Below are 140,781 nucleotides of genomic sequence, written 5' to 3' on the forward strand. Positions count from 1 at the left end.
GGCCTCTGGGTGAATCTGGTTCTATCTTCCACTTTGTTATTAAACTTGAAATTATGGTGTTCTGGAAGGGAGACCTATAGCCAGAAGGGGATTGGTCGGCTTCCTCCCTTGCTGTTGTCCAGAGATGCCTACAGGCTGGTAGGGTTATGATGCCATCCCGAGTTTCCTCGGTGCAGAGCCCTAATGTCTGTGCCTGCCCTAAGGCTTTTGCCTCCTTGATGCCAGAACTGAACCTTCTAGGCATGCTGTGCAGTAACCACTGGCTCCAAGACGGGAGGGTTTTTTACAGTAAAATAACACTTCACGCCCCCTCTGTTCTCCTCTCCACCAGGCAGCCTAAGCCAGTGCTGCCCATTCAGACAGTAACTGCGCATTGTGTGACACTCTCTTTAGTTGCTTTCTTTTATTTTATACTCCCAGCTGCCTCTGCACTCTCTCTCTTCCAGGCAGCTCATGCTAATTTTTGTACTCCCATGCCTGTGCTGAGTATTCTTCTGCCTTCATCACATTCCATAGTATGGGGGAGAGGAAATGGGTGTAGCGAGGAGGTAAAACCAACAGGGCCAAAGGGCTCCAGTTGTCTTTGAGTGGACAGCACAGGTTACACTAATAAAGGCTGGCAACTACAGTGCAGCAGCCTCAGTGCAACCACTAATCAGGTGCAGAGGCTGGACCAGGGGTAAGAAGAAAAGCCTCTCAGTTCCCCTTCTGCAGGCAGTATTATTATTAAAGTTGAATACTGTGTTCTCTTGAAAAGACTAGGAATACAAGATGTAAATAGTAGAGCTATAGGACATCGAATTATAAGTGAGCAGATTGATGAAAGTAAGGCAGAATCCATTCGGCTGTGATGGTGCACTGCTGGGTTTAGAACCCTGTTTTATTTGTTCCCAGTATTAAGTGGCTAAGTGCAATTCTCTCCACAAGGGGAAAACCAACTGTATTTTAAATTGTGGGGCTCACACAAGTGAGCCCTGTATCTACATGAATGAGGAGACTTAGTTCAATACACTGAAAGTTTGATTCCAGTAGTCCTCCCCCCATTCTTAATTTCAAACCTAAACAATCCTTCAGGGACTTTTAGCAAATTGTTTTAATGAAGCATTTTTTCTTGTTTTAAATCTGTAACCTTACACTCCTGTGAAGACAGCATGTGGGGTGGCTGTATGGAAACTTAATTATACTAGAAGTATTTCCAGCAGTGCAAGGTACAGGCAAACAGCTCTTAAATTGTGAAGGGAATGGTCAGCCTGACTGTCCACAGACTCAGTACAGCAGGAAGATACTCCAGCCTATTATAGGAATAAAACTAAAATGAGGAAGTGCTGCTGGATTTAGAGGTGGTTATAAAACCCATTATGCTCAGTAGAGCTCGGAATTCTTTCTAGCCGTCTTATACTTTCCCCTGTGGCTCAATGTTTTTCTTCAGAGTAGTGAGAAATACGAACCGCAAGGAGAAGTGAAAGACACAGCAGACGCCCTGATGCGAAGGGGGTACTAGCCATTGAAAGGTAAGTGTAGAAGTAAAAATCCAAACTCAGCTTGCTAAGTGTCAACGCTGGTTTGGCACTCAGGACCAAGGCGTGTGGCCTCCTCAGTTGTCTTTAAGTGACTGGAAGATGCTCTTGGATCCTGAAAAAAAAGCAGCAGCTGTGTTCTTAAACTGATGGAAAGAGGTGGTGAGCAAGGAACTTTCTTTCTGCTTTCAACATGGGCCTCACTGGCATTGTAGACAATACATCTAGGGGCTTTGCTTAGCTCTTTAAGTCTGCCCAGGTGCTGTAACGTATTGTTAGGAAGCAGGTTTCACTGCTTTAGATGCCTAGAAGTGACTCTCATGGTGGCTGTGAGGAAATCAGAAGAGCACAAGTGCTTTCTGCAGAATAGCTTCATTCTAAGGTGCCACAAGTACTCCTGTTCTTCATTCTCCTCGTTAACGGCACTGCAGTGCCCATGCTGTACAGTCAAAGGGCAAGGCACCATAGTCTCACTGTGGGGAAAAGTATTGTACAAGCTTTGGAAATTAAACTATTTATGAATGTTACTTGTTCAGAGGTTGAGGTTGCAGCTTCATACTGAGCCGTCATATTGTAAATATGTCTCCAATGCATTTGTTTTGCTGCATGTTAAATAAACTGTTTTCCCTACTTTGCTCTGTGTGTGACCCTTTGTGACACAGTGAGGAGCAGGTTGCTGTTTATGGAAGCCACAAGATTCAATCCACCAACCAAAAGGAGGTGGTGTCAAATCTATCAGGTTTGAAAGGTCGGCTATTCAAATTCCGTTCTAGTTACAGGAGGCGACAACTGAAATGGTAACAGAGGCAAATGTTACACGTTTAGCTACCTGACTAACCATGTCGGTAAGCCCAGCAAGCATCCCCCTGCAAGCTGCCTTATAGCAACCAAATCCTTCATAGGAATCTAGGGGCATAGAATGAATGTTGGGGGGAGACTTTCTAAATGTTCATTGTCTCATTTGAAACATTGAGAGACGACAAACAACACTGGCACAAGAACAGCTAGAAATATGCAAAACAAGACATTTATTCTTAGAAAAGCAGTCAGTTTTATATACAGTATGCCACAGTTACTTCAGTAGCCCATTCTCATGATCCTTCCAACGTGCCCTCCTTGACAATAGCTCGGGCAAGGTTTCGTGCAAGAGCAAGTCTCAGGATTTCCACCTTGGTAGTCTCAACGTCATCAACCTAGAAACAAGAATAGTGTTATGGAGACTTGCTTCCTCTTTCCCATGCTACCCCAGTTGAATCATCCAGTTGACCTCAGGCAAGATTACCTGGAGTTTCTGGTTATCTGTCTTTCCAGCTGTCAGGTCCTCCAAGCAGCGCATTAATTCATATGTCTGCTCTGCTGAAAATATTACCTGTGAGAAAGAGACTGTTTGCTTAAAACATTAACCACTTATCTAGGGGATCCAGAATGAGTGGCTCCTGAGGGATAGGTCAACAAGAGGAGAATGCTTCTGCATGCCCATGACTCCATTTGGACCACTTAACACCTGGTAAGTCATGGGTCTTGCACTTGTGAGGCTGTAATTTTCTGGATGGACCGTAAGCCAGAGGGATGCACACTGGAAAATCTCAAATTCAAACCCCCCAAAACAACTGGGCAAGTCTGTAGCAAGCCTAAATCCTCAACAGTGCATTGAGTCTGCTACTTTGAAAGGAGAGGGCTGAATTACACCCTTATCCCCCTAATACTTGCAATCTTAGTGTAAACATAAGGATTTCACAGGATGTACATCAGAGATTAATTTTGTCCTAAGTGCCTCTGCATCCTCCATGCCACCACTGGCCATGACTTTCACATGGCCACACATTTCTTGAACAGCCAAATCTAACTCATTTACATGAGAAGTATGGAGAATCGCTAGTGTACCTTGTGTCAGTCATGAGGGGGGGACAGGTAGTTCTGGGATACCCTGTCATATTTGTGTACACCTACTTCCAGTCAGGAATAAGAGGGGTGCCTGTGGGTCAACAAAGTACGGTGGTTGTGGTGTTGCATCAGAACCCCACATTCACCTCTTTCTGCTCCAGGAGGGGAAGAGCATCAGTCAACAGGGTCATCCAGAAGGAACACGGAGCAATACGAGCCGTCATCAGCATCAGGAGCAGCTTGGCAGCTTCAGAGAACCGCTTCTCACCATACAGCCGATGGAATTCTCGGTACTTCCCTGTGTGTGTGGTGGGCGAGGGGAGTAAAACGTTAGCTACTGTCAGAAGATCCTAGGCTTTGGTTACAAAAAACTAAGGCTAATCCTGCTACTATGAAGTCTGTGGTAAAACTCCCAGAACTTAAATGGGGGGAGGATTGGGCCCTTTGGCAGGTCTGGGTTAAAAAGGGAAGTTGGACTGTACAATTTATACATCAAAATAGCTTAATAAATACAGGGTGGGGACAGAAGGAAATCTGCCCTTTTTTGATGTTTACCACTTGAACCTGCTTAAAGGACAACACCTCAGTTTTGTTCAGGGCAATACAGTGAGCGTCTGTGCAGCATCTTCCAGAATAGCTCAGAGAATGGTTTTAAATCAAACACATTCTGCAAGTCACCATTTCCTTTAAAGGTGGCCTGCAAGGGAAGAAGTAGGCCTCTGCCCTGTATATTTGCGTTAGAACGTAACAGGGTTTGAAAGGCTTTCCGTAAAGCATTGATTTTTCTGATTGCTTATACTGGAAATTTAGATCTTTGTTAACCTGTAAGTCTCTGAACCCCCAGGACCTGGTTAGGATGAGATCTGACATCTAGGAAGTGAAGTGGTTAATTGAGGAGGGAAGGGATTTCACCAAAAGATAGGCAGGTATCAGCAGCGTAATGTTTGGTGCCGCCAGGGGAAAGAAGTTGTGCATATACAAAGGAAGCGGATGGAGCCTTTCCGGTGTTATTTGGCAGAGGGCCAGCCCCCTAGTTCCTGTATGGAGTCAAGTCCTCCTCACTGTGAGCTTGGCGTTTCCATGCTGAACAAATGGAGCTGCGGAGATGTACTTTGGAGAGCTCTAAGCAGTGGGCAAAACTACCATATGGGCAAGATAACTAGTGCAAGGGGGTTGCCTTTGTAGGGATCTAGGAAAATCCACACACAAGTTTTTCCAGGTTCTGATCACTAACTCCTCACAGGAAGCACCACTAGATAGGGAAACAGATGGGGAAAATAAATGCTTATTTAGTTAGATTTTAGTTTAGATTTATAAATCCCAGAGCCCCAGACTGCCCTGCACAAATTGAGGTGGAACATCAGAGACCTTCTGTGAATGCAGTTTGAGGTAAAACAGTCTGCCAACAACAGCAAGAGGATGACATCCCAAACCACATATAGTAATTTGCTCTCCCCCTGACATCTGTAATGGACTCAGGATGTACAGGGGAGAAGAAATTAAGAGAACCAGTAGCAGCTCCAGAGAAATGGTTTTAGGGTGAACAACACTTTAAAGCAGTTCTAGGAAGGGTCTGTAGGCAGCAGATTCTCACCAAGAAACGTCAGCCGATCACTGAGCAGCATGGAGGGTCCCAAGTTATCGATAAGGTCCAGGTCTGAGAAGCTGCCTCTCTCACAATAATCCTTCAGGAATCTACAGGGAAGTGGCACATGCTGGAGGTCAGAGACTTGTGTCCACCAGGTTCAGCCTACGCTTCCCACTCTTCAGAGAAGCTTTATTACCCAATGTCATTCTGTTTTAATCACCCTCCTAAAGAGCCAAAACCATTCCCTGGAGGTGGGGTCCATTCAGATATTACGGTGTATGTTTAATACACCCGTCTCCGCACCCTTTATTTTTGTTGTTGTTCAGGATATTTGCAGTCACCAGGATTTGTTTTTAAAAGCAAAGGTGGAAGAATAGCAGCACAGCAAGCAGTCCTGAGGCAAACAGATGCCTAAACAGCTCTGCTAGGTCATAACAAAGACTTTGTTTTTCTACTGCACAGAAGAGCTGATAAGCAGCAGGAGCAAATTAAGTCCTAAGAGTTTTTTCAGTCGAGCCTTTATTATGCTGCTGCTTTCAGTGCCTGCTTCCTGTGTTGGTTTTCTTCCACATTCCGTTCAAGCAAATATAGTCCCTCCCACTCCTACAACAAGACAAAAATAGCACTCCTTTCTCAGGTTACTCAACCCTCAAATGTGAAATAATACCTTGCGCTTCTAGGGCAGTTTTCCCCCAAACAAATGGGTCCTGGGGGTTGTGGGAATATTCTAGATGGGTCGCAGGGCGCTAGGCAAACATACACTTCTCCTAGCCCCGTGAGCAGGGTGGCCCACAGGGAATGTGGGTTGGAAATCAAGCCTGCCCCGTGCTCGCCCAACAGTGACAACTCCTGTCCCAGCTCCTTGCTCTGGGGCATTGTGACCTGGCACACAGGGTTGCAGTACCACCCAGCTGCCCAGGATTAGGATTGTGACGGCAGGGCAGAATGTGCATATAGGTAATGGTGGATTACAAAAAAACAAACAAACAAAAACAAAACACAAAATGCAGTTTGTGGGTCACCTTAGCAAAACATTTGGGAACTGTTGTTCTAGAGCATCTTCTACCCACTGATCTCAAAGTTACAATCTAATCCTAGCTGAGACACAGGTACTTTCCCTATTTCCCCCAGCTGTAAAAAATGAAGCAGATATATGATATGACTTGTCAAAAGATCACACAGGAAGCCTAGAGCAGGTCAGAAACAGAAACCAGATCTCATGTGTTCAAACTAGTAGGGCGTTCCTCCTCCCGTACAGCCCCCTCACTGCCCACAAGATTAAGTACTGAACAGTTTATTCAGTTCAAAACCAGGATCTCCGTGAAATAAGGTTAACTTCCTCTGCTACCTAAGATTAAGTTGATCTGTAGGTCTGTTATCTCCCTATTCTTGTCCTCTGAGGATTGCAGAAGGTGGGGAGGAGAGTGGTAAGGAAAAGGGAAATGGCTAAGGAAGAAGGATGTTGCAAGTATTGCACAATCCTTTGTCTCTGAAAGGGGTCAAGGATTTAATTCACTAGCACAGATGCTGCACTAGTTTGTCCTAAGGGGAGGAAGGTTCTAACAGATTATCTCAACTAGCCTTCAGAAGAGCCTTCTCAGGACAGTGCTCCCCTCCCCAAAAGGTTCTGCTCAGTCTAGAGAGTAACAAAGACCCACCTGTCCGATATGAGTGTAGCAAACGCTGCGTCCTTGGCTCGGATGCTCCAGGACAGTGCTGAGCCTAAACGATTGTTCCGCACAGCTTTCATGGCCATGATTTTACAGATGCTGCGAACTTTGGGATGAAGTGGGGAGAAGAGAGAAATGGAGAGTCAGTTTTTAGTTACACCCAGGTCACTATAAGGCAATGAAATGTCATCAAGAGTCAATCACCTTGTTCATGCATCTGTCTCTGCTCACAGATCCTCAGCACCTTGAGGGCTTTTTGCTCTGTGTTGAGGGGGATTCGCTCAATATGAAGCTCCAGGTAAACCTTGCCATACTCTGGACAATGATCAAAATAATCTACCCCCAGCTGCCACAGGCTACAAAAGAGGGGAGAGAAAGGTCAAATGTTCCTTCTAAGGAGAACTCTCAATTAAGCACTTTCTTATAGCCACAAGAGGGATTTGAGTCAGGATTAAGAACAGTAACACACTGTAGGAGACCCCTGGTTAAGTCACTCATCTTTGAGACTTAAATTGGCTTTTACTTTTTATCTAGTACTGATACCTATAGTGACCGCTCTGGAATACCACCACCTGCACCAGCTGTTCTGCACACTTGGGGTTGCAGCAATAACATGTTTAACTTGTGACATTTATAACTAGAAAAGACAAAGCACTAAAACTATGGTGTAGGGACTTGATGGGCTCTAATAGATCTCTTTAACTCATGGTTCTAGCAGAAGAACCCCAAAGGCTTTGTCAAACAGCTTGATCAATATCCCTTCCCATAACAAGAGCCACTTAATTGTGCTGCCTTTCATGTTAATGATGTGAAAGTTTCTCTTTTGTTGCCCAATGTCAGTCTGGTATCTGAAAGCAGGGAAGGAGTTGTTACCTGTGATGGGAAAAGAGCCCGGAGGCATACTCCAACAGGAGGAATTCACGCATATTGGAACCAAAACTGAAACAGAAAAGTAATACATTTTAATCCTAACATATACTCAGATTACCATGCGATTACCTAATTTATTAAGTGTCTCACACAGTCCAGGCTACAAGTTGTTTTTATTTTTTTAAGAAATCTCTAAACTAGTCCATTTTTCTACATCACATGCACATCAAGGTTTTTTATTGCAGTGGGATCCCTCGTACACACCCATTAACAGCTGCAAGGTTGTATCTCAATGAAAAGACTCTGCTGAAACTATTGTTGATAAAGACTTTTCACTTACACAATACATTTCATCCTAGAGTATCTCAGTGTGGTTTACCAACTCCACTGAAAATCAGCCACCTCTTGGGAGGGACATTACTAGCATTCCACAGCTAAAAAATAATTTAGAAGATCCTTTAGCCAACTGAAACTGCAAGCGAAATGTAGATAGCATGCAATTACTCAAGTTGGAATTTAGCAAAGGCAAGAGGATTCATACTCCTACTTCATTCAAAATGTACCATGGGATCTCTAATAACCATTCAGTTCTATTTCATCTGGAAAAACTTCACTGCCATCAGCACAGAAGACCCTAACATCACTCTGAGGCGCTGGTTCAGTATCAACTCAGAGGTGTGGCAGGTTGGCATTCTCTCCTGCAACATCACTTCTTGCAGCACTTGGATTTTCCTTTTCATTCCACAGGTTTCACTGGAATATACAGCACATCCCCTCTCTCTGAAATGTAGTTCTTCACCAAGAAAATACCACGTTATCCTTCTATCGCCACTCCTTAATAGTTCCTATCTCTGGCCTCTGGACACTTGAGTAAACAATGCAGAGGCACTTACTAGAGATTGTGAGACTGCAGGAGCTTGCAATGATCCAGCAGGTCAGTCAGATGAGCCACAAACCACCAGTTGCTCAGGGCGATGCTGCATTTTCAAAAAGCAAAGGAAGAAAATATCAGCCTGTAACTGACAAGTGACTCATTATGTTTTCTGGCGACATTTCCGACTGTCAGAGAAGCAATACATTGCCCTAACCCAGCAGACTTGCAGACAAGTGACACTATGTCACAGACCTAGTGGAATGGCATTTTAATTGCTGTCTGCCTTACGTGTTCTTGACAAAGTCTTTAAAATACAGATCAGAGAGGCTCAATCATCCTTATTATGTGCACATATCTCTACATGCAGGCAGACTCCTCTCCATAAGAGATGCCAGCTTGCTGCTGGACTCAGGGCACAGAGAAGCAGTGCTGTATAACCAAGAAGTCAAAGTCTTACTAAAACTCAACCTGCATTCTTTAATCACTTGATGGATCTCGAACTCAAAGGCTGCCATTAAGATGCTGTCTAGAGGTTCAGGGCTGCTCTCTCCTCCCAGGAACAGGTCCATGCTAGACTGTGGAAGCCCCAAAAAGACAAGACACATTCAATGCAAAGGGCCATGGGGACAGTGCAGGAGAAGAGATTTGGTTGCATCAGCCTTATTTAGAACTTTTTGGGGAAAAATTGGGGTGATGGGGGGAGATAAAACAAAAAAAAAATGATTGAAAGGGTCAAACTGGATTCATCTCTGTTTTCCTAGAACAGATTGAACACTATGACTTAAGAAAATTAGCGCAGGTATTTGCAGTTTGCCACATTCAAGTAGAAACTGAACCAGTTACATGACACACTGAAAACTCTTGGTCAGCTGCAAATTTTTCACTCATAGCACATGTTTGGAACTCCCTGTAGGTTGCTGATCCACTTTCAAACTCTGGGGGGGAAAAAAAAAAATCACACAAATATCTGGACCCTATAAAACTTCAGCCCTCCCAATGTGGTTTGAATGCAGTAACCCCAGACTTACCTGTGCATAGAAGCGAAGTTCCACTGGCTTCACAGTTGGATGGGAGTAGACAAGTCGGGTGACCAGAAAGTGGTACCAAGTAGTCATGAGCTCCTTCTTCTCCAGTATGGCGTTCTCATCTCCCAGCAGGATCTAGCATGAAAGAGAAACGCCGCCGTAAGCCCTCAAAGACTCACATCTTCATTACTAGCTTCCTTTCTTTAAATCCCTCAGCTCTGCTTCTCTTGGTATCACACCCACTAACAGGGCATGCAATCACCAACAACTTAATTAAAACCAAATAACTAAGAGGAAAAGAATAGCAGCTCTTGGGCATGCCATTGACCAAAGCATTGTACTGAGGGGACAGTCTGAGCTGATGGTATCAAACTTGCACTTATGATAGCAGAGTTCAGCAGAGAGCCTCAAAGTGTTTCACAAACAGTTAATCAGGCCCCAAAACATGTCTGTGAGCTCAATTCTATAACCAGCATTACTGCCTGACTTATGGAGAGGTGAAATAAGGGGAAGCCATTTGTCCAAAGTCACGCAGAGTCCACCACTCTAAATTTCCTGCTTTAACCAGCAGACCAACATTACCTGTGTCCACACAGCACTCCCAATCCCCAATGGATGGCTACTGGTGCCTTCAAATCTGTGAACATAACCTCCTTCCTTCCCAGCCACAACTCACCTTGCAGATGGACTCCATGTGGAGATTAGAAGCAAAGGTCCCATCCTGGAGGTACCGCTGACATTCTTCATGCCAATGCTGCCATTTCAGTTCCATCTCAGTCAGTGTCTGGGTGTTGCCAATCTGAACCGGGAAGATACATACACACAATAAGGCAAATTCAAAGTCCAGCCTCTACAACTGTCATTCAGCATGACTCTCAAACAAGCCTTTCATGGGCAAAACAAAACACTGGCCCACGGCAAGGATTTTGATGTATGCTGCTACCAAGCTTCTCCATCACTTCAGCCATTTAAATATCAAAGTGACAGAGTGTACAGGAACCCACAGGGGACCACAATGCAGCATCTGAAGCCTTTTCACCATGAAAAGACCACTGCAGTATGTGCGGAGGTGGAGATGTGCGGATGAAGTCTACAAGGAAAGTTCTCTGGGAGGTTGTGTAAGAGCTGTCAATCAGAACATTTTGAAGAACTGGAAAAATGTGTCTCCCTCCACAGCGTTGAGTAAGAACAGGAATCACCACCAAGGCCATGTTGCCTTTTAACATAATATGCTCTTCTCCCTGCATATGGGTCTTTTGGGTTGTTATAGAACAGGGGTCGGCAACCTTTCAGAAGTGGTGTGCCGAGTCTTCGTTTATTCACTCTAATTTAAGGTTCCGCGTGCCAGTAATACATTTTAATGTTTTTAGAAGGTCTCTTTCTATAAGTCTATAATATACAACTAAACTATTGTATGTATGTAAAGTAAATAAGGTTTTTAAAATGTTTAAGACGCTTCATTTAAAATTAAATTAAAATGCAGAGCCCCCCGGACCGATGGCCAGGACCCGGGCAGTGTGAATGCCACTGAAAATCAGCTCGCATACCGCCTTTGGCACACGTGCCATAGGTTGCCTACCCCTGTTGTAGAACATGTATGTTACAGCCAGAGGACATCAGAATTCAGACATTTTAGTAGTCAGTAGGCCAGGATGTTATGTTATAGTTGCCCACAGGTGAGATGATACAGACTGGACTACAAATGCCACCCCCACTACAGACCACTGCATGCATTATTCCCCAATGGAACTGTATGAGACGGCTGCTGCATACATACACTAAGAATGGGCATCTTCTTCATCAAGTCATCCAGAATTTTGCACATGCCCATCGATGTGGGGTTGGCACTGGCTTCCTTAGAGAGTAAATGCCGTGCATCATCCATCCGGCCCTGCAGCACGAAGCTGTCCATCTGCAAAAACCACCAAAGTCCGTGAGCACCAAGCAGAAGCAATGCTGAGACACCACCTTCATGCAGAATCAGACCAAAGGTGAATTTTAACTGAGTTAACATGTGTGGCTTCAAAAAGCTAAAGGAACCAAAAGTGCTTCAACTACAGATCCTGTTAACTCAAATGCTCACACAGCACAAGCCTCCTGCCACAGGGTGAAGGGCCCCTTTAAGAGGGAGGAGAGTCTATGACTCCTCAGCTGCTTCCCAGTTGATTTTAAATGCACCTGGATCATATTAATGGAGAAAGACAGACAGTGGAGGAATCAGTCAGGAAAAGGGCCTGAGAGAGACAAGAAAGGGGAAGATGAGAACTGCCTGGGGAGGAAAGGAGAGACCCAGACAGAAACAGGAGTAGCACAGGAGAGCTAGTATACAGAGCCAGCGGGAAGAAGGCGAAGCATGTTGTTGGTGAGGACTGGCCAAAGCTGGGGAACCCCAGCCGAGTTACAGGACAGTTCATGCAGAGGCCTCTAGGAACCAGGGGAAGAACCAGCCCTGTTTAGAGGAAACCAAACCCAAAACAAGAAGGTTGATGCTGGAGGATGGATCCCAGGAGCAAGGGCAGGACTCACAGGCAGAGGGACTGGGGTGAATGAAACTACAGGAATACCCCCTGCAACACTCCTGAATGGAGAACTGTGGGAAACCACACCAAGAACAAGGGATTGGTCCTGCAGGGACATTCCTTGAGCATGTGTAGGACTCTCAGGTAGGGAGGCCTGCATGGGAGGAACACTGCAGGGAGTTCTCTCAGAGGAGATCTGACTTGGGGCTACCAGAGAAGCATCATGGGGGAAAAGTGACACTGGGAGCTCTCAGGTGGAAAGCCTAGAGAGTGATGCCCTGGGATAAAGATGAAAAGACAGAGAAGATTGGAGATGGACTCTCCCTCAAGAGGGTGAGCTGGAAATGATGTCCCAGGAGAGGGCATGAAAAACTGTTGTGAACCTGCAGTACTCTGGGATTTCAGGGAGATCTATTTTATGCTGTAGACTATTGTATATGTGCAGGAATTAATTATGCCTAAAGGTGGGCTTTTGAATCAGACACTGGGAGAGACTGTTCCTTTTATGGACGGACCTGTCATGCCAGAGCCTGCTGCAGGAGGGCGCCCCAGGTGGGGTGGCCCTATAACATCCCCCTATACCGTGCTGGCCCTGGCCTCTATTTTGATCTGAAATCCTCTCTAGGGGTGAGGGTAACCGTCTTCATGATGGCTTCATGCAGGAATCCCTCCAAGCAGATATTAGCAACTATGCCAAATGTCAGTTTCTGAGATGCAATCTAGCGTACAAAGCCACTCACGAGGAAGGAGGGACAGAGCACGCATGCAAATGTATAAACTTCTTTGATGGAGAGAGCACCAATTTCTTTACTCACAGCATTCCAGAAGTCTTTATGCTTCGATGGATTTTCACTGCTCAGAACTTCACGGACCATGCTGTCTACGTCACACACATGAAGACGAACCCAGTCGAGGAGGTGAAGCAGTAGATGACCAGCTGTAGGCAGAGAATACATCTCTCCATCAGATCCCTGCTGTTTTAAGATTCTAACATTATTAGTTTCATAATATATTTCCCACAACCAAAAGCAGAGGACAAGTCTGCCTAGTCCTCTGACTCATTCATAGGATTTTTATCTGCAAGGCTCAATCCACCAAAGGCCATGGAAGAACAGCAGGCTGCTGCCAAATTAACAAACTCGGAATTTTACAAACTGAAAGGGGATTTGCTCCTTTGTCTATTAACCTGCTCCATGACACAGAGACAAAATAAAGCTAGCTAAGGTTGCTAGCTAACAACATAGTTGTCACTTATCACAGGCACTTCAAAAACAAGATGATGAATAATTATCATACATCTTATATTGCCCACATGATGCACGTAGTTTTACTCTTCATTTTATTTTCCTCTCAAATCTGTTTTCACTGGAAATGAGGAGGGAAACTAGCACCAGGTAACTCATTTGCTCTCAACAAACGGTCCAGTTTGAGAACCTCTCTTCTGGATAATATGATTGAATAGGCAGCATATGTTTACATATTTTGACTGCCTAAAAAGTAACTTGGATTGAAATCCTAGGCCAAATCCTCTCCTGGTGTAAGTCAACTGACGTCAGTGAAGACACTCTAAAGTCAGTGGAGCTGCACCAAAGAATGTGTACCCTAATGGGTAAGTGATACTTAGCATTTATATATAATCTATGCTTATGAATTTAATAGTATTTTGTACTTAGAGGTTGTTTATGCTTGAAATTCAACAACCTGAGAAAAAAATTCTGTTTGATATCACACTTCTCTATTAATTTCATGTACTATGAGCCAACTCCAGTTCCACTGTAGTACAGAGGAAGGAGAAAACTGGAACAGCAGGGAAAAGGGAAAGAGGTCTATTAGTTTAGGGCACAGTGCAAGACAGAGAAGACAATTCTTGTCCACGACAGGAAGCATTAGGGGTAGGGTTTGTTGCCACTACCTGGCAATATTAGTATGACTTTTGGAGACATGCCAAGATATGTTCTGATGGGCACGTTGTACATTTCTAGACCAAATACCTATGCAAACAGAAATACCTATTAACATCATTATACTCCAATTCTCACCTGGTGCTACTTCAACAAAAAGGATCTCACACAAGTTCCAGATCAGCTCCATCGCGGACAGAATAGAGACCTGAGGAGCAACAGGTACAGGTTTCATATGCAACAATCACTCCCGAGTTTCCTAACACAGCAACCAAAGAAAGACATTTGAACCACAACATGTCAAATAGCAGCCTTCCTCCTTATCCACTCCTCTGATAAGTTTACTTCTTTGGACAGGAGAGCGTTTTACTAACATTTCAGAGAAGATCAGTAGTAAAATGAGACACTGGGCCACATATTTGATTTAGGAAGTTTCAAAGCTGCTTGCACATTAAAATACAAAAAACATCTCTCATCCGTGGTCACCACTAAGATAGTACAGGAATTCTTTCTGACATTAAAGCTCAGGAATCTAAGAGACCTCAATTGAAAGTTACAATGTTTAATTTGGTTCTCAGTGAGACTTCAATTGAAGGTTACAATGTTTATTTTGGTTCTCAGTGAGACCTCAATTGAAGGTTACAATGTTTATTTTGGTTCTATAAAGATAACTTAGATCTGAATTTATAACCCAAGGAAAAGTCATGACAAGGGAAAACGCCAATACGGCAATATTAATGCTGACAAGATAATACCACAGCTTGTATTCTTTACTCTTCCTGGAAGATAGTTCCATTATTGCTTCAAGTGCATGATTTCAAGGCTCGCTACAAGCCTCACCAGTTTTGGGGTGGGACATCAAAGAGGTAGGCTCTAAGGGGGGGGCTGGGGTATTAGTTCATGGTTGGATTTTGTTAGAGGGCGAGAGTATCTGAGGTCTATAAAATTGGATCAATATATAGATTCCATCAGAGCACCCAGAGCTCTCAGATAACTCCTACAACTTGAGTCTCTTACAACATAAGCAGCATACTGCTGCCTATTCCACCAATGCAAAAGACTAATAAAGCAGATTTAGAACATATTGTCACAACACACTTGCCTGGTGTATTTGCCGGCAATCGTTTTTTTTCAGTTGTGACTAGATTTCACAATACAATGTTTGTAAATTACCTGGGTGCTGTGCTGGCATTGCAGCTCAGGGTCCCGGGTAGAAACTGAGGGGAGAGAGAGAAAGAAGTCAAAACACCTCAAAAACATTTTTCCAGCCCTCTGGTGACACTGCTCAGAAATGAAGCAGTTTCATGTTTGGATCCAATGATATGCCTGGGCATTCTCCACTCTCGTTATCATAGACTTTTAAATGTTACTAGGTATTTCCTTAGTTACTTAGCACCTTTTATTAATTTTGTACAAGTTCTGATCTCTTTTATAAGTGTGATAGAATGCATAACATCATTCTGAGAGCTCTGTGAAAAGATAATAAATTCATAAAACGTTATAGTCGTAGGCATCTTTCAGTCTCAAGAGACCATGGGTATGCACCCCTGAGAGGTAAAGAATTTACATAAAGTTGGCTTTATGGCAGCCGCAAATGTGGCTGAAGAGACCCACTCGAGAGAGACAATCTTTGCCATATCGGTCACATTTAAAGATGATGTTTTGCTAAGCTCCGAGCACTCACTGAAGCAGGCAGACTGTGGCGGGACCCTATTGTCTGGGGGCTGCCCAGTTTTATGGCAGGCAGTGGTTGTCCAGTGAGATATGATGATCTCTCCCACCGTCGGAGACTGCCCCGGTGCTCAACTCTATGCCAATCGAGTAAGAGCTTAGAACTGGTGACTGCTGCCTCCCGTGTTGTGTCGATGCTCAAGGCAAAGCTGGAGTTCCTCTTCAGGGCGCAAGCCTAGGCAGATGATATGGAGGCCCTGAGTTGCCCATGCACCAGGACCCCGCTCTCGACGTCACCGGTAAATCCAGAGGAGAGGAAGAACCAATACATCTGGTACCCGATCTGCTGCAGGAGTTGCCGGAAAGATACTAAAATATTAGTACCTGACCGCCTTTGGGGCTCCACTCCAGATTTTCTGTCCGAGTTTACTCTCATAGCCCTGCATTCTCCCAAATTCCCTCACAAGGCAGTGGGGCTTTTCTGTCAGGGGTTGCTCCCTTAGCCTTACACCCTCCCGGGCTACCCACAAGGCAGTGGGTTTGATGAGGTAGACCATCTACTCTCATTACGGTAGCAAACATAGCCTGACCTGACTTTCTATGATGTTATATCTGGAAACAATTTTGGTTGCTGGACTGTATTTCAACATTGATTGTTTGTTGTAACTGTCCTGCTAAATGTCATTATTACATATATGATATACGATGCTCACCGGTACAAGAGGAGTAGAAGTAAGGAAAGGAGCAAAATAATAGATAGGGGTTCCACATGCAAAAGAAAACCTATTAACTAAACAGAACAAGGATGACACCAACCATCATCAGACTCTGCCTAGAAGTGACAACAAAACAGGGACATTACACTTGTAATAACGATCCAGTATGGTTACCTACTCTTCTGATTCTTTAAGAGTTAGAAGCTTCATTTCCCAGCAGAGAAGATGAGAGGGAATCCCAAATTAATGGAGTGACAAATAAATAATGAGAAGCCTGGGACCATAAGAATGACTGTTTGAGGCCGTTGGAAGTGGGAGATTACAAAGTATCTTGAGAAAAGAAAAACCTCAGACTTGTGAAGCAATCAAAAAGATCAAGGAGGGAATCAAAGAGCAGAGAAATAGATTAGGAAGAATAAGAATTTTAAAAAGTGAGTGCAGAATAAATTCTGAAAATTCAATTAAAAAATAAAGAAAAAACTCTCTCCCTAGGTTTACAAATTGACATTGCATCAAGGGGGTGGAACTGCAGTCTCAACAGTTACTAAAATCTGAAAACACTTTTACAGCAGTTATAACAAATTACAATTGCAAATGTTATTTTTATGGTTTCGAATATTGTCTCTTCTTAAACGGAGAAGAACTTACTAGCCAACTGGTGCATCTCCTCCATACAGGCTCTTATGACTGAACGGTAGTTTTTACTCACTCGAACCAATCTGCCAAGAATACAAAGGCTTTCTTTAGAGAGATTTATTTATTGTTAGCTTGTGCCTGTAGGCTAGTAGGGCCCCGATTCTGCAAGTTTCTCTGCAGAGGCAGACCCCTTCTGCACTGTACTGAAGTCAGTGGGGCTCCACACTGCCAGAGAGGTGACTGCTTGCGGGACAGGGGCCTAATTTTGTAAAATGGATATTGGAAAAATTAGTTATACAATATTACAGAGGGTCAGCAGCTGAGAGAATTTCAGTTTCATTATCTCCCTCATTGGATATAGATTCATATGTTTGGTGGAAGAAGGGGAGCAACATATTGGTCCTTTCCTGCACCGCAAAATTATTATTGTATCACCGTGTCTCGCTTCCTAACAAGACATTCTGTAAGCGGCAAACACACCAGTCAGAGGGGGGTTGCTCTCCTACCTCATGTCTACAGATGAGGCAGTATCCATCAGCAGTGAAGGAGACTGGGCACAAATAAAGGGAACAATCAAGATAAGATATGTTTCTTTAATAAATTCAGTCAATGAACAACAAATATGTATTGTATGTACTGTACCTTTAATAACTCTCACAAGGTTGCCAACCTAAGGAGATGCACAGACACCACACCTGCCTCCACTATTAAGTGGCACAGAACAGTCTATCTGAATTGTACCTCACTACTGACATGTTCTCCATAGGGGACAGGGAAGCTGACATGTTCTCTTTTTGTTTCAAAACTATCTAGCATTTCTATTTACTCACTGTGCTTTCCTTGACTTCCCAGCCAGTTCTTCCTCACTCCTCTGGAGTCCAACAAAGATCCCATGGGATTCATTGAAGAGTTTACGTAAGGTCTGCGAGTACACATCTTGATCTTTGCGAACAATGAAAATGTTGGGGCAGCCTGGCCTTTTCTCTGCACATTCTGAAATGAAGCATGTAAACCATAAAATAGCCAAAAGAATGCTACTACTCTGCAGTGTTTAATGCAGATAATCCATCTCAGCCCTATGGGATAGTAATATACTCTGGACTTCAAAAGTTAAAGCCTACAGTAATGGTTCTTAAAATATTAACTGGGAATTTATTTGGTAAGAAGTCTAAGAATCAGCACAAAAATAGGGCAAGAGGCACAAAACTACTGATAAAATATCAAACACTCTGTAAAACTCAATTCCAAAAACAAAAACAAAAAACGCTAATAATTTGTGTGATAATGAAAATACAAATCTCTTCAATATATTAATTCTTAAGTCTGATCACCTTATAAACACTAATGTGACTGAATTATCAACTCTCTCACCATTTGGTGGTGTTCTTGAAGCCTCAACTCCTGGAGTCAAATGACTGCTCAAGAAGTTTCTAGGTCTCATGTTGCTGAATAAAACTTGAAAGAACATGATCTGAGTGTACTCCAAACTCTTGGAAAGGCAAGTAAAAAGAACCCCAAATTTATTTTCAAATATCTCATTTTAAGCCAATTTATTTTGGGGCCTAATTCACAGTTTCTGAACATTTGAGGTTAGGAGTATTCCTGTTCACTCTGCATTAGTATTTAGTAAAATCCACCAAGATAAACACTCAAGAATGAAAGAGAAGTTATCCACCTTTTGGGAACAAAGTTTCATACACCAGCATCTCTCCAGGTCCCCAGGCAAAACACATTTGCTTCCTGTTGGAGTCCACCCCAGGAATCAGCTGTTAGGAGATAGGGCACAGGGATTGTCAAGCATGCAGCTGCTCTCTAAAAGAATAGAACAGGCAAACACGATTCCTCTTCCCCTTTTAGGGTATGTTTCCCCTGCATCTGGGAGTGAGCCTCCCAGCTTGGGTCCACAGGCTCATCTACACAGCAATTTTTAGCACACTAGGGCAAGCCCCACTAGCACAAGTCTTTCTACACTGGCTGGGAGGCTTGCTCTCAGATGCAGTAGACATGCCCTCAGTTTTCCCATCTGTAAAACGGCGATAATGATACCACCTTCCCTCATAAAGCACTTTGAGATTACTGCAGAAGGGCGCTGGGTCCTGCTCTGATTATCACTGTATCTTTTTGGCGGCGGGCTTATTTGTGCTAACGAAGGGGTACAGTCAGTAATGCACAGGCACGAGGGCGAAAAGCTGAAGTGAGCCACAGCAGCTCCCTGCCCCCCACAGCCGCTCCCCTCTACCCCGCGTGCCCCCCGCCCGTAGCCTCCCCCACCCCAGTGCTCCCGGCAGAGGGTGCCCAGCCCCCCCCCGCAGACGAGGGCTCGCTCTGTCCTACAGTAAGCGGCGGCTCCACGTCCAGCTCATCCATGTCAGCAGCAGGCTCGCCGGGGGACGGCGACAGGCAGCAGAAGAGAAGCAGCTCCGCCGCCACAACAGATGGCCTGTACCCAGAGAGCCCCGCCCAACCCCAGGCCGGGCCGGGCGCCGGGCAGAGACAGAGGCCCCTGGTTCGGGGCTGCCCTCTGCGATGCCTGCAGAACTCTACTCCTCCGGGCCCACATTGCTGCAGCTTCCCCTCTCGATCAGCTCCCTGGGACGGGGTGAGAAATAGTGTGTGTTAGAAAGGGGGGATAAGTCCTCCCTTTATGGGCTTTATGTTGAATTTGGGGGCAGGCCCTGAACAGGTCAGTCCAGTGGCGCGACAGGCTCTGGAAGGACCCCGCGAAGGTATATAGGCGGGAGCGGCGGCTGAGGCGCTCTAGTCAGTCAGTGTGTCGTGGGGTTCCTGTTGTGTGTGGATGGGGGGGGGGGTTTGTCGGCGGCCTTTACCCATTTCCTGGGTCAGCTGCTGGGGTTTCTTCGGGATCCCGTGCTTGTCCTTAGGTCAGGCCTCTGGTTGTCCCTCCCTAGCGCTGGCAGGCAGCTCAGCTGCTCGCAGGGGGGCGTTGCCCCGTGCTGTAGCTGTAGCTGTCTCCGCTGACGGCTGTAGGGCGCCCTCATATCGCGCCACGCCCCGGGCGGTACTGCTGGTGGTCTATTCTGCACACAGATGGGTATCCGCGTCTGCATGAGTTGAGGTGTAGAGGGTGTAGTCATCCATCTCTTGCCACCAAGGGATCTTGAGTTGCCATATGCCTCCCTGTTTATGGTCAGCGTTGTTATAATTTTACTTCTTGTGAGGGGGCTCAGAGAAACTTCTTACATGGTTGCAGTGCCTACACGGGTGCTCTTGAATGATGACAAATGGGACAGCAGATGGCTGGGTGCTTTGAAATCTTACTAGCCTCCATCCACCTCACCAGGCTGACTTGGGATCATTAAGCTGAACTTCTCTAAGAGCCCCAGATACCCAGAGGGGCCTTGCCTTTCATGCAGTATCTGGCCAGGACCAGAGGGTACTGGTCCTAGCCTTTATGCCTACCTAGGCCAAGCCAGGGAGTTGTGAGGTCAGCATGTAACTTCATCTTGCCCTTTTTGGGACTTTGAAGCTTTTCAAGCTATCTGGGTACTTGGCAAACAACAAACCCTTTCTTGAACTCGCCACTTGCCTAGCCAAGAAGCAAAAAAGCATTGTGTCCTGGAAAATTGGAAGCTTGTTGAAAAATGAAGTGATTTATTAGTTTTTAAATCTCATACTTCCTAAACCAACCTCATAAAGTTTGGGGCTGGGGGGGGGGGGGGGGGCTGATTGTGAATGATGGTTTGGTGTGGCATTTTCTACTCCATGCACAGAACCTGAATTAATGCAAAGTGGGGTTATAGTGGATCAAAAATTGAATGAGTCAATAATGTGATGCAGGTGCAAAAAAAGGGCTAAAATCATTGAGGTATATTAACAAGAGTGTATGAGCACCATATTTAAGGAAAGATAAGGGTATTTTTGTTGCCCTTTAGAACAAAATAACATCTTTCTCCGATGTTGATGAGATGAGCATATGCTTGTACAGCACATTTGTAAAGGGCATGTGACAGTGATATCTATGTCCCTTACTGAAATTAGAGCATTTAATTTCTAAACAATCCACATATGGAAATGAACAAACTTAACTCGGTCTTGTAGTGACATTATGCAATAACTACATTATGATTAAGGTATTTTGTCTGTGGTCCCAGATTAGATTAAACTGATTTTTTTAAAGACGTTAGGATTTTTCCTTTTGTGGTGTCAACAGAGAGCAGAATTAAGGTTGTTTGGGTGCCTTAACTGTATATTTCCGCACCTTAACAGAGCTGGTCGTAAAAATTCTGACAAAACATCTTTTCATCAGAATTTGCTGACTCATCAAAAACAAAACATTCCATGGAGGTGGTTCAATTCCAACAAAGTTCTGATAGAAAAACCTGACTGGCTTCCTACCAGCTCACCCACCTGGCTACTCAGCAGCCCATCTGGTTGGGCTGCAAAGGAGCCTGGACTTCTTGACCCCTCAGCAGCTTGCCTAGCTCATTGTCAGCCCATGCTCTAGAGCTCTAGGTTGATTTCCGGAGTTTATAACACTTGATTTGGGGACCATTACAGCACATCCCTCTAATATATTTTACCCTTAAACTACTACTATGTTCTTCTCTCAAGTTAAACTCTAACATTATTTTTTGTCTCTGAATGTCCTTGATTTTTAAAAATTGTTTGTCATCCATGAGCACTAACCAAGAAACCCAAAGAGAATATGACCATGTAATGTTTCTAATGATTTGTGGTATCAACTTTGCATCATTCTTTAAATAACTTTCAAGAGCAGATTCCGCCGCTACACCAGAACAAGTACCACTAGCATCACAGTTCAGGCAAGTTCTTTCATGGCTAGGGGGTGGTATGGAAGAAAGTGCAAAAATTGTTTGTAGGAGAAACAAACAGGGAGCAGGTTAAGGCAGCATTGCCAGAGCAGAAGGGCAGATAAGTAGGGGAGGCAAAGATGTGAATAGTTTTGATGAGAACAAGAAGCTTGACCTTATGCAGTGGAATGGGGGTGGGGGGGAGGTCCCATGGTAAGGAAGATGATCTTAGCAACTGTGTTTTGTATGGACAGAAATGAGGTGATGGTTTTGGGGAGGTCAGAAAGGAGGAATCAAGTTTGGAGATGAGAGCCTGAACAAGAGTCTTGGCTGTGTGGACAGAAAGGATATTAGAAATGTTATGGAAGAAGTGGCCATATTTAAGCACAGCATGGACGTGTGGGTCAAGGGATAGCAAAGGAGATAAAAAAATGCATCTCTCCTGCCCCTCTCTCCAAAGTTACTGATCTGAGGGTGGTTGTGTTTTCATAGTGACAGAGGTGCTGATTAAAAAATGTGTTCACTTTTAACCGGGATGGATTTAAGTTGTAATGAAATACCCAGGAAGAGCTATCAGAGAGACACAGGTGTGGATTGGATTGAGGGAGTCAGGTCAGAAATGGAAAAATAGAATTTCAAGTCATCAACATAATTGGAGCTGTATGGGTAGAAGAGGTCACCCAAGGCATGTAAAGAGAAGGGATCATGAAAACTGTGGTGTCCAAATGGAGAGTAGGAAGGAGTTAGGGGAGCAGGGAGGTAAGAGGGGCCACTGAAGGTACAACCAGAGAGGAAGGAAGAGAAGATTTGGAGGAGGAAGGCAGGGTAGACTGTGTCAAAAGCAGCTGAGAGGTCAGGGAAACTGAGGATGGCATAGAGATCCTGAAATCTGGTTGTGAAGAGGTCTCTATTTAGTGTTTCAAATTTCCTTATTACAAAGTTAATATGGCTGCACTTTGGCTAATCACATGAAGCATTAAAGTACGGTTCCATCTGAAATGTGACCCTATAAAAATACCATTGTGAGGACTCTCACTTATTGTCTCTGACTTCTAGGTCAAATTTGATTAATTTACAAGTACATACTAGTTTTTAATAACTACCAACGTTGCAAATTCATCCTGGGCTCTGAAAATCTAGATTACAGGTAAATCTAGGTATACCTTTAGTCTGAGCCTTTATTGTGGTGTTTTAAAATAGTTTCCATGTGTCTTGTAGGCATTTCACACTCGTGACTGTTCCTTTTAATTTCTATTTAACTAGCTTCCTCATTTTTGTGTAGTTCCCCTTTTTGAAGTAAGTCTACTGTGGTGGGTTTATTTGGTATTTCCCCCTCTACAAGGATGTTAAATTTAATTGTATTATGGTTGCTATTGCTGAGTGGTTCAGTTATATTCACCTCTTGGATCAGATCCTATGCTCCATTTAGGACAAATCAAGAATTGCCTCTCCCTTTGTGGATTCCAGGACTAGCTCTTCCAAGAAGCAGTCATTAATATACTGGTAGTCTAGAAATTGTATCTCTGCATCCAGTCCTGAGGTGACACGTACCTAGTCACTATAGGGATAGCTGAAATCTCCTATTACTGGGTTTTCTGTTTTTGTAGCCTCTCTAATCTCCCTGCGTATTTCACGGTCACATCATCGCCATCTTGGTCAGGTGGTTGGTAGTATTCTCCTAGTGCTCTACTCTTTTTATTCAAGCATGGAATTTCTGTTCATAGAGGTTCTATGGTAGATACACTTTTGTACATCACTAAAGAATTCTGTTCCCTCCTTAGTGTTGGTATCCTTTGAGAATTTGTGGACTCTTATTATGCCTTCCCTTTTATCTCTAAATTATTCCTTGCATGTTAACCCTTCTGGCATCCTGAAACTCAACTGTCTCTGGCAGTTGAATTGCATCAGCTTGTAGCATCTTTGCAAACTGTACCTTTTGTGGACCTGGTCATCTTGTGTTCCAGAATTTAATCTTTTGTTTAATAAAAAACAAAAAAACCCTACAAGTCTGGTATGCTTGAATACTAAGATAATCTTCAAACTGTTAACTATTTGACAGCCTGGAACAATAGTTGAGATATGAACTTCCTCTTGTCATCTCAATAGAGTATAGACTGAAGCATAAGGATTACTTTGTTTATTTGTATTGTAGAGCCCCCCCCCCCCCCCCACTTAAGAGGCCCAGTCATGGACCAGGATCCCATTGTGCTTGTTGCTATATACAAACGTGGAACAAAAAAGATTAACTAACTTCTGATCAAAACACATAAAGAACAGTTATTGTAGGAAGATCTGCCCAATCTATTGTGAGTGGAGTGTTTGTGCCTCAAGCAGATACGGCTTGGAAGAGTGTCTCACTTCTGTTCCCTTCCCAATTCAACCTCTGACTCCCTCCAGTTAGCCAGTATCTTTCTGATAGAATGTGTTGCCCAGAACTGAATGCAGTGTTCCATAGCAGGATACAGCATGAATAGTACATTGGTAGTGTTCAAATAGTTTGGTCTTTCTTGTGTTTGTATCCGAGCCAAGTTATAATCATGTTATGGAGGCACCATGTTGGGCTCCTTGAACATGAAAAGGGGTAGAATGTTGAGACCAGAAGGTTGCATGGTATATGACATTAGATTCCAACTATCAGTGCTGTAATATAGAGTGGAAATGTTAGTGCATGGGAGGTCAGGCTATAATGCAGCTCCACAAGGCAAATTTATGTTCCCGCTACTGAAAGCAGGTAGTGGTTGGTCAATCCACATAGTATGTGAATCAATAGGCCAAGTCCCTCTTGTAGGTCTGACGCCCTGTGATGACCTCAAACTCTTGGACCCAGGTCAGTGTGAAGATTCAATTTCTAGACAACCTGTGACAAGTGGGTGTGAGGATTCAGTTTCCAGCCAACCTTGTGTAGGCTAAGTTAGATGGGCTTTGAGAAGGGGACTAATATTAGAGAAGAAAAATCCATGGCAAAAGACCAGGAAAAAGGGGAGCAGTATCTATGGTGAAAGAATACTGGGACAATCTGAAAGGAAGGTTGAGTTTTGCTGGTGAATCAAAGTTCTCTTATTTGACATTACACAACTTTTAATGTTTTAGTCTGTGCAATTTTTGTCCTTATGTATCTGCTCCTAAAATGCACCTCCCACAAACTTTATGTATTAAAAATGTACACTTTTTTTTTGCTTCATAGCCCAAGTATGTGTTGAAAACAGCTGGATATGATGAAAACACTTGTATTAGCAATACCTAAACTGTAAAGACTCAAGAACAGCTTTGATGGAACCTATCCAACAGCCTGAGACTATCAGCTGTAGGTCTCTCACGTGCTAACATCAATGCCATGGGGGTCCCCCATCACCTCGATAAATTCTTGGATGAATTTCCATATGGCATCTGTGACAACGGTCACTGTGAGCCCTTTGGATCCAGCAAAATATACTGAGACGACATTGGTTCTTTGATGTGTACCTGGATTTGAAACACCTGAATATCCCTGGATATTTTTAAACATGGCAGCAATGACTTGAAAGGGTCAAATAATCAATAGGATTCACAATAGAATACTTTGCGTTAGTCCCAGTAGATCTGTTAAGTGATTTTGCCAAATATCATATCACATTCTTCCCCAGTTCAAGGATCTGAAAAATAAACTCTTTGAAATTGAGTCAGATTCTGCCTGGGGTGTACAGGCAGGATAGGCCCGATGACTATAGCGGAAGCTACTAAATTTGAAAGAATTAACCTCACCAGATTTGATTTATGCCTACAACTTCTTGAGAGGAAAGCCAGCACAGAATTCCTTCAGGTAGGAGAGTTCTGTCCTTCACAATTGAACTAGCCCCTTATAAACATTTTATATAATGTACTGGTCCCTTCACTAGCAATGGGATAGGGTGAGACTAGAACAGAGGTTCTCAAACATTGTCAGCAGACCACCAGTGGTCTGCAAGCTCCATCCAGGTGGTCTGTGGATAGTTCCCTCTAAGGTTCGTGTCTGGGTGGCCGCACATGAGAGAATGAAGGGCCACCCACCTAATTAGTGGAGGCATACAGGTGTGGCTCCACTGATTAGGTGCCTGGACCTTTGAGAAGACGCACATGTAAGGTGAGGTGGTGACCTTGGGAGGAATAGCAGTGGGGTGAGAAGAGGGGGTGGGGAGAATTTGGGATGTGCAGGGCTGTGGCGATCAGAGAAAGAGGCAACTTTCCCCAGCTCCAGGGCTGCGGCTGCCGGGGAGAGACAGCCCTCCTTTTCATACTCAGCTTGGGGCTGCCGCAGCAGGGGGGAGAGGGCACGTCCATCGCATTAGAAAGGTAAGACTACTGATATTAAAATATGAGTTGTGTGCTTTTATTTGTAGAACAAAAAAAGTTAATTTTGGGATTTTTTATAGAGCGCTTTTATCCAAAGTGCTTTACAATAGTTAGCTAACAGTACAAACAACATTTGGAAAGATCATTAAGTGGTCTGCTGAGACCCTCAGCAATTTTCAAGTGGTTTACGGAAAAAAAGTTTGAGAATCACTGGACTAGAAGGTTTGAAGAGGATCGGTGTAATGATACTACGTAGGGACTTTGCTGCCCTAGGTGGTAATACTGTGAGAGTGGGGGGGAATAATATAGGAGTAAATGGGAAGAATTATAGTATTACAACCACAAAGTGGTGTACAAGGCCTGGTCTACATTAGAATTTACATCGCTATAGCTATGTCTCTGAAAAATCCACACCTCTTGAGAAATGTAGCTATACCAACCTAACCCCGGCTGTAGCCAGCACCAGTTCGATGGAAGAATTCTTCTGTTAAGTGTTAATGGCTCTTGGGGAGGAGGACTACAGCGGGTGCAGTTGTAGTGTTTTAGTGTAGACAAGGCCTAAGTGAGAGTTATATGGAAGAGGCACAAGGGGGTGGCTGGGGGTAGCAATGATGGTGTGTGTGTGTGTGTGTGAGATATCTCTAAAGGCCAGGGACTGTGTGGTGCTCCAGATGTGGGTACAGGGTGGCATATAGGAAAATGCAGGTAAGGGTGTACATACCTAGGTATGGGGATGCAGGTATACCTGAGGGGCATAGTGGTCCGAGGATGGCTTTACAAGGGGGCATACAGAGGACTGTGTAGCAAAGATGGGGGAGGGTGGAGGAGAATTGAGAGCCTAAGTGGTGCTGTGCAAAGGGGGCTGAATAAGGGGGTATGGGACACATGGTAGTGTATGAGTGCCACAGTAATGGGGGTAGGATGCCGGCTGGGGATACAGTTGAAGCAGGGGCTATGTGTGGGCCCAGAAGGGGAAGTCTATGAGGGGAGTGTGGTGACCCTTGGAGTGACTTGTGTCAGGTCTGGGGCCCCCTTGGCACATATCTAGGGGAGTTCAGGGGGCCCACCTAGGTCCAGACATGCACAGTGCCCAAGGCTGAAGAAGGCTGTGGAAGGGATGTGTGGTGGGGCACCTGGGCAAATGGAGGCCATAGCCGCAGACCGGCAGCCATTTTGAGAGGACAATACACTCCGCACGGGCACGGCACAGCCCATTGCGCCCGGCGGGGCGGGGGACGCGCACGCAGGGCTGGGAGATGCCCGTGCGCGCGCACGCTCCTTCTCTCGGCCGTGTTATGTAACGGATCAGCGCGCTCCCGGCGGCCGGACCCAATGGGGCCTGGGCTGGGGGGCGGCGCGGGCGCGCGCACGCAGGGTAAAGCGCGGTCCCGCGGCAGTGCGTGCGCGCTCACCCTAGCCTCCCCCTCTCTCTCTCTTCGCCTCGTTCGGTCTTTCTCCCCCCTTTGTGAAGCGCTCGGAGCGGCCCGGACCCTGCTGCCTTGCCATGGCCGACGAAAAGCCCAAGGTGAGGGAGGAACCCCCGGGCGGGGGCAAGAAGAGGCCGGGCCCGGCCCCGGCCTGGCGCGGGAGCAGCCCCGACTCTGCCGCGCCGGCTCTGCGCGCCATTTTCCTCCCCCCTCCGCAGCAGGCCCGGCTGCCTTCGCGCTCCGTTCTGCAGCCCCCGCAGGGCCGCCCGCCCCGGCCGCGCTGTTTCCCCCGGTGGAGGATCTGGCTCCGTTCCAGGCGGAGCCCTGGGGGCCCCAGCGGGGCGAACCGGAGCTGTGCTTCCTCCCCTGCCCCGGGAGGCAGGCCCAAGCGCGGCTGCGGCCCCCACCTCCCCGAGGGGCTGGATCCCCGCCCATGTGGGCCCGGGCCTGGCTTTGCAGGGGGAGAAGGGCTGCAGCATCCCTCACCTACCCTGAGCTGAGGCAGTTCCCAGCCCTCCCCCTCTGATAACGGGGCAGCTCAGCCCGGCCCTGGCCTCCCCTGGGGAGGAGGGACCCTGAAATAGCGCGACGGTCCCAGCCCTGCTCTTTTGTGCCTCCTGCTGCCCAGCGCCCCCTGCCCTGGGCGGGTCTCTTGAGGCTCTGAGCGGCCTGGCGGGGGGATGGGAGCAGCATGGAGCAGCCTGTGAGTCCCTGCTGCTGGGTTTTCATTTTAAATGGAGTTTGAAGGCGCCAAAAGCCTCTCCCATTTAAAGGACCCATCCTCCCTCCCCTCCGGGGCTCCGACTGTGGCTCTTCCTAGGCAGCAGGCGGTGGTTCTCTCTCTCTCTCCCTGCCACCCCCCCACCCCTTTTGCTGGAGTATCTGTCACATGTAGACCTGGCCCCCTGTTTGCACATTGTTGTCTTCTGAAATCTTATGTGAGGCTGGAATTGAGAGGACTTGGCCCAATAGTGTGGTATGAGGTGAAGCTGGAACACAGCTTCCTGTGCTCAGTGTCTCAGGTATCGCCTTTTTATTAACGGCAAAGGCCTCAAAGAGCTGTCTATAGCCAAAGGACAGATGCTTCGTTTGAACTGACTAGTGTTGTGTTATTATACTGGGTAGCTTTTTATCTTCGGCATTAAAGAGCGCCCCTCCCATTCCGCCCCCAAATTATTTGGAAATAAGGCATACATTTTTAACTGAGAGTAATTAACCATTGGAACAAATTCCCAAGGGTCATGGTGGAGTCTCCATCATTGACAATTGTTAACTCAAGATTGGGTGTTTTTTTCTAAAAGATAAGCTCTAGCAATTATTTTGGGGAAATTCTATGGCCTGTGGAGGCCAAACTAGATGATCACAATGGACCCCTCTGGCCTTCAGAATCTATCAATGTATGAAAATAAAAACCCTAAAGTAGTTTTTGCATTAGTTGCGTGTAATATGTTTTTATTGAAGTGGAAGGTTTAAATTGTTTATTTCAACTTGTTTAAAAAAGGGTAAAGCTGCTAGTTTCAGGACGTAATCACTTTAAAGGACTCTCATGGAAGTCTAACAAGATGCAAGGTCTGAACTTGTTTCCTTTTGAGAGCTGTAGTATTGAAGTTAAACTTAAACTTTCCTGTAATCTGTAAATTGGAGAAATAGCTTCACTGTCTTAGTTGAAATAAAGTGAGAAAGAGATTTTATAGGATATTTGAGATTACAATCCTAAATGTAAATTTAGTTTTCTTTAAAAGGATAAAATGTACTGTTGTATATGAGCATGTGACAACAAGATTCTTATTTCTTTAGCTTTGAATAATTTTTACAGTTAAACAGCTAGTATGTATGTGTCTGTCTTCCTTTCAGGTTTATCTTCCATCACCATTGTTTGTACTAATTAATTTCAGTAGCCCTTGACAGAATTTGTTAATTTCAATACTGTTGGGTTTTTGCTTTTCCAAATTAGGAAGTTTCACACTAGGAAAATTGAAAGACACTAACATTATTTCATAAGTCAAAGTGTGAAGCTTGTAAAGTACTTTTGCTCCTCTGTAATGGCCTGTTGCCACATGGTAAAATGTTAACTTATTTCATACTTTTTTTTAAATCATACCTCTCCTTTCTTTCTTTTCTCCTCAACAGGAAGGAGTGAAGACTGAAAACAATGACCACATTAATCTGAAGGTGGCAGGGCAAGATGGGTCTGTGGTTCAGTTTAAGATTAAGAGGCACACGCCACTTAGTAAACTAATGAAAGCCTATTGTGAACGACAGGTGAGGTGCTTGTGTGAACACTAAAGGAAGCAATGCCCATAAGAGGGGTCATCTTCATTAAGGTGGATGAGGACAGTAAATGTCTTATCACAGTATTGCATATTTAACAAAACTCATCATGTTGCAGAATATGTACTGCTTCAAGGGTCTGTTGCTAAATAGACTGGGAGAACGTTTTCAAGAAATGGATAAATAAAGTTAAATTATTATCTTTGTAAAGTCTCTTTTACAGCCCCCTCCTGTTGGAAGGCAGCTTTAATATTGCTATCTCCCAAAACATGGAGAGGGTGTGGTAGAAGGAAGTGTGGCTAGGCAGTTGAATAGTAATAATGGTACCTTTATAACAGTTGTTTGTTTGTTTCTTGATCTTATCTCAGACTTCTGATTTATGGCCTTAGTTTTACTGTACTGAGATAGAAAGTGCCAATGGCTGGTCATAGATTTCTTTGAAATGTAAAACTGTATGGGGGTGGGCCGAGAGTGATCATGAAGTCCACATTTTCTGTTTCATTTTCTCTAGTGCAGTGGTTCTCAAACTTTTTTTGTGTGTGGACCACTTGAAAATTGCTGAGGGTTTCAGCGAACCACTTAATGATCTTTCCAAATGTTGTTTGTACCATTAGCTAACCTTTGTAAAGCGCTTTGGATAAAAGCGTTATATTAAAAAAAAAAAACCTTCATAATAAACATTTTTTGTTCTACAAATAAAAGCACACAACTCATATTTTAATATCAGTAGTCTTACCTTTCTAATGCGATGGATGTGCCCTCTCTCCCCCGCCGCAGCAGCCCCTGAGCTGGCGCTGGGAAAGAGGAGGAGTCTCTCCCTGGCAGCTGCAGCCCTGGAGCTGGGGAAAGTCACCTCTTTCTCTGTCTGCCGCAGCCCTGCACGTCCCAAATTCCCCTCACCCCACTTTCCCCTCCTGCCTACCTCCTATTCCACCCCAAGGCCACCACCTCACCTTGCATGTGCATCTTCTCCAGGATCCAGGCACCTAAGTAGTGGAGCCACGCCTGCACGGCTCCACTAATTAGGTGGGTGGCCCTTCATTCTTTCATGTACGGCCGCCCAGGCATGCACCTTAGAGGGAACTATCCGCGGACCACCTGACTGGAGCTCGTGGACCACTGTTTGAGAACCTCTGCTCTAGTGGATTAGTTGTCTAGTGGATTAAGTAACTCATCTGAGTAAACAAGTCTTCTGATATCATGCAAACAACTGAGCCTTCCTCTAACTTGCAAATAGATATTGGAAGAAAGGAGTTTTCAAACAGTGGTTGCAGAAATAAGAATGATGCCAGAGAAGCTATTTTTTTGATGAGTTGAATGCCTAGAGCTTGAAAGATCATCTTATTTTAGGAAGTCCCTTCTCTAAAAGGCTTGTTTTCAACATTAAGTTAATCTGTACACACAAGCTGTACTGCTTTAACAATATTGGTATAGTTAAAACACCTTTATACCTCTCTGCACATTGCGTGTTGTGCCAGTATAACTATTTCAGTAAAAATCAGACTCCTGCCCGAAATAGATACATTGATACAAGCACTGTTTAGGCCAGGCCTAAAACTAGCAATTCTGTCATTCTCATGCTGAGATGGGATTATTTCAAGGGATTTATACAATAAGATCAAATGAAAGCTATTGTCTCATTTCAATTATTCTGCTTTAGTTGTATGATTTCAATGTATAACATATGATCAAAGGTGCTTATAATGTACTTTTCTCCATGTCTGGATTTGAGCTACTCTTGGGAGCCTCAGGAAACCTAGGTATTATGCAGGAGGAGTTCATCAGACTTGCTTAATGGTGAGAGTGGATTTGGTTTGAGTGACAACTGCACTTGACAGTCAGAATCAGAGATTATTTTGAATGATGAATACTTTCACTTAGAAATACTACTGCACTATAAGCACCCTGTCTTAGTATGTAAGGGAAGGAGTGCCATCCATACACCTTCCTTACCCCGCTAGGTGTTATGAGGATAAATTAGTGAATGGTTGAGTCTGTCTTTTTTTTCTAGCCCTGTCAATGGCTTATTGTTATCTTAGGTAAGTTATCTGACCTCAGTTTTCCCCATTGTAAAATATGGATATCACCTCCTTCATGGTGTGTTGTGAGGTATATCAAACTGCTGTAAAGTGTGTTGAGAATTCTGGATGAAAGGTAGTATTAATTATGTCTAGAAAGTATCATTCATATCCAAATTAGTCAGTATAAAATGCTTGCTGAGTTTATATTTCTTTAATTAAAATTCATGCAAGAAACTCTGGCTTTCCCGTAGAAAAAAAATCCATCAGAATCCTAGAAATATAGGGCTGGAAGGAACCTTAAGTTGTTATCTAGCCCATCCCTCACTCTGAGGCAGGATGAGTACTAGGATTTAGGCAATTTTTGCAATGAGCAGAAACCAGATTTTGAATAAACTAACATCCAAAATCCTGTTAAAGTAGGAAATGAGGTAAGCAACTATTTTCAAAGGTTCACAAGTCAAGGGCAATGATTTTCAAACTTGAAGGCCTAAAGATAAATACCCATTTAAATATTTAAGCATCTAAACAGGTGGGCAGATTTTTCATAGGTGCTTTCATCGATCCCACAACTTACATCTGAAGTCATTGAGGACTGTGAATGCTTAGCACTTCTAAAAATCAAAGCTTATGTGCCTATCTGTAGACTCCCAAACTAGAAAATTTTGGCTAAGAAACATAAAGTTGAAGCAAAAAAACTCATGCATATTGAGGAGACACAAAAACTAGTCAATGCAGAGGACTAGATAACTTTAAAGAGTAGAAGTCGTGTAGTGTATATAATAGTCTTCAGATATAGGTTCAGAAGATCAAGACTATTGAGGATCATTGTTTCTGGGAAGAATGTATTACTGGAAATTGTTCCAATATATTGAAGTGCAGAAAAATCCATATCTTTGTGAGCTTGTAGTTCTCAAACGTGCACTTTTCTGTTAAGTCTCACTTGGGACCCGTACAAAATTGCCAAGAACCACTACAAAATAACTTAACATTTTCAGAATGCAACATATAAGATCCACAACATCAGAGAAAGTAGTATGTTATTTTTCTCTTGGGGGGGGAGCCCCCAGATTCCACATCTTGTTAGTCCTTCCCCTCAAATACTCTATTTTAGTAACTAGACATAGTTTCCTAAAGAGGCCAGCAACATCAGTTGCTTCATCCCAAGGGCTGAGTAAGCTGCCTATATGCAGCACTCTGTCCTTTGACACTGGAGCTTGAACCAAATTCCTTTGTGCAGCAGAGGGTTCTGGAGCCACTTTGCCGTTTGGTCAGCCACAGGCTTATATCTTAAATTTAGATGAGTTTATGGATGAACAATACCAGAATCTGAAGACTTATTTCAGTCCTTCAAGATGAGATGTTGCCCTAGTGGGGAGATTCCTTCATTGTGAACTATAGTTGGTAAGATTTTACTAATCTGAATCTTCTTGCTAAAACATCTTTCCTGGCAACACAACCCCCCCCATAACATGTAATTAATAAAACAGATTTCTGTTTCCTCTCCTATATCTGTTCCAGGGCTAACTGAGGACTTAATTCATCAGGGCTGTCAGTCCAGCACCTTCCACCACATTAACCTCACTTGAAAAACAAATTATCTTGATGAATGTCTAGGACTCCTACAGGAAAACTAGACAGTATATATTAAATGGAGGACAGAACTGGAAGGCAGAGACAACAGAGCTCTGCCATTGACTGTATCCTTTCCTCACTCATTTGGGCTATGTTTGCTCTACATAGACATAGTAGACACTGACAGAAGGAGTTATAGGTTATTGTAGGAACACCAATTCCCCAAACAATGTTGGCTATACCAACAGAAGCCCTCTTCTCTTGGCATAGTTGCATCTTCACAAGGAGTTTTGTCAGCATAGCTATGTTGCTCGGAGGTGTGGTTTTTTTCACACCCTGACCGACATAGTCATGCTGCTGTAAGTTTTAAATGAAGACCAACCCTTAATCTTTCCCTATGTGTAGAATGAGGATAGACCAGCTGAAGGGTGCTGTTAAGTTTAGTTTGTAAAGCTCTTTGAAAACAAAGTGCAGAGTGGTGATTACTACTTAGACTGAAAACAAACTAGCTATCGGCCCACATGAGAATGAGAGAGTACTTTGGGGGATGGAAAGGGTGACCAAATGATTTTAGTGAGAGTGATAAGATAATTTTAATTAAGAAATTTCTATTATCTGGGTAGTCTCCCTCTGAAGATAGATGACTTCCTTAAAACCTAACTTCATTTGCTCTCTGAAATGGTTCATTCTGCTGGTTTCTTATCTTGTGTGTGTTCTAAATAATCCAGGTTCTGTAATTTCATCTCATGTGTCCCTTAAATTCAATAAGGAGGTTAGACTTGATATCAGCATTAGATGCTGGAAGTTTAAATTAATTCAAAAAGTAACTATTCAGGATTAATCAGCTACTTATTGAGTCACTTCAGACTAACAGATTGATGTGGGCTTTCCATGAGGAGAAGAAAAGGAGTCATAGAATGTTGCTGCTTTTAGAGAAGGTGAAATCGAGCTGTGCTAACATTTGAGCAGGGATGTTATTCCCCTTGTGACACTTGCCACCCAAAGTGCTATTCCTAACTTTCCTCCCAACTGAATTATTTAAAATTCTTGTAAAAAAAAAAAAAAAAATTTTTTTTTCAGTGGCTTCTGGCCTTCAGGACTTGATTTGGGATTTCTAGTACACTTTATTTAATGTCTAGTTAGTAGGGACAATGATGCATCTTTTAGAAACTAAACATGTTGCAATTTGTCATTCAAAGCAGGTCATAATCAAAACATAGCTCCAGTTACAAGTCAAAGTGAGGACTGAACAGTGTTTTAACATGTCACTTATTTCTCTTTGCACCAGGGTTTGTCAATGAGGCAAATCAGATTCCGGTTCGATGGGCAGCCAATCAATGAAACAGATACACCTGCACAGGTAAAAATTATATTTAAAGCTTGCTGCAGGAGTTAATAGTTGTGTATAACACTATTGCTAAAGAGAAACACTATGTAACTATTGATGCTTAAGTAATATACCAATGGTCAAGATCTAACTTCAGACTTTTACAGTAACTAGTTCAGAACTGTTGGGAATAGAATAACACTATATTCTGCATCTAGAATATTAGATTTATACCGTCACAGTGCCAGAGAAGTTGATTTACAGCTTCTACTGATGCTAAGCCCTGTAAGGATATTACTTTATGGATTACAGTGATTGTGGTGGATTAATAGTCCTGGCAGGTAGGTATTGGAGTTCTCCTTCAAATAATAATTTTACTGTTTGTTAGCATATTGACAGGCCTGGCAGGTGACAGTTCTGTATTGTAGAACTGTATGCTGCAATGTGAAAATTATTGTCCAGTATATCTAGTTTGTTCGTATCTCAGTAATATAAAGTTACCAAATGTTGTGCAGTTGGGCTGGTTGAAGTATGTAAGTTCAAAACAAAAATCAGACCCAATAATGTAGGATGTTGGTTCACTCTGGCAGTAATTGGTGGTGATGCCCAAGAATGTCTTTCGGGAATGTTCTGCATAGTTGCATACAAGCAGTTACCCCTGAATTGCATGCTGTTTAAAGTTCATGCTTTCAGCATGCCATCTCATGGTAAATAAGGGACTTCACAATTTTGCCAATGTTGTCATAGGATTGTTGTTTCCAGACTTTTGCTTCAAAGAATATGCCACCCTATCTGTTGAACTTTAAACTTTTGGTTGAACCTGAAATGCTGAGAATTAAAATCCTATGCAGTTTGTAATCCTCTCCATGCATGCTATGTTAAAGCTAAATCAGTTTACTGAAAACAGCAAACACTGTGGACTTCCGATAGATGCAGAATCTGGCCCTTAGAACTACACTAGAAGTGCTGCAGCGGCTCTGATGTAATGTAGACCTGATCTCTTAGACATGCTCCGACGGGCCTTTTTTGCAGTGTAAGCATACCTGTAAGGGCCCCAGAGTGCCAGTTGCGAGACTTGTATTATAGAAAAGACTACTATAGTAATATGGCCTGCAGTTCAGTTCTCTGGTACTTGTTTGTTTGTTTGTTTGTTTACCATACAACATGTCTAGAAACAGTCTCTATCATCACATTCTTAGTGACTGGTATCCCATTTTCTTTTTTTGTTGTTACTTATTGGATGTAGGGGGCTTTGGCCATAATTTGCTTTCTATAGTACTGTAGATTAAACCACTTAGATGCTGTGCATTTAAACAACCGCGAAGTGGGACAGAGGTGGTGTTCTAAGGGAAATAGCGGGGATGACGTGGTCTGATGGAGCAGGCAAGAAGATTCAAACGTAATGTCTGTGAGGCCCTTAGAGAGGAGCAGATCAGTATACTCGTGGATCTTACTTTATTTTAAATAGTCAATTATCCACCATTCTTTATATCACTCTTTTTAGTTTCACGTTCCCATGAAGCAGGGTGAATGCGTTAAGTTGGGAATTTGTTCTGATTTTAAGTTGTGGTAAGAGGTATACACGAAGATGTGAAACTAAGAACATTTCAAATATGTCTAATATTTAATCCGCTGAGTTGAAACCAGTTCTTTCTTTCTGATGCAGTTGGAAATGGAGGATGAAGATACAATTGATGTGTTCCAGCAGCAGACAGGAGGAGTCTACTAAAAAGAGAACCTGCTACTTTCCTCTCCAGAACTGTGCTCCCACAGACGACACCTTCACAATTAGAAAAATGAGACTTGGTTCAGCCACATCCTGACTACTGCAGTATAGTTTTTTCTCTTCTCTCTTTTTTTCCTCTTCCTTCTATTGTACATAAAGTAACTGGTGTATGTGCACAGACACAATGCATATTTTTTTTAACTAAATGGCCAATGGTATGTTTTGATCAACATGGAATGGAGATGGGGTGGGGAAAAAAACCTGGTTCTGTGAAAATACCCCTTTTCTCCATCGTGGCATGCTCCTTCAACTTTTATCTTTATATTCCAGTAAGTTATTTTGCTCTCACTGTTGACAAACAAAAACATTGCATACTTTGTTTGATTGGATAATTTCAATGTTTTTCTTTTATCATTGTAAAACCAAGGACGATTTTATAACTTTTTTGTACGTAGCTGTTACATGTAGAGCAATCTCTGTCTAGGTAAGGGTAAATTACTCCAAAAAACATTGATCCTAGATAGTTTTCCCTTCAAGTAAAGCGTCTTGTTGTTTAAATAAACTTCTTGTTTAAAATAATCAGTTTTCTTTATTTTTCTGCATAGTGATAATACTTAGCACTTGTAGCTTTTTATATTTCCACAACAATTTACAGACTTTAATCCTCAAACACCTACACCTGTATGGGTATGTCTACACTGCAGCTGGGAGCCAGCCTCCCAGCCCAGGTAGACACTACTAGCTCAAGCCCTGCTAGTGCGAAATAGCAGCTTGGCTGTTGCAGCCCTGGCAGAGGCTCAGGCTAGCCACCAGAGCTCAGACTAAGGGGTCATCTTGAGACGCAACGTCCACACTGCTATTTTGAAGCGCCCAACTTGAGGTTTGCTAGTGCAAGTCTGTCTATCCACACTGTGAGGTTTGCTTCCAGCTGTAGCGCAGACATACCCTATGTGGTAAGCAAATAAGTATAGTCCCCGTTTTACAGATGGGGAAACTGAGATAGGAAGTGTGTTCAGTTTACATGAATTTGGATTAGGGGTGATATGTTTGGAATACCAAAGTGAGAATCCAAAAAGTATAGAAGATAGATCAGAAACTCAATCTCTGTTCATGGGTGCATTCAGTTATTGTAAAGAAGGTTCCAAACCCTGCTTCAGCACTATGCTGTGTTACTGGGTGAAAGAGGAAAAGTTCAAGCCCCATTTAAGCACTCAGTCATATATCAAGGAGAGTACAAAACATGAGGGCTACAGTGGAGTGGGGCTGTAATCCAAGATTTAATGAAAGACCACTGAGATCTCTTATTACTTCCTCCCTTCACTGTCCGTATAGAATGTTCCTGTTTGGCTTTAGGTCTGTTCTACTTCACCAGGAATCTCCTAAGGCTTTCAGCTAGTCATAGGTATTTTATTCATAAAGGAAGTAGGAAGTAAAGCCCTGCTCCTTGATGACCAGCTTTTGCAAGAAGACAAATAGCCCCAAGAGTTGATCATTGTGTGAGTGATCCCTTTGCCCGCTGCCCTAGCAAACAAAATAATTTCACTCACAATGATTCCATGCATGGTAGAATGAAATAGCCTCTATTCTTTAGAAAAGTTAGTTGATTGAATGGTGTTTTCTCACATCCCTGGTAACACATTGTTACCCACCTTCAGAGGACTCATAAACATCTGGGAAGAATAAACTACTGAACATGCCTGTGCTTTGTGGTAATTTTCAAATAACTATTGGGAGTATTAGTCTCTGGTTGTAGGCCACTTCAGTTAATTTTAAGGAATCCCCAGTCCTAGTTAGCAGAGTATTTCCTTCCTCAGCATGCACTTGTTCTGGACTGCACTTCTGATCTACACTGTCCTGTGGAGATTAAATTGCTCTTTGCTGCACATATTTCTATATCTGGAGCCACAGGCAAAATGTTTCCTTTAATAATAATAATAAAAAAAAAAAATAGATAGTTCAATGGCTCTGTTTAGTCTTAGTTTCCTCCTCCAGATTCCTATGTGGGATTCTGAGAATATTTTCCCCTTTGGCTTCAGAAGCTCTGCCATTCAACCTCGCCAGGAAAGACTTGTCTAGCCCAAGATTTCTGAAAACCCACCCTAAGTCTCTAAAATTCTTTCAGATGGATGATGATATGCCAAGACTTTGTTCTTTGGAAAAAGCTCTCTGTTCATCCGGAAGAGATCTGTTTGAACTTGCTTCAGCTTCTAAAATAGAGGATGAGGTCTCCTTACGTTTCATTTCTTGATCTCTCCCGCCTACAGTTAGGCTGAAAACTTCCAGTTGCATTTTGATTCATGTTCCTTCTTCCCTAAGGGGATAGGAGTAAAAAAACAGGGAGGGAGCACCCGTATGTTTTCAAAAGTGGTATGGTATCCCTTAATCTCATACAGAAGTACAATGGTGCTAACCTGCCCATTGAATTCCTGGCAATATCAAGGGGAGTTGCATGGTTTGTCAAGGAAACCAGACCCTTTAAAATGGGTTTATACCCAATTTACAAATGTTTCCCTGTGCAAAAGAGGGAGGAAAAATATATTCCTCTGCAGCAATGAGTCAGGTGCTGTAGCTTTAAGAATATCCCTCTATTCATCTTATGTTAAGTCCTTGCAGAAGGATTTCAACATGTTATTAAAACAAAAGACCCAATCAGTTAACCTCAATTCCTTTGTGTCTAGTACCTCATTCTCCAGCTGATGTTCCCTGAAAGTGTCTGCTCAAACAGCTGCCTTCAGTAGTACTTGAAGATGACTGTATGAGTACAAACTCCTATTGTCTTTAAAAGATTTGATAACCAAAACCATTATTGTCCACAAATCCTTCAGAGAATTTTTTCCCCTCTCAACTAGTCTAGAAAACTGGTCAATAGAAGGTGCTTATTTATTCCAACATATAAAATGTAGCAGGGGTAGCATACCAAATCCTTTTAAAGTCCACAAACTCGTCCTTAGGACCTTTGTCCTGGTATGCTCTTGCAGTTCATATCCATTTGACTTAAGTGATACTTCCTTTGTAGACTGCCAGCACTGCTGCTAAACAGCTCGGAGGTTTTGCCGTTGAGTCCTGCTCCCCACAGTCTGAATGTGCTGCCTGTGTGAGGAAAATAACCTATTGCTGATGATGGGTGTCAGGAACAGGTTCATCTGGACATGGCTTTACTACCAATGTGAATCAGGACAGATGTTCAGCATTGTTTCAAAAAACTGGTTAAAGCTGTGTCCGGGATGAAAATGGTTTGGTTGCTAGGTCTAGACCCCATCCAAATGATTTTCCTGTTTACACTAACAGCCAAACTGTTTTCAACCCCATTTGAAGAACAGCAGAGAGGATTGGTCAACAGATGGTTTCCTAGTGCAGACAGCAGTCTTTCATAGGTATGATACATTTGGGATCGTCAAGGGACTGGGTATTTTGAGATTTCACTCAAACATCTAAATACCACTTATTTTAAAGTGATTGTCATGTAGTTTAGCCCCCAAATTTGTTTTCTTAATGAGGATATGAAGTCGATAGATCCATAAAGGATAGAAATGTTACAGGCAATGCATACTAGCGATGTACAATAGGGACCGCATGACCACCTTCAATACAAAAATGTTAATGCAACAGACTCCTCATTAGATCCTCAGTAAGATACTGTTTAATTTTACCGGCCCTTCATAAACCATGGCTATCCCATCAAACAATATGTAATGTCAATTTTTGGACACCCTAAGACTTATTTTCCCATAACTGTTGTCTTAAAAAAAAAAAAGTGTGATCTAGGAGTTAAAATAGGGCACTAGGAACCAGGACTCCTGGGTTCTGATGCAGTCTTGTCTTTGGGCAAATAACCTATGCCAACTTTTTCAAACTTGGGTGCCTAAAATTAGAGATTTAAATCCATATATAGGGACCCTAAAGAAAAGTGTTTTGAGTTTGAGGTCCAACTCCCATTGATTTCAATGGGAGCTTTGGGTACTTAATACAGTTTTATTCAGGCCTCTAATTATGGATTTAAGTGTCCATCTTTAGGCACACAAGTTTGAAAATGTTGGCCTTAACTTCTGTGCCTTAGTTTCTCCATCTGCAAAATGGGGATGATGATAATACCCATCCACCTAACAGGTGGTTTGAGGATTAATGTTTGTTAAATGCTTTGAGATGTTCATGTGAAAGGGGTTCTAGAAGTACAAAGTATTATGACATGCTTGACGTCTGAATGTTCTGAAATGGAACATGTTGAATGGCTAATAACTTCTAGGGGGCAAGGAGATACCTCAAGAAGACTATCTCTTTTATATCAGATTGTACTGGCATATAGAGTGTTCTCAAGTTGGCTTTCAAGTAAAAAAGCTGATTAAATCAAGTAATGCTAATAAAATATAGCATGTTCTGATGCTGCAAAATATGTACAAAGTCAAAGCTAAGATACTGATATAAAATAAACATCTTGGCAGAAGATAGCTAATCTCAGAGCAGATACTTTTCTTGCAAAAATATTCTTTTCCAGTAACTTCACTTCGTTACTCATATGGCCTAGGCAGTGTAATGTAAGTGCTGTCATTTTGTCTGATGGATGCTGATTATATTGTGACCATTACTGCACCATTCATGAAAAGATATTTTATGATTAGCCCAAAGAATTGACTCTCTGTGCTTCAACCAATCAGAAACTAGCAGATTTCTAAGCATCTAGTTGTTATTGGTTTTCAATGCTAAAAAGAAGATTGTCATCTTTTGATCTTCACATTTTAAATATAAAGTGAACATAAAAATGGGAGATTTTGTTAAGATAGAATTCAAGATTGTGGCCTCTTCTCCGTACTTGTCTGTATCCCCTAGTGTGATGGACTATTCTGGAACAATAAAACAAAGTACAATTTAAAATAATTTTTATTACTTCCACATTGAATCATGTTTTAATTTCATACTTTTCTATATGTAATTATTATTGTATTTTATTTACAGTGGGACAGTGTGACAGGGTGGACTAGGCCCTGAGGCCTCCTCCCTGCTACACCCTATCCCAGAAAATGTCAGTGGAGAGGGACCCCCAAGCTCCCTAGAGCAGCTGAGTGGGATGAAGCCAATCAGGAAAGAGGCTGCAGGGAGTAGCCAATCAGGGCCTAGCAGGCCTGTATAAAAGGAGCTGTTGGGCCAGCATAAGTTCAGTCTGCTGTGGACTGGGGGAGTAAGAGATGGTTCTGGCTGGCTGCAGGAGCTGATAGGGACTAGGGGAGTAAGGAAAGGACTTCTGGCTGGCTACAGGAGCTGCAAGGGCTAAGGCAGGAAGTTGGTGCTAGAAACTAGGGGAGCAAGGAAGGTGCTCCTGGGTGGCTGTAGGGATTCAACAAAGATAAGGGCTGTGGGGAAATGGTACTGCAGTTATTTAAAGGGATGTGGCTGCTACTTAGAGGATCTCTGGATTGGGGCCTGGAGTAGTGGGTGGGCCTAGGAGAGAGAGAGAGAGACACACACAGACACACACACACCCTCTTTACTTTACTTTAGACAGGCTCAGGGAAGGGACTGAACCTAGAACTGTTACCCCCACCCCTCGAAGGAGGCTGGACTGAGACTGACCTAGCTGGAGGGCCAGAAGACTAAAGGTCAGGTGAAGAGTCATAGACTTGTAGGACTGGAAGGGACCGCAAGAGGTCATCTAGTCCAGTTCCTTGCATTCATGGCAGGACTAAGTAGTATCTAGATAATCTCTGACAGATGTTTGTCTAACCTGCTCTTAAAAATCTCCAATTATGGAGATTCCACCACCTCCCTAGGCAATTTATTTAGTGCTTAACCACCCTGACACATCAGAAGTTAAGGAGAACAATTTTTCTCCCTCCAACTTGTAACAAACCTTTAAGTACTTGGGAGGAAGCCCTGGGGGTACTGCTCCATCCCAGAACAGGAACCTTTGCACATAAGCATGCCAAGTCAGGTACTGAGATAGGTCCTGCTGATCAGACTGAGGACCAGGGAGGGCTGCAGAGATGTTGCCAACGGAGGGGTAAACTGATGGGTCTTGTTGGATTGTGAAGGGACTGAGCCCAGAAAGAGTTGCAGGACATTACGGAAGACTTTAAGATAGGCCCGGTTGGACAGTATACCCCAGGAGGGGTTTGTTTTGTTTAGTTTTGTACATGGACTATACATGACTTGGATGGAGGGTTGAGTCACTGAAGACTCGCCTGATGACTGTGGCAGCTGACGGGGGGGGGGGGGGGGGAGGCACTGAGAGCAGAGGAAATTGAAAAAACTGCAGACGCATTTGACCAGAAAGGGTGCTCACAAGAGGTGGGTGCCACACCACTACAGACAGATTAATCTCTGCTGTAACTAAGTCACCAAAGTCAGTGTATTCAGACCAGAGATGCATACTGTTTGTTTTTTGTTTTTTTTTATTACAGGATGAATGAGGGACAGTGATAAGGAGGCCATGTAGTTGAGTGGGGCACATGATTTGGGGGGTGGGAAGCAGAGAAGCAAGGGGAACTGGAAATTTGGCTTCTGATCTCCATTCTGTGTTCCTGTGACCTTTGTCAAGTCATTTAGCCTCTCTGTGTCCCCATTTCCCCATCTGTAAAATTGGGCTAATATTCCTGATCTCCACCTCAGGGGTGTTGGGAGGTTTAATCAGTTAATATTTATGAAGCGTTTTAAATGTTTGGATGTAAGGTGTTATAGAAATGCTATATATTACTATTAGTTGAGATTAGACAGGTACAAAGTTCTAACCTATGTAACTATAGCAGGCTATTTACCCAGGATGGAGCACTAACTATCCAGTCAGGATTTGCATTTTCCAAATAACATATTACCAGGTGCAAGGTCATTCCAGGATATCCATTCACCCTTGGTACTTTGTGAGATGTCATGAGAGACATGACACACATTAGTCATGTTTCTTAATGCACTGCTGGAAGGTGCTCAGATACTATGGTGATGAGCATGGTATAAGAACCTATACAGGATAGAACAGAATCTGGTTTGATGCAGTGCCAATGTATTGCAACAGAAGGAGATTCTGAAATAGCAGCATCTCACTACATTATCATGTGGATATTTTGACACAAAATCACTCCTATATGTTACATTTTGAAGTCCTGTTGTAGGTCTACTTGTATGGATGTTTGAGGCTGCACTATGATTATCCTCCCGTGATCAGGTTTTGAGGTGGTGCTCTCTTGTGGTATCTCATCACAATGTTTTGAGGTGTTACCGTTGCATTGCAGCAGGACATTTTGAGGCAGTGGGTGTCATTGCTTTGTTACAGCATGATAGTCTTAGGTGGGTATGGTGGTGTAATTGTTTTGAGGTGGTGGCCTCACATTGCATCGCAGGAAGATGACCTTTGGAGGCAATGACATGGCATGAGATCATGATGTGGTGACCTTCTGAGATGGCACCAGCAGTATGAAAGCAGTTTTGAGGCATTTGGTGCATGGTGATGATTGGGTTAAGGATTGCATTTGTGGCCGCACACCTCCCACTGTAGTGCAGCTAGGCCAGGCCTAGTCACTCCCTGTGTGGGGATCCAACAGTTCCAACTTTGCCCCCTCCTAAGGGGAAAGCTGTGGAGAGAGACTAGATATTCGTCTGGGCTTTGTAGTTGAGCCAATCAGAACCGAGTCAGGTGAGTGACAGACAATCTTTCCATTCAGCAACAAAGGGACACCGGCACCAAAGACAGACTACCCTCTGTGAGAGAACGTATTTCTCAACCAATCAAGTTTAGGGGCAGGAAAGAGGGCGGCCTTTTACCACTCAGAATAGAGGCTGAGGCGGGACAAAGCAGAGAGTGGCGGCTCTTCGCCCAACGGCGGATGGGATCGGGTTTGAACCGTCCAATGAGATGGCCGGAGGGGGGCGCGTCTTTTTGCGGGTATAAAACCGGCTGCTGGGGCAGGGGGCGGCGGCGGCTGCAGCAGTTGTCACCAGCAGCGGGGAGTGGAATTCATCTCGCCGGCCTCTCGCTCGTCTCTCCCCGCCATGACCACCACGACCACCTACAAGGGCGTGGACCCCAACGGCAGGAACAGCTCCAGGTCGGTGATATGGGGGAGTGAGCCGGGGGCGGTGTCAGTGCGGAGCTCCGGGGGGAGTGGGCCCGGGATTCGGGGGGGGGGGCGGTGTCAGTGCGGAGCTCCGGGGGGAGTGGGCCCGGGATTCGGGGGGTAGGGTGTCAGTGCGGGGCTCCGGGGGGAGTGGGCCCGGGATTCGGGGGGGGGGGTGTCAGTGCGGGGCTCCGGGGGGGAGTGGGCCTGGGATTCGGGGGGGTATCAGTGCGGGGCTCCGGGGGGGAGTGGGCCTGGGATTCGGGGGGGGTATCAGTGCGGGGCTCCGGGGGGGAGTGGGCCCGGGATTCGGGGGGGTATCAGTGCGGGGCTCCGGGGGGGAGTGGGCCCGGGATTCGGGGGGGGGGGGAGGGTATCAGTGCGGGGCTCCGGGGGGGAGTGGGCCCGGGATTCGGGGGGGGGGAGGGTGTCAGTGCGGGGCTCCGGGGGGAGGGGGACAGGGCTGACTGCCCTTTGGGACCGTTTGCCCGGGGGGAGGAAGAGCTGTGGCCGGGCCGTCAGAGTGAGCCAGCGGCGGGGGGCCGGGCGCTGAGGGATCCCCCTCCCTGGGGTTATGGTGATGGGCTCCCTCTCCCGAAAGATGAGGGGGTATCCGGGGTTCAGGGGGAGGCAGGACGCTTTACCCCGTCCCTGGGGTGGGGGGCTCCGGTCCAGCCGTGCGGTGCCTTGACTGCTCTCCCGGGGTTGGCAGGCGGCGGGGATGCGGCCGCACCCAGCCGGCATGTGCTGCCCGTGGGATTCGCTTTTTCTCGCTGCGAAGCCCTGACGCAGTTGCCTGGGGATGAGCAGCAGCAGGGCTGGGATCGCGGCAGACCCGCCCCGGGCTGCTGCGGGCGGCTGTGACTGCTCTCCGAACAAAGGAAGGAAGCTCGCTGCCCAGCCACGCAGCCGGATTCCCCTCTCAGTCCCTCCCCAAAACCCCGGCACCGTCCTCGCTGCGGTCCCTTGTGCCGCTTGGCTTCTCTAGTAGTATCTTGTTCCTTAGTCTAGCGGTGCTGCCCCGGGAGGGTTTCCCATACTGGGTGGGGCTGGAGCAGGCTCTATTGTCTCTTGTCTGTAGCCTCTCTACCTGTTAACCTTAGCAGGGAGCAGTGGTACACTTGTAACTCATCACGCATTCATCTAAGAGGCTGCTCCTATTCGGAGACAATTGCTGTAACTTTATGGAAGATTTGATCCTGCCAGGGTTTAAGGTGTCTATATTGTTAAGCTCATTGTGTACCGTTATTTCAAATGGATTACAGGCAGCTAGATCTCAAAGAGCATGCTCCAGTGCTGGGGGAAAGTGAAGGCACTACTTCACTGAACATCCTTTCTCCGCTGATCAAAACCCGCAGTGTTGCATTGGCTATTCTTGGAGGGGGGTTCCCCACATAGGGAGCCATTTTGAGGGGCCAGGAAACAAGGTCTGTGAGACTGTTGTATAAAAGGGGTAGAAAAAGGGATGAGGGAACAAGAAAGAGCACGGTTTGTCTAGAAACAAAGAACTTAATGCATAGCATTTCTTAAGAATCGTCTCAAACTAAATTGAACTTATGTATTTCAGTCCTGCAGTGTAAGACTAGGCAGTGTATAAATCATGCTCTTCTGGGCAGGGTGGAACTGAGGCAGATTTTTGTTTGTTTTTTGGTAAGCCCTTGTTTTAAACACGCATAAATTTCCTATTGAGCATTTGGGAATTTAAAAGGTCTCTCTCTGTTGCAAGAGCATTTTCTTCATGGAGGTGAGGTTGGTTTCTCAGCCTGCTACACATTTCATTGGATTTCATGCAAAGAGCAGTGCCTTTCTGAAAGTGTGGCTGTCAGTTGTTGCAGGGCGAATGCAAAATCCTGGGGTTGGGTGATGACTAAAAAGCTTTTCAGTTCACTCTTAGCTGGGTGACTGAATAGAATATCAGACCTTATGTTGAAGCTACTCTTAGCAGTTTGCTTGGCTACCCTTTTGTATTTCTGCTTGATTCACCAGGGTGTCTTAAGTCTGTTTGACATCAGTCTGCCGAAGAAATGGTTGTCGCTGCCCTGTCAAGTAGGGGGAGATATGGGTTGTAGTTGCAAGCCCTTGTTTGAACACTCTGCTCTAAGAACTAATAAATGTGGCAACTGATGATATGTAAAACAATAATAAAGTTTCCACATTTGAACACTTTCCCTAGAAGGATAATTTCTCTCTATCAAATATAAGATTAAATAGATTATTTTTAATTGACTATCTGAACAGTTATACCGAACTACATACCTCAGAAAGGGGGAGTAGGAAATCATAAAGGTATATGTGGATTCTTAAAAGCTGTTACTTTTAATCTATTTGGTAGTCTGGATTCCCCTACTGTATGTTCAATTTGTAGGGGAGAATAGGATTCTATACAGAATCCCCACCATACACTAAGGAGCAGTGCAATTGTTAAGTATTGCTCTCTAAAGATTTCTTATAAATAAGTTTTAAAAACTCAGTTCAGTTCTAGGATATTAAACAAATGAATTCACACCTATATAGGTGTTGTGTTGCTTGCCATTATGCTGCATTTGAAGTTAGCAGGGTAAAGAAGTGATTGATGTCTTGTGTTCTGCCTTTGGTATAGTAGGCTTAAGGTCTGGAAAGATCAGAATTAATTCCTGGCAGTGGTCAAGGCTCACTATTCCAGCTCTGCTGTATTTGTGTTTGAATTTTTGCATAGTGAGACTCTACAGACCTTTCTACTATGAACTGTAGGCTAAGGACCAAAAGTTTGTGAAACTGCACTAAAAAGGATTGGGATGCTGTCCACTTCACTCCTATAGAATCATAGGACTGTCCATCTTTCATAGCTTGAATCTGAACTTTATATGAAAACAACTTCATTTGATAATCTGAATTGACAACTTTGTCAGTATTTTGAACTTCGGCTGAGCGCTGTTCATGTTTACCACCACTTATGAGACTAGATGAGACTCTTCTGAGATTTCTTTGGTTTTCTCAGCTGTCACTTTTGATGAGCTAAAGGGATGCTATGCTGAAGAAAATAAGCTTTTAATTCCTTCAGCCATAAGTGTTGCGCTTTCTTGCTTTCACTTGACTTTCAGGAGGAGGTACCAAACAGGCTTCTTCATGTGACTTCCTGATCAAGATCTCACTGCTATATATATATGCTTTTTTGGAGCTCTATAGACATGCCCAGGACTCTTTTGCTTTGCAGCTAAACTCTGCCCCTTAATAACCCCTGCTCAATACAGATGGCACTCAAGCAATTTTTACTTTAAAGCTTTTTGGCTCATCTCTTAATTCAGGAACCTGCTGCATGTTTGGGTTTTAAAAACATTGGAACAGTTCCAAATAGAGTCTGGAACCTAGACATGATCAGTGGTACAAATAGTACAGTGGTTCATGAGCCAAATGTTGGTCTTCGCCACATTGCTCATTTCAAGATTAATTTTGATGCGGTGTTTTAATGAATTTGGCTGTTTAGTAGTTGAAAGATTGGACTCTGAGATAAATAGAAGGCTTTTTTGGCTCCGAGTTTGAAAAACGTAGCATCTTTCATTGATCCGGGACACAAGGATAAATGGAACTGACTGTTCTATTTTTCCTTGTTTGGCTGTCTTTAATATTTAGTGTTGTGAATTGTAGTCTCTCTACAGTCCTCCGATTAGCCACCAAAAATATGAATAGCAGTGACCGAACAAATGTCTTTGTGCTGTCCTGAAGTACGTTGTAGGTCCAGGAGTGAATTACAAGTGTAACCCATTCTTGGTGCCCATCTAATGCTTGACTTCTGAGTGCCAACAAGTACAGTGCTGGTCAGTGGTGTTCACCTTTTTTACTGTGAATTGATTGTGAAATCTAATTGCCTTATGAGTAGCTTTAGAACACTATGAAACTGGGCTGAATTTAACCCATTGTTTAACCCATGTAATTCTAGTATATTACAGTTCCCAGAGACATCAATCCCTTTGCTTACCCAACCACCTTTTGTATAATACTTCAGTAACACTGGTGGTAAAATTCTTGAAATATAAGATTGTCACATTGAATCTTTCTGCAGGGTACTGCGCCCTCCAGGTGGAGGTTCCAATTTCAACTTGAGCTTTGATTTGCCAAAAGAGCAGCCGGTGCGAAGGAACAAAATGGCATCCAACATCTTTGGTCTTCCTGAAGATAATCCAATTTCTAGGGCTGGCTCAACAGGTAAAGCTTCACTCTGGTTTCAGTGTCTATTCTAATGTCTAGTGACTATTCTATTCTAATTTTAAATTTGTTAGTCTCTAAGGTGCCACAAGTACTCCTGTTATTTTTGCGGATACAGACTAACACGGCTGCTACTCTGAAACCTGTCATTATGCAAGGCACTGCATTTAGCCGTATGGAGTGGAAATCCATCAACTTCATGAATTTTAAATTTGTTAGTCTCTAAGGTGCCACAAGTACTCCTGTTATTTTTATTCTAATTTTGTAATGCTTTATGGAAAAGGCTGTGAGTGACCCCTTGAATTGTGGAGCAGAATCATTAGCATCCTGTAGTGGATGCAGCTGATGACTTCATAGTACAGAGGAAAGATGGTTTCGTAGTTAAGGCACTGGACTGGGATTTGGGCAATGGGGACTAATCTCCCATCTCTGCCACACATTTTCTATGTGACCCCGGACCTTAGTTTCTCTGTGTAAATCAGAAAAAGCAGTACTTCTGCCTCAGCGGTGAGACTGTGAGGATAGATTTACAAGGTTTGTGAGCCATTTTAATATGGCAGTGATGAGATGCCTAGGATGAAATCTTGTCCTGCTAGGATTTTGCTAGTTCATCAGAAATAAAGCTTTGGATAACTGTGCCAGTCTGCTTTCTTGTAGGCTGACTTTACATCCTAACTAAGACAAACTTCTGCTTTCAGGGGCCATGCCCGGAGGTGTCAGAGAAGATTCTGAACCATCTGGACCACAAAGGATAAACGCTTCTGATGCAAACTGTGGGGACTTTGTAGATCCAAAGGTCAGTGACTATCAAAAGCTTGTGCTGTGCTTGTGGCTGCTTAACCACTGCTAGTAAGACTGTATGGTAGGAAAAGGGCCTAAAGGCAGGTAGGTGGCTTTATTGTGGCCTCTTACTTTCTACCTGGAGAAAGTATGAAATCTCCCTGCACCTCTAACATGCTGTGGGCAATCAAACTAAACACTGAGTTATAGATTTTTAAACTGGGTGTTCAGTAACATTTTCTGGCTTGTCCCATCGCAAAAGTCTGGTAATGGTGAGGAAATCCCATGCCTTAGCCACAAGTTCAATATCATTACCAGCATTTGCTTGTAAAGTTCAAGCTGCAGTGCTCTTTAATCAACCGGGGGGGGGGGGGGAAGGGAAGCGTTGGGGATGCCAGCTTTGTGCTGGAGTGTAAAACAAGTAGCCTGGATGCTTGTGTAAGGAGTTCCCTGGCTGTCATCTACAGGGGGCAGCAGATGCATTAACCTCTGTACGTGGTCTAGCTTCTTGGGGGGGATGGGACAAAGACCCATGCTATTAGCACAGGTTTTTGCTTAGTATGTGATTCCAAATCCTGGAGAAATAAGATATAGAATAGTAGCTTCTCTGCACATAGCAAAATTGGGGAGGCTAAAGCAAACTTCACATCTGTGATTAAATTCTAAAAACTAGTCATCTCTCAATCTAAAATTCAGTAATTTTCAAGAAAAGATAAACTGGGCAAAGTATACCCCCAGGTATGATGACAGGGCAACAGATAAGTGTCTGGAGACCTACTGTTACTCATATTTAAATGGCATCTAAGTCACAAAGACAGATTAAAGTTGACTTTTTTGATCGACAACAAGACTTGAGTGTAGGAAATGTCTTGTTTGCTGAATTGGAACGTAGTGGCTGTCAATTTCATCTGGTGGTTACAGCAGAAAACCAAAGTAAGCTGTTTGGTCTAATTCTGTTAACTGTTTAATTGTATTACATATTCTGTAGCCTGCAGAGGCTGACTTTGTGAACATAATTCCTATCCCACAGAATGCTTCACTTGCACAGTAGCTGTATCTGCAAGCAGTTTAAACTAGTATAGTGTAGTCCAGTCCAGAATTTAAGAGGTACATATACATGCTTCAGCCTGACTCATGTAATTCTATTGACGTCAATGGAGCTGTCAGCTTACACCTGAGCAACAGGCACACAATTCTGTTAAGATTCATTAGCTCACTGTTAAAGGGCTGATCTGCATCAGGGAAATGACCTAGTACTGTATCGATTGCCAGCAACAGTTTCATTTTCGGCCCCAACCTGGTGTTAAACTATCTATCTGCTTAAGTAAAGAAATTTTCAATGCTGTTACAGAAAATGTAATTGGGACTGAGTGGAAGGTGAGCCACCTTTTGAGAGAGCCAGTGTCGGGGGGGCGGGTAAGCTTCCTAGAGCAGAGGGGGACAAACTGAAAATAATTACCTACAATATATTAAAAACTGACTTAATCACTTCATGGCTGTAAAATGTAGCTCGTGTAAAGTTATCAAAGTGAACTCTTTCTAATGAAATGCTAGATGAACAGTGTTGGACTAGTGCTCGTGCCCATATGTGCAGGAACCAGATGGCTAAAGACAAGTTTCCATGTCATTGTAATTCTGGCCTCTAGAGTGAGAGTAGCATCTATGCCAGAGGTGGGCAAACTACAGCCCATGGGCCACATCCGGCCCGGGGGATCATCCTGCCCAGCCCTTGAGCTCCTGACCGGGGAGGCTAACCCCCAGCCCCTCCCCTGCAGCCTTTCCGCCGTGCAGGCAGCAGTCTGGGTGGTGGGGCTGCGCACTCCTGCAGGGCAGTGTGGCAGCGTGTCTGGCTCCAGCCAGGCGGCACAGCTGCCAGACATGCTGCTCTGAGCGGCATGGCGAGGGGGTGGGGAGTGGGGGGTTTGATTAAGGGGTCCTGGGGGGCAGTCAGGGAACAGGGAGCTGGGGGCGGCGGTTGGATGGGGTGGAGGCTCGGGGGGGGGGGGCGGTCAGGGGATGGGGAGAGGGGGGGTTGGATAAGCGTGGGAGTCCCGGGGGGCCTGTCAGGGGGCAGGGGTGTGGATAGGGGTCGGGGCAGTCAGGGAGTGGGGGGGTTTGAATAGGGGGTAGGGTCCGGGGGGGAGGTTGGGTGAGGGGTCCCAGGAGGGGGTGATCAGGGGACAAGGAGCAGGGGGGTTGGATGGGTTGGGGGGGTTCTGAGGGGGACAGTCGGGGGTGGGGAGGGGTCGGATGGGGGCGGCGGGGGCCAGGCTGTTTGGGGAGGCACAGCCTTCCCTACCCGGCTCTCCATACAGTTTTACAACCCCAATGTGGCCCTTAGGCCAAAAAGTTTGCCCACCCCTGGTCTATGCCCATTCAGTTCTTACCACTATGTTCTTATAAATGGACATGTCTGTATTTAAAAACAGATATGTCTAACTCATTTCTCTGATCAGTTGGCAAAATGTCATTGTAGAAATTTGGTTGGTTGAATAGACCACCTCCATAGGTGTGACTTGCAATGTTTCTTCTGATCAGCAGAATACATGCATTGTCCACAGTGCCGCCATGACATCTGATCTGGAAAATCCAGCATCCCAAGATTGCTTCCTGTTTCTGCATTCCCCAACTCAGAGGGCTCTGTTGGCATAGAGAAGCATGCTAGACTAGCTTTGTTTAGCAGTCGTTGCTAGGTGGGGCCTAGTGTTCAGTGCTGCACACTGTATCTAATTTTGAAAATCCATTGCAAAGTACAGGAAATAATGTGTGTTCTCTCTTCTAGGACGGGGAAAGCGGTGAAACTTTTGGTGAGTAACTCTCCCTTTCTGGTGTCTAACCTGTAAGAAGTCTTTCAGGAACAAATGAAGTTCTGGTGTAGTTGAGGTGTTGAAAGGAGATATTGAATATAATCCAGCCTGTGGTTACCTCTTAGATCAAAAGGGTGGTGACTTGAATATTTCCAATATTCGGTTAGATGTAGATGGAGTCTAATTGTAGAATGCCTCTGTTTTTGTTTTTAACCCAGTGAATTTGGGGTCACAGCCCGTTCCTTTGCCAGCAGTAGAGTTAGTGCCAAGAAGTCTGCATTTGGGACTAATGGATTAACTCGAAACCCATGTTACAAGGGAAATGGAGTTGTTGGGGGAGGGACAACTGCACCATTTTAAGTTTAATACCTGCATTTTATTTAACCTAAATCAAATAAATCTTAATGTGTGACTATGGGAGTTGTGAAGTTTTCTAAGACTTCTTATTAGCATCCTTAATTATTGGGGATGCCACAATGGATCATTAGTACTAGGATTTTAAAATCAATGTAGATGAAGCTTTGTAAGTGACTTTAGTTTCTGAACATTTTGCTGACACTTCAAAGAGACTGAGTTCAAACGCCATGTAAATATTAAGTTGTGGGTTTAGTTTTGTTTAGAGTAAATTCAAAATAAAGTGAGATGAAATGTGACTGTCTTGCTGATCTTTGTAGCTATTTATCCAGTATATGTCGTTAAACAGGCAAAAATGGTCTTTTTAACTGTTGAGCCAAGTGCACAATAAATGGATAGACTTTGTCTCAGAGTGAAGGTAATTGCCAGAGTGTCCTGAGTTGGCAGCAATCACAAGAAGCAAAATCCATCTGTTAATAGTCAATGACTACCTGCAAAATGTGGCACTTGCAACTTTGATCCAGAATGAATAAGCAGCTCCTAACACTGTCCTCTGGTCAGACAGGATTTGCACACTTGAAACTGAACACTTTAAAGAGCCACACTTGAACATGAGTCAGTTACCTGCTTCCAGAAGGGACTTTCAGAGCACTCATAAGGTTCATATTTTCATCAAAGCTGAGCTTTCTTCACTAATCCAAATGGATATTCAATAACAATAGGGATTTGTGTGCGATTCCTTAGGGCAATGGTGTCTACCCTGTGCCCATTAAGGCTCTTAATTGTGGCCCTTGAGGAGGGTGACTGTTAAGTGGAATTGGTATTTGATTATAAATTGAAAGTCTATTAATATTCATGTAATCTTTTGACAAGCCTCTTGGAAACCCTAGGCTCATTCTTGTTTCATGTGTATTCATGACATTTTTAATCTGATTCCAAGTTCATTAAGCTAATAGTTTTTCTCTTGGTCTAGCACTCAATTTTATTGGACTATCAGCTGAATAGCCTTGCTATTCATGCACTGAGGATATGCTTCCTCCTGAGAAGCTGAGTTACAGTGCTTTTTCTCCATCTGGAGGTCACGGAAAGCCTTGTGGTCTGTCATTAGGGGCACGGGCAGCTTGAATCTGTCTTAGTTCCTCAGTGACCAAGTAGATTTAGCTTCAACTCTGTTAATCGATCTTTTGGCAGGGACCTCTTCTTAAATGCTTTACCTAAAACCTCTTCAGGATTGGGCAAGCCTAATTGTACTCAAGTCAGAAACAACTTGCCTTTCCTTGTAGGACAAAAATGGTTACCATCAAATTAAACAATACTTGTAATAAGTGATTGTTTTCTATAACCTGATAAGTTTTCTGTATTTTAAATTTTGTGTATTGGATGGCACTTGGTAATTTTCACGGTTATACCAGTATAGTTAGGACCACATGGAAATGGAAACTTTCACACCAACAGATTTCTTTAAAAATAGATACGATTGCCAAAAAACAACAAATTGGCAGGGAGACTCAAGGACCAGTATAGTCGTAAAGTGATTCTTAACTCCTCTTTATTTCAAGTGCATGGTGTCCTTTTTAATGTCTTTACCAACTAGTTTTGCTGAGCAGGAGTTTATTAGCAAAATAATCCATGTAAATATGGAAAAGCATTCATACCTTCGATCATGAATAGTCTTTTCCTCCAGGGTCTAGGGGAAGTCTAATGCCTTTCCCACCTTCTTAAATTTACACTAGAAATAGCCCATTTCCTGATTAGAACAAATATTCATTTCTTTTTACCCCAGTACTTCCCTCAGTGCTACTTTCCACACCTGTAAGGTTTAGCTTCAGGATGAAGATCAGCAAAGCTGTTAACAGTTACATTTCCTGAAAGGACTTCTCCTTAAAGGTTTTAAGAAGGAGGAAAGATTTTTCTCCTAAGTAGCAGCTATGGGCTGGGCTTGACATCTGGTAGCCAAGCAGCAAGTGTTGGTGTGGGAAGAGTATCTAATGCCCCTGACTCAACTATGCAGCTTTCCTTAATGTTTTCCTGTGAGCTATTACTAATGTGGCTTAATTAGCATTGCAGTGCTGGGCTCTGAGACTAGGGTTAGAAACTATTGAGGCAAGAGCATGAGTTCCAATATTTTTAGGAATGAACTTTTTCTCTATTTTGCCAACACCATTACTAGCAGCAAATGTGACTGGTACAAAATATTCATGTTGTAGCTCTGCTTATAATTGAAACCCCAGGGCTACTGGAATAGTTACTTCCAACTGCACTGGATAGTCAGTCAACCAATTTCTCACTTCTTGGTTTGCTTCTTGTAGATGGCCATGTCAGTGAAGTAAACAGCCATTTAAGCAGCAAGTGAACTGGAGTTGGTTTTCCTGACACAACATTACTGGAAAGTGTTTTGGTTTAATAAATTGTCTTCACAACTTATTCTGACCAGCCACAAGCAAACCACTCAGACTTAAACCTAATGCCATTGACATGCTTTGGAAGAGAGTGTAAGAACCTCTACAACTCAAGAGCAGAAATGCTAGGAAGGCACCTCCTGAGTGTGAAAAGTCCCTTGTGAACCCTGGCAAATCACTGAATTTCTCCTCTTTTCTCTCTTCCTCCTCCCCCCCCCACCCCAATCTGCTGTGGATACCCCCAGGCAAATAGAGTATGGTCAGAACTGCACAGCACAATGTCTCTTGATACTCCTATCCTGTGAAATGTTACATCAGTCATGTAGGTGAATGTCCCATGTTGCTCATATTTCCAGTCTTGTTCTGATATTTATTGTATAATGTGTCTTTGGTTTTTGAATGGTTCATGGAGGAGTGAGTTTAGACACCTCTGAAGGGGAAAGCTTTCTGCATTTAAAGTTCACTATCTCAGTTTGGGGTGGTGTTACAGGCACTAAATCCTAATGGGTAAGTGTCTTCTCAAAGGATACTCTCTAAAATGGATCGTATTCAAATCTAGTCCATCCCCATCCCAGAACAATTCTGTTCACTCTTCTGAATTAAGACAAGCTGCTTTATGACGAACAATGGTGTTTTGAGTGCTTAGTAAATCTTCAGGTTTTTGCTGGTTTTAAATTGATCAGGTACACACATATCTTCAGGATAAAATATCATTGGGTTCTCAAGGAAAAACATGTTTTCAAAAGGGTATCATCTGTCTGCATTATGGCTCCCAGAACTGGGTTCATAGGATTCATTTACTGTTCACTTAAAGTGCAGACAATAGAGCATTCAGTTCTCAATATGAATCAGCAGTCTGTGCCATAATATTTCTCAGTTCCGCTGAGTAGGCTGGCAGGTTGGTTGGTGTGCATGAGTTAAGAATGGTGTCAGCCTGAGGCTTCCATAGGATTTAGAAGTCTGCTACCTGGTTTCAATGTGCCTATGAGCTAATGGTTCTGGTAGTAAATCATTATATTCTAGATTCTCTCTCCACTTTAACATCCAGATTTGCTCTTTCAAATAAATGTCTTTTAACTAGGGCTATTTTCTGACACTTTCAGGAAGAAACTGTCAGTGTCTACTTAGTTCATTGACCAGTTTGGAGCCATTGGCTTATCAGTGACCCGGAGAGCTGCTGGATCTCACTTCCAGCTGATACATCAGTGTAAACCGCTTATCCACAAGCAGTGGCTCCAGCTGCCATAGGGGTGTTGATGAGGCTTGATCTAAGATATGATCAAGACTGGAAAAGCTTGAGAACACCATTGCAATAAACAGCACTTGACTTACCTGTACATACTATTGCAGGGGTCGGCAACGTTCGGCACGCAGCTCGCCAGGGTAAGCACCCTAGCGGGCCGGGCCAGTTTATTTACCTGCTGACGCGGCAGGTTCGGCCGATCGCGGCCCCCAGTCGCCGCGGTTTGCCGTCCCGGGCCAATGGGACGTGGCTTCTCGCCGCCCCCATTGGCCCGGGACGGCGAACCGCGGCCAGTGGGGGCTGCGATCGGCCGAACCTGCCGCGTCAGCAGGTAAATAAACTGGCCCGGCCTGCTAGGGTGCTTACCCCGGCGAGCCGCGTGCTGAACATTGCTGACCCCTGTACTATTGTATGTAGTGCATTGGTCTGAAACAGTGGTTTTCTAATCTGTTTGTTTCAAGCTTCTGTTGCTTCAAAGGAATATGGATGCATTCTGTAAAGTGTAGGCAGGGCCGGCTCTAGGTTTTTTTGCCGCCCCAAGCAAAAACATTTTTGGCTGCCCGTCACCCCAGCCGTGGGCTCTCTCTCACCCCCCCCCCACCCGCACCCTTTGCCACCCCAGCCCTGGGCTCCCCACCCGCTCCCCCCTCACCTCCAGCCGGTCTGGCACTGGCAGGGTCGGGGTAAGCAGCGGGGCTCCCGGGCCGCGCCTCAGCCCAGGGTCCCTCCAGCCTGGGCTCCTGCCTCCAGGACCAGCCGTGACCCGGGAGGGCAGAGCTGAGGAGGGCTGAGGAGCCGGGGCAGGGTAGCTCCAGAGGGAGCGGAGCCCCAGAGAGCGGGACATGGCCCCCGCCCTCTATGGCCCCACTGCTGCTGCTTCTGGCCGCAGTCCCTGGGCGGCTCGGGCTGCTTCACCCAGCCCCGGCTGCGGCGTGGCTGCCCTGCGGCACCTGCAGGCAGCTCCCTGTGTCCCGCAGGGCAGCCCCCAGCCCGAGTGTCCCCCGCTCGGAGCCTGCCCAGCCACGCCACAAGGTGCGGCGCTGCTCCCCCACGGCGCGAACCGCAGCGGCCCCAGGGCGCCCCCCATGCATGACATGCTGCTGCTGCCAGGGCCGGCTCTAGGCTTTTGCTGCTGGAAGCAAAGCGCCCAAAAAAAAAAGCCAGAATGCTGCCCTTGAAAATGTACCGCCCCAAGCACGTGCTTGGTTTGCTGGTGTCTAGAGCCGGCCCTGAGTGTAGGATCCATTTATCCAGTCAGTTTCTAATCATGCATTGTTACTTCAGATTTTACTATATAAAAGAAGCTTAATCTCTTTGCTGGATCATTGGGAATTTTATGTATTTCTGATGCATCAACATAAGAATTAATTCTCTTCCATTGGTCTCACATAGGTGAAGTTTGCTTCAAGATGTTTAAAATGCCCTGCTCAAAGTTGTGTTCTTGATTAAAGTTTGGTGATCAAATACCTTTCATTTAGTCTACAGACCTGAATAATAAACTTGGTCCAAAAGGAATCTTTCATCAAAACAAGACTTGGTTGACTTGTCAAAAGGAGTGGTGTGTGTGTGGTGGTTTTTTGCTACCACTGATGCTTATTGCCACTTAACCGTGACCTATTCTGTTTAGTTACAGCAAAGCCCACAATCCTCTTCATACTTCCCAAAATTCTGAAATAAACTTAAGTAATCAAGACTAGACCTCTGAATAGCTGAGAATTTGGGGGGAAGGGGTGCATTTTCTTGAACTTCACAGCGCACACATGCTGGATTTTGAGCAAACATGTGACACCCTTCCCCTGAAATTCCAATAAATTTTCCCACAAATAGTAGATTAACTACCTGGATTGTCCTAAGAAAGCAGAGGGTCTGCTGTTCTGGGACAACTATATGGAAGCTGTCACAAGCTGCAGCAGAAGCTAATTGAGGTGCCTCACTCCTTGCACAAAGATTCACTTAATTAAAACTCCTTTCCCAGAAATGTCAATGGCTATGAATGAGACAAGCTGGATAACTGACTGTAATGAATAGAAAACTCAATAGAGTTGAATCCCTAGCAAGCAAAATTTTATTGAATGTGCTACGTGTGTACAGTTCCTGCATGTATGGGCATGTTTGTTTTTTGTTTAGGGTCTTTTAACAGCATTAGAACTAGATGAAATGGTGCACTCTTTTCAAGAGATGTAAGCTTCAAGCAGGCCCACACACTTTAATGTGAATCTATTGAAGGCTTGTAGACAAACTGTAAACAAAGACCACAGAGGTTTAGGAAGGGATTAGGCATTTTATCTCAGTCAGCCTAGAGTCTGTGGCTCCAGTTTGTGTATTATGCTGTGAATGTAGCGTTTAAAACTGTTAAATGCAGAACTCCCGTTCAGACCTGCATTGTAGTGGCTTAGTATTCAACGCATGCTGAGACTTTTCACTAGGAGCCATTAACAGGTTTGATGATCCATAACATGCATGACCACAGGGGTGCTGGAACAATTTGTATAGTGGGGGTGCTGAGATTCATTGAAACAAACTGTAAAGCCCATATCTGATGGAATCCACTTCAAGCCAGGGGTGCAGCAGCACCCCTAGTTACAGCATGATCATACTAATTGTGGTTACTTCTTGCCATGAATTGCTGGCAAGTGCAGTTTTGATGGTAATTGAACTAAATTGGTCCCTAAATGACTATAGCAGGGACCGGCAACCTTTCAGAAGTGGTGTGCTGAGTCTTCATTTATTCACTCTAATTTAAGGTTTCGTGTGCCAGTAATACATTTTAACGTTTTTAGAAGGTCTTTCTATAAGTCTATAATATATAACTAAACTATTGTTGTATGTAAAGTAAATAAGGTTTTTAAAATGTTTAAGGAGCTTCATTTAAAATTAAACTAAAATGCAGAGCCCCCCCCGGACCGGTGGCCAGGACCCGGGCAGTGTGAGTGCCACTGAAAATCAGTTTGCGTGCCACAGGTTGCCTACCCTTGGACTATAACCAAGTGTAAGATGTGATAGTCTCTCGAGGAAACGTATTTGTTACTCACCAAAAAGTTAATGCTGTCTTGCCAGCAGATGTTGAAGCAGAACTTGGGGGAGGGGGGAGTACCTGAGAGAGCTGGAGATTTCCCTTTCTTCTTTTCCATATCAAACACCCTAAAATCTTTTCTTCTAGAAAACATTGAGGCTGACATAGAAGCTGCTCCAGGCCAGAGTGAAGAAAAAACCCTGCCTGCTGCACCTGTTCCTAGTCCAGTAGCACCAGTACCTGCACCATCCAGGAGAAATCCACCTGGTGGAAAGTCCAGCCTAGTCCTCGGTTAAACGTGTTCCTTTCTGACTGTTTTGAACTCGTGTCTGTTTCTTTCCCCCCCATGCTTGTGAACTGCACAACTTGAGCCTGACTGTACATCTCGAATTTCTTTCATTAAAAAGAAGCACTTTATGTACTGCCATTCTTTCTTTTTTAAAAAAGAACAAGTTTTTTCCATTTCTGTTTGGTCTCCACTGGATCTACTGGAAGTGACATGAGTGTTTTCTAGTAGTAAACATGAGGGAAAGCATGGAGGGATAGTGATGTATTTCAAAGGAGACTAGATTGGTTCTAAGTGTGCTTAGAGGGTTTTTGTACGGAGATTTTTAGAACCTCTTATAGTCAGCTTTACAAGGGTTTAGAATTCTAGTTGACCAGGCCAGCAAACAGTCAATGAGAGCAGTCCCCTTCACCGCACACAACTGTTGGTTATCCAAAACTTAATTGACTTCCATGTGGTAAATGTCTCAGAACAGTACAGAAGTGTGATCTAGTATGCCATGCTGCCTTTAACAAGGAGTATCTTAGAGTTGGACCATTATGAAATGGGGCATGTGCCATATTTAGGGCTGAGATTCCTGTCCTAATATTGGGGAGGGATTTGGGTGTACAGCCGAACCTTAAGCCAGTAAAGGTGGAATGAGGTGTGGATCATACAAGAGTGGTTGTTCAAGTAAAAATTACAAGGGCATTTTATTAGAAATGACTCAATGCTGTGCATGATCATGCTGGTGCTTGACCATGAGGTAAAAATCTCATCCTTTTAAAATGTGTGTTGTAACTTCACAAAGCTGGACTGTTGCTTAAAAGTAAATAATATAGAAGTTTTGAAGCAGTGTTTCCTGTGTGGGTTTTATTTCAATGTTTTCATTTGTATCTTGCCTCAGTCTACTATGGTACAGCATGCCTGATCTTTCCTTTGAAATGCTTCCCTTTGTTGTTATAGCAATAGTTCAATTAACCTATGTGTAAATAAACAAAAACACAGGAGGCTTGTAAATCAAGAAACATCCCACAGGAGTTCAGATTGGAAGGGTCATCTCTGATCACCCTTGTGCCTCAGTATCCTGTCAGCAGGGCTAGCCCATGATCTGAAGCATGATGGCTTACATTCCTTTAAAAAAAGTAACTAGATGTGTAATTCTCTCAGAATGGCACTAAGATCTTATCCAAATGACAACTTGTGGCAATGAGTGCCACAGGCTAAATACTTCTCTGCATGCCATTTTTCTGTAGGATGGGAGGGGAAGTAAGTGCCTGATGGACCAACTTTATACCAATCACTATGTTCCAGAGGCAAGCATATCATGACTTATTTTGTTGCTATTTTTTCCCTCTTTTATATATGCTAATTTATTTTTTTCAAATGGAGTAGTGAAAGGGGGCTCCAGTATTACTTGTCTAGCACCATCACTTTGAAGTTCCTTTGCAGGGGGTAGATTTACAAGCCTGCTCTTCCATCACTATACAGGCATGCATTACACACAGCAAGAGCAAAACAAACTTTAGCGTTAAAATCTGAGCTTGCCTTGATTTAATTTTTGGACAGACTAAGAAAAGTCAAGTAATTATGTTGAGACTCTCCAGGTGCTGTGAATGGCAAAGACTTAAAATAAACTTGTTAGCTCTCCTCCAAATTCTCAATCTGCCCTAAGGAAACAAGCAGGGATAGTGCAGCTAGTTCAAAGAGCGCTAGGATCAGCTTGTGTAGGTGAAAAGCTCTAGTTCTCTCATCTACTTCTGGTGATATGAACAAATCCTAGTACTGCAATCACCAAAAAAAAAAAAGTGTGGGAGGCCTCCTAGAATCCAGCTCTGAAACGGGTTAGGCCTAAAGTTCAGGCACCTCCAGGACAGGCATGGGCAAGAAAGCACTTATACAGCTGATCCTAACAAGCCTGCGACCTCCCTCGCTCCGAGCCCCCCGCAGCACAGACCCGGCTGCGCTTTGGCACTCGTTCTGCCGCAGCTTATTGCGGAGATGGAGAATTTTCCCCACTCACTGCTCCGGAGCTCAGCCCGGGCCGGGCCGCGCCATCACTTTGGAGCCACTTCTGCGCGCGGCCCCCCGCAATCCCCAGTGCCGCGAGCGCTGAGATCCCTGCTGCCGCTGGCTTGCCAGGGACTGATGAATATTCATAAAGACAAGCTCCGCCCAGTCCTATTGAAGAATAGCCACTGGGGGCTCTAAGGCGGGTGTCGCCGCGCTTGCCTGCTACCACGTGGGTTCTAGTCTAGACGCGGCCGCGCTGCAGCCGGCCCCGGGCGCTATGGCGGGCTCTGCCGCGTCCCGTCTCCGCGTGCTGGTGGACATGGACGGGGTGCTGGCTGACTTCGAGGGCGGAGTGCTGCGGGCTTTCCTGGCCCGCTACCCTGGGGAACCCCACGTGGAGCTGGCGGAACGGAGGGGCTTCTCTGTCCGGGACCAGTACCGCTGCCTGCGGGAGGACCTGGCGGTGAGAGGCCGGGGGCTGGAGCTGGATCGAGGGCAGTGGGACTGGGTAGAAGTATTCCCCAGCATGGCATGTGGGCAAAGGGGGTGCCCCAGCTGGCCGATGCGCTGCACTGCGCGGTGGGCCGGGGGCAGTGTGCCCTGGCTGGGCAGACGTGCTGCAGGGGGAGGGTGCTAATGTGGGGTAGGTGTGTCACAGAGCAAGGGGGACAGAGCAAGCTGGTACATGGCTGATCAATGGCTCCATGTCTAGTTGGCAGCCGGTATCAAGTGGAGTGCCCCAAGGGTCGGTCCTGGGGCTGGTTTTGTTCAATACCTTCATTAATGATCTGGAAGATGTTGTGGACTGCATCCTCAGCAAGTTTGCAGATGATACTAAACTGGGAGGAGTGGTAGATACATTGGAGGGTAGGGATAGGATACAGAGGGACCTAGACAAATTAGACAAGGGGTTCTCAAACTGGGGGTCGGGACCCCTCAGGGGGTCGTAAACTGTCAACCTCCACCCGAAACTCCGCTTTGCCTCCAGCATTTATAATGGTGTTAAATATATTAAAATGTGTTTCTAATTTATAAGGGGGGGGGGTCACACTCAGAGGCTCGCTATGTGAAAGGGGTCATCAGTAAAAAAAGTTTGAGAGCCACTGAATTAGAGGATTGGGCCAAAAGAAATCTGATGAGGTTAAACAAGGACAAGTGCAGAGTCCTGCACTTAGTCCCTAGTCTGTAGCAGTGCATGGGATTCTTCTGTCCTGAGTGGCTAGGCAGCAGTTCTGCAGAAAAGGACCTAGGGGTTACAGTGGATGAGAAGCTGGATTTGAGTCAACAGTGTGCCCTTGTTGCCAAGAAGGCTAACGGCATTTTGGGCTGTATAACTAGGAGCATTGCCAGCAGATCGAGGGATGTGATCGTTCCCCCCATTCGGCATTGGTGAGGCCTAGGGTGACCAGATGTCCTGACATTATCGGGACAGTCCCGATTTTAAAACATTTGTCCCACGTCCTGACTGCACATCGGTTGGGACGCCCTTTGTCCTGATATCGGGGACTGCTCACCATCACCACCAAAGTCCCGGGGCTGGCGTGGCAGCGCTTCCTGGGGCCAGTCCCGGCAGCGCGCCCGCCCGCCAACAGGAGCCTGCAGTGCTGGCGGCCCCTAGGCACAGAGGCGGAGGGGGTCTCCACATGCTGCACCGGTTCCCTCCTGCCCAATCAGAGCTGCGGGGGCGGGGCTTGAAGGCAGCAGTGGGCAGAGAGCCCTCCACCCCCCCACCCCACCCACCTGACCCGCCCCTAGGAGCCAGAGGGACCTGCCAGATGCTTCCCAGGAGCTGCCCCAGGTAAGCACCGCCAGGACTCCCCACCTCGCCCCCCGGCAGGTCCCTCTGGCTCTTAGGGTCGGGGCCCCATGCGCGGCCGCCATCCCGAGAAGCGCAGCGAGCCGGCACGGCTGCAAGGTGGGGGAGAAGCCCGCCCCGAAGTGGCGGCGCAGCGCCACTGGGGGAGCCGCCACCTGGCTCCAGGCGTCTGGAGGGGGCCCCAGCACTGCCCCGCCCTGCAGACCGCATAGCTCCGCTCCCCACTCACTGCGCGGACAGCTTCCTGCGGCGTGGGGGCTCCGTTCAGTGCTGGGTGCCATGCACGCCAGCGGGGTAAATAGCTCCCCGGCCCCCGCCACGCCGCCCCCACATGGCTGCCCTGCCCGGGCCGCTGCCCGCCAGCAGCCGTGACCCAACGAGGGTGTTTGGCTGGGGATTGCAGCCTGCAGAGGCCGGAGGCGGGAAGGGCATCAAGGGGTCCGCGGCAGAGAGCAGGGGCGGGTGGTGTCTCGATGTGGGGCAGTTTCCCATGTGTAGCGGGGGTGGGGGTGGTTATAAAGCCAGGCGGGAGAGTCAGTGGCCACTTTGGGTGAGTCTGCGCCACAGTTTAAGTGCAGGGTTAGTGGGACTTGAGTCAGCTGAGCTGTGTTAGGGAGCCCTGGGCTTAGGGTGACCAAAGGTCCCAATATTAGAGGCTTTGTCTTATATAGGCAATTATTCCCCCCCCCCCAAAAAAAAAGTGTCCCAACTTTTTACACTTGCTATCTGTCACCATAGTGAGGCCTCATCTGGAGTGCTGTGTCCAGTTTTGGGCCCCACACTACAAAGATGTGGAAAAATTGGAATGGGTCCAGCAGAGGGCAACAAAAATGATTAGGGCGCTAGAGCACATGATTTATGAGGAGAGGCTGAGGGAACTGGGATTATTTAGTCTGCAGAAGAGAAGAACGAGGGGGGATTTGATAGCTGCTTTCAACTACCTGAAAGGGGGTTTCAAAGAGGATGGATTTATACTGTTCTCAGTGGTAGCAGATGACAGAACAAGGAGTAATGGTCTCAAGTTGCAGTGGGGGAGGTTTAGGTTGGATATTAGGAAAAACTTTTTCACTAGGAGTGTGGTGAAGCACTGGAATGGTTACCTAGGAAGGTGGTGGAATCTCCTTCCTTAGAGATTTTTAAGGTCAGGCTTGACAAAGCCCTGGCTGGGATGATTTAGTTGGGGATTGGTCCTGCTTTGAGCAGGGGGTTGGACTAGATGACCTCCTGAGGTCCCATCCAACCCTGATATTCTATGACAGTCCGATCTCAACGGATTGGCTTTAGAGCAAACCAAGAAGAAGTGCGTTGTGAGTATCACTTGGAGCAACTGAGCATTTCTCTCTGCTTTAGTGGAGAGCGAGAAATGTGCTGTTCCTATAATACCGGTAAGGCAAAATGGAGGCTATCCCTTTTCTTAGGTGTAGTACAGAGGACTGTTGAATGCTACCATTGTTAACTTTCATCGGCTTACAGTGAGCGTGCCAGCCCCTTTCAAAGATGGGGGGGGGGGGGGGGGAATGAGATGTCTCCTTACTCAACCACAGCCAGTAAAAATATACAGCTGAAACTCTGTCCACAATAGTATCATCATTGTGTTCATTCACCCACTCGGACAACCTGTTATTGCTACACAGTAGCAGTAATGAAACCTTCCATCCAAGGATCTCTAAGCACTCTATAAAGGTTAGCTGAGTCTCGCCACAGACCTGGTGAGGGAACTGCAGTACACACAGCAGCTACAGGAAACAGTGTATCAAAGCTGCAAATGAACCCAGATCTTTTAAGCTTCCAGTAGCCTAAACTATTGCCTTTGGTGGATTCCCCTAATGTCTGATACTGAATGAGAGTTGTGGCTGTGTGGGTTGATTTGTTTTTTTAAGTAAGTAAACATTAAAGAAGAATAAAACTACTAGGAATGTGGATTTGAAGCTTTGTTTTCTTTACAGAGTATTTAATACCCTCTACAGATAGTAAGAGGAGTGCTGGACCAAGTTACATCAGATACCTTCCCTGAGACATCCACTGTTTCTATTTTTAAAGTCCCAAATAGGCTAGAAAACCACCCATGCCTGTAACTGACAGCTAAAAGACCATTATTCATGTTCCCCTTTTTCTCTGTCACCAGAACTAGGTACTTGGATCACTCAATCCAGTCTGATTTTCATAGGTTTAATCTGATCAGGCTATTCATTTGCTTGTAGTTAGTGCCTAAATTTATACTAGGAACTTTTTGGCACCTTCACTGTCCCCTACATTAACTAAATAGGACCCCAACCCAATTGAAATGAAAATAGTTTATTCTCTGAGTGAATCTGACCCTGGTATCCAGATGCTTTGGGGCAAACATTTTTCTTCTAGTATCAGAGGGGTAGCCGTGTTAGTCTGAATCTGAAAAATGCAACAGAGGGTCCTGTGGCACCTTTAAGACTAACAGAAGTATTGGAGCATAAGCTTTCATGGGTGAATGCCCACTTCATCAGACGCAAGTCTTGATGCCCACTTCATCAGACGCATTCACCCACGAAAGCTTATGCTCCAATACTTCTGTTAGTCTTAAAGGTGCCACAGGACCCTCTGTTGCATTTTTCTTCTAGTAGGCTAAGTGCTCTTGTCTGTGTTGCTAGTCTATACATTATTATGTGGTGAGTTTGTAATCCACCTCATGATGGCAAGGTGGATTTTGGCCTCTTTGTGGATTTGTCAGCTCCTATTACTGATCCTACCCATACTGCCCACCCCCAAAAAACTCAGGGGTGCCAGTGGGATACAGAGCCAGTCCCCTCTAGATCACTGGTTTGAATTCCAGCTGAGGTCAGGATGAAAGAAAGCTGTTACCATCCGATTACTGTTAATTTTGTGGTTATTCTCAAAATGTGCTAGGTGCTGTACATGCAAGAAGAAACTGTCTCTGCCCCAGGGCGGGTACCGTGTCTTTGTATGTGTCTGCATGGCACCTAGCAGGTTAAGATTTAATCATGACTGGAGGCTCTAGCTGTTATGCTGATTTAAAATTTGATGACAGGCACATGTCTTAGTTCCATATTTAAATAATCCACTCTGCCCCTTTACTAAATCCCATTTAGTACTTTTTGGTGTTTAAATGTCACTATTGCTTGGTAATCCTTGCCTAATCAATAGGTATTTTATTAATTGTCCATTTGTTCTGAACTTTAACCATTGCCTATTTCCAAGTTTTAGTTGTTAATTCTTGTTTTAATATTAAATGTTGCTTCCTTTCTATTTATGGTCATAATTTAAGATGACCTAATTTCACTTTGTAAATGCTCTGTTTTTTAAAAGTTATTTGTGTTTAACTCCTTTCTCTTTACTGTACTTGACTGCCAAGTTGTCTGTGTGAAACAATCTGGGTTCAGCTTCTCAACCGACAGGTGTTCACAATACAACACCTGGATCCTAGCTTAGCCACATTCAATAAAAGGATTTGACATCTGCAGACATAACAAGAATACCGAGAGTTGTAATAAGTATTTAAAAAAATAATTCAACAAACAACAACTTGGGGCAGCCAGGGCCACCCAGAGAAGGGGGCAGTTTGCTGCGGGCCCCCAAACTGAGTTGTATTGTGACTTGGCGCAATACCACTCACTAAAATTTGGTGATGGAAGAGCTGCCGACCAAACCTGAGGAGCTGAGCTGCTGCTGCTGCAGAGTGCAATGCGGGCTAGCTCCCCAGCTGTGGCAGCGCAAGTGGCATGACAGGCTAGCCACTCCAAGTACAATCCTGTCTAAAACCTAGGCATGTCCTTGGGGCAGCTAGCCTGTCCCAGCACTCATGCCACCATAGCTACTATTTTTAGAATGGTAGCTCAATCAGAGCTAGTGCATGTATGTCTCCTGGAGCTGAAAATTACACCCCAAGCTCCCATGTAGACATACCCGAAGTGTGAGTGGGAGCTTAGTCCCCAGAGTCTATTCAATCCTTTAGGCTATTGTGATTGCTAATGAGAGGGTGAAGTGTGGTGGTGAGTTTTGTGACGTAAGTAGCGTTCTGCTACAACCAGCACTGAGACTCCCCACGTGATTGCACACACATCACGGACAGTGGTAACTGTTTTTTTTTTTTTTTAATGGACTTGAGTTGGATGCAGACCAGTTATGTCCAACTAAAAGGTGCATGACACTTTTAACTTTGTTTGCTGTGTTTAAAATGAGGAGGAAGTGCATAACTAAATGAATGGAGGGCTGCACCCCACCTCAGGCAGTGTAGCTTCTTAGTAGGGGGCAAAGGTGCCTCTGAACCATATAGCAAATCCTACAGTACAGCAGTATTAACTCACCTTTTCTGTGCCCTTGCCTCACTTCAGGCCCTTGCTACTCTTAAGGGAGTCTCCTCTGAAAGTGAACTTTCTCCTGGCTTATGATCACTCTTTTAAACCCTGCCTGGGTGTAGGACAAAACCTTCCTCTGTTCCTTTTAAAGATCTGGTTTCCATCAACTGCAAAATGTCTTTGTCACGTTATTCCCCCTCCTCCCCATGTCATCACAGCTTGGGCAGCTGCATCAAAACACTGCCTCTTGCTCCGATTGCTGAGGAATGAGCAGTAAATTCCCCCCCCCCCCCCAAAAAAAAAAAACCCTGTCAGTTGTGGAGCTGCCTAGGAGTGTCCTGTTTATGGCAGGGGAAGGAGAGAGTGGAGTAGAAGCAGATAAACTCTTTTTTTATTACAAGCATGCTCATCTCTGTGCCTGGAACTCAGGCACCAGGACCGAGGGGTGCCTCCCATACTAATGGGCTGTGGGGGCCAGTGGAGTCCCCCCATGCAAATGCGGGCTGCTGTAACTTGTTCCTCTGCTTCAATGGGCAGGGGAGCAGAATCACCAGGCTGCTGGTCTGTCCTGGCCGGGACCTTCATTCGTGCCCCCTCCCTGCCTCCACTCTGTTCCAGAATAGTCCCTGCTCCTGTGGCTGCTGGAGATGGCTTTGCACCTGGTGTAAGGTTCTCTGAGCTGGGTGTTCTCCAGAGTGGCCTTCTACATGCCTTGCAACACTTCTGTTCTCCAGCCAACTAGCTAGCAAAAGGGGGCCAGAGCACAGTGATGATTCTGTCCCTTATTTACTTCCAGAAACTGACAAGAAAAGTCAGTCCTGTTATTTATTAGAGCGGCAGCATGGTCTCAACTATGCATGAGACGGGGAACAAGGACCTCACCAGACTGAGAGCCAGTTCTGCTGTTCACAGTGACCATGGACAAGTGCTTTTAACCCCCATTTCTTTATCTGTAACAGTCAGGCTAAAATCTACTCACAGGGGCAATGAGGATTAAGGACCACACAATGCCCTGTATTATTGAAATGTCTTTGTAGCAGAAAGTCACAGGACGAGGCTGCATTATATTAAAAATCATACTCATCATTGTACAGCCTGGTCCTTTTCAGCCTCTAAAATCAGGCCCTTGGCTACAGGTATATGAAACAAACGGTCAGTGACAAGCCAGTGTTCAGCAGAAGGCATCATCTCTGGTGCCTTTCAAAAATACGAGTAAATAAGCTTTGAATTTCCTCGCTTTGGTCATTTTGCCACTAACTTAAACATTTTAAAATAGAATTTGCACTGATGTTATCACCGTGGGGAAGCTGTCGCACTGAAGCCAGAATCTGCTCTTAGACATTTTAATCTTGTTGCTTGAGGCCTTAGAGAGCACATATACAACAGCATGGAGAGCAACACAGCAAACCTCCCTCCAGTATGCTTCAGTTGTGGACTGGCAGGATCAACTGTAAAGCGTGAGGATAACTGAGTCTCCGTGTCCCAGTCTGTCCTTGACCCCTCTGCTGAGGGTGCCAATTATCATGGTGTGGTGTTTTGGGGTGTTCATTTGGTGGCATGTTTGTTTGTTTGTTTTTGTAATGAGGTGGATATATATCTACTGGGAACTGGAATGAGATCCAACAACTCACTTCACACAGGCCACCAGATGGTAACAACTTTCAGTCATTAGCTGCCTGGCCTGGATTTGTCCTGGCAACCAGTGGGTGAGACTGTGACCCATTACCAATTATCTCAGCCACTTGGTCTCCCTCTGAAATGTGGACAAAATAGGTCCTTTTGATGTTGAATAATACCCCCGGGGTAAATTCAATAGCTATTATGCAGAAAGCTACAATAAAAAAAATACTGCTAATTCTCCACTCTCTTCCAGGCTAAGGTAGCGAGTGTCTATGAGTCACCTGGCTTCTTTCTGGGGTTGGAGCCGATTCCAGGAGCCATTGAAGCCATGCAGGAAATGATCCATACGCAGGAGTAAGAACACTTTGCAGTACACAGCCCTTGTCTATTCTCCGTGTTTGATGACTACTAATCAGGGCTGTTTCTTTTTAGCACTGAAGTTTTTATTTGCACGAGCCCCCTGCTGAAGTATGAGCACTGCATCCTGGAGAAGGTTGGTGATCTCCCTCCCTCCCCCCTCGTTTTAAGACTGCTATTGCAGAATCCAGCCCCTTTCAATTGTTAGTACGTGCCCAAGTACCATACCAATATGTGCAAAGCCAAGCTGCAGCCTGTGAAGTCTGCAGGACCCAGCATGCAAAAATACTCCATCTGAGTGGCAGCTTTTCAGACTGAGAGGAAGTATTAAAGGCCAGAAGTAGTACTGTGTCATGCCTTTTGCAAGGCATCTGAGTCTTACGCAATGGAAGCCAGAATATAATACTTAAAAACCAAACCAGACAAACCAACAACTTTCAGCAACTCATACCCCCAGTAGCAAGAAATGGCATGGGAAGAATGGGGGAGGGTAAAAGAACAGATGCAATATGGTCAAGTAGATGCAGGCTTGACTCACTGCATACTCCAGAGGCAACCAAGGGGTGTCTGATGCACTGCACTGGGAGGGGACTGCATGCCAGAGGCTCCTGTGAGAAAATCCTGACTAAATCGAGAGATGATCACTGTCAGGCAGGAATGCAGGGAGAGAGGGGTTACTCAAGTACTTTGGGGTTAGATAATGAAGGGCCTGGTATATGCCATAGGTTGACTCTCCTCTCATGCTGCTTTACACCCGTGTAACTTCATGGTACCCAGTGCAGTCATGAGTGAAGGGCATTGCAAGTACAGTTCACATCGGTCCTTTTAGTGTCCTGCACCACAGCCCAATTGCAGGGTTCATAACACTCCTAGAAGAGATTTGGGCCTGTAGCATGAGATCACTATGCTATAAATAGTCAAACTTGTTGCTAAGTAAAATTCTTCTAATGCTCTACTTCCTCCCCAACAGTACAGCTGGGTGGAAAAATACTTGGGTCCTAAGTTTGTGGAGCGACTGATTCTGACCCGGGATAAAACAGTTGTGTCAGCTGACCTCCTGTTCGATGACAAAGACACCATTAAAGGTTTGGGAAACTTGAGGTGGAGATTTCACAGCAGATGATTTACTGTTGTTTGGGGAAAAGAATGATTAACTTCAGCTTTCCATTCTGGCTCTTCTCAGGTGCGGAGCCTAAGCCGAGCTGGGAACACATCTTGTTCACTTGCTGCCATAACAAGCATCTAGAGCTTCAGACCCCACGTAGGCGGCTGCAGTCGTGGGCCGATGACTGGAGGGGGATAGTGGAAAGCAAACGCAGAAGTAATGCGGAAAAAGAATGCTATGCTAGTCTCATTGCCAATGGAAACGGACAAGTTGGGAACTGGCAACGAAATCCCATTTAAAGGAAGCGCACTGACCTGGGTAGGGGCAGTTTTAAGGGCCAAAGATACAAAGCTTATTTTTTAAGATTTGCATCTTCTTTAGACTATTTGGAGGGAGAAACTCGACAAGAGATGAGCAGCTGCTTATAACGCTAGGTAGAATGTTTTGGGTTGGCAGGAAGGGAGGATGAAGAAATTAGAAAGAGGAAGCAGGGCTGTAAAACTCCATGAAAGCACTCTGCCCTCTGTCCCACTCACTGAAGCTGTAAATATGAGGGACACCGTCACGTTAGGAAAGGAAATCTTGTTTTCAACAGTTTAACAATCTCGTATACTAAACCAGATTGGCTGTTCAGCATCCATCCACTTTTTCCCCTGCTTGGCTCATAATGAAAGTAGATAGTTTCACTTCCTGGTTCTCCTGCATTAATGTGAGCTGCTAAGGTTTGGGTTGCAAATGCTATACTCAGTGAATGTCTGATCCAGAACTGTCTACACTTAATGTTTTATTCAGAGTAAGTTTTACAAAAGCTACTACAAGACTGGTTATCCTTCTGAGCTGCAGTCTGCTGTTAGTATTCCCTTTTAAATCTTAATCTGCATCTTTCCCACCAGCTATGTTGTGGTGAATACATTATTCCTATTGATATTTAACATCAGTAGAGCTAATTAACTGGCCAGGTGCCCGTGGTATGAGGATGCTGGCTCATACTTAGTCCTGAGGTATGTGATCAGACTGCAAATTGTAGGGGGAAGAAGGTGCATTCTTTCCTACTGAGAAATAAAGAACATATGATTTAAACATATTTCAAAGCTATAATTGAGAAGATGGGCAGCAATAGCTGCAGCTAGGTGAAGGTGATGCAAAAGAATTGTGTTGGGTTTACATTACCTGACAACCACACTGGAAATGGTAACATCAGAAATGGTTATTTGGATGATGGTTCAGGAGTCGCTTGTCCTGCTCTCTAACAGCCATAATTGTTTTGTAGCAGTTCAGCTGCTAATCCTGTCTTCTGGACCCATGTCCCGGCTCCCCACCTGCCCCTTTCAAACTGAGGCAGAATTTTAGGAATGTCTTTCACTAGTTTCACCAGCCTCTTGACCTATCCTGCAGGTGGAGGGGGCTCTAAAGATGGAGTCAAGAATATTTCTTCTCACGCAATAATAATCTTAAACTACTCCATCTGCCCTGCATAACATCAGTCCTTTGGGAGCGGGATCCCTACAGCTGTATGTTTGCTCAGGTTCCTGGCCTCCTCCACCTGCACAGGAGAGCAATAATCCTCAAGGAAGACCCTTGCTAGGTTGCTTAGCCTCCTGTTAGCTGAGAGGGAGAAACGTAACATGCACTCCACCACCGGGAACGCTGTGGTCTGTTGGCGAGACTGTGGTGTGGTCAAGTACATCAGAGTAGTGACTGCCGACATCACTGTCTCCTCATTTGAGCTGGATAAGCAGTTTATTACAGGTGCCACCCCATCTGCCTCCAAAATATAGTCCTTGTTTGTTTTATCCAGACAGAGATTACAAAGACCACCTAAAACAGAAAGGAGAGAGAGTGTGGCACCAGCTACCATCACCTTAGATCACCCTCAACACCTAACTAACTCCCTCTTGAGGTTCAAGTGGCATTGCTGCAACCAGGATCCTCAACTCTTTCTTAGGGCTTGTCTACACAGTAACTAAGATCAAAATAATTGATCGTTGCCATTCATGCCTTTAGTTAGTTCAGAGCAAGTCTAACACAGATTTCTTTAAAAACAAAAACAACCTACTTATGTTATATCACAATAGTACGCTCTTGTGAACTAAGTGTGTCCATACACAGACTTGCACTGAACTAACTACAGGTGTGAATTCCACCCAATTTAATGTGCGCATTACTGGTATATAAAGTACATACCATACCGGAAACAAAATACTGGTTTGCACTTCACTGAGACCCTTGTCCCCACATAGAATCAACTGGCCAGAATATTTTTATAGTAGTTGGAAAACTGTCCACCCTGCTCCCGGAATAAGTTTATTCTCAAAAGTCTGTCCTTCCTTCCTCAAGGTGATTTTTCAACCAAAGCACTCATTCCCCTATATGACATTAGGGGGCGCTATGCTCTTAGAGGTAACATCTTTCACAGGAGATTAAACAAACACAGAACTTGTCATTTAAAAATCCTCTGGTAAATTTTTCAAGAGTGGGGTTAAAAGACTTGGTTTTCTGTTAAGGAAATGCCTTATTTCATCTCTGAGGTGGCTACAATCCAGTAAAGAGTGAGAGATTCCTAGAAATACCTTCTGTACAGCACTGGGGGTATAGCGAGATTTTAATTAGTTATGAGAGGTGCTATTAGAAGTAGCATGGCATTATTAATACTAATTAAGATATTGTAAATATGATTTCTATTACTTGGTGCAAATACTAATATGTATCCTGTACTAACAACACTTTGCACTTAGGGTGCAGCCATACTAGCCACATTGTGATCGATGACATCCCCAGTGCAGCTCTGCTAGTGGAAGCTGTAGTAAGTACACAAGGCTACGTGTATTCAACCATCACATCATCTAACCCTGCTAACCATTCAGGATTTGAATTTGGCATGTCTGGCTCCCAGTTTGTATTGAATCCACGCTGACTGGCTCTAATGGGATTCCTCAGAAGACTTCATTATATTATTTAGAACAGGTCCTTTTAGAGGATTAACTGTCAACAATAACAGTAACACAATATTGGACTTGCTCATGCTCTATGGCAAAACCTTAGTTGTTCTCAATGACTGTATCATTACAGTAGGGATGTGGGTTAAAAATTATCATTAAACTAGATTTTTTATTTCAATAAAGTAAGTTTATTTTTCAGCACTGCAGCATGTTAGTGGAGCGAAGGGGAGACTTGTCTTAATGTGAAATAATTCACCTCAAGCCCCTAGCCTGATGTCTCTCACCTGTTCCAGCTATTCTATTCTATATAGGTTTTATACTGCCCTCATCACTGTCACATCACAGGACATTGTCAATACCGCATTGAGTAATCGAGACTGCCGACCAGGGAAATAACCCACTTTCTTCCCTGAAGGACCCAGGCACGCGCCCCACCCATGTACTTATCCGCTACACCGATACTGACTCGGGCTCCTTATTCATTCCATGGGTGGCGTACCCGAGCCCACTTATCCACTGACACTTTAAAAGCCCTTGCACCCCAATCTGGGTCTATGCAGGTTATGCGATATGTATGTATCTTCTCATCCTTACAAATGATACCTGTAACCCCCCATAACCCAAGCCTGACCCCAGATGTACCCTTGCCTCTTAACTCATGTATATTTCATTATAAACATTAACTTTAATAAAAATTTTAAATCTGAGGCCCTTCCAGTAGTGCATTAAGCAGTTTGATCAACATCTGTCACAGATAGTTTGTCATGTGTGGTTGATCCTCTCTCCCAAATTCAAGTGGACTACAGAATCAAAGCAGCGAGGCTAGCATCCCCTGACCCATCAGTATCCAACCAGTGCTTGGAACTACTATTGTTCATTTTACAAATAGTTTTAAATCCACTCCTTACCAATTGCAAACTCCACAAGGATCTCATTGTCCTCTGTGAGCATATCCAGGAACAGGTCAAGGACTTGAAGCTGTCGGAGATATTCATAGTTCTTGGGATCGTAGGCGAAGTTGGCTAGATTAGCCAATACTTGCTCCTTGGCTTCTGCAATACATAAGCAGTATTTAGGTGAAGAAAGAGGCAGCTGAAGTGGGCTGGGCTGTCTAATTCCTGAAGGAAAAAAATCAACCAGCAACTGATGAGCCAGTTATGATCCTGACATTTGGAATATACTTTAATAAAAAGAAAAAAATTATAAGCTCACCTGGACTCTCGGTTACCTGGAACTCGGTGACCAGCGCTTGTAAGTATTCAAGCCGCCCCAGGTCCAGCAGATCCCGCTGCTTTTGGGACATGGTGCTAGAGAGAGAAAATTAAGTTTTGTTCACGATGTCCCGAATGGCCCCAGTTTCACTGCAAGGTTAATAAAAACATTCTAACAAGTGTAGAATATTCAATTGATTTTCTTTTCCCTCCCTTCAGACTCACTGAGGGAACTGCAAGTGGCAGTATTACAAGCTCAGGCCCTGTCCATGTTTGGATCAGAACCATGCTAGCTACAACGGGGTTTAAACATGCCTTATCTGCACTGAGAATCATTGACAATTGTCCCATGTTTGATCTAGCATTGGTGCAGCTCCATTAGTGGTATCATAGACTACCCATGAGTGTTACTGTAGTGTCTTCTAAGCCTTTTCTGAGTAGGGCTAGATGAATGCTGGTAAAAACCCCTGATCCGCACCTACACTACAGTTTCCATCATTGCAACCTTTGGTGAATTTGTTATGGTGATTTTCCTAGAGTAGATGAGGCCAGTTTGAATGGGGCGGAAGCGCCTTCTGTGCTTAAAATGCACTATTGCCAATCCCAAACATTCAAAAATTGAGAGTCATGGTGCACAAAATAATGAGACTGGTTTAAAAAGCACAAGATTTACAAAGAAAATAATACATTTTTGTTTCTTTCTATTTGCCGTGAGGTTTCTGAACCTTTAGGCTGCACTGGATCAGATTTTCATGCTTTTCTGCACAACAAGGGATAGAACCTGACTTTTTTTAAAATGAAAGATTCTCACCTAGTCGCAGGACTCCAGGAGCTGGGGCTTTAAGAACCCTTAACTCCAGTTATTACAAGACTCCCACTGAAAATCAGAAGAGCTAGCAACACTGTGAGTGGTCCAGGTTACCATCCAGGCGCCTCCTGGCCGGGTTATAGGAGGGCCCTCCTGCTTTACAATCCAGCTCGGGGCTTACACCGCCGAGGACGCCAGCAGTGGGGGTTCGGGGCCTGTGGGGCGCAGCTCTCAGCCCAGCAGCGCGGCAGGGCACAGGCTAGGCGGGCAGGGACCCGGGACGGGACCTACTGCGCTGCTACCCAGGCCCCTCGCGCTGCAGCGCGCTCCGCGGCGTCACTAACCGCTCCTAGCACCACACGGGGCATAGACAAGGCGACCCAGGCAACGGGGCGGAAATGACGTAGAGGGAAAACCTGAAAGAAGGGCGGAGATACTGAGAGCGGGGCCGGACGTCACGTGCCGTTGGCGGAGGGCGGGAGGCCCCGAGGCTTGTAGCAGTGGCCCGCTGCTGCCCGCCATGGTGGGCCGTATGTCGGCGCGGAAGCGGCTGGCAAAGCCCCTCCTCTTCGGCAGCATCCTGTGTGCGCTGGCCACCGCCTTCGTGTACAGGTGCGGGGAGGAGGGACTTGGCCGGCAGAGAGCGGAAGTGCTGTGGGGCTTAGTTGGGGGGAGCGCACTGGAGGCCTTGGCCGGCAGGGATTGGGGGGGCAGATGTGGGGGGGCCCTGGGGGCCTTGGCCGGCAGGGATTGGGGGGCAGATGTGGGGGGGCACTGGGGGCCTTGGCTGGCAGGGATTGGGGGGAGCTCAGCTGTGTGGGGGCCACTGGGGGAGGTGGCTGGCAGGGATTGGGGGGGACTCAGCTGGGTGGGGGGCGCTGGGGGAGTTGGCCGGCAGGGATTGGGGGACTCAGCCGGGTGTGGTGGATTTGGGCAGGGGCCCTCACTTCACTGCAGTGACCATCTTTCTCTGTCTCAGGCACCGCTTCTTCCCCGAGGTGGAGGAGCTCCGTGCCAGGGAGTACGAGCGCTATGAGAAGAAGCGCCACGATGTGGTGGAGAGGCGCCAGAAGCAGCTGGCTGAGCTGGCGGAGAGGAAAGCTTCCCCGTAGTCTGCGATAGGAAGGAGAGGCTCTGCTCCAGGGAGCCTACTCCTTCAGTGGGCATGGGGAGCTGTGTTGGGAAGTGAAGAATGTATGTATACAACTCTTGCCCATGGCACACGGCTCATGTGGACTGGGTGAAGTTTCCATCAACCTGGCAGGGATGTTGGCTGGTGACTTTCCTCCCTCAACTTGCTTGATATGCATGAGTGATGGCTTCAAATATCTACCAGGTGGTATCATGGTCTATTAGTCAGATCAGGGCTCTGACAATCTGGAGGTGTGGGTTCAATTCCTAGCTCTGCCAGTGATCTGCTTTGTGTGATGTTGGGCAAGATACTCAACCTCTCTGGGGTTGTCTCCGCTAGGAAAAGTAGTTGAGTTTAGATTGGACTTAGCTAATGTGCTAGCTGAGCCTAACCTAAATTTGACCCTTTTCCTAGTTTAGACACCTTTAGCTAGTCAAATTGTAGCCTAGAAGATGTTACCCGGCATCTACACTAGGAAAAAAAAAAGTCAGGTTTTGCTAACCTGTATTAGCCAAGCCTGATCTGAACTTGACCACTTTTCCTAATCAAGAAAAACCCTCTGTTCCTCAGCTTTCCTATTTGTACAGTGGGGTAATAATGCTTGCCCACTTGTATGAAGCATTCTGAGATCCTTGGATGAATGGTGCTATATAAGTGCTAAAATAACTGACAGGTGGTAATATACCTGGGCTAATTGCCAGGTAGGGTGTGAGGTGTCCAGAATTCTTCTGGATCTCTTCAATGTAACAACATTGTATATCTTATTTAAAGTGATTTTTATAATATGTTGTTTCTGCCATGATAGTGTTGCACACCACCAAATAAGACTTTAACCACAACTTCTGTCTGATAAGTCATCTTTAAGAGTGACTGATGCGCTTAAATTAGGCATAAAATGACCAATCTCTGGGTACAACCCACTGGTTATTTATTGCTCTGAATGGCATTCACAGCAGGCTTCTTACTGTTAATTGGAATGTTTTCTTCTGTATATTTTATGCTGAAAAATGAAGGGACCACTCTCCCTTGAAATTACAGATATAAATAAACAACTTCCATAATGTCTAACTCTTCCTGTAGTAGAGAACCTTGTGTAGGAGCCTTTTCTTTGCTTTAGGAAGGGCCTAAACTTCCCCCATGCGATGAAGAGTTACCCACACATAAGGCTTTCGCTCATTAACTTTGTATTTCCGTACAACAATATTTTTTAAATCCCCTGTCCTGTCCTACTTCCCCAAACTGCTGTAATATCTGCATTCAGAAGAATGGCCATACTTGGTCAGACCAGTAGTCCATCTAGTCCAGTGACCTGAATTCAGCCTGCTACTAGGAGGGCAAACAGCTTCATTCCAGGCTGTACCTGTGTTGACCAGCCTTCTTGTAGACAAGGACAACAAATTTCATACCTACTCTGGACTCAAATGGAATCTGTTCATCCACCCCTTTTGGGTTTGTTTACTCTGGTAAATTATTAGACATGCTGAGTTGCAAAACAGCGGTAAAAGAAAAGAGTGCATGTGAGGGAATAAAGTTTTGAGACCCTTGGGAGAAGAAAGGAGAGAGAAAACATACAGGAGATGATAGAGAACAGAAAATAAAGTAAGGAAAGAAAGAGGAAAAGGGCAAAGTGGAGGGAAAGAGAATGAAAAGAGGGAACAGCACATGTACAGCAAGATACATGCTTTATAAAAGGAAAGGAAAAGTGGAGTGAAGCCAGGAGGGGGAGGAACATCTAGCAAAAGGACAGGAGATAACTCTATGCCAGGAGTACAATGTCCTGGTCTAAATGCAAAGTTGCACAGGTTTAACCAAAGGTGTGATTCTAAACCAATTTACTTAAACTGGTGCCAGCCAAACACTCTTAAATGGACTTAAACCTGGCTTGTGTCCGTTTAGCTTACACCTATATTATTTACTTATTTATATTTTATTTATTTGTATTACTTGTAAAGTTACAGGTGTGAGCTAAATTTGATATAAACAGTCTTAAACTGATGAGTGCCCACACAGGTTTACACCAGTTAGTTAAATTGAGTTTTAAACCAATTCAAGTTAAACCAGTGCAGCTTCAGTAGACAAGGCTTAGCCTAGGAGCTACAATTAAATGCAGCACCCAGTCATTTTAAAATTATAGGGGTGTGGCTATGTGTGTGTGTTAAAGTGCAGGTATTTTCACCTAAGCTTGTAGGCGTAGGCCAGATTTGCACTAGAAACTTTTGTCAGTGGAGCTGTTGGGTAATGGCATGATTTATTTATTTATGTTTGTAATGACACTTCTATATTGGCAAAAACCCTACTCTATAACCACTGCAGTTATTCCAACATAAACATGCTTTTGCCAGCATAGCTTATTTCACTCAGGGAACTGGTATAAGGGAAACCAGCAAAAGCACACTTTTGATTGTATAAGCAGCATCTACACTAGGAGGGTTTGCTATTATAGTATACCAGCAAGCCTTTTTCTAGTGTCCACTTGGCTTGTGTCCTTAAGATAGTAGTTGTAGTATTTTCAAGCCCTACCCATCTGTAAATGGAGTTGGGGGGAAGACAGTAAGTGCAGAGGAACTAGCCAGTGTTTGAATGTGGAGGGGTGGGTGGGAAGAGTATGTGAATGAGGGGAGAGAGATGGAGAAGGATTGAGGGAAGACCGAGAGAAATGATTAAGAAGAGTTAGACTGAATGTAGGGGATGGAGAGGAAACATGCTGAGAGGGTGAATAGGGATGAAGGAGCTGCACTCAGAAGTATTAAATCTGTGCTCAATCAGCCTGTAATTCTGCGCACACAATTAGAAGGAACATTGCCCTGTGGCACATATTGGTTTTGCCCAAGGAACAGGGTTTGTGGAAATGGCTTGTGTCCATTAGCTGAAGCTGAACGTGCATACTGTAGGGGCACACTGTTCAGTTCATGCTATTCACTGCAAGACTGGTGGGGAAATAAGGCAACAAACCATCCATAATATCAGGAGAAACCCAACTTTGCTTGTCTTTTTGAGACCTGCTAATTCTGTTTCCTCTGTCCGTAGTCTTGCTTCAGCATAAACCCAAGTTGGCCAGAAGGTGTGGGAGTGCTTTTTGCATTTAATAAGGAGGAGCTGTGTGGAGGTGAGTCAATTGTGTCCTCCTGGCTTCTGAGTCTTGCGAGGTTTACATAGCAATTGTGGGAGGGAATTCACAGACCACACTAGTACTCTGTGACAGGACCCTTTTTGGGGCAATCCAGGTGCTTATCACCTTCAGGCTAGCTTACAGCAATGAGCTTGACTTGGTTACACTTGAAGACCATTTGTCAGCTTCAGCTGGTGCAGAGTGGTCCTCTGTGAACATGTCACTCTGATGCTCTGTGCTGGCTGTTTACTTATAGTTGTTGGGTATGTTCTCTAAACGTCCGAATGTGCAAAGTACCAGGTAGTTGACAGGGTCATTAACATCTACTGGGATAATATTGCTAACAGAGCATTTACAACTGAGGATCTGTACCCGTGGACCTGGTTTCTGCTGGTAGGCTACCAGAGCTGGAATTCAGTGAGTTTTAGGTTATAACAGGCATATGCTCATTAAGGATTTGATGCTTAGATATCACAGTGATGGGTGCCTAAACTCAATAGGTTGTGTTGTAAGGATCTGATTGCAATACCCATTGTTACAGGACCACAGCAATGGGTACATTGTTTAAATATCTATGAGAATGTTAAATTTGATCATAATCATGAAATATTCTTACGTCTGAACTCCTAATCTGTATGTCATAGCAATAAACAAACAGGCTTATTGCAAAAGAGCTTAGCCTGTAAGGGTGGATGAGACCTGCAGTGACAATGGGATCAGGGGGCTGGAAGATGTGGATTTATTTCTGGACAATTTTGCCTGCTCTGCCAGTGCTCAGTGGTTTATAACCTGGCTGAGGTAATAATGTTTGGATATAATTAAAACTGATTTCACTTTCCTGTCTTTAGGAAGTCGGTAGAAACCAGTTGTGCTTCGGGGGAGAGGGGGTAGTTAAGCTGCAGCTGCATTGCATAATTGGGTAACCTTAAATCGAATGAAAGAAATCTTTGTTACCTTATTTTCTTATGACCTCAAGGCCCTCAGGGCTTGAGTTCTAATCTTACTGTTCTGCTGTATCGCTCCAAGGGGGGCATTTTTTAATTATTCCTATTGCATCATCAGTGTGCATGGCCCTTTACGAATAAATACAAGGACCCAGCCCAGAGGAGCTTATAGTCTAGGTTGAGAAAAGAGGCAGAAGGGATGTGGATTAATGATGGGGGAGGAGGACAAGAGCTATTGTTTCACCTTTACAATCTAGCCATCAGCCAAAATCCAAGAGGAGCTGTGATCCCTGGCCCTATTAATCCACAAAGAAGAGACATGAAGCCTGATCTCACATGGCAGCACAGTAAGGAGCTGAGTCAGTTACCAATCATGAATTTAATATGCCATCTCTTAACTCTATAAACTCTATTTTTTCCTTACTAGAAAAATGTCTCAACCTGTATGAAAGCCAATCCAAACAAAAACTAGGGCGCTGTCCTTGTAATTTAGGAGTAGAGTAGCAAAACACAATTCCCTGTACTTGTTTCTGGATTAATGTATCTTCACTCTCTTCCCTAAACTGTTGTGTAATGTTGCTGCTTAGGTATGCTCTATTTACGTCCATCCCCAAGTTTCTTTTCAGTAGTGGAAGAAGTGATCACTGTCTGTCAGTTTTCTGAGTTTGTGAAATGTTAGTTCTTTTTCTTTATCATGTGGGGAGCAGCATGCATCATACTGTTTGTTCCCTTGTTTGAGCGAGCCATGACTAGTAGCACTGTAGATGTAGTACAGTCAGTTCTTGAAAGGGAGGGAGATGCCTTCCATTGCTCCTTCAAGTGACTATTCTGTCTAATTTAGGAGCAATTTTGATGGGTCCACATCCTGTCCTCCTTGGTTAGGACATTCATTACAACGGGGGACCTTGAGGTAAGTAGAGATCAGTTGACTCCACCTCTGTGGGAGAAGAAAAGGTTAGGAAGGAGTGGCAGGAAACGCAAACCACTGAACTGAATTTAAAATTTAGGGATCATGTACAAAAAAACCAAACCCCACACATGCCGCTGCCTAGCTCCTTTATTCACAAAAGTTAGAACAGGTCTGAGACTCTCACCCTTCTTATTGGTTTGTTCTGATGCAGGAGAAAAACTGTACATTTCCTTAAGGATCAAAGAGTGCTTGTGTATAACCAAACTGAGTGAAAACAGTCCCAGCTGTTTGCTTTGTGGTTGCTGGCCACATAGGCTTTACACAAGTTACTAAATACATATTGCTAGAGATAAGACATTTCTTTAAAAGCACATAGCTGCATATAAACATCTCCCAACTGTAATCTTATTTAAGGATATATTTGACAAAGGAAGGCAAAGTGTGTTGGACCGTTGTCAAAAGAGGCACTGCTAGATGGTGGGATCCTCGCAAACCATAATGGTTAGATATGAATGCATTTATAGTCTGGAGGCTCAGCTTTCTAGTGGTTTAATGCATTTGTTTCTAGGCTTGTCAGGTTGGAACCTCATAATCACATCATTCTAACTAGCAGCTGTTTTTTTCATTAGAATTGTAACATGACTTCAGTATCTGTTATCTTGGCAACCACTAAAGCTAGAAGCCAACGCTTCTACTTTCTGAAAGCATCTTAAACTTCCATCTTTCAAAGGGTTTAAAACATTAATCTCCACCTCCAACGTTCTGTGAGAGATCTGCTGTTAGTCATTTCAGAACTGAAGCAGAATAAAAGCAATAATGTATTTTATGTGCATTATGATAGCTGGTATCTTGGGCCACATCCAGAGAAGAGTCTAAGCTGGTACAATTATAGCTTCTTCCGTGTTACACCATCTTAGATGTCCTTTAGACTCTTTTCCATTTATATGGGGACAACCCATTTACCAACATGTAACTTACACCCACATTTAGCTTACCCCTCATCTCTGAATTTGGTTCACTAAGGGACCAAAGGGAGTTCAAGCTGGTATAACTCACATGCTAAGGCCACAAAACAGGAATGTAGCAAGAAAGACCACTAACAGGAGTGTGTAAGTAAAACTAAATTTCCCCCACACCTCCCCGCCCCAATTTCTTCTGACTCTTTGGCATGTAAATGACACTAGCGTAGACTCCCTTTTATACTGGAAAATGGGTGTAATTAAGTCTGAGAGTCTGGATGAGGAGCTACCCCCATTTACATAAGATGAGGATCTGGCCCTCTGAGTGTAACAGAGTCTAGCTTACCCTGACTCTGAACTTAGCCCTATATCTGGACTAGTGCAATTGCTTTCAGGCCCGGTACATTTTTCAAAGTACTGGTCCTGGACTAGTGCTGAAACGAAAAAATGTCCATCCCTGTATTTGCCACTCATTCTCTCTGTTTCTTAGTGCATTTACACTGGCCGTGAACTGTCAGATTCTTTCTTGCAGCACACCTTGGTAAAGGTGAAGAGGAGAGAACTTAAGACATCATGGCACAGGCTATAAAATGTAGGCACTTTGAGTCTGTCCAGTTTGATTGGGGCTTTGGACTTGAACCTTTATTTTCCTGAAAATGCCCTTGAAATGCAGGAATGATTTGGTTACTAGCGTGTAAAAAATTCATTTGGCCTACACACAACTGATAGCAGGCACTAGCCTGGGTTCTACAACCTGTGTAATATTCCATGCAATATCCGGAGACGGAAGAAAGCAGCAACACATCCCCCAGGAAAGGGGTTTTCCCTGCCCCGCATGGGAGGCAACCAGATGACTTCACTGCAAAGTTAGTCTTTGCTAGGTTGGCATGTCCAGACAAGGCGATTCAGTGGTATTTTAACTCTTCCAGGACCGACTGATGTCGCTGTGTCAGGAATCATTGTAGTGCATAACCTAATAAATCTTTCCAGTCTTTAAAATTGTAATATATAAAAAATGTACAGCCTTTTTTTTTTTATAAAAAGTCACTGTCAATTTAATTCTATTAGCTTAAAGTCACACACATGTTAAGTCACAGAACTACTATCCTTGCCTTATGGGCTTGCACCAGGTATAAGAAGTGCTCCTTGTTCTTTGGCTTTCTGGCTGTTGCAGGGCTTTGGGCTCTGCCTCTGATCTGGATCTCCCATCTGGAATCTGAGGCAGCGCTGCTGAGTAGATGCTCACTGCAGGAGGCAGATAGGTTATTGTGGAAAGCAGGCATTTCCGCCCCCATCTGCCTCCAGTTACGCTACATGCTGCGGTTGTGTGGGCCACAGAATTCTAAGAGTTCCTCTTCGTTCAGATGCTTGTGATGTACATGACGGCAGGAGGGGCTTGTTTTTCAAGCTTTGGGTTAGTTGGCACTTCAGTGTATTGGTATCTGGAGGGGCTATCGGAGGTTGGCTTCAGAGCCTCTTTCAGTTTGTTCTTTCTGTCTAAAGCACAGAAGCTGAGACCCATGAAGAGCGCAGCTGACACCATGAAGAAGCTGGAGGCATAGAAGACATAACTGAAGTGGCCAGTTATATCCACCAGAAGACCTGAAAGAGAATCAGAGCTCAGCCAGAGCAAAGTTGCACACCGAAGAATAGTATTTTACATTGATATAGTCCCCAGGGACCCACGCAGTTCACAAACTGCCACATACACAGCACTCAGTTCACCCACCACTGAAATGCAGCTGCCTGTGAAGTGGAACAAAGCAGCTGTTTAATAGCACACAGGAGTGCTACCCAGCATGGTAGGACAAAGTGGTGATACCTCTTCCGAGCAGAATGCTAGACTATATGGATGCTGGAAGCTGATATAATCACAGCCTGTGGGCATTGGTCTACACTGCAGCTGGGAGCAAGCCTGGCTAGACAGATTCATGCAGTTTATCTTAATTTAGCAGCATGGAATTGGCGGAGGCTCTGGCTAGCGACCTGACGTCAGACTCAGGGCCAGGTGGGCCCAAGCTCAGGGGCTTAGTCCAAGCCTCTGCCAGTGCTGCAGTGGCCATGCTGCTGTTTTTTAGTGCGCTAGCTTGAGCTGATCTGTGCGAGTGCCGGGCTGGGAGGCGTGCTCCCAGGTGCAGTGTAGACATCCCCTTTGGGGGGGAGGAAGAATGAAGAAATTAACTAAGTAAGGATGTGGCGTAATGGCTACTGCAGGTTGTATGTCCCTCCCCCCCCTCCCCTGAAATAGCACTTATAGCAAATACTGCTCTGAAATAGCCCCCAAAAGGCTTGGTCTGTTTCCTGTCTGAACCAGGCCAGCGCTCATTGTCCACACATGGATTAAGTTCTTTGTGTGGTCTTAGGGCTATTAGTACACACAGCTTGGCTCTGCTTTCTGCTGTTGCCATGAACGTTTGCTCCACAAGAGGCCACGTCATTAAAGAAGAGGTGGGAGGCAACCCAGTTTCCATTTCACGCAATTCATTTTTGTTTTGTTTCTGCAACTGGGGTTCCATAACCCTTGCTGCTGATAGTCACCAAATAGTGGAATGTGTTGCCCTGTGAACTCTTGAGATCAGAGGACAAAGCAAGTAAGATAGCGGTCTGTACAAATTAACTTGGTTTGGCCTCTATGCTGCAAACACTTTAAAATGGCTCGGTCATGATGGGGAAACTTTGCAGAGCAACAGATATTAGCTAACCAATTCTCTTAAAGTGCTGTAAAAATATAAAGTCTTCTTGAAGGGTTGTTAGCAATATTGACCATTAAAATGTTGATATTTATTGTGTGCAAATAATTAACCCTCCCAGAAACTAGGCATGGAAAGAAAGACTTAAATCAGGCAGTATTCAGCTGGTATGTAAGATGTTCCTATACGCATGCGTGTGTGTGTAGATTTCTGCAGTAATGTTCATTACTTGCATGCATTAAATGCTAACATCTTAATTACTGACACCCTTCGTAAGGATTTCTCCTTGTACTGGTATAAAGTGCCAGTACAGGTGCGCAGTGTATAGGTATAAAGAGTAAAAGTAAATATATTCCTACTATTTTATTAACAGTAATAAGGCTGTGCCCTGCTGCAGCACCTCCCATCGGAAGATCTCCAAGCAAATAACAAACATGGATGCCATAAGTCTCCGAACACTCCTGGGAGATAGACACATACAAGAGATATTATCATCCCCTTATTAGAATGGCCCCAGAGTTTGCAGGCCTGCCCTGCTGAACGCTGTGTTCCTGTCACTTACAGCTGGAGCTCCACTTGTACAGTGGGGAATGATACAGTACAAGGCAGTATAAAATAGCATGGACATGTGCCAGATATGTAAAGAGAAGAGGGAAGTGAGGTCAGTGAGAGAAAGGCATCCTGATAAGCCTAGGCAGAGGCAGGCTGGCATTTCACCAGCGTTAGGAGGGTTATAAGGCACGGGGCAGAATGGCATGAGGCTCATACCAGTGCAGCATTAATGGACTGGCTGTCAACGCTTGATTTTTCTGTGGCTGGCGTATCCCACCCAAACTCTCAAAGTCTCTTCAATCCTACACCATCCTACTCTGATCTAACCACTGGCTGGGCCCCTTTCAGGTGGGGCAACCTGTTCAGGAGATTAAATTCAGCCTTGAAGCAGCAGCACGTTCTGGTTGCTGTCAGGCTGAATTGATGACTCTCTACGCAGCTTTGTATCTATGGCACCATTGGAGAATATCTGTCCCCTCAGAATCCGTTATTGCTACTTCTGTGCATCCAGCGTGCAGGACCGGCGCCAGGTTTTTTGCCGCCCCAAGCGGCGAAGGGGAGGGGATAGGGGGAAGATAAAGCTGTGATCGGCGGCACTTCGGCGGCAGCTCAGCTGCGCCACTTCATTCTTCTATGGCAATTCGGTGGCGGGTCCTTCACTCCGGGAGGGACTGAGGGACCCGCTGCTGAAGACCCGGACGAGCCGCCCCTTTTCATTGGCTGCCCCAAGCACCTGCTTCCTTCGCTGGTGCCTGGAGCCGGCACTGCCAGCATGGGCTGCTGCAGAACACCACAAAATTCACTCCCTGGGGTATATCCACGTCCTCTCCATAGCACACCCAGTTCCTACTGAGTCGGGAGTCAGACCCTAAGCCTGGGATTCATAGTCAGTACCGAGTTTTCCTCTGGATAGTCAGCCATCTGAGTTATTTGCTGGGTTGTACCACAGTACGTTACACAGAAGGGGCAGAGATACTGATAAGACACCTAGGTGAACTCCCACTTTACTGGAGGGGCTCAGCACCACTAGGTGTCTCTGTCCTTGTCTCTGTCCTTTCTGCATAGACTATTGCAGTACAACACAAAAAATAACTCCAATGACTATCAAGAGGGAGACTGAGTAAATGGTTCCCATGGTTAATTTATACTGTATTTTCCAGTCTGATTTGTCTAGCTTCAATTTCCAGACACTGGATCTTGTTACACCTTTGTCTCCTAGATTGAAGAGCCCTTTATTATTAATCTTTCGTTCCCAATATAGGTGCTTACAGATCATGATCTCCTCAGCTCTTAAGCCACCTGTGAATATGGGCTGATAACTCCCTTCTGACTCTCCTGTTAATGGTGCTCCCTACCCCATTGCCCATGGGGGTTTGATAGCTCCTCATTCCCTCCCTGTTACATTCCCCAGTGTCTGTCATCAGAGGCCTAATACCCCCTGTCCTTTCCCCAGTTTGCTGTCAACGGGTCTCCAATAACATTTTTGCACTCTCACCTGTGAGTGGGGGTCCGAGGAGGATGGTGACACTCTCCAGGATGGTGAAGAGGCCTAAGGCACTTGAGAACCTGTCCATCTCCACCACATCCATCAGCACCTGGAAGATCAGCGCCCCAATGCCACTCATGGATATGCTGTAGATGAGGCAGTAGAGGATGAGCACGCTGAAGTCGGCTGAGATGACGCAGATGAGATTGCTGAGCCCATTGAGCAGCGTGGCCAGGCTAAAGAGGTAAATCCGCTTCCCAGTGAAGATATTGAGTCCTGAAAGCAGCCCAGCCATGGGGCGCATGAAGATGTTAATGAAGCCGATGATGGAGATAAGGAGGGCGGCCTTGCGCTCCTCCACCCCGTTCCGGATGGCATAAGGCACCAGGTAGATGAGGGGCAGCACAAAGCCCATCACCATCCAGGCCACGCCAATGGTGTAAATCTGGTAACCTTTGTTTTTGCAGAAGATATCAAAAGCCAGGTACTTCTGCAGCGTCTGCTTGCAAGCAGCAAACCTGGCCTGCTGCGGGGGCTCCACCTGATGAGGGGTGGCTCCGTTGGACACCTGTGCATCTTCAGCTGAGTTGCCTGGCTCCTGTCCAGGGCTGGGCTGCAGCGGTGACCTGGGAGGCCCAAGCTGGACTGGCCTCATCACAGCCCCACAGACACAAGCGTTCAACAGCACCCCGCCAAAGATGAGGAAAGAGTTTCTCCAGCCCATCTCATCCAACAGATACTGAGAGATCAATGGCCACAGCGTGAGGCCGATGGAGGCACCGGTGGATGCTAGGGCATTGGCCAAAGCCCGTCGGCGGACAAAGTAGTAGCCCAGCACAGTCACTCCTGCCTGGAAGCCAAAACAGGATCCTAGGCCTTAAAAAAAAAAAAAAAAAAAAAGCAACATCTTATTTCTGTACAGTGCTTTTTGGCTGGAAAGACCCCAGTGACCCAAGCACCCCTTCTTCCACCACTGAAGTACTTCTCCTTCTGCAGTGCAGGATGTCAGCTCTACAGCAGCACACAGAAATGCTACTGGATAGTTCAGGATGGGAGGTGAAGTTGAATGCTGTACCTAGATGAAGCTGCAGGCAGCCTTCGGCTGAGCGTACATATCTAAACTGAGAGGTGTCCAAGATACCCTATTCTTGCTACAATTGCTATGGGATTGTTAATGACCAGAAGTGGCCATGACTTCCATTTTACATCTCATGCAGCAGCAGCTCTGTGCCGTCACAACACCATTTTGAGGTATTGGTTCACTAGGGGTTCAGAGAGAAGAGTGATGCTTACTGAATCCTCAACAGTACTAGGGAGTTGTTTGTAGGTCTCCCATCCAAGCATTGACCAATTCTAACCTTGCTTTGCTTGTGAGATCCCATAGGATCAAATCCCAAGGTGATCTGGCTGCAGAAATTCATTGTTTTATGTTACAAGAGAGCAAGAGTCCAACACCACCTCCATAAGAGCTATTGAGAAGGGGAGAAGTGAACATAAGAATGGCCATACTGGGTCAGACCAAAGGTCCATCTAGAATCATAGAACTGGAGGAGACCTTGAGAGGTCATCTAGTCCAGTCCCCTGCACTCGTGGCAGGACTAATTATCTAGACCATTTCTGACAGGTGTTTGTCTAACCTGCTCTTAAAAATCTCCAATGATGGAGATTCCACAATCTCCATAGGTAATTTATTCCAGTGTTTAACCGCTTCCTAATATCCAACCTAAACCTCCCTTGCTGCAATTTAAGACCATTGCTTTTTGTCCTATCTTCAGAGATTAAGAAAAACTATTTTTCTTCCTCCTCCTTGTAACAACCTTTTACATACTTGTATTTGAAAACTGTTATCATGTCCCCTCTGTCTTTTGTTTTCCAAACTAAACAAACCCAATTTTTTCAATCTTCCCTCTTAGGTCATGTTTTCTAGACCTTTAATAATTTTTGTTGCTCTTCTTTGGACTCTAGCCCAGTATCCTGCCTTCCGACAGTGGCCATTGCCAGATGCTTCAGAGGGAATGAACAGAACAGGTAATCAGCAAGTGATCCGTCCCCTGTTGCTCATTTCCAGCTTCTGGCAAGTTCCCATTTTTATTACTTCTGTACAAAACCCCACCACATTATTATGTTTGTTCTTAAAAAAAAAGGTGTCTCCATCCCTCTGTAAATTGGGAGGAGTGAAATGTGGACACACACAATCCATCTGGATAACATTTTCCCCCAACACACCCCGTTCCAGTGAAATTAGGGTCTGAAAAATTTGTTGCGCTGTATGGGATATATGCTCCCTCCCCGCTCCTCAAAAATAAATCACCAGCCAGCTTCTAAAAGTGGTAGTCATTTTTTTACTGATTGTCCCCATTTGTGACCCATAGCCCTGTGCGGCTCACAAGAGAAGCAGTTCCCAGGGAACCCAGCTGAACAATGGGTGGAATAAAGGGGAGTGGAGAAGGATACTGGCTATTCAGGACATTAATCCTACTGCGCTGCGATTCTTCTGATCTTTCCTGTTTGTCAGACGAGGGAAGGAACCTATGCACTCATTCCTCCCTGGACACTAGCTACATCCAAATACCAACCATAGTGATTTCTTTTTCATGCCCGAACTTGGTACTCACCAGTAATGAAGCCGGCTGTTATGTAGAGCTGGCTGATGGACTTAGAAAAGGAGCTGGCAACCATGCCCACTCCACTGAGTAGGCCACCGAGCATCACGGTGAACCTGCAGCCAAATCGCTCCACCAAGATGCTGCAGAGGGGCCCTATAAAGCAACCAAACAAGCATCAGGAAAGGAATCAAGGATGGACAAGTTGTTCTGTCTTGGGTTTTACCCTAGTGGCTGGAGGAACAAAGCTCCACTTGTTCTGAGTGCACAATATGATTTAGTTTGGAATTCCCCTGTGATTGTCCCTGGTCACACAGGAATAAAACCCAACTCTCCTGATATCGCGCCTCCCCCTCCCCCCGGTCTCCTGCTTCTTACGTCAGTAAGGGAAAAAACTGCCTTGATCTGATCATCCACTGGCCGTTAGGGTAAGAACAAAAAAAGGATTTCCATGATTCTGTGGGGTAGATTCTGGGTTGAATGGGGGCGTGGGGAGGTTCTTCAAATGGAATTCTGTGTGCACATGGTGTAGATTCTGGGCACGTTCTGGAAGAGGAGAAGAACATGACCTGGATTTCTGTGCCCACTGGGAATAGATTCTGGGAAGAGCTTTAGCTCCATTTACAGGCCTCTAGGAAGGGAGATGGGACAGAGATGTAATCATGACATTGTGGCTTTTTAAATGTTTTGCAATTAAATCTTACAAACATCTCTGAGCCTCCAGTTCAGTGCCGGGGCTCCCGCAGACGCTCCATGGGTGCATAGGGGCTGGAGCTGTCCACAGTGATACTCCTAGCCCCCTTCCCACTCCCACTGCTAGGTTTGCTCCAAGTCCAAAGAGCTTCCAGTTGGCTCCTCGCAGCACGCTGATCCCCTATAAGAGCAGAGCAAGGGCTGGGGAGGGCTCCTATACTGCAGGAGGGAGGGACATGTGAGGGTGGAGGGGGGGGTATGAGGAGAAGAAGAAGAAGTTGATGGAGGAAGAAGGGAAGGGGACAAGTAGGATGCGCAGATACTCCAGATGCTACTGCAGTATAAAGAAGGAGAGAAAATGGTGGAATGAAGCACCCAAGAGAGAGAAACAAGAGGAGTGAAATATGGAGAAAATCCACCCAACTAGAAACAGATGAATTCTTGTGCAAGTGGGCTCAGTTCCCAGAAACTTCCCACTTTGCCCAGGCTGACTTTGTCCTGGAGTCCCTGTCAGTCACAGCTGGGAGGTGCCGGCTCAAGGAGAGCCAATTCAAACCTCAGGAAGTCCAGCAGAGTATTATACTTGGCAGTAAATTCTGAGACACCCAAACCAGCTTGTCGGACATCAGCCTGGGACATGGAAGATTTGGGTTCCAGCCCAGCTCAGACACAGAATTCTTGTGTAACCCTGGCAAGTCATTTCATTGCTTGAGGCCTCCGTTTCCCCACATGTAAAAGGGGATAGTGCAAATTCCTTCTCTGAGGCTACATCTACACTACAGGGGGGGGTCGATTTAAGATACGCAAATTCAGCTACGCGAATAGCGTAGCTGAATTCGACGTATCGCAGCCGACTTACCCCGCTGTGAGGACGGCGGCAAAATCGACCTCTGCGGCTTCCCGTCGACGGCTCTTACTCCCACCTTCGCTGGTGGAGTAAGAGTGTCGATTCGGGGATCGATTGTCGCGTCCTGACGGGACGCGATAAATCGATCCCCGAGAGGTCAATTTCTACCCGCCGATTCAGGCGGGTAGTGTAGACCAAGCCTTAGAGGAATGCTGTGGGGGTTAATTTGTTAATGTATGTGAAGTGCCCGGATGCTGCAGGCCTTAAAATGCTTGTACATAAAGCCAGTGAGAGTTTAGAGCTGGGTTCAAACTCTGCAGTGTAGGTTCAAATTCTAATTAAAAAATCACAGCAGCTGTTTAGAAGTTTCCCTCGCTGGATCTAATGACTCCTCCCATCTGTCTCTGAGCCTCCAGCAAAACCCTCTTTATACTGTTCCTTCCTCTCTCTCCAGCTCCACTTTCTTCAGCATCAGTTATGGAGCCAGTGCCTGCTGACAGCTCCCTGTGAGTGCTTTGCTGATGGGTCCCACTGGAACCTGAGCAGCTTCCAGCTCCTATCCCTTTGGGTCCTGCTTGAAAACATTTCAGTAAGTGACTCTAAAACCCCGGCCGTCCCAGAGCTATCCCTAAGGGCCAGCTCAGTGCTCTGTTTCCTGGGAAAGGAGCTGAAAACAACTGCAGGGCTAACCCAGAGGCACTGAGCCAAAGAGATGGAACGGCATTCCGAGCTCTCAGCAGTTGATAGCGAAGTAACAGAGTATCCGCTGTTTCAGAAGTCTAGAACTGGGCAACGTTCAGCCAGGGCTGAGATTTCCCGCTAAAGAAAAGTCCCGAAACAAGTCAAGGATGGGAGGGAGATAGGAAGTGCCCTTGCAGACGATCATGTAGTAACAGAAGGAGGGACACATTTTTGTCTGCATTAAAGTCAAACCTGTTAGGGTCACAGGCATTTAAGCCGGGGCCTGTGGAGTTCTGCATCTGCCCTGCAATTGCTCTGCCTCGGAGAGTACTAATGCTATGTTGCTGATGCAGCTCCTTAGGTCCGGCAAGCCCAACACACTTGAAAATGGGGGGGGGGGGATGTCATTAGCTCCCCTTTGGGGAGGGAGAAACTGAGTGGTGCAGTGATACAGTGAGAGATGTAGTCACAGAGTCTAATGCTTCAAAGAGGCCAGAGCCCGTGTCTGCTGTACGTCTCCAGTGGGAGGACTGGGTTTTATTGTTTACATTGCTGGTGAGTTCTGCTAACAACTGATTTCTGTTCATCTAGCAAGGAAAATATAAGGCACAAGCAGAGGCCACTCTAGCTATAGGCAGACTAGTCTGTTGTAAGGGTGGTAGGGGATGAGGCTGCCCAGGGAGGGGCAGCTATCAGCTGGGGCTCTGGGGAATGGGAAGCAGCCCCCCCCCAGCCAGGCTGCCTGTTCAGCACTCCCACCCCCTCCCCAATAGCTCCCCACCCCTAGCATGGAAAGGTCACAGCCGCTGAGTGGGCAGGGGGGGATCTGGGCTGCTCATTATCCAGGGCTCTACAGGCTGGGAGCTGCCCTCCCCCGGTGCCCTGGTGTCAGACTGTTCCCATCCCACGGGGTCTGTCATCGGGGCCCAGCAACCTCTGCAGCCCCAGGCCAGGATCTGGCCCATCAGCCTCCGACCCGGCTGCATGAAGTTTAGGGGTGGGGGTGACAACAGCAGGGTAGGTGCTGGGGCATCTGCCATGAACTCCTAAGAGAGTAGGCGCGGGGGGGAGGGAGGCAGAACACTGAGGTTTTGCCCAGGGCGACCAATTGTCTTGAGCAACCTCTGTGCACAAGCAAGTATGGATGTGTGGTCAGTTAAGTACATGTAAACTTATGCAGTTTTGGAGCATCCCATAGACTCCTGGTAAATTGCCAATCTAGCCCTTGGCATTGCAAATTTGGATCACTTCTCTTTAGGGCAGGGTAAGAATAGTGGTGACGTGCTGGAAAGTTGCCAGAGAGGAACATGCTCCTCCTCCGTTCAAAGGGCCTGTGTTCTAGTGGAAGAGGAAGTGAAGCTAGAATTTCCCTTTTGTTCCTAAGAGGAGGCCCAAGGATTTTCAGGTTTTTTGTTTTAATACAGCGTTACATAAGCGAATCTAAAATGGTCACAAGCCTCAGCATCAGCAACTGATCAGAGTGGGGAAAATAGCTTGGCTCATGTTTGTGGCCTAAGGCAATATGCTATTTGAAACAAAATCCACAATTGTCAACCAAACAGCTGAATTTGATTAAAACGAAGGCTGCAGCTGCCTATATTTTGATCTGCTTGAGAAACTTCACCTGTTCATAGCTGCATTAGCCTTTGAAAAGGTAATTTGCAGGTTCAGCAAACTGAGAGCAGAATTTTATTTCTGAGTGGAGAGCCTAAAGGATGGTGGTGTAGGATAGTCAACCCCAAACATGCAGAATTAATGAGTCCAGCCCCCTAAAACCATGAGATTGGGTTAAAAATCATGAGATTAAAAACAAAAAAAACGCATGTTCGTTTTTTTCTTTGCCTTTTGGATTCTGAGCCTTTAGAATGCGTTTTCTTCATGTTTTCAAGCTTTTTTTCTGCAGCCATGAAAGCTAGAGGGGAGTAGCGCTAAAATCGACCTTGCTGGGTCGAATTTGGGGTAGTGCGGATGCAAATCGATGGTATTGGCCTCCGGGAGCTATCCCAGAGTGCTCCCTTGTGACCGCTCTGGACAGCACTTTGAATTCCGATGCACTAGCCACTAGGCAGGTACACAGGAAAAGCCCCGGGAACTTTTGAATTTCATTTCCTGTTTGGTCAGCGTGGCGAACTCAGCAGCATAGGTGACCATGCAGTCCCCGCAGAATCGTAGAGCGTAGAATGTTTCTACGCTCCCCCATCATCTCCGTCCCTGAGGTTATCGCAGATTAGAAGGCGAAAAAAACGCACTCGTGATGACGTGTTTTCCGAGCTCATGCAGTCCTCCCGCACTGATAGGGCACAGCTTAATGCATGGAGGCATTCAGTGGCAGAGGCCAGGAAATAATTAAGTGATTGCGAAGAGCGGAGGCAGGACGCGATGCTGAGGCTAATGGGGGAGCAAACGGACATGATGAAGCGTCTGTTGGAGCTGCAGGAAAGCCAACAAGAGCACAGACCCCCGCTGCATCCACTGTATAACCGCCTCCCCTCCTCCCCATGTTCCATAGCCTCCTCACCCAGATGCCCAAGAACACGGGGGGGGGGGGGGGGGGAGGGGAGAGGAGAGGCTCCGCGCATCCAGCCACTCCACTCCAGAGAATGGCCCAAGCAACAGAAGGCTGTCATTCAAACAATTTGATTTTTAGTGTGGCTACAATAAGCAATGTGGCCTTGTCCTTCCCTCCTCCCCCACCCCACCCAGGCGGGTGGGGGAGGAGGGAAGGACAAGGCCTTTTTTTTAATTAATAAAGAAAGAATGTCTGGTTTCAAAACAACAGTTACTTTGTTTCGAAGGGGGGAGGATGGTTGGCTTACAGGGAATTAAAATCAACAAGGGGGGGGGGTTGCATTAAGGAGAAACACACACAACTGTCACACTGAAGCCTGGCCAGTCATGAAACTGGTTTTTAAAGCCTCTCTGATGCGCAGCGCGCCTTGTTGTGCTCTTCTAATCGCCCTGGTTTCTGGCTGCTCAAAATTGGACGCCAGGCGATTTGCCTCAATCTCCCACCCCGCCATAAATGTCTCCCCCTTACTCTCACAGATATTATGGAGCACACAGCAAGCAGCAATAACAATGGGAATGTTGGTTGCACTGAGGTATGACCTAGTCAGCAAACTGCACCAGCGTGCTTTTAAACTTCCAAAGGCACATTCTACCACCATTCTGCACTTGCTCAGCCTATAGTTGAACTGCTCCTTACTACTGTCCAGGCTTCATGAGCCATGGGAGCAAGGGGTAGGCTAGGGTGACCAGACAGCAAATGTGAAAAACTGGGACAGGGGGTGGGGGGGAATAGGAGCCTATATAAGAAAAAGGCCCCAAAATCGGGACTGTCCCTATAAAATCAGGACATCTGGTCACCCTAGGGTAGGCTGGGGTAGTTGTGACTGCGCGGTGCTGCTGGCTGGGAGAGCAGCCTGAGGCAGAGGCCTCCAGCTTGCATGATATTCCAGGCAGGACTGAATCTCCATGAGACGAAATTTAAAGAAGAGAATGACCTGGAGTTTCTGGCTCCCATTCAGTGCTCTAAGAGGAGGATAGCCATGTCTGTCCAGGCACTCTGATCGACCTCACTGAGGTCTGCCAGGAGCACCCAGGAGACGTACAACGGCTATCAGTCCTACTACACCATCTGCTGCAAAGGCAAGGAGCTGCTGCTGTGTAGCAATGCAGTATTGCGTCTGCCAGCAGCACCCAGGAGACGTACGGTGACGGTGAGCTGAGCGGGATCCATGCTTGCCATGGTATGGCGTCTGCACGGGTAACCCAGGAAAAAAGGCGCAAAACGATTGTCTGCCATTGCTTTCACGGACGGAGGGTGGGAGGGGGGCCTGACACCATGTACCCAAAACCACCCATGACAATGTTTTTGCCCCATCAGGCATTGGGGATTTAACCCAGAATTCCAATGGGCAGCAGAGACTGCGGGAACTGTGGGATAGCTACCCACAGTGCACCGCTCTGAAAGTCGATGCTAGCTACGGTAGTGAGGACGCACTCCGCTGACTTAATGCGCTTAGTGTGGACATATGCAATCGACTGTATAAAATCAGTTTCTAAAAATCGACTTCTATAAAATCGAACTAATTTCGTAGTGTAGACATACCCTTATTGGGACCAGAATTGGATTAGGAGACTCGGAAAATGCAAAGGTATAATGGTGGTGTGCTCCTGCTAAAGAGGCAGCCCATAGCATCCTATACAAGTTGCAGTCTCTGTACTGTTTCCACCTTCCTCCATCTGGTCATCCATTGAAGACCGTTGTGGCTACTGAAGTGGCATTGATGGAAGGTCACAATACACAATACACACTAACACAGGAACAAATCAACATACCCTTAGAGCCCCGACCGGAGTTATTCTATCTACTACCCAAGATCCACAAACCTGGAAATCCTGGATGCCCCATCATCTCTGGAATTGGCATTCTCACTGAAGGACTGTCTGGATATGTGGACTCTCTACTCAGACCCTACTCCACCAGCACTCCCAGCTATCTCCGTGACACCACTGATTTCCTGAGAAAACTACAATGCATTGGTGATCTTCCAGAAAACACCATCCTAGCCACCGTGGATGTGGAGGCTCTCTACACAAACATCCCACACACAGATGGAATACAAGCTGTCAGGAACAGTATCCCTGATGATGCCACAGCACAATCGGTTGCTGAGCTCTGTGACTTTATCCTCACGCACAATTATTTCAAATTTGGTGATAATCTATACCTCCAGACCAGTGGCACCGCTATAGGCACCCACATGGCCCCACAATATGCCAACATTTTTATGGCTGACCTGGAACAGCGCTTCCTCAGCTCTTGTCCACTCACACCCCTTCTCTACCTATGCTACATTGATGACATTTTCATCATCTGGACCCATGGGAAGGAGACTCTGAAAGAATTCCACCATGATTTCAACAGCTTCCACCCCACCATCAACCTCAGCCTGGACCAATCTACACGGGAGGTCCACTTCCTAGACACCACGGTACAAATAAGTGACGGTCACGTTAACACCACTCTATACCGAAAACCCACCGACCGCTATGCCTACCTCCAGCTTCCATCCCGGACACACCACATGATCCATTGTCTATAGCCAAGCGCTGAGGTACAACTGCATTTGCTCCAACCCCTCAGACAGAGACCAACACCTACAAGATCTTCACCAAGCATTCTCAAAACTACGATACCCGCACAAGGAAATAAGGAAACAAATCAACAGAGCCAGACATGTACCCAGAAGCCTCCTGCTGCAAGACAAGCCCAAGAAAGAAACCAACAGAACTCCACTGGCCATCACCTACAGTCCTCAGCTAAAACCTCTCCAACGCATCATCAGTGATCCACAACCCATCCTGGACAACGATCCCGCGCTTTCACAGGCGTTGGGAGGCAAGCCAGTCCTCGCCCACAGACAACCCGCCAACCTTAAGCATATTCTCACCAGCAACCACACACCGCACCATAGTAACTCTAACTCAGGAACCAATCCATGCAACAAACCTCAATGCCAACTCTGCCCACATATTTATAATAAATAATAATATATAGAGATATACCTATCTCATAGAACTGGAAGGGACCCCGAAAGATCATCGAGTCCAGCCCCCTGTCTTCACTAGCAAGACCAGCCTTAGAACCTTAGGGTATGTCTACACTATGGGGATGATACCAACATAGCTCCGGCTCCATAGCTATGCTGCTGTAATCCTGCAGTGTAGATGCAGCCTACAGTGACAGGAAGGGTTTTTCCATCGCTGTAGGAACCCTGCTTCCCCAAACATTGTTAGCTAAGTTGAGGGAAGACTGCTTCCATCAACCTCGCTATGTCTACACCAGGGGGTTACGCTGGCATAGCTCCGGTGTTCAGGGTGTAGATTTTTCACTCCGCTGACCAGCATAGCGACGTTGGCCTACATTGTAGGGGTAGAGCAGGGCTTAATCGGTGCAACAAGGGTGGAAAAGCACAACAAAAGCCATACACACACACACACAATCTGAGCCTGATTCTCTTCGCATGTTGAGTTCACACCACTTTGACTCCATTGAACACAGTTGCGTTACCCCTGCTTCACACCAGTGTAAGGAAGGCAAAAGCCAGTAACTTTGTACTGTAGCTGTCCCCAGGCTGAACTGGAGAAATACTGACTGGCATGCAAAGTAACCACAACTGGCTCGTAATTTACTGGTTACACAATGTCCTATGAAGTGCCCTGGAGTTAGCCTTCAGAGAGTAAATTTAATTAGCGTGAGGCTGGACTTTCTGACCAACTTAATGCCTGTGTATGTGACTTTGCACTGGAGTCCTGAACTCCCATGAAACAGTTGTTTGTAGTCAGGAAAATAAGAGCAATGGTATTTCCATCCAGATCCTGTTGGGAACATCCTACTTGGTGCACATCAGGCTAGAGATTGACATTAGTGCTGTGACTGGTCTAACAAAGCCTTTTAAAGCCAGTGGGCCCTGTGCTCTCTCCCACTGATATCAGGAGACGCTATGTGCACAGATGGAATGCTCAGCTGTTTCCAGATGCGAGAGGAGAAGGCATCCATTTGTGTCAGGAGAAACCCTTGGTGAGCTCTACGGTCCTGTCTTTATTTTTTTTTTGGAACAACTGTCCCAGAGGGTTGCTTTTCCTGCCAATTCCTGATGCCTCTGGCCCCTCGTTTGCCTTGTCTTACCCCTCATCTCTGTTATGAGGGGTTGATTTTTTCAAAAGCACTCGGCATTGGCCTACTTCTGCTGTGCAACCTGACCCAGACCCAATTACAAGTGTTGGGGTCAGTCGGATGTAATATGCAGAGCATATATTAGGTCTTGGTTCAGGTTAGGTAGCTACTTATCACTGAGGGCTTGTTTACATGAACAATTAGTATGGGGTGAGTTGGGGCAAGAAACTACCCTGCTCTAGCTTTCCAGGGTCTAACCGTCCATGTGCATATGCACCCTGCTGAAGCGCATATGAACAGTTTAACAGGCTTTGATCTAGTCCCGTTTCAAAGATGCAAATGGATAGTTAGACCGTGGCAGGTTAGTGCGGGGTAGATTTACAGCCCAGCTTGCGGCAAACTAATTATTGATGTAGACAGCCCTTAGTTTGAAGTATGTATATTTGGGCTTATTCTATTTCAGGAGGTCGGGTACAAAACAACTCCACACTCTCAGGCTTGGGTTGGGTTCAGGATTGGCTGTAGTCTACTCAGGTTTGGGTTGGGCTTTTAAATTAGGCTGTACTCTGCTCCAATTGAAGTCAATGATAGAGATTCCAGTGGGAGCTGAAAATTCCACCCACTGTGGTCAGCCCCTGGACTCAGTTACAACCCGGCTTGTTTTGGCTGGATATGTGTAACAGAGGTAAGTGCAGTTAAGACCCATCTACATCACAACGTGGATTTACATTGTAAATGTGTCTCGTGATATATTTGACCCTTAAGGCCCCATCCATGCTAACTACAACCTTGTTCAAATGCAGTTGCTGCTAGCAGCATTCTAACACCAATTGACTATTGATGAGAGCAATTCTCTTTTGAGAACCAGGATAGACCTAAAGTCCCATCCATACAGCAAGATGTCAGGGGACCATGTTGTAAGATGGGTTGGCATTCTCTGGATAAACATGCCTGAAATGTATAACCATGTTTCTGCCCTGTAAAGAACAGATAATTCCATAACACAGTCTGATCACACCTACACAAACAAGATCAAATTGTATTATAAAGCAGTCCCTGCTGCCTTCCAACATGGTAAATTTTAGACTGTCCCCAGAGATCATTTTTACCATGGTTTTATAACATGATTATAACACGAGTGTCAAATCAATAATCCCTACATCCCAATGGGAAAACCATGCTTGCATGCTAACAACAAATATGTTTAAACGTGGCTCTAGTTAGCACATCTCTGATTCCAGCAGGGACAAAGTATCAGTTACCTAAGTTAGTGGTTTTCAACCTGTAGGCCGCAGACCCCAGGGCATCTGCAGACTGTCTAAGATTACCTCCATTTGAAATTTTTTAGGGGTTCGCAAATGAAAAAAGGTTGAAAACCACTGACCCTAGTTGGAATCTGCTAATTCTAGTAGGGTGGTTGTTTTCGATATATGAATACTTGATTACTTATTGCTATTCCAAAGGATGATCATTTTAGTACTGGGCCATATTGTACCCAAAGGGGATTAATTTTAATAAGGAAAGACTTTGAGATTTGCTGCTAACAATCCAACATGCTTCATGCCACTTTCCAAGAACCCAGCTTCTGCGTATGGTAATTGAATAGGCATTTCCTGTACTAAGATGTTATAACTAGAACTGACCCTAAAGGACGTTTGAAATGCTATGGCCTAAATTTTTTAGAAGTGACTAATGATTTTGGGTGAGACACTTTGAAGGGGCCTGACTTTCAGAAAGCGCTAAGTACCTGGCCTCTGGAAAGCATGTGTCTCATGTTGAGCACCCAAAATCTCTAGTCACTTTGGAATATTTAGGCCTCTCTGCACGTATCACTCTGCTACAGATACCAGTGCAATCTAGGTGGAGCAGTGTGAACTGGTCTAATTATCTCCACAGGGCTTTAATAGCAATACCTTTTAAAATGAAATAGTTTCCCATGAGGCTTCTTCTGCACCTGTGCCTTACATTTTTGCATCCAGCTGTTTCTTCTGAGGTACAAAACTCCTTGGAATGCCTCACCTGGTTGTCAGCCATGTATCGTTCACCCCATTCGGAACAAATCAGACAGCAACCGATTGCTTCTGATGTGGCCTTGGCATCAGCATGACTCAGTGTTATTTTATTTTATTTTTTTAAAGTGTTACCTCTAACCAGAACGGGGTGTGGTGGTATGCGTGTGTAACCAGGAAAACAGTTCAGATGTGGAACCCTTGGCAGCATGCTCTTCTCCTTTCCCCTAGTCCCAGCTCAGATAGTCTGTTTACAGAACAATCACAGGAGAGACAGATGGAGAGATACACAGAGAGCTGAGCAAAACACACTCTGTTCCAGGGGGAGTTCTGGAGCCAGCTGGATTCTCCCCGCCCCCCCCTCCCCCCCGGTCATAAGACTCTTGAAATCAAACATGATGGGCCACATTTTAGTTGTCACCCCCTGGGTGTGCAGAGGCCGGGGTGGTGGTGGAGTGGGTTTTCCTTGCACACCTGTACTATTCTGATCTCTGGTTACACAGGCAGGGGAGTTGCAGTGCTGGCCGTGAGAGGCTGCCGCTAGCTCAGGGAGCATGGTCTGCACAGGAGGTGTAAGGCACTGCTCTTCAGGATTGTGCTACTGGAGGCATCCTACCCCTCTTCTATTTATAGTACTTATATGGCCCCCTTGCTGAGATATCTGAGCAGCGCCCAACACTCTGGTAAGGTAGGGAGTGCTATTATCCCTGTTTTACAGGTGAGGAACCGAGGCACAGAAAACCCATGTGATTGTCTCAAGGTCACACAAGGAGTCAGTGGCAGAGCCAGGGATTGAATCCAGGTTTTCTGAGCCCTACGGTTGCACCTTAACCACTAGGCCAGTCTTCCTAACTCCTTGTGTTTTGCAGGCGTAGCATTCTCTCACCAGGACTTAAGCCTTTCTAAGAGCAATCCAAATAATCAGATCACTCACTTTCCGCTCTTGAAAAAGTATGTGTACTTAGTAATAGCAGAATCCAAAAGTAAGAGATGGAAAAACCTATTAATAACTGACCGGAGTTACTCCCCTCCCACACCTACCAGTGACAGATTGTTCCCTGCAGAATATCCCTGAGGGATTTGTTTATCGAGTTCAGCTGCTGGGGCTGCCACTGCTTCCCTCTGGAATTGATTAGTCATTGTGATCTTACTGTTGGGAAATCTTTCCTGACATCAAGCCTACATTTTCCCTTGCACCATTTCTCCCTTTTATGTAATTACTAATCCATGACCATGTCTCAGCTTAAACCATTTTAATTTCTCTTTGAGTTATTTAATCCTCCTAGTCATTTCTGTAGCCAAGATCTGCCAGAATGGGCCAGATGTTTTATGGGTGCAACTCCATTAGGATCACACCAAGAATTAATTTAACCCGTTGCCTGTTCTTTTAGCCTCTTCTTACAGGTCAGTTTCCTCAGGCCCTTAGAGAGATACCTTGCACTGATGGACTCCAAAAGTAAGACCAAGGATTTATTTTTGATTCTTAAACATCTAAAGCTTCCTTGGTTTTCTTTTCCTCATGTTACTAAATGGACGGCTGTTCTGGATATGATTTCAGTTTGCTATCTCATGATATTCTTCAGCTAGGTAAAACAGAGGAATAAAGCTAGCACATGTCCTCAGAGTGCTAATGAGATCATAAACACTCAAGCTTTGGTCTTGTAGTTACCTAGTTACCATGATTCCACCAGAATCCTTTGAGGGGTGTGTGTGTGTGGGTTTTTTGCATGGCCTATATAGATCAGCTTTACCTGAGTCGTATTTCTCTGTGTGTATATCTATCACTATTATATAATTATAGATAAAAATAGATACACACAGATATAGGCATATATGTGTGTATTCTATATCCTGTATAGTACAGTACTATTTCTTATTTTATAGAGGCCACAGGTCAGCTCAGTACCTCACAGCACAGATAAAAGGACAAAGTCCCTGTCCCAAGGAGCTTACCGTTGTATCTAGATATGATGTAACAAGGGCAACAGAACAACAGGCCGGGGGTGGAGGAAGACGCAGTTGAACAATAGGCAGGGGATGAAGGAAGATGGGCAGAGGTCACGGCAATAAGATGTGAGGGCATGTGAGCAGCACAGTTGGGAAGGGGTTCTAGGGTAAGTATGTACATATAGACAGAATCACTTGGTTGAGTCCCTTCTTGTCCATGTCATGGTAGAAGTGAGTCTTCGGGAGGGAGTTAAAGGGTGGGAGGACTGTTATGGCCCCATAAGATGTAGCTCCAACAAGCCTAGCCCTCAGCTTACACTTGAATAAAGAACTCCTAGCCCTGCACTCCGTAAACCGCACGTGACTTCTAATCCCAGCTTTGTTACTGACTCGCTACATGATGTTGGGCAAGTCACTCAACTTTTGGTATCTCAGTTCCTCCATCAGTAAAATGGGGCTCCTAATACTCACCTCCCTGGTGGGCTGTGAGGATTAATTAATTACTAACCGCATAGCCTTTGATCATGTTAAGTGCTGCTAACTGTTGTTAATCTTGTAGCTTTCTTTTTCCCCACGGCTCCTCCCCCTCCCTGGCCCCCTGACCCTGGATCAAGTGCGGATGGCTGTACTCCTTGCACAGCCTGGGAGTGAGCATTTTAATACAAATCGCGTTCCTGAGAAGAAGATCAGCTTTCAGGCCTGGAGTTATACAAGTAAGTAGCGAGGGTTGTGACTGGGGCTATATGTGGCACAGCTGCCTGCCTGGTGACCATTGCACAGCATCACTTCTCTGTTTCCAAAAAGACTCCCAGCAACAATGCTCAGGCATTTGGTTACATGCACAGCCAGAGCCACGGTGGAATCTGCTCCCCTGCTACAGGGGCAGAGCTCAGAGTCCCCAGAGGTTTCAAGCCCTGGAGCTCTACTGAGGCAGCAGCTCCAGCACAGCAAAAGGCTGAACCCAAAGAGCATTTAGGGGCTAAGGAGCCAAACCAGTGAGCTAGAGGAAACAGAGCATTGGCTCTGGTGTGCCAAGTATCAGCCAGAGCTCACATTCTCATTATATGGCTCAAGTCATCCCAGGTTTATGCCGGCTTCCACTAACCCATCCCAGGCTGCTGGGCCCCCAGCAGTGGAAAGTCTGCCAGCCTGTGGTGGCACAAGATGGTCACAACTTCCCCTCCACTAGGAGGCCCCCCAGACAGCAGGGGAACCCCCAAAGTGGGCAACACTGGTTGGGAAATCATGTCCAGTAAGCGCACCCTGCTCCAGCCTCTGTTGGTGTGGCTCCTAGGAAGTACATGGCAGAAACTAAAGCAGCCTTCACTTAGAAAAGATAACAAACACCCCTTATACCTCCCTTCTGAGCAGGGATGAAACTGGCCGATTCTCTGTAGCTCATATCTCTTGCATAGTTCAGAGATAAACCAGTATGAACTGAGTCGAACATGGTCTTCTCCAGCTCTAACTTCTTTGGTTCTGTGAAGCTCTGAGTCAGACCAGCTCCATTAAACTCTTTCACTGATCTAACTGGCTGCTGCCTGGGTTTTGCGTCACAGCCCAAAGAGTTGCTTTTAACACCGTCGTTTTGTATTTGAGGATCTAGACTATATGGGTCTAGCAAAAGCATCTCAGCATCCTTTTAAACATGGAGGGCAAAGTTGTCCCATTGCACATGCAGGGAGACCTGCTCTCTGGGGACATTGTAAAGGCCCATTAGTAATGAACCCTGTGCACTGGCTTAGCCAGGAGAGGAAGCTGAAGGCAGCTACTTGGCATCGTACTCACCACCTGCGTGCAGCACTGCTGTCATGATGGACGGGAACCATGACGTCTCACTGTTGGTGGCTTGGAACTCACGCTGCAGGTCTGTGAAGAAGACCCCAGTGCAAGAGGGGAAGCTCAGCGTTAGCCCCTGAAGCAGCACAGTGGCCAACAAGACCATCCAGGCCCATCCCCGGTCCTGAGTGTTGGAGATTCCATGTGCTGCTCCTCCTCTGGACATTTCCACTTCTACCTCCTTCCAAGCCAACCTGTTTGAAAAATCAGCTCAGCTATCATATGGTAGCACTTGGAGCAATGCAAGGAAGGTCACAGGACAGACACCTGCTCTCTCTGGCCAGGAGAACCTATGCCTGCTAAGCCTTGCATTACACTGCTCAGAACACCTTCCCGTCTTTCACCACAGGATCCTGGCACCAAAGTACCTGGGAAACGAGCCTCCTTCCCCTTTTATTTCACAAGAGGCTGAACATGTCCAGATACAGTCCTGAACACGCCCCCTTTGAGGTATGAATTGGTCTTACCCAGCTCCCTCTCAGAGCTTGTTTTCCCTTTCACCTGCTTTCAGCACATGGAGTCCCCTTGCTGAGGATAGCTAAGGTCATAAAATCCTCATGCTAAGGAGGGAAGGAAGCTCATGCAAATACCAACAGTAATAAAAATTATATATAGCACTGCTGAGTAGGACAAGCAGCGCTGGGCACCTCTGTGCAGCTCCTGCCTGTTCCTAGGTACAATTCAAGCTGCAAATCATGATCGTTAAAGTCTTTAACAGCTTGGGATTTGGTAATCTCGGAGACGCCTCTCGCTCCACCCTGTCTCGGCTGTGGGAGACTCTTGGTGGCGGTTCCCAGGGTTGATCTCTCTGGGTCCTGCAGTATGAAACGTTCAGCTGAGAGCCACTCCTCCCCTGCAGAAAGTGTGCTCTTTGGCTGCCTGTCAGGCTCCATGTGCAGTGACCTTCAGGGCACAGTGCAATGCTGAACACTGATACAGGGCTTTTCACCTGTGGATCTCAAAGCACTCAGTATCGCTATCCCCATGTCACAGATGGGGAAACTGAGACAGAGGGAATGTGTGTGACTTTACCCACGGTCCCACAGGGAGACCTTGGCAAAACCAGGAATGTAATGTAGGTCTCCTGACTCCCAGCCTGAGGTTCTAGCCCCTGGGCCATACTGCCTTCTTGTAATAAATAGTGATCTGGTTTAGCTGTTGGTTGAGGATTTATTTGTATTTCTGTAAAATAACCTTGTGATTGCTGCCGTTTCTAAAGTCAGCAGCTCCACCCTTTAATGCTACTCCTCAGGGACAGTTTTATGTTAAAAAATTTTTTTTTTTTAAATCAATTCATGGAATAATCTACTCTAGCTCAGCATTTCAAGTCCCCCCCCCCCCTTACTTTAGATAACGGAGTCTGTATTAAACACCAGGCTGGTACCAGAATAGCCATTCTATAAATTAATATGACTAATGTGTGTGTATATACTGGATGGGCAAGTTCACTTTCTATTATTAAACATTTATATTACAGTAGCAACTAAAAGCCCTGCTTGAATCTAAGGCCCTGTTGTGCTTGGCAGTGTGTTCACAAACAGATAGTCCTTGCCCTGGAGCCCAGACAGTCTAAAAGAGAGACAAGCAGATGAAGGCTTTGGTGTGGAGACATAACATACAACCGAACATGGGGATGATTGGTACAGTTTAATTCTTTGTACACTGTGGCCGGGCACAGATAATGCTACTGACTAGTTCATGGGCTTTCCCTCTGGTGTGATCAAATCACTCTGTATTAACTGGCTCATGGTCTAATCACTCTGTATTAACTGGCTCATGGCCTAAAGACTGTCCCCAGTAGTCACAGACCCAAACAAAGACAGCAACCCAGAACATTGCAGTTCAACTTGTCTTTGTTCCCGATTGCACAGCTCAGACTGTTTTGTCCAGCTAATGATCCCTGCTACCCCCAGTGCCACCAGATTTCCTATTTATGTTCATTCACGGCCTACTAATTAATCGCTCATTACAATGCACACCTGCTGTAGCTTTCAACCACCTTCTCTACCTACTGTACATCATTACAGGCCAAGTTTCCCTCCTCAGCAATCTGATTCACTAGTTTGTCTGCCCATGTGCCTCTCCCTGAAATAAATGCAGAGACATCCTGCTTGTAACAGACTGACTAATGCAAGGAATGCCAGCAATCTCAGTGTCATGCCAGCTGTTTCCTGCCTGAACAAAGGTAAATGGAAACAAGCTCATTCTGGTGCTAATTTACCTGGCTCTGCCAAGTGGAACAACAAAAGAAATGCAGCTGTACAAAGCCTTGTATTAACTCTCCCTATGGTAATTAAGTGATCACAGCAGCGCGTACAAGCACATTAGGACCACATGAATTGCTGTACTAGAAATCTATCTAGTCCAGTATTCTGTGTCTCGTTAGAGAAAAGTGCAAGAAACCCTTTGTAATTCACCTGGTCACCTGTGGAATGCTACAGCAGGTGGCAGTAATCTCTCCTGACCACAGCTGGGGTTCATCTTAAGCCCCTCTGAAGCACAAAGGGCAGCTATCCCCTGTAATATTACTAGCCTTGTGTAAGAGCAGAATCTGGTTTTAGCAGTGTGTCTCATGTTTTGTTAAAGGTGTTTCTTAGTGTGTGAATTTAGTGCTTCTGGAAGATGCTGGATTAACAGTCCTGGACACTGACGATGCCTTTCTGCAACTACACCAGAGGCAGCAGTTCCTTCACATTGGCTATCCGTTATGGTTCAATGTTGGGACCACTACTGAGGCTAGTTGGTCTCCGTGGCCGAGTCAATCTTGGGCCAGTCGAGGTTACCAATATTAGTGATTTTTAAAAATGTATTTTGGATACCTCTCCACTGGGGCTTGAACTGAGACCCAGCAAATCCCTTCCACATAAGCTATTGAACAGCCATCAGAGGAGACTAGGTCTCAGTCACTGAGGGATTGCTCATCCTTACTGAATTTGAACCTTTCTCCCCATTGCTAATTCCCCATGCCATCCAATCTCTTGTCTGTTCCTTTTCTGAAACGGACTGAACTCTTAGCTAGACTGGAAGGTGAGCTGACAGCCAATTGAAGGGTCAAATGCCAAGAGTCCCAAAGGAGTGGGGCTCTGTAGACCACAGCTTGTTTTCTTTGTAGCCAAAACGGCTGGAACTGTAGCCACTGAAATCCAGCTCCTCTTCCCCTGGGGGGAATGTTGCATTCTCAGACACTCTTTTGTGTTGTTACATAACACATGCTCTAAGGATGACTAAAAAGCTTGTGCAAACTTTTTGTTTCTAATTTTGTGGTCTCATATCCATAACAACATAGGTTCAGAATGAAATTTACAAATACCTCCATGTGCTAGGTACTGTATCTCTGAGAGGCAAATAAGTGACTGCTACAAACAATGCACTTGTTAGTAACAGATGTGCAAAGACAAATACATAGGGACAAAGCTTCTCATGTCACTCCAGCCTGTATGGCCAGCTAGACAGAATACGATGTAACATGCTGTAACATGATGTAAAATGCTTCATCATTTTACCCCTGTGGTTAGAATATTGTCCACTCTGGCCCATTCTTATTTGACAAAGTTCTTTCTTTCTGTAGGGCCTGATTCTGATCCCATTAAAGTCAACGAGAGTTTTGCCACTGGCATTAACTGGAGCAGGATCAAGCCGATCATTACTTGATTTTCTTAGGTAGGAGACAGCAGGCCCTAGTAGTTAGTGCTCATGACTGAACATGAAGAGATCTGGGTTCCAGAGCCAGCTCTGCCACTTTGCTGACCTTATGATCCCACTGGTTGGCCGCTCTGTGCCTCAGTTTCCCCATCTGTAAAATGGGGTTAACTCTATGTACACACCTGGAGGTCTTTTTTTGAAGGTGCTCAGCTGTGGCCCTTTGATGACCAGTTTATGGCAGCTAAGATGGTGGAACAGTGCTGCCACTTCGTTGGGACACAGGGGTCTGGGGGGGTGGGGTGGGGAGAGCAGCGTTGGTGGTGAAGGTTTGAGTCCCTTGTTTTCTGTGCTAGTGGGCCAGGAGAGACAAGGCAGGAAAAGATTTGGTGTAAGGCGAAACCCAGAGTTGAGATGGCTAGTTCCATTGCTTTTGCCTTCAGTTATCCCTGGGGAGGCTGGGCTGTCAGCACATAAGGATCCAGCCTTCTCTCCACAGCCATTAATGTTGGGTCAATGGTTGGAAGAGTGCCCCATCCACGACTTGGTCAGGAGGGATGAGGCCCTCACTTTGTGGGCATTACCCAAACCTGGCTGGAGGACCAGATTTGGCACCCTGTGACAATTCTACCCAAGATCTCTAGTGCCAGGGGTGTTTCTGGTTTCCTTGCTGAGTCGGAGGCATGGGAGGGGATTAGGGCAGTCTGGTTTGGTAGAGGAGAGTTTCTGGTGAGACTTTGGAGCCCAGCGGCAGCTCTGTTTGGGGCTTTGCCCAAAGGGTCCATAGGGGCTTTGGGACAGAGGGGTCCAAACTCTGGCAGGAGGCTGTTTACCTCCACCCAGGCAGTCCCTGCCCAAAGCCCTGGCTGCAGTCCCTGCTGACTGTCCCACATCTCTTGGGGGGCAGTGCCCTGGGCCTGGGCCAGGCCCAGTTCCAAGGCACCAGCCAGCAGGCAGACAGGGCTCCCTCCTTCAGCCTGCTGGGGGGATGCCCCGGAGAGCAGCGCCCTTCCCCCGGCCCAGCAGCAGGGGGTGACACTGCCGGCTACCGCTAAGAGGCAGCTGCCCAGCAAATCGCCCCCCACGCCTGCTCCTTCCCTCTCCGGCTGGGTCACTGAGCGCAGCGCCGGGCACCCCCGAGTGAGGCACCGCAGAGCGCTGGGTCTGAGCCGCCCGGCTCCCCCCGGGGAGTGGGATCCCAGCTGGGGCTCCTGCCCTCTTGTTAGCGGGACGGTAACCGTGAGACACCCCCTCGCGGAGCGCCCAGCCGTGGGAGCCGGGCTCCCTTCCGCTCTCTGGCTGTGCTGGACTCAGAGCTCTCCTGCGGCTGGCCGCCCCCTTCCTTCCCTCCCCTGCCCGCTCCGCTTACCTGTTCACACGGGCGCCTCCATCCGGAGTAACTCCCACCCAGAGCCCGGAGAGGGAACGAAAGAAGGAGGGGAGCGCTCCGAGGGCACCCGGGGCTCTCTTCTGCTTCTTCCCCCGGTCTTCTTCCTGGAAGGGCCGTCCTGGCTTCCCTTCTTCGCCCTGCGAGGGAGGAGACACGGCGGATGCAAGCCAACGGAGCAGCTCAGTGCAGGCACATCTCTGGCTAGAGGGGGAAGTTCAGGGGCGGGTGAGTTCATCCAGTGGGAGAGGACTGGATCCACTGGGGATCACACAGCAGCTGGAGGTAGAGGGGCACTGGGGCTCTTGGGGAAAGGTTAGATCCACTCAGGATCCACTGTGGGCGGAGTGGGAGTAGATCTGGGAAATTGTTAGAGCCACTGGATATCACACAGTATGGGGGGCGGGGACACTAGATGTTTTGGGAAGTAATTTAATCTCATCAGGATCACACATGCTCTAGGGAAGGGAGTAGATCCACAGGGCACCACATGGGAGCCAGTGGGGGATGACATTGTTTTGTTGGGAAAAGGTTCCGTCTACCAGGAATATCATGGGATCCGGTGGAAATTGGCTGTTTTGGGGAAATTATTAGATCCACTGTGTGCTCACTCAGCGTCTAGTGGAGGGTGTGAACTGGAACAATCAGGAGTTGTTTTGATTTACAACGGGTTGTACAAGATCTGCTGGAGATACTACTGGACAATGACATGTTCATAGATCCAAGCAATAGTGTCACAGCATATGGAGGAATGGGATGGTCAAAGCAGGATGACTGAATCCAGTGGGAGAAGTCCAGATCTGTTGAGGATTTCACAGAACTAGCTGAGGGGACTGAGTGGGAGATGGATGTCTAGATCTGCTAGGGATTTTCACAGGCATCTTTTGGTAGTCTTGGGATCTACTTGGAAGGGGATCAAATTATTTACATTTCTTCAGCCTATCTCATTGGATCTAGTAGCACCGGAACCACAAGCTACAGTCACAGGAGCTGTGAATTCAGAAGTCCTGTTCAGGATTACTTTGAAGCAGGAATAACAGTGTTTAGTGAGAACTTTGGAGACTGTCCCCCCAAAAAACATTCACTAGAGGCTGTTAAAGTGATCTGAAGATCCAGGTGCCTCTTTCCCAAATCCCGGGCTGCTAACTCTCCATACAGCTCCCATATCTCTAAACAAGTCCCTTAGAACCAATGCCCTACTCTAGCACCTCTGTGATGGGGTGTCTACCCAACAGAGGTGGGCTTGGGGGGCCAATTAATCCACCTGTTGCACATGGAGGGTGGGCCAGGCCTAATTAAAGATGAACCCCAGCTGGGTTGAAGCTGGGTGCAGCTATAAAGAGAGGAAGCCTGGAGCAGACCAGGGCTATAGGAAGAGCGTGATGAACTCTGTAGCTGTTCTTTTGGTAACAGAGAGGCCTGTGGGGAACAGAAAGGCTCCTGCAGGGAAAGGAAGAAGCCTAGGGAGGAAGATGTTGGATTAGAGCACGCTCCTGTGGCTGACCCTGACACAAGCCAGACATCTGGGGTGAAGCCTTGGGAGATGCTGCTTATTACAAAGAGTCCAGGAAGGAGCTGGGGAAAAGACTGAAGAAAGGCCTGTAGTAGGAAGGCATCCAAAGAGGCAGTGTCTGATAGAGCAGACCTTGGCTGCCCATCCTAGGACCCATGCACTGGGAACCAGTGTAGAGAGTGTGTTTGTGTTTCCCCACCAGCGAGATGGCCTGAGGCCCCCCAACGTACAGGGCTGAGGATGATTTAAACCCTGAGGAAAGGGTGGAAGGACCATGCAGCCGAGAGTTGGAGCTGAGAACCAGATGTAAGGACTTTGGATTTTTTTTGTTGGATGTTCTGTTGCCCCAGAAGGGGGTGGAACTACAAGTGACGGGGTGGGAGGAACAAGTTGTGAGAAGAGAGACTCCCACAGGACCAAAACAAACCGCTGACCGAGGGTGCTAGAGCAGGAAATCCAGGAGGTACCAGGGTGAGTCCCCTCTTTTGCAATCTCATTATATTGTTTTCTCTGCTGTGCATGGTAAGATTTGTATGAACTACCCATTATGAAATGGTATTGCACTACACAGTGCATCTGGTCAAGGGATAATCTACTTCAGTGCTCTGTCTCTGAGAGTAGCTGCTTCTGTATGTTTCAAAGGAGAATATAAAATCCCTATGCTGTCATCAATAGAAACTTCTTCCTGATCCCAGGTGATAATCATTTATACCCTGAAGCATGAGGATTGACAGCCTATTTTACTTTACATCAGCTGCAGATGCTGAATTTATTCATATGTGTCTGAAACTTTTTGAATCTAAGCGATTTCCTTCAATAATATCATGTGACTGTTCGTTCCAGTGCTTACCTTTATGTTGGGTAGAAAAAAAAATGTCTTGCTCCTTCTCCTAGAGTAGAGTATTGCAGTGTGGGGGTGGAGGGGGTCAGGAAGAAACCAAGACCCAGGTCCTCAAAACTATTTTGGTGCCTAGCTCACATTAAAATCATGTGTGCAATCAATGGAAGTTAGGTGCCTAAATATTTTTGAGGATCTGGACCCAGGTGCTAAGCCAGAGCTGCAGGTTATCTGATACAGAGGTGATATGGCTCTGAAGGGAGATGAAGTTTGATACCATGGTATCCATTGTGATTACATGTCCTCACCCCTGGGACTAATCTGTTTACTCCTTAACAGAACACTAATTGGATATGTAACCTGATATGACTTCTGGCTGCTCCTGGGCTGCAGTAACTAGACACCTCTCCTCAAAACGTCCTTCCCACATGAATACCCAATGGATGCCCCACCCCACTCCACCCCCAAATACTCCAGTCCTAACCTCCCCCAGCAGGATTTGCTGTAGCAAAGCGTTCTGGCAGAGCTAGTCTTAGGGGAAGCTTGACCCATGTGGTCACACAAAGCACTTGGAAACCTGGCGCTGATGCGGGGAGAGGCATATGGGACTGTGGGGTGCTTCAGGGTATGTCTACTGCAAGTGAATAGTTAAAAATGAGAGTCGAGCATGCATGTTGGGATGTGGAGTGGGAGGGGAGTATGTGGGAGAGGAAGACAGGTAGGAGACCTTGAGGGAGGAACTGAAGTCTTCTGTAGAGAAGGGTGAAATTGCAGGGAGGTGGAAAGCAATTGATGGAATAGGGGAAGGTGAGGGAAGGAAAGATTGGGGGAGGGTAGTGATGGAGAGAACATCTGTGAGAGGAAGAGAACATAATGTATGGAGAGGGATGGAAGGAGAGACATTAAAAAGAAAGCAGAAGATACCCAGTTAAGCAGTAGAGGGAGGGATATTCTGTTATAAAACACAAACATACAAGTGTGTAAACCTGTCTGGCCATACACCTCACTGGAGGTGCAGCTCACAACATTCTGCCATAACTCTGCCTCTAAGCATGTGTGCAACGAACACATATGTGTAAAATATGCTGCCTGCACATTCAAGCTTCTGTAAACTGAGCAGCACTGTCAAGGTGTCCGAAGGAGTGGCTAGCTTTGAGGTTGAGTGTTAAGTCACCGTGTAATGCTCTGCCCTTCCCATTCTGAGATCTCAAAGCACCCGACTTCACAAACGCTAATGAAACAGAACAACACTCCTCTGGGGTGGATACGTATTATCGTCAACTGGCCCGTGCAACCTCACCCAGTGAGTCAGTGGTGAAGCCAAGAATAGAACCCAGCTCTCCTGACGCCCAGTCCTGTGTTGTGATCACTGGGGCCTGCTGTACAAAAATCACACCTTAAACTAACTTGATTTGTGTGTGCCGCAGGGGGCCCACAAATATGTTTGGTGCCGGGCCCACAAAAAGTTAATCTGGCCCTGTGTGTGCGTGACAGAGTTATTACTTAAACATTTTGCTGTGCATGTGTAGATGGCAGCCTGATTAAAATATGGTAGGAGTATGTGATGTATAGAGTTGTTAAATCCTGTTCTGAACCTACTTAACCACTGCTAGCAAGAGGCATGATTAAACAACTACTTTGGGGCTTAGAGGAACCCATTCCAGAACTGATTCATGATTTAATTGCAGATTGCTTTAGAGAAAAACTAGTGAAATTGTGCCAGTGGCCCATATTAGTAAACTCGCCTCGGAGAAATGGAAACCAGTGATGAAACGATTTGTTCAATTACTTATTTTTTAAAAAATCAAGGAAATAAATCACACCTTATCCTTCTGATTCCAAAATCACTTTACAAACTGCGTGTACACAAGCATCACATCAACCCACCATTGAAATGCAGTCCCCTCTGGGGTTGAATAAGGCAGTTGTTTAACAGGGCACAGCAAAAACCACACAACACTTCTGGACAGGAAGTGGAGGATGCGATATTCTAATGAAACTGCTTAGCAGAATTATCCCAGTTGCAATTTTAGTTAGGATACCTGTACTCCTATCAAAAGTGCCATGGGATATTTGACAACAACAGGTGGTCAGAAAGAAAGGTCCACTTTTTTACCTCAGTATGTGTGTAGCTGGCGTTAGAGAAGAACTAAGCGATGGTGGGAGGGAAAAGGAGGCTTCTAGATTCCAAGTTGCAGAATGCTGGATACAAAGAACACCTGTGTGCATCGCTGGCTTCTGTTGTGATAACTGGGCCTACACATTTACCCAAATTGTGAGTTTGAGTGAAAGTTCATAAAAATGTCATCATACCCCCTCAACATTTGTTATAGGTTATGTCTGTTGGAAATTAGGCCTAATTGGTGGATAAAATAATTCCACCCATTGCTCCCTTTTGGGGTCCTTAAAGAAAGACATGGAGAAAAAGTGGCTCCTGGAGTGAGTTTCACTCAGGTTCTCTTGCAACCTTAAGATGACTTCTTCCTGATTCTGAGATGTCCAGACCAGATTGGTCATCTGAGTCCCTCTCTCTGGCCCAAACGCCCTCTGGGATGCCAGGCTTTGTCAGCTCTCCCTCCGCGCCCCCACCCACCCGCGTTCTTTTCCTTCCCCACCTTATTTCTTTTTCCTATCTCTCTCCTTTTGCTTCTGTTTAATAAGTATGGCTTAGCTGGCCAAGACTGCATATTTGCAACATTGCAGTAGGCCTGCAGCTAAAAGCAATACACTAAACCGCCCAATGCTGGTACAAGTTTGCCAGGTCTTGAGCTGACCAGACTGTGTGCTGTGCCTGTGTTTGTCCAGAAGCGAGATTGCAAGTGAAAGTTAACACCAAAGAGAGAAACTGCATTTTTTTGTCTTTGTTCTTTTTTTCCCTTTTCGTGTGTCTTGTTTTGCCTCCTAGGAAATGAGATTGGATGTTAACAACAATGACCACTCCAGCCCATCGTTGAGTAATTTCTCTCTTCCCCAAAAAGACATTTTGTTATTACCACCTTTAATAGCCTGTAAGAGAGGGTCAAATAAGGGGGGTTTCCTTCTAAAGACTCCCTCTAGCTAAAGGGAACAAGGGACGTTGTTCAAATGAGAGCCTTACTTAATACTTTACATTTCAAATGCTTTAACAGTTTTTTTCTCCTTTTCTGTATCTGTAATGAAAGGTTAAAGGGAACTTTTCATGGAGCTTGCCACGACACTAAGCAGGCTGAGGTCTCTGTATATCAAACCCTGCTGCACCCCCCCCGCTCCTCCGGCCGTGCCCGCCGCCCCCCATGGCTGCCGGCCGTGCTGCGGGCCACCAGCCTGCGCCCCCCCTCGCTCCTCCGGCCACGGCTGCTGGCCGCGCTGCGGGCCGCATGCCGCGCCCCCCCCCCCCGGTCCTCCGGCCGTGCCCCCCTGCTCCTCTGGCCATGCCCGCTGCCCCCCCATGGCTGCTGGCCGCGCTGCGGGCCGCCAGCCTGTGCCCCCCCTCGCTCCTCCAGCCGCTTTTGGAAAGGCGGGGGAAGCGGCTGCTTCCCCTGCACCCCGCTAGCTACGCTACTGAATTAATACTGCAATTCTAACTGACTTGAAAGAGTTTTGTGGCCGAGTAGCAGACGTCACTCTGAGGGATCTGTAGAAGCAATGTTGTGAAGGAGTTTTCTCTCTGCATTTGCGCCCGCCCCAAGCATTCAAAAACCATGAGTCAGGCTCCCCAAAATCATGATTGGTTTAAAAATCACGTCAGCTCCTTAAACTACAAATTTCCCTTCTGGTTTCTGAGCTTCTAGGTGCCCTCAAGTCACATTTTCCAGCTTTTCTCCATGACAACGAGGGTTGGAAACTTACATTTCATTTAAAAATAACAGCTGAGATTCTCTCCTAATCGCATGATGCCAGCAGATGGGACACTAAAAAAGCGACTCTCACAATTGTGAATCTAGTGCTATTTGGTGCAATGTTGCACCTGAAAGTCTACCCCCTCCCGTGACACCGTGCCCTCCTACAGCCGTACGGAAGCACGGGCTCCGTACCAATGCAGGATGCTGCTCACTGAATTCCCAGCATCATTTCCTGCAGTGCTGGAACCCCCTTCCAAGCGCTGATTAGACCATGCCCTGCTTGGCTTATGAAAATGGGAGGCAAAATAGCCTGAGGTAGGTGGGATGGGGATGGTGTTCAGACAGAAATGAGAAAAAAATTTCTTTTAAAGTGCCTGAAGACTACGCCCAGGATAATGAGACTATTAACTCAGGCCTGTTTTGCAAAGCAGCCATAGAACTGCCTTGGGAGACAGCCACAGAGCTTCACTGGGATGCAGCCAATGCTGTCATCTGAAGCAAACTGCCTGCACTTGCTGCCAACAAAGGAACAATTAACATTCAAAAGATCTTTGAAGTTAACTTGAATGTGCCTGTTAGGAGACCATGGTGACACAGGTCGCCTGAAAAGCTAATCTAACCACTACAGGGGCCAGTTGACTATTAGTCAAAGACCACAGAGGAGCCTTTAAAACTGGCCAAAAGATGTGGAAGTTCATTCTGCTGTAAGTTACACTAGTTCAATCCTCACTGAAGTCAGCGGGACCACCTAGGGATAACTGAGTGAAGGATTCAACCCGCTGCTTTTGGGAAGAAACAAAGTGTGACATGCTGTTTTCTCCATTTCTCTTGTGGTTTTTAATGAGACACACATTGGTGGAAGATTGCCAAAGACAGCCAGGAAAACTGAACTACTACTATAGTACAGAGAGGAAAACCTAGCTTCGGTGTGCTTCCTAATGGCTGACTTTCCCTGATGAATATAGATGCAAAAAACATGAACACAAATTTTGGCCATGAGATAAGATGGGCTTCTCACTGAGGTTGTGGCTAGGGTGGGGCTCTTTGGAGGAAGAAGCTCTTCTGATCATTTGATATGTTTTATCTATCTGTTCAGTCCCCTTGAATCTCACTCAAGTCAGCATTCTATTTTTAGATGCTAAAGAAGGCATTTGACCAGGTTGAGAGGAACCTCTGTCACTTAAGACAGAGTGGGCAAGTAGCTTAGGTGCAGAACCAGCAACCCTCCAGTGGCCAGGTCTAAGGCTACATTTATATCTCCAGATGAGAGCAGAGAAGCCTTAATGGAACACAGAATCCAGCCACAAGGAGGGAGAGAAATTGTGTAGGCTAGTAAAAAGGGAGCACAACTTGGAATAATGGGTTAACATGAAGAAAGGGAAAATCTAGGGTGAACAACAGGAAATACTTTGATAGATCAGTTGGCATATGGAATAGTTTCCCAAGAGATGTGATGGTGCTGGAAATGCTGCCACTTGGGATATTTCAAACTTGGCTTAATAAAACATTAAATGTCCAATAGGGAACAATTTTGCATTGGCTGGAAGGTAGACTAGACGATTTCCTCGGCTCTTTAGTCCGCATACAAACAGATGACACCAGCACACTCACTGGCAGCTTCCACCAGTTCAAAGGGGTACAGCAGGATCTGGCTTGCCCTGCTGTTTGTCCTGGTGATAAAACTTCTGGCACACAAGATTAGAGGGAACCCTGGAATACCAGAGAGAGAGAAAATGAGTCTGTTCTACAGCCTTAGCTAACAACCAGTTGGCTTTTAGCCCATGCTGAAGAGGCTCATGCACTAAGCTCCTGAGATCCCTGGTTCAATCCTGCCCACCGGGGTCTGTCTGTGTTACACCTGGTGTTGTTAAGGTGGGTGCATAGCACTTTCTGAAAATCAGGCCTCATTAAGGTGTCACTTGTGCACCCCAAATCACTAGTCACTTGAAAATCTTGGCCTACCTGATGAAGCCTTGCTACCTCCTTGCAAAACACACACGTATCACTATTTTTACAGCTGGGAGGGCAGGGGAGAAATGAGGCACAGAAAGGTTACATGACTTGCTCAATGTCACACAGCGAGTCAGTGGCAGAAGAAGCAATAAAACCCAGGAGGCTTGGTTCCCAGCCTCTTCAGAATTACAAAGGTAATGGAACACCAGGGGGAAATGGTGCATAAAGGAAAGGCTGGCATAAACAAGTGGATGACAATCATCTACCACCTCCAGATGACCCTGAGAACTGAACAAACGTCTCCCAGGGGAATATCAAGTGTAAACACCATTTATGCATCACCTGTTTTTTACCTGTAGCCAAGCAATTAAAAAACCTAGCTCTGCAGCCATAAGGTAGAAGTGAATTTTATTAGCAACAAAGAGCCCTTGTGGGATACAGGGAGCAAATCTGCCCTTACTGCTTCAAGGTAACGGATGCTGCTTCAAGGTAATGGAGCCGCCGCTGCTCACCATGACTGCAGGATACAGTGGCTCCGTGAACGTGGTCAGGAAGCGGTAGATGAGGTTCATGGTGTTGGTGACGCCATAGAAAGTCAGGGAGCCAGCAGCATAGTCCAGGAAGACACCGATGGTCTTGTAATAGCTGCCCTTCACCACGGTTTGGATGTTGTTGTGCCAGACAGAGAACTTCAAGGAGTCCCACTCCAAGCACCAGGAGGTATTGTTCCGGCCAATCAGGTAAAAGATACAGCTCTTCCCAGTCTTGTGCATGTAACTGTAGGTTGCTCCCAAGCAGATCCATGAGTCTGAGACCTCGACTTCCCAGTAATGGCAGCCCTCACACAAGCTGCGGGTACACAAGACCTGTGGCCAGTGGTTGAATCCCTGGCAGGACGCAAAGAAAGACTCCATCAGGATGCCCATGTTCAGCACGGAGTGGGTCTCCTTGAACAGCAAGAGCTCCTCGCTGGCGGTGTTGGGATCGAAGTTCAGATTGCAGTAGTCTGTTTCACAGGAGGCAAAAGGAGATATGGCCAAAGTGAATCCACTCCTGATGGGTGTGGGGAGAGAGGGGTCAAACTGTGTCCTGCTCAGTCTAGTTCCATTCCCAGACCAGAAGGGCAGGGAACACTATGATGAAGGGACTGATATTAGCTATTCCTAGAAGTTGGCAAGGGGCTGTTTCCTCTCTCCACAGAGAGGATTTGCCACTAGTGGTAAGAGAAGTGGTGGTCATGTAATGGGCATGCATTGGATTTTTATTTTTATTTTTTTAGTGCCGGATACTTGGGGAAGGACTATGTGGCTGATTTCTTCTCATGTACACTGGCATTACACCAGTGTTAGTCTGACTTCAGTGCTGTTAACTCCTGACTTTTCCCTGGTGTGAATGAGAGAGAGAGAGAGAGAGAGAGAGAGACAAGGGCTGCTGCTTGAGTCCTAGACACCACTGAGCATTCTGTCAATATTTAAAAACATTATACTACTGCTTGAGACAGCTACAGGCTTCTCTTCTGGCACAGAAGTAGCCTGAAAGAGCAGGTACCATATGGAGCTCCAGATCAGAGCCTTGGCTGCAAATTCAAGTGGTCTATGTAGGTCATAGTGTATTGTCTCATTTCCTTGTGCTCCCCTGTCTGTATCCACCTCTTCTCTTACCTTATGCTTAGATTGTAAGCTCCAAAGAGGTAGGTTTGTTCTTTTTGTTCGGTTCATACAGTGGGTGGCACAATGGGGACCGGGTTCATGACTAGAGCTCCTAGGTGCTATGATCATACAAATAATACTATGAACATTTTTCATTACTCTTCTGTGTTGTGCTCTTAAAATGTAATATGCTGTGTAGGTAAATGTGTGCTTTTTGTGCAGGAAAATGTCATGTGTATTTAAAGTTAAAGGGAAAAAACCACATGGTGTAATATTGTATCTGAGAAATAGCATATGATCATATACGTGTAGTACACGTGCCAGGGAGAGGAGTCAAAGTTGCATCTACAACCTGAGGCCAGGCTAGACTTATCTTCCAAATATTTAACTGCAGCCTTAATTGTCTCCTCCTTGGCTTTTATTAAAATAAAAAAAAAGTGAGGGGGAGAAGAGAGGGAAGAGAAGCCCCCCAATAAAACAAAGCCACTTTTCTCTCCAGAACGTTTGAAGCTCTGTTGGCCTATGAATTGGTTATAACAAGTGTAAATTCCATAATATGAAATTATTTGGCTAGACACCTCTAGGAACACCCTATCCCAGGTAATTTAGGGGGAAGCCTCTCTACTGTGCAACTTAACTGGTGTACGGGAGACAACAACCCTTCTCCTTCCTAGAGTGAATTGCAGCAGGTCTCCCTCCTGTGACCATTAAAAGGTGAGTGGCAGCTCTCCCTGAGCTTTCCACACCTTCAGCATGCTGTTCACTGCTCTGTTAGCTTAGCCGCAGATGACGTACATGGGGCTTGCAGCCTTTCATGACATCACTCGGGGTCTGATCCTGCTCCCATTCAAGACAATGGGGATATGGTCATGTCCATCATTAGCCTAGCTAACCCCCCTCTGTAAGATGTCCTGGCTCACATGCACAGTACATTTTTTCCCCCCCCCAGTCAAAATAAGTCCAGTTTTCACTGAGCACTTGGACTCTTCTCATTGAGGACTGTTGACATAGCAAAGCTCAATTTCTATCCTGAGCTATTTTGGCTGTAGAGTTGCTTCAAAAACCTGCAAGATTATTTTTAATAAGTATATTTTCCCCACCCTACTGGTACTCCAACAAGCCAATCTGATGTTTTTTGAACAAAATGGATCTTGAAGCCAAAACAATCTTTTTATCCTGAAAGGAGAGAATTTCAAGAAATTCTGAACAACTATTAAAAATAGGAATGGATACAGCAGCTTTAACTAGAGCTGTCATCTCTTCCATAACAAAATAATTTAAAAGTCCTATAACGGGTGGCCAATCTGAGCCTGAGAAGGAGCCAGAATTTACCAATGTACATTGCCAAAGAGCCACAGTAATACGTCAGCAGCCCCCCATCAGCTCCGCCCCGCTCCCAGCGCCTCCTGCCCACCGGCAGTTCCGCCAATCAGTGCCTCCCAATCCCTCCTCCCACCTCCCAATCAGCTGTTTCGTGGCATGCAGGAGGCTGGAGGGAGAGGGGGAGGGGCGAGGGCACAGCAGGCTGAGGGGAGGGAGCAGGAAGGGGTGGAGTGGGGGCAGAGCCAGGAGTTGAGCAGTGAGCACCTCACGGCATATTGGAAAGTTGGCGCCTGTAGCTCCAGCCCCGGAGTCGGTGCCTATGCAAGGAGCCACATATTAACTTCTGAAGAGCCGCAGGTGGCTCCAGAGCCATAGGTTGGTGCCCCCCCCCCCGTCCTATAAGATAAGACCTCCCCTATCTTGTCTCTCTAATCAAGAAGTTATGCATATAGGGCCCAGTCCTTCTCCTTCTGAAGCCAGATGCAAAATTGGGATCAGGTTTCCCCCCCCCCCCCCCCCGCCCCAAGACAACTCCCACCCAGAACTTTTCATTATTTATGCTGTGGGCTAACTTTTTGCATCTAATTCAGCCAAGGAAAATAGTTCTAGTCAGTTTCACTCTCCAGGATAGCGCTGCAGGGTTTGGGTTGCAGGAGAAACTTTAATTCAAACAAACCCCTTTTGATAATTAAGAAACTTAAAATATTTTCCTTCACTTTAGGGTTTGTATAGGAAAAATAATTGGTCTCAAAACTAACTTTACTCTTAAATTCTCTTTTGTGCAATAGCTAACTTTAAATTTGTAACCAATACTATGATTACTTATATCACTTTTCCTCTTAACTCCTTTCTATTAAGACATGGTAGATCCAATTCAGGGCAGATACAGACCACAAAATGCTAGTACTAAGTAGAAATTAGTGGGTTTTTTTTTTTAAAGTACTTTCTCGGGTATTCTTAAAACTAGGCAAAGCTACCTGGCTTTAAGCCAGTTTAAGAAGACCCCTTTGCTCTATTCTGAATACAAAGCGCTACTTTTTTTTTTATATGAGCCTGAACCCAGCCTGTAATTCTGCAAGTACAGTTGCAAATGATAGACTAGATCCAGTTACTTTATTGTGCCCACAAATCAAGTACTTAGGCTACTAAATCATATCACTTATGCCTGCAATTAGTTGCAGTTGGAAAAAAACAAAGGAACAGACAATTATGCCTGCAAAATTAGAGAGAACGTTTCAAAAGCAGGCCCATATTGTTAACAACATGATCTCTCATCAAAAATACACTAATGATTAAAGGAACATTGTTAGGTGTTTTTAAAAAAATACCCCTGCTTTATATTACACAAACTTTAGCTTATTACAATTGAAATAAATTTTAAAAATCGAACTCCCCTGTTACTATACTCATTTTATTTTTTGCATTTCTCTCAGCTTAGATAGTTGTCAATTTCACTTTTTTTCCAGTCAGCTCCTAGTCTATTTCAAGTTCAGTTTTATCCCAGAATGCATTGGCACTTAAGTTTCAAGAACCAGGGAACCTGTTTCCATTAGAATTTCAAAACAAATCCATAGAAACATGGCGTTTGGCTTCCAGTTTCTGTAAAACTCATTTTTCTTTATTTTTTTACTAAACCTAAATTTTGGGTTAAACTTGACCTGATGGTTACTCTGCGTCTATACCGAAATATCTCCTGATATCAACAGTAAAACTTAAGGTCAGGCAACCTTTGCTTTAGTCTGCAATTGTTTAAACAAGATGCCACTAGTAAACTGATTGGAAAGACGCTTATACGTTTCCTGCTTCGATGGACATAGGGTAGAATTGATTCCTGTAACGGTGAGGGCTAGTTTGGCCCCTGTCATAGTATGAGCCAAGGCAGCTCTAAACTCTAGCTGCAACCACCTCTATGGCAGGCAGGGCCGGCTCTGGCTTTTTTGCCGCCCCAGGCAAAAAAGCCTCCCACCGCCTCCCTCGCCGCCCCTGGTGGGGAGCGCGGCAGGGGAGGGCGCCGAGCCCGGCCGCGGGCCTGCTCTCCCCGACCAGCTGGAGCGCCGGGGGGATGGCGGCGAGCCCGCCGCGGCTCCGCGGGCGGCCGGAGCGCCGGGAGGAGGGCGGAGAGCCCGGCCGGGGCCCTGCTCTCCCCGACCAGCCGGAGTGCCGGGAGGAGGGCGGAGAGCCCGGCCGGGGCCCCGCTCTCCCCAACCGGCCGGAGTGCCTGGGGCGGCAAAAAAGCCAGAGCCGGCCCTGCAGATGACTGTGTGTCTAGAGTTTTGCTGTACTAGCCAAAGTGGCCCATGTCTGCTCCGCACAACTCGCGGCGTTCTTGCAATAAATGTTTTGCTGTATCTTTGGCTGGTCTGCCCAGTCTTGTGTCAAACTGTAGCAACTTCAGCTCGCTGAGTTCCTTCAGTTGAGGACACACTCAACTCGAGCAGTTACATTACACCCTCCCCAGAAGCCAGAAAAAGAAGACTGGGGGGGAAAAAGGTCAAACGTGGTACCAATACCTACATTTCAGGAGGCTCTTCCTGTCCATATCTGCTGGTATCACCTCATAGAGTTGCATTGTTATTCCTGTAAGATGAAAGAGACACAGCAGGGGTTTATGCTGCTTGGGAAGCGCAGGGGGATGTGTGAGCTTTGGATCAGATGGGTGGGGTGGGCGTAAAAAGCCACCACCTTTCACTTGGGACCTTTATCCCTCTCCCAAAGTGAAGTGTTCTACAGGTTGGAAAATGTTCAGTTAAGATAACTGGCCCATTTTCACACGTCTCTGCATGTGTGTGTTCCTGACCAGAGCTGGACCCAGAAACCCTGAAATACCACAAGAGAAGCTGTTCTTACAGTATTTCCCAGCCTGGTCAGAAACCGTTTAAGTTTGTTCTCCTGAGATTTCTAGCAGTAGGAGCTTGGACAAAGTACCTGACTTTGGATGTGTATTCAAACTGAAACCTTGTGAAATTAATCCATCCCTATTGTGTGTGACCCTGACTGGGTGCACCCCTGTATTCATATCCTACACACTACTGTAATAATCTTTGCACAAAATATGCCTTGTGGTATCATTTGAAAACTAATAACTCAATGCTTGATAACCTCATGATGAAATGTATGTAGCAACGTTGTGTGTAAAGGTATGAAATCCGCCCTGTATAATGTTAAATCATATGTTCAAACTCACTTAGCCCTGATTAGATAAAACTGGTCAAGCAGGTCTTAACCACAGGGGTGTGTATTTACCTCAGTTTGCATGTATGCTGTATACAGTCCTCAGACAGTGAGGAAAAAGGAAGACCACAAAGAAAATCTGAATCTCAGCAAACAGAGGGGACAGAAGGAACTGCATGAACCTCCCCCACCTATTCCTCCCCCCGACTCCATGTCTCCTTGCTCAGCTGGAAAGAACTTTCTCTAGGGGTCACACTCAGGGAAATGCATTTCAAAGGGTGACTGAACTCTAAAAGTGAGGGGCAAAAATACCCCAAGTTCTTTCCCTATCCATCTCTTTTCAACCTAAGAATACAAAAGAAACAGCCTATGGACTTTGGGGGCAAATCCTGACCTGAAATTTGGTAAGCAATGATACTGGGAACCTGTGGTAAGAACTTCACCTTGAACCACGTCTAGTCTGTTTAGTACTAGGAAGCGTTTTATCTGTTTCTTGTAACCATTTTTGCCTTTAATGCCTTATTACTTGTACTCAAAATCTACCTCTCTGTAGTTAAAGAAACGTTTTTGTTCTTTAATCAAAATTAATCCAGTGTGGGTAACTCCATTTGAAAGGAGCAAGTTGTATATTAGTCCCTTACAGGGACAACCAACCTTTATCTGAACTGCCCAGGAGAGGACTTGGACAGTGCAGAACAAAATACACATTTTTGGGGAAGGGCTGAGATTGGGAGTGTGGTGGAGTCCCCCTGCAAGTGGTAAATAAGCCTGGTGGAAGCCAGCATGTGTCTGAAGAGAGGCTGGCTAGCTGCAGCCACACATAGACACTCAGGGTGTTACCTGCAGCCCAGGTGGGAGCTACAGAAGTAAAGCATTAAGAGCCTCTAAAGTTGCAGGGCAGGGGTGACACAATCCCTTGCCAGTCTGGTTGCACCCCAAAATGCCATAGTGGCATAGTCAGCAGGATTTATACACAGCTGGCTATCTGAAATGAGATTCACACTTTAAGCACTGGGGTCACAGTTTTAAGTGAGACTCAAGTGTGGTGGCTGGGAACAGTCAAAGGTTAGTTTCTGTTTGCATATTTCAGATAAGGGAACTAGAAACAGTAAAGCATAAATAGGAGTGAATACCAGCAAAGCATCGATAAAGCTAGGACTGGCCAGGCTGGAGAAAACACCAACTACCCCCAGGTTAGCTGATAGCCACTGGAGGATGGTATGTAGAGGTAGTGGTGGAAATGTCATAGACCTATTGAAGTGAATGGAGCTCTTCTGACTTACAGCAGTCGAGGATTTGGTCCTTGTGACTGAACTGGAGGGACAGTCCATTCTGACTGGAGCTAAAGGAGGGAGCCCCCATCCTGGACTCCAGCCCCCTTTCTAGTGCCCCAATCTAGAAGTTAATGGGGAGACGCTGGTGGCTGATAGCACATTCTGCAGGCAAGAGCATGAGCACTGAATGGGAAAGTGAGCTGGGGGAGACAATAGGACTCTGTGTAGGAACAAGAGCTCAGAGATGAGACTTCACAGGCTCGGAGTCTCCTCAATAAAACCCTGTGATGGAAGTTGGAGGTTAGTACCCCTGAAACTAGATACATGAAATTATGGGGAACAAAGTTGCTCAAAGCCAGTGGGTGACTAGGTAGCTAAGCAATTCAAGAGACTATTGATCAGATGTATCTTCCAGTCTCTTGCTCCATAAAGAGCCTCTATTTGGGCTCCCAATAGAAGGCTGGAGGTGCTAGATGCATAGGTGCTATCTCTGAATGCTCTGCAAAGCAGCATCGAGGAAGCCAACTGACCTACTGTCTAGACCAGCCAGATATAAGTTCACAGCCATTCTTGAGAGGAGGAGAAGGAGGAGTTCAAGGGAGGAAATGGTGACCACCCTAGACTGGAGAGGCAGGGGATATTTTGGAGTCCTGACCATGTCCATCCTGATCTATAGTCAATGGCAAAACAGAATTCCCCATTGAAAAACCTGGTGAGGGCGGGGTATTCCCCATTTCAGCCACTAAAAATGTTTATGCCATGGCCAGGACTGTGTGCTGGGAGATCAGTAAGCAGGATGGTTTCCTAGCCATCCAAAGGAACTGGAACGTGGGGATGAATTGCACAGAAAATCCCCCCTTTGGGGGAAAAACATTCAGATCTCAATGGAAGAAGCTCACTCACCTTTCGTGAGGATTTTATTGATGAAGCAGAGGCCAACCATCGATAGCTGAGTCTTCAGGTCACCCAGAGTCTGTTTAAGGCTGACAAAACTTGAGCTCTCCTCGCACTTCAGACTGACGATGGGTTCGGTGCAGGCTCCCAACTTCTTGAGCTTTGGGAATTCCTAGCAGGGCAGAAACTTTTGTTTTGTTTTGTTTTTGTTTAAAACCTCCTTAGCATTCATTGAAACCAGGCCCCAGGGCAAGATCCTGATCCCCTTCCTTCCATGGACTCCACAGAGTGCAAGGGACTTCTTGGAGAGTAAGGAGACCCTAAACTGGTGTAAGCGTACTGGAATCTGGCCCATAATGAATTTTTCTAACTCAGCGCTCTCACCAATCAGCTCTGAGGAAGGATCCAGGGTGTATGTATGAAGGGGTACATGTCAAGAGGACCCCCTGGCTTGAAGTGGTTTCCATCAGATACAGGGTGTACAGTTTGGTTCAATAGCTCTCAGCACCCCCATGATATACATTGTTCCGGGACCCCGGGCTGGGTGACATTCGCCTCAGTGCAGAGACCCTACTCTGCAGCCAATGCACCACTTAAGTTCCCCTTAGGCCCTCAAAATAGGGTTTAAGTAGTGCACAGGCCGTGGCACAGGGTGGAATTGCCCCTTTCTGAAGGACTTGTTTGGATGAAATCACAGAATTACAGCCACTCGAACTGCCAGACAAGATCCTTTCCTCCATTTTGCTGGAGTCTTTGTTATCCAAGTAAATCCTCTTGGATTTCACTGAAACATTGACTTGTTTTTGGTGTTAAGAAAAGTTCCCCGCTGCCTCAGAACATAAGCATGCAGTCTGGAAAAAACAAACAGTTGTGCTTAAAGCAAGGATTAGTAGCACATGTAAGCAAGAACATTAACAGCTCAATGTGGCTACTGTGATGGTCCAATTTGTTACTATCTCACTGTCCGATTTATTTCTAAAGCTAAAGAGGTTTTCTTAAAAACAAAGTGCGTTTTAAGCCTCTTTCGATTTGGGAAATTTGGCCTGGCTCTGTTAGCTTCAGTGGGGGGTGATGTTGATTTACCCTAGCCACGGGGCTGGCTGTTTGGAATTCATTCATTCGCAAGGTGGTTACGGTCGTGTTGCTTTGATTGTAGGAGGGTTCCAAACCTCCAAATGGAATTGTGGGGAAAAACTGCCCCTACTTTGTACCCTATTAAATTAAGAACTAGGCAGATGTTGGTTTACCCAGCATGACATGGCTTAGCTTTTTGGTGCACAATGTTCCTATTAGAAGATTCCCATCTGTTGATTTCCATATAAAGCCTGCAGTAAAATATGTTTAGTGTGTTTCTCTTGTTCCTACCTTCATCCCAGTTGCTCTGCAAAAACCTGGTGGTGTCTGACTGATGATTTGTATTGGTTACCTGTCTTTCTCTTGGCCAGACCAGAACCTGCCAATCTTAAACACGTTTAGTAATGAATTCAATATTTTGCATCGTTGGACTCCAGAGTTTTGGGTTCAATCTCTGCTGTACTGCAGACTCTGTGTGAATTTGGGCAAGCCATTTACATTCTCCATGCCTTGGTTTCCCATCTGTAAAATGGGGATAACTCCTTGACTATTTGGCCTGTAAGTTTTCTGTGGCAGGGGCTGTCACGTTCTATGTGTCTGGGGTGCTAGGTGGTGTACGATGACTCCCATCTAGGTGTTCCTCTAATACAACTAATAATAGATTCACAGATTAAGGTCAGAAGAGGAGTCTCTGGTATCTAGTCTGACCTCTTGCATAACACAGGCCATAGAACCTCTCCCAGTAATTTCCGCCTAATGCCCCACCTTCTGTTTGAGCAGCAGCATTTCTTCTAGAAAGCTATCCAGTCTTGATTTAAAGACTCTAAGTATAATAATAAAAAATATAAATATAAAAATAAAGCAAATGCAAATAGACGATCTTCTGCATTTGAAGTTAATTGTACCCCTTCACATCCATCTGAGGGCAGAAATGATACTGTAACTAATGTTAGTTTGTGATGAATAACGGTTGCATACCATAATATTTCCCCTTATGATACTCCTCCACATGGTTCTGTTTCCTTGGCTGATAAAGTGAAAATGATCAATAAAAATCGGTGCAGTAGTAAGCTACAGGGTGTTCACAGCTACTCTAATCTGAGGGTATGTCTGCACCTGGAGGTGGGGGTATGATTCTCAGCTCAGACATACTTGCGCTAGCTCTCATTGCTGGGGCAACATGAGTGGCAGGGATGGGCTTTCTGAGTACATGCCCATCTGAGACCCCAGGCTTATGCTCAGGGTGGTGGGAATTTATTAGCATGCCAGTTCTCTTCAAGCTACCATGTGCAGGGTCCTCAAACTGGGAATCACACCCCAGCCTCTCCCAGCAGAAGGTGCTGTAAGGAATGATCCAGAAAAGCGGCCCGTGAGGCCCTTCTCAGCTACTCCAGTCATAGCCTCTACTCACCAAAAGTGGGTATAGGAAATTCACCACTACACTACTTCAGCTACAGGCAAGAAGTAAACTGCAGGGAGCAGTGGTTGATGATGTGGATGCTAAGCATGGGGCAGATCTCTTACGCAAGGACAACCGGGCCATACTGGTGGGTGCAGTTTACTGTGGTCACAGCGTGGAGGGGTGAACTCTACCTGCAGGAACTGTTGGTCACTTGCATTGTCAAGGAGGTCTGTCAGCCAGAGGTTCTGCTTGTTGAGGTCAGCAAGCTTCCCTTGCTTTTGCTGAATGGAATTCCCCAGCTGGACAAGGGCTGCTCTCTCCTCCTTGTCCAAAAACTCCAGCACCTTCACCTGCATTCGTTTGATCTCCTTTATAATCTCCGCAAAGCTTTGGTTCACCTCGTCTCTTGAGTTCTTGACCACTTTCTGGGTGGGAAGGACACACACACACACACTGCAGTCACTGATCTTTGTGACTCACATGGATTCAAGACCTGACATGCTGACACACTCCCCAAAAGTGCCTCCCTCACTCTCTCCAAGCAGGTTCTGGGCGATTGGCTCAGTAAATAGGATAACAAGAGGAAAATGCGTCTGCCCTACAAGGATAGTTAAAGTACCTTGGGGCAGATTTTGCTGCCCTTAGCTCAAGCTGAGTAGTAGCTCACTCTGCAAGGGGATTGCTCCCACCGCCTCCTCAGCATGTTAGGGGATCAGAATCTGACCCCTTTTGGGATCCTACCTCGTAAGCTCCTTGGGACAGGGACTGTCTTTTGGTTGTGTTTGTAGAGCCCCTAGCACAGTGGATTGTGGGCCACCGTTGGGGCTACGGTGATACAAATGAACAATAATAAAAAGGAGTAACTTTGTTCCTTCCTTGGAAAATCTTTCAATATTTTCTGTAATGTACACAGACCCTCAACTCAATGGCATTTCTTTGCTTGATCAGTTACAGGGAGAGACTCTAATACTAGGTACATCTGAGGGTAAAGACCCCCTTCCCCCATCTTTGGGTCTCATGTGATACAGTGGCTCTTGTTTCAAGATCCACCATATTAAAGACCCTTTGACCGTTTGATGTTTGGGAAATAATTTTGTTCATGTTGAATCTAATGTATTCAGAGTGGAAGCAACAGTTTTACCGTGAGATAGATCACCCTCCCTTTGTGTTTGTGACTGTCTGATGCCATCATCAGGATCTGGTTTTCCACATTGGCTTGTACTCTCTTGGCCTCCACCTGGGAAAGGAAGAATGAACATATTTACATTCACTGTAAATATAGCATCACCCTACATGTAGCATTCCATGACTACACAAATGCAAAATTCTCTGCAGAAGCCACTGCTCACTAAAGAATTGTGCTCCCGAATCTCAGCTTTCACTTAAAAAAATCAAGTTCCGATGGTTGGGAAGACTTGGTAACCTGATGCAGTGTTGTCCTGAACCTGAGACCGCCTATAACAATAGTTCTGAGTTGTCAGCTACCTCCATTCATCAAGGGAGTGTTCAATCTGAAACCTAAAGAAGATAATTTACATATCCGTATTGTCAGTGAGTTATCTGCTAATCACTAACAAAAATATCCAGCTAATGGGCCAGACCCTCAACTAATGTAAAGCAGCATAAATCTATTAATACCTATTTTCCATTTGCATAGTGCTTCCATTTCAAAGCATTTTAGAAGCAGGAATCAGTAGGGCTGGTCAAAAATCTTCCATCAAACTCGGTTTTTGACTAAAAAAAATGCCAGCTTTCCATGGAAAAAAAAAGGGGGTTTTCAATTAAAAAAAAAAAAAAAGTCAATGCTTGAAAACTGAAATATTTTGATTCAGATATGCCCCAGCAGTGCCTTAAGGGAGAGGTTGTGTAGGTGCTTCATGCTGCCATTATGCACCTGTGGTCCCGGGACTCCCATGATGCACTGCCTCCTCCTCAACACTGGGGAGACTGTGATGCATTAAGGGAAATTTAGTCTGGTTGGGGAGCCTGGCCCATAGAAGAGAATACGGCCATGAAGTAACCAGACTACAACTCCCATGAAGCATTGCAGCAGCACTTCCAAATTGAAATATTTTGGATTTTGATATTTTTTTCACTGAAAAGTTGAAATTTCCTGGGGAAGCCCATTTTCTGGCCAGCTTGAAGAATCACTTAAGTGCCTTTTGGAGTGGAATGGGGCAGCGTTTAACAGTGCACAGCTAACACTGCACAACAGGTCAGGTAGGAAAGTGAAAATTACCATGTCCACTTATCAGAGGGGTAGCCGTGTTAGTCTGAATCTGTAAAAAGCAACAGAGGGTCCTGTGGCACCTTTAAGACTAACAGAAGTATTGGGAGCATAAGCTTTCGTGGGTAAGAACCTCACTTCTTCAGATGCAAGTGAAGAAGTGAGGTTCTTACCCACGAAAGCTTATGCTCCCAATACTTCTGTTAGTCTTAAAGGTGCCACATGTCCACTTGAAACTGGAGAGGGTATTTAGATTGGGTGAATGTAACTGGTCAAAGAAAAAACCTAGCCAGGACACAGGTGTAATGTCCCTAACTCTTATGAAATGAGGCCTTTCATGACCACAAGGGATCCTTGAATTTACATCTCATCAGAGAGGCGGCACTTTCAACAACATAGTCCTACACCCACACACCTTCCTGAGGTGGTTCAGTAGTAACCTTGAAGGAATGCCAGCTTCACAGCCTCTGGTAGCAGCCTGGGTTTCCTGGGTGGTCTCCCATCCAAGTGTGATTAACAGTAATAGTATAATAAATGTACCATAAATTCACACGGTGCTTTACAGAACATGGCCTCGTCCTGCAAAAAGCTCCTTCTGCGCAGACCACTACACCCCCCTATAGGGCCTTGAATTCAAAAGGTGCTCTTCTTGCAGGCAGGGAACGTCTCTTACTGAACATATTGCCCAGGCTTCACCCTTCACAGGCCTGGTCTACACTACGTGTCTAGGTCGACTTTAGCAGCGTTAATTCGAATTAAGCCTGGACACGTTCACACGACGAAGCCCTTTCTTTCGACTTAAAGGGCCCTTTAAACCGGTTTCTTTACTCCACCTCCGACGAGGGGATTAGCGATAAAATCGGCCTTAGGGGGTCGGAATTGGGGTAGTGTGGACGGAATTCGACGTTATTGGCCTCCGGGAGCTATCCCACAGTGCTTCATTGTGACCGCTCTGGACAGCACTCTCAGATGCACTGGCCAGGTAGACAGGAAAAGCCCCGCGAATGTTTGAATTTCATTTCCTGTTTGCTCAGCGTGGAGAGCACAGGTGACCACGCAGAGCTCATCAGCACAGGTAACCGTGATAGAGTCCCAGGATCGCAAAAGAGCTCCATCATGGACAGAACGGGAGGTACGGGATCTGCTCGCCATATGGGGAGATGAATCAGTGCTAGCTGAACTCCGAAGCAGTAAACGAAATGGCAAAATATTAGAAAAGGTCTCCAAGGCCATGAAGGACAGAGGCCATAACAGGGACGCACAGCAGTGCCGCGTGAAAATTAAGGAGCTACGGCAAGCCTACCACAAAGCCAGAGAAGCAAACGGAAGGTCCGGGGCAGAGCCGCAAACATGCCGCTTCTACGCGGAGCTGCATGCCATTCTAGGGGGTGCAGCCACCACTACCCCAACCGTGTGCTATGACTCCCTCACTGGAGAAACACACAGGGAAGCGGGTTCGGGGTACGAGGAAGATGAGGATGGAGATAATGTAGATAGCTCACAGCCGCAAGGAAGCGGAGAAACCGGTTTCCCCAACAGCCAGGATATGTTTATCACCCTGGACCTGGAACCAGTAACCCCCGAACTCACCCAAGGCGTGCTCCCATCCCCTGAGGGCACACAGGGGACCTCTGGTGAGTGTACCTTTGTAAATATTACACATGGTTTAAAAGCAAGCGTGTTTAATGATTAATGATTAATTTGCCCTGGCAATCGCGGCCAGTACAGCTACTGGAAAAGTCTGTTAACGTGTATGGGGATGGAGCGGAAATCCTCCAGGGACATCTCCAGAAAACTCTCCTGGATGTACTCCCAAAGCCTTTGCAAAAGGTTTCTGGGGAGGGCTGCCTTATCCCGTCCGCCATGGTAGGACACTTTACCACGCCAGGCCAGTAGCACGTAGTCTGGAATCATTGCATAACAAAGCATGGCAGCGTATGGTCCCGGTGTTTGCTGGCATGCAGACAACATCCATTCCTTATCGCTCTTTGTTATCCTCAGGAGAGTGATATCATTCACGGTCACCTGGTTGAAATGGGGCGATTTTATTAAGGGGATATTCAGACGTGCCCGTTCCTGCTCTGCTGAACAGAAATATTCCCCGCTGTTAGCCACGTGGTGGGGGGGAGGGGTGAAGTGATCATCCCAGAAAATTGGGTGTGGGGGGGAGGGGAGTTAGTTGGATTTGTGCTGCATGTTAACCCTGAAACCGCAGCCCCTCCTTTTACATTGCAAACCCATTTCAAATGGCCAACCCAACGGTGCTTGGTATGGGAAATGAGAGCGCTACTGTTTGAAACCATTCCCACATGTTAAGAAGGTTAAAAAAGCCAAAAGACTGTGTCTTACCATGGCTGCCTGCAAGCCAAAATCTGTGGCCTGGCACTGCGTGAGTGATCTCTCACACCAAACCGGCAGGCCTTCAATATAAGAGGAAAAATGCGACCTTGTAACGAAAGCACATGTGCTATGTAATGTGAACAGCAAAATTTAACGTGAAAGAGTGTACCCATTGTTCTCTAAAATGTGTCTTTTTTAACCACCTCTCTCTTCTCCTCCACCAGCTGCAAATGTTTCTCCTTCACAGAGGCTAGTGAAGATTAGAAAGAGAAAAAGGAGGACACGGGATGACATGTTCACAGAGCTCCAGATGTCCTCCCACGCTGACAGAGCACAGCAGAATGCGTGGAGGCAGTCAATGACTGATTACAGAAAAGCACAATATGAACGAGAGGAGAGGTGGCGTGCTGAATCGCGGGATGAACAGAGCAAGTTGCGGGCTGAAGATGATAGGTGGCGTCAGCTTGCAGACAGAAGGCAAGAGTCGATGCTCCGGCTGCTGGAGCATCAAACTGATATGCTCCAGCGTATGGTTGAGCTGCAGGAAAGGCAGCAGGAGCAGAGACCGCCGCTACAGCCCCTGTGTAACCAATAGCCCTCCTCCCCAAGTTCCATAGCCTCCTCACCCAGACGCCCAAGAACATGGTGGGGGGCCCTCCGGCCACGCAGTCACTCCACCCCAGATGATTGCCCTAGCATCAGAAGGCTGGCCTTCAATAAGAGTTAAAGTTTTAAACTGCAGTGTGTCCTTTTCCTTCCCTCCTCCCCCACCCATCCCGGGCTACCTTGGCAATTATCCCCCTAGTTGTGTGATGAATTAATAAAGAATGCATGAATGTGAAGTAACAATGACTTTATTGCCTCTGCAAGCAGTGCTCGAAGGGGGGAGGGGAGGGTGGGGTGGTTGGCTTACAGGGAAGTAGAGTGAACCGGGTGGGGGGGGGGTGGAGGGTTCATCAAGGAGAAACAAACAGAAGTTTCACACCGTAGCCTGGCCAGTCACAAAACTCGTTTTCAAAGCTTCTCTGATGCGCACCGCGCCCTGCTGTGCTCCTCTAACCGCCCTGGTGTCTGGCTGCGCGTAATCAGCGGCCAGGCGATTTGCCTCAACCTCCCACCCCGCCATAAATGTCTCCCCCTTACTCTCACAGATATTGTGGAGCGCACAGCAAGCAGCAATAACAATGGGGATATTCTTTTCGCTAAGGTCTGAGCGAGTCAGTAAGCTGCGCCAGCGCGCTTTTAAACGTCCAAATGCACATTCCACCACCATTCGGCACTTGCTCAGCCTGTAGTTGAACAGGTCCTGACTCCTGTCCAGGCTGCCTGTGTACAGCTTCATGAGCCATGGCATTAAGGGGTAGGCTGGGTCCACAAGGATCACGATAGGCATTTCAACATCCCCAACGGTTATTTTCTGGTCCGGGAAGAAAGTCCCTTCCTCCAGCTTTCGAAACAGAGCAGAGTGCCTGAAGACGCGAGCATCATGTACCTTTCCCGGCCATCCCACGTTGATGTTGGTGAAACGTCCCTTGTGATCCACCAGGGCTTGCAGCAGCATTGAAAAGTACCCCTTGCGGTTTATGTACTCGGTGGCTTGGTGCTCCGGTGCCAAGATAGGGATATGGGTTCCATCTATCGCCCCACCACAGTTTGGGAATCCCATTGCAGGAAAGCCATCCACTATGGCCTGCACGTTTCCCAGAGTCACTACCCTTGATATCACCAGGTCTTTGATTGCCCTGGCAACTTGGATCACAGCAGCCCCCACAGTAGATTTGCCCACTCCAAATTGATTCCCGACTGACCGGTAGCTGTCTGGCGTTGCAAGCTTCCACAGGGCTATCGCCACTCGCTTCTCAACTGTGAGGGCTGCTCTCATCCTGGTATTCTGGTGCTTCAGGGCAGGGGAAAGCAAGTCACAAAGTTCCATGAAAGTGCCCTTACGCATGCGAAAGTTTCGCAGCCACTGGGAATCGTCCCACACCTGCAGCATGATGCGGTCCCACCAGTCTGTGCTTGTTTCCCGGGCCCAGAATCGGCGTTCCACGGCATGAACCTGCCCCAGGAACACCATGATTTCCACATTGCTGGGGCCTGTGCCTTGTGAGAGGTCTATGTCCATGTCAATTTCCTCATCACTCTCGTCGCCGCGCTGCAATCGCCTCCTCGGCTGGTCCTGGTTTTGCTTTGGCATGTCCTGACTCTGCATATACTCCAGGACAATGCGTGTGGTGTTCATAGTGCTCATAATTGCCGCGGTGATCTGAGCGGGCTCCATGATCCCAGTGCTAGCTATGGCGCCTGGTCTGAAAAAAGGCGCGAAACTAGTATCTGACGGACCAGGGGAAGGAGGGAGGGAGGGAGGGAGGGGCGAGTGACGACATGGCGTACAGGTACAGGGAATTAAAATCAACAAAGGTGGCTGTGCATCAGGGAGAAACGCAAACAACTGTCACACAGAATGCCCCCCCCCCCAAAGATTGAACTCAGAACCCTGGGTTTAGCAGGCCGTTGATTTCACGGCGGGAGGGGGAAGCTAATGAATACAGAACAAATCTATTTTTTACATCTTAAGACGACGGTGCAGCATGACTGATAGCCCTCGGCATCTTCTGGGTGCTTGGCAGAAAATACTGGGCGCTTGGCAGTTAGTGTACTAAGACTGATAGCCACTGCAGTATGACGACGATGGATACCAGTCGTAATATACTATCTACTGCCAAAAGGCAAGGGGCTGCTGCTGTGTAGCCCCACGTCTGCCAGCCCCACGTCTGCCAGCACCCAGATCGCCCTCAGCCTCTTCTGGGTGCTTAGCAGAAAATACTGGGCGCTTGGGAGAAAATAGCATACTACGACTGATAGCCATCATTGTCAAGACAGTTCGATAGGACTGAGCATGTCTGCCCAGGTGCCCATGATTGACAGCCACTGCAGTACGATGACGACGGTTACCAGTCGTAATAAACCATCTACTGCCAAAAGGCAAAAGGCAAGGGCTGGTGCAATGCAGCCCTATGGCTGCCAGCCCCACGGCTGCCAGCACCCAGATCGCTGATGAAGGCTACCAGTCATGCTGTACCGTCTACCGCCAAAAGGCAGTTAGCTGCTGCTGCTGTGTAGCAATGCAGTCCCACGTCTGCCGGCACCCAGATGACATATGGTGATGGTGAGCTGAGCTGAGCGGGCTCCATGCTTGCCGTGGTATGTTGTCTGCACAGGTAACCCAGGTAAAAAGGCGCAAATCTATTGTCTGCCGTTGCTCTGACGGAGGGGGAGGGGCCTGACAACATGTACCCAGAACCCCCTGCGACACTGTTTTGCATCATTTGGGCATTGGGATCTCAACCCAGAATTCCAATGGGCGGCGGAGACTGCGGGAACTGTGGGATAGCTACCCATAGTGCAATGCTCCCGAAGTCGACGCTAGCCTCGGTACTGTGGACGCGGTCCGCCGACTAGAGCACTTAGAGCATTTTATGTGGGGACACACACAATCGGCTGTATACAACCGATTTCTATAAAACCGGCTTCTATAAATTCGACCTAATTTCGTAGTGTAGACATACCCACAGTCTCAGCTCTAACAAGCTCACAGCCCTGGAGAGCATGACTGCAGAAAAGCATCTGGCAATTTCTCGGCTCAACTCCCTGCTGATGAAATGCAGATTCTCAAAAACCCAATGTTCCAACTGGTGCATTAGCCAAGCCTCTCCTTGGACGCTAGTATAAATGACAGATTCACTGCAAATTAACTTTATTCCAAAGGAGCAGATCAACAAATGGCCCTGCTTTGGCTTCAGTAGTTTCGTTCTGTCTGTTTCCGCACGGATTGACTTCTAAACAACCAGAAACAGACCTGACAGAGGAATTCCTGCACCTCAGGGGATACTGGGCTATTTACTGCTACGCGCTCAGGACCAGCTCCTCATCTGCTGCAAGTCAGCAGAGCTTCCCTGATGTCAGTGGAGCTGTGCTAATTTACACTAGCTGAGGATCTTGGCCCACAATACAGATATAAGAGAGCAAAGGCAGAATATCCTGAGTTACAATCTGTTTCTGCCACATGTTTATGACTGAGCAAAAGCTCTCTTATCAATTCCATGGGCTCTTCCTGGTGCCCATAACAGGGCTACGTGAGCATCAGTTCTAAGACCCCTTCCCTCCAGCACTATCAGATCTCCGCAGAGAAGGCAATGGCTGTCGGGAATCTGATATGAGTGGCTGCTTTTGTTTCATGACAAGATGTGTGTTCAAATCTCATGCTTCAGCATGTTAGCTGAACTCCTTGCTGAAGCCAGGAAGGCGTTCTGCAGCCTCCATCCCTGTGTGTCTTTGCCCGGTTGGCCAGGTCCTCTAAAGAGAGGTTTTGCCTTCTTCTGACGCATCAGGTGTGGCCACTGCTGGAGACTGGATCTTATGGGGAGTTGTTCAAGGGCATGTAGATGCCCAATTCCCATTGACTTTCAGTGCCTTTGAAAATCTTTGTGTCGCCGGGCATACGTGCTCCCTGGTAGACAGAGGCATGGACTGATTAGATCAGTTTTTCCTAGGGAATATTTTAGGTCTCCTATTCTGCATCCCAGATTATTTTAAATCATCGGACAGATCCACTCAGTTAGCAACCTGTTGCAGGTATTTTAGACAAACTGCTCTGGAGTCAGGTACAAATTTACTTGCTCTCTCAAGAGAGCCACCTACTTTAATATCCCTGGAATTGCTTGCCCTGGAAGGAGACTGAGAATTGACTATACAGAGGGTGTTTCTCCACTAAAGACTTGATCTAATTCTCATTGAAATCAATGGACCAGACCCTCCGATGTGGAAAATCAGCATAGCACCGTTGATAGCTGATGATTACACCCATAGTCATCCCATGGATTCCAGTGGGTGTTGTATCAGGCTGTGAGTGAAGAAACTATTGCAGGGTTGGTTGTCCTTGCGATGGTTACACATCTGCATGGTGATGTGTTTGATTATTTTGGCGCATTGCGCACATGGGGCACCTTACAACAGTGGTTGTACCAGTGCATTCTGGGGGATTCCTGAAACACCTATCCCATAATGCACAGCACTGTGACTGAAAACAAGGGCTTCTGGGTAATTTTCAAAAGTGAAGTACTGCACTGTAGGCTGGTGTTAGAACTCTCTGAACCAGGACAGTTTCCCATTCGTACTGGTTAAGCCAGACGTCCGATCTTTAGCAGACACAGGTGTTGTAACTAATTATTATGACCAGAGGCCTGGGATGACTGGTTTGTGTGAGTGCAAATCTTTGCACAGGTGTTGCAAGCACAAGGGGTTCCAAAGAATGGTTCCTTGCCATGCTTTTTATGCAGTGTAGGCAGGTCTTTATTTTAGACCTAGATATCTGCTTTTCTAGAGGGCCCCACTCCTCTTCCTTATTAACCCCCCCTCTCTTAGTCTGGGCTCAGAGGAAGAGAGACATCCATACTTACCACTTTCCTGGCTCTCTCCTCCTGTAGTGGGATTGCGTCATGGTTCTTGTGCTCCTCTCGGATGCAGGTGTAGCAAACTAACCCACCCTCCGTCCTACAGTACAGCTCCTGCAGCTTGTGGTGCTTCTGGCATAGTCTGGCTTTCAGGTCACCCATGGGTTCCAGCAGCTGGTGGTTCCTGAAAGTTTTGTCTTCGTAGTGCAACTGGGTATGGTTTTCGCACAAGGAGGCCATGCACTGTAGGCAGGACTTGATGGACTTCACTTTCCTAGAGGAGCAGAGATCGCAAGGGATGTCATTTGGACCTGCCAGGGGAAGCTTGGCTGTCGCCTGAGCCTCCTCCCGGGTGAACTTTTCTGCTATTTCTCCAAGGCTTATATTTTTGCGGAGTCGAGGCCGTGAGCTGAAAGGTTCTCGGCACTGTGGACAGTAGGGACACTCCCCAATCACAGCTTGATGGTCCCAGTAATCCTGCAAGCAGTCCATGCAGAAGTTGTGTCCACAGGCAGTGGTGACTGGGTCTGTGAACACCTCCAGGCAGATCGGGCACACGATGTTGTCCTCAAGGAAAAAAAAATTTGTGTTGCTCATGGTGACAGAAGCCTCAGCTGGGATGCTGCCTCACAGATCCTGGTATTTTGAGCTCTGGGAAACATGAAACAGACACAGGTTTACTCCATTGTACTCACCTTTCAAGACCCTCTGTGGAAAGTGATAAATAGATTTGTAACATTTTTATTAAGCTAGATATTCTCATGTGAGAGATCATTAATAGATTTTTAAGGCAAGAAGGGACCATTCTGATTCTCTAGTGTGGCCTGGATGATGCAGGAGGTCAGAACTTCTGGTGGAACTCGGGCATATCAGTTAGAAGCCATCCAGTCTAGACTGGCAGACCTCAATTGATGGAGAATTCATAACATCCATAGGTAATAGGTGCTGGGGGTTCTGCCACACCCCCTGGCTGGAAGTAGTTTCCATCATATACTGGGGTTTACAGTTTGGTTCAATGGCTCTCAGCACCCCCACTATACAAATTGTTCCAGCACCCCTGTAGGTAAGTTGTTCCAATAGTTCATTTCTCTTATTGTTAAAAATGTGCACCTTATTTCCAGTGCGAATGTGTGTAGCTGCAGCTTCCAGCCTCTGGATCTCGTTACTCCTTTATCTGCTAGGTTAAAGAGCCCTTTCATTTCAGTTATTTTGCACCCCCACGTGTGTGTGTGTGTGTGTGTGTGTGTGTGTGTGTGTGTGTGTGTGTGTGTGTGTGTGTGTGTGTGTGTGTGTGTGTGGTTTTTTTTAAAACCATGTGGCCCTTCTCTAGTCCCTTTCATTTAAAGGTCTCCATGCACTTCCCAGACATTAATTAGGTTTCACAATCACTAAATCAAATATGTCATTGTCTCCAGCTTACAGATGTGGACACTGAGGCACAGAACAGTCGAGTGACTTTCTCACAGTCACTGAGAGTAGATCTACACTGCAGCTGGCCTGGGACAGCTAACGCAGGCTCGCAGGGCTCAGGCTGGGGGGCTGTAAAATAGCAGTGTAGACGTTTGGGCTGGCGCCCGGGCTTTGAGACCATGTGAGGGGGGGAGGGTCTCGGAGCCCAGGCTCCAACCCAAACCTGAAAGTCAACATTGCTACTTTATAACCTGAACCCCCTGAGCCTGCATCAGCTGACCTGGGCTCTGAGACTTAGTGTAGTGGATTTTTTTATCGCACTGTGGGCATATGAGCTGGGAATAAAAATCAGGAGTCCTAGGTCCCGTGTCCTACTCTATCCATAGATGTACTGCTCTGTATCTAGGCAGACACACTTCTGCCTGAGCAATTCCTTTCTGTGGATCAATCTGCCTGCATGGGTCTTTGCTTGCTTCCTAGCTTGGAGGGCCTGTGGGGACAGCATGCTCTATTGCTGTGTGATAATAGTGAGGGAATAGTACAAGAACTCCTAATGTTGAATCCTTCTTAGCTAGGAGAAAGATGGTCACAATAACAGGACCAGAGACACTATGAGCAGTGTAAACAGTCATAGCTGGAGTTTTTCCCAGTAGCACCACATAGAGGTTGGCTACTACAAGTCTATATTTTTGAGATATTGGCAGCCCACCAAAAAGCCACAAGGGATCAGAGCAAGGGGAACATGAGGAAATGCAGGACCCCAACCCAGGTGTGGACTGTTCTCTAGCACAGTTG

At 46.0% G+C, this 140,781-nt stretch overlaps 7 protein-coding genes across 9 annotated transcripts; 3 read left to right on the forward strand and 4 right to left on the reverse strand.

The window, feature by feature from the left end:
• Window positions 1–2,535: 2,535 nt before the first annotated feature.
• NUP85 (nucleoporin 85) lies at window positions 2,536–19,312 on the reverse strand. The gene is made up of 19 exons (XM_065415605.1): window positions 19,206–19,312; window positions 18,547–18,637; window positions 17,702–17,864; window positions 16,884–16,954; window positions 15,022–15,065; window positions 13,987–14,056; window positions 12,763–12,884; window positions 11,206–11,340; window positions 10,105–10,227; window positions 9,432–9,563; window positions 8,872–8,978; window positions 8,423–8,506; window positions 7,533–7,598; window positions 6,864–7,015; window positions 6,648–6,765; window positions 4,996–5,096; window positions 3,548–3,699; window positions 2,800–2,886; window positions 2,536–2,710 (listed from the first exon to the last, which is right to left on the reverse strand). Exons 1-19 carry the CDS (start codon window positions 19,236–19,238, stop codon window positions 2,609–2,611), a joined length of 1,953 nt encoding a protein of 650 aa, XP_065271677.1. The 5' UTR covers window positions 19,239–19,312; the 3' UTR covers window positions 2,536–2,608.
• An 8,007-nt stretch (window positions 19,313–27,319) lies between these two features.
• Window positions 27,320–36,874, forward strand: SUMO2 (small ubiquitin like modifier 2). 2 transcript variants are annotated; one of them, XM_065415050.1, is made up of 5 exons: window positions 27,320–27,476; window positions 29,509–29,640; window positions 31,661–31,688; window positions 34,531–34,602; window positions 36,236–36,874. In XM_065415050.1, the coding sequence occupies exons 1-4, from the start codon at window positions 27,456–27,458 to the stop codon at window positions 34,581–34,583; spliced, it is 234 nt and encodes a 77-aa protein (XP_065271122.1). In that variant the 5' UTR covers window positions 27,320–27,455; the 3' UTR covers window positions 34,584–34,602; window positions 36,236–36,874. The 2 variants fall into 2 exon arrangements, with proteins under 2 accessions (XP_065271122.1, XP_065271121.1); XM_065415049.1 differs by lacking the exon at window positions 31,661–31,688.
• A 7,316-nt stretch (window positions 36,875–44,190) lies between these two features.
• Window positions 44,191–60,231, forward strand: JPT1 (Jupiter microtubule associated homolog 1). Its single transcript, XM_065415595.1, has 5 exons — window positions 44,191–44,325; window positions 48,374–48,516; window positions 49,215–49,312; window positions 52,079–52,103; window positions 59,260–60,231. The coding sequence occupies exons 1-5, from the start codon at window positions 44,270–44,272 to the stop codon at window positions 59,406–59,408; spliced, it is 471 nt and encodes a 156-aa protein (XP_065271667.1). The 5' UTR covers window positions 44,191–44,269; the 3' UTR covers window positions 59,409–60,231.
• A 1,406-nt stretch (window positions 60,232–61,637) lies between these two features.
• Window positions 61,638–70,876, forward strand: NT5C (5', 3'-nucleotidase, cytosolic). The gene is made up of 5 exons (XM_065415708.1): window positions 61,638–61,853; window positions 69,369–69,469; window positions 69,548–69,608; window positions 70,443–70,557; window positions 70,656–70,876. Exons 1-5 carry the CDS (start codon window positions 61,668–61,670, stop codon window positions 70,874–70,876), a joined length of 684 nt encoding a protein of 227 aa, XP_065271780.1. The 5' UTR covers window positions 61,638–61,667.
• A 1,176-nt stretch (window positions 70,877–72,052) lies between these two features.
• ARMC7 (armadillo repeat containing 7) lies at window positions 72,053–75,941 on the reverse strand. Of its 2 annotated transcripts, none has more exons than XM_065415707.1 (4): window positions 75,880–75,941; window positions 74,729–74,823; window positions 74,425–74,568; window positions 72,053–72,395 (listed from the first exon to the last, which is right to left on the reverse strand). In XM_065415707.1, exons 2-4 carry the CDS (start codon window positions 74,817–74,819, stop codon window positions 72,058–72,060), a joined length of 573 nt encoding a protein of 190 aa, XP_065271779.1. In that variant the 5' UTR covers window positions 74,820–74,823; window positions 75,880–75,941; the 3' UTR covers window positions 72,053–72,057. The 2 variants fall into 2 exon arrangements, with proteins under 2 accessions (XP_065271779.1, XP_065271778.1); XM_065415706.1 differs by lacking the exon at window positions 75,880–75,941 and adding an exon at window positions 75,539–75,814.
• An 8,008-nt stretch (window positions 75,942–83,949) lies between these two features.
• Window positions 83,950–104,784, reverse strand: SLC16A5 (solute carrier family 16 member 5). The gene is made up of 4 exons (XM_065416147.1): window positions 104,568–104,784; window positions 89,933–90,076; window positions 87,327–88,193; window positions 83,950–84,191 (listed from the first exon to the last, which is right to left on the reverse strand). Exons 1-4 carry the CDS (start codon window positions 104,782–104,784, stop codon window positions 83,950–83,952), a joined length of 1,470 nt encoding a protein of 489 aa, XP_065272219.1.
• Window positions 104,785–118,233: 13,449 nt separating this feature from the next.
• On the reverse strand, window positions 118,234–139,173 carry LOC135887602 (E3 ubiquitin/ISG15 ligase TRIM25-like). The gene is made up of 6 exons (XM_065415321.1): window positions 138,583–139,173; window positions 129,698–129,793; window positions 128,748–128,981; window positions 126,090–126,252; window positions 123,256–123,318; window positions 118,234–118,775 (listed from the first exon to the last, which is right to left on the reverse strand). The coding sequence occupies exons 1-6, from the start codon at window positions 139,171–139,173 to the stop codon at window positions 118,234–118,236; spliced, it is 1,689 nt and encodes a 562-aa protein (XP_065271393.1).
• Window positions 139,174–140,781: the final 1,608 nt, after the last annotated feature.

This window comes from Emys orbicularis, chromosome 13, assembly GCF_028017835.1.
Source record: "Emys orbicularis isolate rEmyOrb1 chromosome 13, rEmyOrb1.hap1, whole genome shotgun sequence".
NCBI classification, from domain to species: Eukaryota; Metazoa; Chordata; order Testudines; family Emydidae; genus Emys; species Emys orbicularis.

What these genes read in the sequence shown, in the direction of transcription:
- SUMO2 (XM_065415049.1), top strand. Translation starts at nt 27,456, where the DNA reads ATGGCCGACGAAAAGCCCAAG. An exon ending in AAGCCTATTGTGAACGACAG is followed by an intron (nt 29,641 to 34,530) that starts GTGAGGTGCTTG and finishes TCTTTGCACCAG; the next exon opens with GGTTTGTCAATGAGGCAAAT. An exon ending in AAACAGATACACCTGCACAG is followed by an intron (nt 34,603 to 36,235) that starts GTAAAAATTATA and finishes TTTCTGATGCAG; the next exon opens with TTGGAAATGGAGGATGAAGA.
- JPT1 (XM_065415595.1), top strand. Translation starts at nt 44,270, where the DNA reads ATGACCACCACGACCACCTACAAGGGCGTGGACCCCAACGGCAGGAAC. An exon ending in AACGGCAGGAACAGCTCCAG is followed by an intron (nt 44,326 to 48,373) that starts GTCGGTGATATG and finishes ATCTTTCTGCAG; the next exon opens with GGTACTGCGCCCTCCAGGTG. An exon ending in TTCTAGGGCTGGCTCAACAG is followed by an intron (nt 48,517 to 49,214) that starts GTAAAGCTTCAC and finishes TTCTGCTTTCAG; the next exon opens with GGGCCATGCCCGGAGGTGTC.
- ARMC7 (XM_065415707.1), bottom strand. Translation starts at nt 74,819, where the DNA reads ATGTCCCAAAAGCAGCGGGATCTGCTGGACCTGGGGCGGCTTGAATAC. An exon ending in CCAGGTAACCGAGAGTCCAG is followed by an intron (nt 74,569 to 74,728) that starts GTGAGCTTATAA and finishes TATGTATTGCAG; the next exon opens with AAGCCAAGGAGCAAGTATTG. An exon ending in CCTTGTGGAGTTTGCAATTG is followed by an intron (nt 72,396 to 74,424) that starts GTAAGGAGTGGA and finishes TTTCTGTTTTAG; the next exon opens with GTGGTCTTTGTAATCTCTGT.
- NUP85 (XM_065415605.1), bottom strand. Translation starts at nt 19,238, where the DNA reads ATGGATGAGCTGGACGTGGAGCCGCCGCTTACT. An exon ending in GGGCTCTTTTCCCATCACAG is followed by an intron (nt 7,016 to 7,532) that starts GTAACAACTCCT and finishes CCTCTTTTGTAG; the next exon opens with CCTGTGGCAGCTGGGGGTAG. An exon ending in GAGACAGATGCATGAACAAG is followed by an intron (nt 6,766 to 6,863) that starts GTGATTGACTCT and finishes TTCATCCCAAAG; the next exon opens with TTCGCAGCATCTGTAAAATC.
- SLC16A5 (XM_065416147.1), bottom strand. Translation starts at nt 104,784, where the DNA reads ATGTCCAGAGGAGGAGCAGCACATGGAATCTCCAACACTCAGGACCGG. An exon ending in AGCAGTGCTGCACGCAGGTG is followed by an intron (nt 90,077 to 104,567) that starts GTGAGTACGATG and finishes GTTGCTTTATAG; the next exon opens with GGCCCCTCTGCAGCATCTTG. An exon ending in CCTCGGACCCCCACTCACAG is followed by an intron (nt 84,192 to 87,326) that starts GTGAGAGTGCAA and finishes ATTCTCTTTCAG; the next exon opens with GTCTTCTGGTGGATATAACT.
- NT5C (XM_065415708.1), top strand. Translation starts at nt 61,668, where the DNA reads ATGGCGGGCTCTGCCGCGTCCCGTCTCCGCGTGCTGGTGGACATGGAC. An exon ending in GAAATGATCCATACGCAGGA is followed by an intron (nt 69,470 to 69,547) that starts GTAAGAACACTT and finishes GTTTCTTTTTAG; the next exon opens with CACTGAAGTTTTTATTTGCA. An exon ending in TGACAAAGACACCATTAAAG is followed by an intron (nt 70,558 to 70,655) that starts GTTTGGGAAACT and finishes GGCTCTTCTCAG; the next exon opens with GTGCGGAGCCTAAGCCGAGC.
- LOC135887602 (XM_065415321.1), bottom strand. Translation starts at nt 139,173, where the DNA reads ATGAGCAACACAAATTTTTTTTTCCTTGAGGACAACATCGTGTGCCCG. An exon ending in GTGACCAACAGTTCCTGCAG is followed by an intron (nt 126,253 to 128,747) that starts GTAGAGTTCACC and finishes CTGCCCTGCTAG; the next exon opens with GAATTCCCAAAGCTCAAGAA. An exon ending in CAGGAAGAGCCTCCTGAAAT is followed by an intron (nt 118,776 to 123,255) that starts GTAGGTATTGGT and finishes CCTGTGAAACAG; the next exon opens with ACTACTGCAATCTGAACTTC.